Source organism: Notolepis coatsorum (genome assembly GCF_963971535.1).
Source record: "Notolepis coatsorum genome assembly, chromosome: 14".
NCBI lineage: Eukaryota > Metazoa > Chordata > Actinopteri > Aulopiformes > Paralepididae > Notolepis > Notolepis coatsorum.
In genome coordinates, this window is record NC_140178.1 from 89,412,536 (window position 1) to 89,553,829 (window position 141,294).

At 44.1% G+C, this 141,294-nt stretch overlaps 4 protein-coding genes across 4 annotated transcripts in view; all 4 read right to left on the minus strand.

The window, feature by feature from the left end:
* LOC311240370 (transmembrane protein 184B-like) overlaps window positions 1-13,531 on the minus strand; it is a gene marked incomplete at its 3' end in the record, with an annotated part of 58,588 nt that extends 45,057 nt beyond the window's left edge. Inside the window, exons 1-2 of the mRNA XM_084328956.1 lie at window positions 13,272-13,531; window positions 6,378-6,611 (exon numbers count right to left, since the gene is read on the minus strand). Coding sequence (XP_084185082.1) covers window positions 6,378-6,611 — 234 coding nt within the window. The 5' untranslated portion in view covers window positions 13,272-13,531. The remainder of the gene's footprint in view (window positions 1-6,377; window positions 6,612-13,271) is intronic.
* A 2,108-nt stretch (window positions 13,532-15,639) lies between these two features.
* Window positions 15,640-56,921, minus strand: LOC311240958 (casein kinase I). The gene is made up of 11 exons (XM_084329594.1): window positions 56,773-56,921; window positions 52,888-52,982; window positions 52,534-52,644; window positions 48,487-48,635; window positions 35,636-35,864; window positions 29,720-29,890; window positions 23,038-23,186; window positions 20,266-20,440; window positions 19,329-19,468; window positions 18,199-18,266; window positions 15,640-17,881 (listed from the first exon to the last, which is right to left on the minus strand). Exons 2-10 carry the CDS (start codon window positions 52,961-52,963, stop codon window positions 18,234-18,236), a joined length of 1,233 nt encoding a protein of 410 aa, XP_084185720.1. The 5' UTR covers window positions 52,964-52,982; window positions 56,773-56,921; the 3' UTR covers window positions 15,640-17,881; window positions 18,199-18,233.
* A 2,687-nt stretch (window positions 56,922-59,608) lies between these two features.
* LOC311240629 (trinucleotide repeat-containing gene 6B protein-like) lies at window positions 59,609-121,649 on the minus strand. The gene is made up of 22 exons (XM_084329201.1): window positions 121,353-121,649; window positions 119,575-119,662; window positions 116,115-116,136; window positions 114,857-115,276; window positions 109,457-111,865; window positions 108,671-109,369; window positions 107,933-108,088; window positions 102,031-102,224; window positions 101,341-101,403; window positions 100,475-100,633; window positions 99,093-99,233; window positions 94,772-94,975; window positions 88,731-88,910; window positions 82,467-82,683; window positions 80,101-80,241; window positions 79,612-79,779; window positions 69,638-69,784; window positions 68,687-68,779; window positions 67,751-67,966; window positions 66,408-66,472; window positions 63,582-63,721; window positions 59,609-60,564 (listed from the first exon to the last, which is right to left on the minus strand). The coding sequence occupies exons 2-22, from the start codon at window positions 119,629-119,631 to the stop codon at window positions 59,985-59,987; spliced, it is 6,471 nt and encodes a 2,156-aa protein (XP_084185327.1). The 5' UTR covers window positions 119,632-119,662; window positions 121,353-121,649; the 3' UTR covers window positions 59,609-59,984.
* Window positions 121,650-131,695: 10,046 nt separating this feature from the next.
* LOC311240067 (caspase recruitment domain-containing protein 10) overlaps window positions 131,696-141,294 on the minus strand; it is an 82,834-nt gene continuing 73,235 nt past the window's right edge. The window contains exons 22-24 of the mRNA XM_084328583.1: window positions 140,714-140,826; window positions 140,137-140,252; window positions 131,696-135,844 (exon numbers count right to left, since the gene is read on the minus strand). Of these exons, the coding sequence (XP_084184709.1) occupies window positions 135,634-135,844; window positions 140,137-140,252; window positions 140,714-140,826 (440 nt within the window). The 3' untranslated portion in view covers window positions 131,696-135,633. The remainder of the gene's footprint in view (window positions 135,845-140,136; window positions 140,253-140,713; window positions 140,827-141,294) is intronic.

Genomic DNA, 141,294 nt, shown 5'->3' on the forward strand with positions numbered 1-141,294 from the left:
GGCCTCGATCAGACCAACTGGTGGGTCGTGGGCCACACGTTTGACAACACTGGATTAAACACTGACCAAGATCAAAGGAATAATATTACGTACAGATTGTCACTAAAAACCAAACCGACAAGAGACCAAACGTCATAGGGACATTATGTGAATTCCTTTCTAGGGTGGATTTAAAACTCCCTGTAATATAAACAAATGACAGAACGAAATCACAGGAACAACATTGTGAAATGTTTTTCGATAACATCTGTCACCTTAAGAGAGTGAGCGACAGAGGGATGCATTTGAATAACATCTCCCTCTCCCAGAGACCACAGCTCAGTCAATATAAGCACCTGGCGGGCTCACCCCGCTCAGGGCCTGTAACAGCACCAGACCTGTAACAGCACCAGACCTGTAACAGCACCAGTAGCCTGTAACAGCACCAGACCTGTAACAGCACCAGACCTGTAACAGCACCAGTAGCCTGTAACAGCACCAGACCTGTAACAGCACCATGGGGGCCTGTAACAGCACCAGACCTGTAACAGCACCAGTAGCCTGTAACAGCACCAGACCTGTAACAGCACCAGACCTGTAACAGCACCAGTAGCCTGTAACAGCACCAGACCTGTAACAGCACCATGGGGGCCTGTAACAGCACCAGACCTGTAACAGCACCAGTAGCCTGTAACAGCACCAGTAGCCTGTAACAGCACCAGGGGGCCTGTAACAGCACCAGGGGGCCTGTAACAGCACCAGACCTGTAACAGCACCAGTAGCCTGTAACAGCACCAGACCTGTAACAGCACCAGGGGGCCTGTAACAGCACCAGACCTGTAACAGCACCAGACCTGTAACAGCACCAGTAGCCTGTAACAGCACCAGGAGGCCTGTAACAGCACCCACCAGGAGGCCTCTAACAGCACCCACCAGGGGGCCTGTAACAGCACCCACCAGGAGGCCTGTAACAGCACCCACCAGGGGGCACCACATCCTGAGGTAAGCTGCTCACATTTCGTTGTGTTTTCCATAAGAACACTGGTAGTCTGTGTATGTACCAGTCCACATACTCTAGTCTATTTGTACTAACTACAGTATATTTGTACAGTATTAGTAGGTTCTTAGATGGTGCTATTTTATGTGTGTGTGTTTTACTATAAGAGCACTAGTCTCTGTATGTACAAATCAATACACTCAATCAATCAACAATCAATACGCTGAATGTAATTTGTGTAGTTGTTTGTGTGTGTTTATGAGTGAGTCAGTTTCGGATTGAAACAATTGCACACTGAGCAAGAGAGCGCACTCCGCTCACTCTGCTTGTTGCTTGGCAACTGCACCCCCACCCATGCCCTTTGCCAGGAGCACCTGTTGCCAGAGTGACGGGAGGCTCATCTTTAACCCTTCATGTGCGAGGAGCCGTCACAATGGGTGGGGAATCATTAACTTAACTGACGCACCGCTCTAAGCGCTTACATAACAGCCGAGGTCACCGGGCACCTGTAGCGACAGAACTCATCATCGCTGAAACAATCGGGGCAAAGTCCACTTACACATACACATGTGCTCTGTTCTCCACGGATTTCAATGATTGGTCTTTATTGATTATATAATCTTCCTTGAGTAGCTGAAACTACTGCAGGGCATCTGCAAGACCTAAGACTATCTTTCCCCAGCCTTGCCGATGTGGGATAATCTGACCGGATATTATTCACAGAGGCAGACAGCAGTTTATTGACAGAATTACATGTTGCAACATGGAGACATGGGTTATAGCAATGGGCCCTATAGCCCAGGTCTCTGTAGAATGGGGAGCTAACAAAGTATGTATACAGGAGGAGACGAGACTAAGTGGACTATGAGAAGGCTGGTGTGCTGCATGTGTGTACAAGTTGAGGGGTGGTGTGTGTAAATAGAAATGTCTGGGAGTGAAGGCTGTGTGTATGTGACTGTGCACGTGTGTGTTAGAGAGAGAGAGAAATAGAGAGAGAAATAAAGAGAGAGAGAGGAATAAACGATAGAGATAAAGAGATAGATAGATAAATAGAGAGAAAGAAAGATAGAGAGAGATAAAGAAAGATAGAGAGAAAAAAAAGATAGAGAGAAAGAGAGAGAGAAAAGTGTAATTTACTTTGACTCCACACACCTCTAGTAACTATTCTGTCAATAGCCCATGTTTTCATAGCCTACAGGCAGGGAGCAGTGAAAGGGAGCGGCTCTTTCAAGTCTTGCCATAGTTTCTTTAGTCAGTCCCACAGGGCTGGGGGGCGTGTTCCAGGGAGCATAACCAACCAGAACCTGGCAGGCTGGGGGCGTGTTCCAGGGAGCATAATCAACCAGAACCTGGCAGGCGTCAGTCCCAGGGATGGGGGCGTGTTCCAGGGAGCATAACCAACCAGAACCTGGCAGGCGTCAGTCCCAGGGCTTGGGGCGTGTTCCAGGGAGCATAACCAACCTGAACCTGGCAGGCGTCAGTCCCAGGGCTGGGGGGCGTGTTCCAGGGAGCATAATCAACCAGAACCTGGCAGGCGTCAGTCCCAGGGCTGGGGGGCGTGTTGCAGGGAGCATAACCAACCTGAACCTGGCAGGCGTCAGTCCCAGGGCTTGGGGCGTGTTGCAGGGAGCATAACCAACCAGAACCTGGCAGGCTGGGGGCGTGTTCCAGGGAGCATAACCAACCTGAACCTGGCAGGCGTCAGTCCCAGGGCTGGGGGGCGTGTTCCAGGGAGCATAATCAACCTGAACCTGGCAGGCGTCAGTCCCAGGGCTGGGGGGCGTGTTGCAGGGAGCATAACCAACCTGAACCTGGCAGGCGTCAGGATGGAATCTGGGAGGAACTGCCTACCTCTGCAGTGTGATGTCAGGATGCCACACAGGAATGATGCTACAGAGCTACTCTTCAGGCGGCCATCTTGGAAGGGAGGCTAGAGTCAGTACACTGAAGTCGTCTTCACCCGAGTGTGGTGAACGGCTTAAAAGCACCATTTTGCCGATTTTTAACCATATAAATTAAGAAAACTGGAGCTTCCTTTTTAATGAAGTACACTTGTAACTGAACAGCTTAGCAAATGATGTCATTCAAAGAATGAACTTGGGCACAGAAACGGAATGTTTTCAGCCTCAAGAGGCCTTCCTCTGGCTGTAGAAGGAAGGTTGTGTAAGCAGGTACAGATCTCCCACTTAACTCATACACAATCTACTTAAAAGGGAACGCCACCTAAATTAAGAATTCCAATATGTTATTCCACGGCCGAGGAAAGTTCAATCAATATCTGTGAACATGAGCTACTCTCTTCCCCCAAAGCCAGAAACCAGAGAAGTAAGAATCAATCTAGTCAGGCATCAAAGCGGAAGATTATAGTTTTGGTCGTGTCTGTAGGTTTGTCAGTGGATCTATCCGCAGCTAATCATACATTTGCATTTTATCACTCTAGATCAGGGGTTCTCAAACTTTTTTATACCACGACCCCATTTTATTTAGGATTTCTTTTGGCAACCCCACACTTAATGTATAGCGTAATTTCAAAGTGGAATTAAGGAATATCAAAATAAAAGCACACGTTTTTTTAACTTGATCATGCATATTTATTAGAAAATGTAATTACAGCACTATTGATTGATTGATTGATTGAATTGATTGATTGATTGAAAACTTTATTAACAGATTGCAGAATGGGTACAATACAGTACAGCTCAATACACACAATTGTTAAGGGGATGCAGACCAGAGAAAGAATTTCGTCTTGTTTACATCAGGGTCCCCCATTTTCAATTCATCAGGACATATATGACATACATGACATACAGATAGACAGTACTGCTACATCTATACATTTATGACATACCATATTTGCAAATACAGTACTGTTTGTGATACAAAAAGAGTCCAGAAAAGGGAGTATATACATTTGACGTAAAAACTGTACATTGGAGGAGGTTGGGTGGGGTTGGGTGGGGGGGGTTGGGTAGGAGGGGTTGGGGGGGGGGAAACACTGTACAACTGTACAAGCAAGACTGTACATTGGAATATTGACAACCATACTAGGTAATTTACTGTACATTGGAGGGGGTTGGGGGGGGAACACTGTACAAACAAGCAAAACTGTACATTGGAATATTGACAAAACCATATTAGGTAAATGACTGTACATTGGGGGGGTTGTGTTAGGACATTTACAGGGGCCAGTTTAGAATTGCAGTCTCCCCCCCCCCCCCCCCACCTACCCAACCTCCTCCAATGTACAGTTTCTATGTCAAATGTATATACTCTCTTTTCTGGACTCTTTTCGTATCACAAACAGTACTGTATTTGCAAATCTGGTATGTCATAAATGTATAGATGTAGCAGTACTGTCTATCTGTATGTCATGTAAGTCATATATGTTATGATGAATTGAAAATGGGGGACCCTGATGTAAACAAGACGAAAGTCTTTCTCTGGTCTGCATCCCCTTAACAATTGTATGTATTGAGCTGTACTGTACTGTACCCATTCTGCAATCTGTTAATAAAATGTTCAATCAATCAATCAGGTCGCCCTACTTTTATCCTATTTTATAGTATATCTGAACTGGGCCCTGTTCCTATACCTAAAATGCTGATAATAAATCATATTCAGCCTATGGATTTACTTTGTCCTAAATAATGCAAGTCATATATACGGCACTCGGAGTCGCGATACACACTATGTGGTTATTTTAATAACGACACATTGCAAATGTGAATCCCGCAGGGATATTTTTAATGAATGAAACCTATCGGGCATTTGGCTCTGATTAGTTTCATATTCTCCGCTGTGGATGTATTTGCTTAATGGAGCGCCCGGATTGTGTTTCATTTAAGCATAAATTGAAGCGTCTTTATGCGTGGATTGTGTATGTGAATTACGACGAATCTGAATATGTGGATTGTTGAATTGTATCACTGTCACTCCCACGTTATTGTGATATTGTAACTGGGATTAAAATGTTTGAGGAGATGCGCTGTTTGATGGATTTGATGACGTGGACGTGATTTGAGAAAATGAATGAGCAATTGCAAGCCTTTGACGTTTTGATGAATGCATTTGAGAAAATGCATTTATCTGTTCAAGCACTGTTATCTGATGATGAACAAGAAGGTGATTAACATGACTGGTGTCACTGGTATAAACCAAAGGTTAATCAATTCAATGCATGTATGGATGATGTCCGAAACTGCAAACCTCCAAGCCTCTCTGACACGTTATTTCGGGGGTCGCGCCTTGAAAACTTTGGGAACCATGTATTTATATAGTACATGATACCTAAGCACATACAGTACAGATATCCTCATAAGTATCTATTAATTCGTATCAATTAGATACTCTTTGGGCTTGTTTTTATCTACTTATTCTGAAAGAGTTGAACTAATTATTTTCGCTAGCAAGACCTCATTCGATTATTCATTCCATTAAGCCTACTGCCAGCAGGCACATTTAAATAAATATAATCTGATTGATTGGGGTAATGAGGGATTTAAAATTAGCCTATAGATTATGCATTTAATTTGTCTGCGAGGCTATTGAGCCGTACTGTATTGTACCCATTCTGCAATCTGTTAATAAAGTTTTCAATCAATCAATCAATCAATCAATCAATGCCGTTAGAAAATCAGGATTTCTGCGATCGACACCTGCTGTCTTTTCAGGTGAGGCGGCCGCGCGCAATTATCCTGAGTATCAAGTCTGGTTTGAATTAACGAGACTGAATCAGCATTCGAGGAACAGGGAAAGCCTGGATTCAAACATCGGGTTAATTGAATCTGGATAATGGGACTTTTGATCGACTTAGTTGACCCAGGTATGGGGAATAGGGCCCTGATCTGTCTGAGAGCCCATGTGTGTATGTGCATGTGTATGTGTGCGTGTATGTATGTGTGTACTTATATTCTGAAGTCTTGGCCATGTATATAAATGCACCATGAGCGGTCTGAGAATTGCTGCAATGTCAAAGAGAAAAGCCAAACAAATTGCCAAATATTGCTCTGTCTCAGCTATTATTATCCGCGTGGAGAAGGAGGTGCTATGTGTACTGTGCTGCTTGGCCCCGATATATTTGATTCCCTGTTTATGTAATACAATTTGTGGAACCAAATAAAGTATTCAAATGTGTGCGTGTATGTATCTATGTGTGTGTGTGTGTGTGTGTGTGTGGTGTGTGTGTGTGTGTGTGTGTGTGTGTGTGTGTGTGTGTGTGTGTGTGTGTGTGTGTGTGTGTGTGTGCCTGTATGTATGTGTGTATGTGTATGTGTGCCTGACTGTATGTATATGTGTATGTGTGTGTGTGTGTATGTGTGTGTGTGTATCTCCGTGTCTGTAACAAAGTGGACTAGTATCCAACACCAGCAGATGGTCGAGCTGGACAGAGAGTCCTTGCCTGGTGGCAGGTGATCAGCAGGGCGGTCCAGACAAAGAAGCCTGATATAGTCTGGGCCGTAGACGTCATCAAGAAGATGGGCTCGTCCAGGGTGACCAGCGGGGCCGCAGGTACCCAGGAGGAGTTGGGCGTGTGGGGGGCCGCGGTGGCCGGGGGCCCAGGGGCCAGACCCACGGGAGAGTCATTCCCCAACCTTTCCGACAGGGACACGTCTCTCCGCCACAGTTGACTCATCTGTTAGAGAGAGAGAGAGAGGGGAAGGAAGTAGGAGAGGGGGGAGGAAGTAGGAGAGGGGGAAGGAAGTAGGAGAGGGGGAAGGAAGTAGGAGAGGGGGGAGGAAGTAGGAGAGGGGGAAGGAAGTAGGAGAGGGGGGAGGAAGTGGGAGAGGGGGAAGGAAGTAGGAGAGGGTGAAGGAAGTAGGAGAGGGTGAAGGAAGTAGGAGAGGGGGAAGGAAGTAGGAGAGGGGGAAGGAAGTAGGAGAGGGGGGAGGAAGTGGGAGAGGGGGAAGGAAGTAGGAGAGGGGGAAGGAAGTAGGAGAGGGGGAAGGAAGTAGGAGAGGGGGGAGGAAGTGGGAGAGGGGGAAGGAAGTAGGAGAGGTTGAAGGAAGTAGGAGAGGGTGAAGGAAGTAGGAGAGGGGGGAGGAAGTGGGAGAGGGGGAAGGAAGTAGGAGAGGGTGAAGGAAGTAGGAGAGGGTGAAGGAAGTAGGAGAGGGGGGAGGAAGTGGGAGAGGGTGAAGGAAGTAAGAGAGGGGGGAGGAAGTAGGAGAGGGGGAAGGAAGTAGGAGAGGGGGAAGGAAGTAGGAGAGGGTGAAGGAAGTAGGAGAGGGGGGAGGAAGTGTCAACACAAACACATTTAGCCCAGAGGAAATCACAAGCGGAACTAATCACGGACCAAGAAAAAAAATTAAAAGGCAAATGTGTAGAGCAGCAGCAGACTACACTCAGTCAGCTACGAGAGATGCTCTATACCAGCTCCTGCAGAAATGAAACGTGGTTATCTGGAGAGAGACGTCGCCGTCAGAGTCTAGTGAATCCCGAAAGAGCATCCACTGACAGAAACACAAGAAAGAAACATGAAGGAAAAAGACAGAGAAGAGCAAACTAGGACAACATACAGAGAGAGGGGGGTGAGAGGGAGGAAACCAGATATATATATATAGAGAGAGAGGTCTCTGGATCAAAACAGAGAGAGGATGAGTGAATAGTGGAGGTAGTGGAGAAGACACAGGAGGGAAGAACAAAGTGAGAGAGTCAGTCAGACAGGCTGAAGACTGATGACCCAAATTCTCCTCCTCCGTTCCTCCTTGTTTTGCCAAGGGCAGGGACAGAGGAGCTGTAGTGCCTAAACAACAAACACACACAGCCATGTTTTCATGCATTGTGGGGACAGTCCATAGACTTAAATGAATTCCCTAACTCCGTACCCTAACCTTAACCATAACCATAACAACTACATGTTATCGGACAGTAGGCCTGTCCCTGACTAAGAATTTGTATAGTCGGCTTTGACTGGCCAAAATTGGCCGATAGTCGACTGGTAGTCGACTACCCCCACCGAATGCACACTTTTTTTTTATTATAAATATATATATATATATTTTTTTTTTTTTTTTTTTTTTATCATTCCATTTGGGCTGTGGGGGGTGCTTAATGTCTGAAGGAGTCGACTGAAGGCTTCTTGTCCTCTGCAAAAGCATGCAATTGGTCCACTGATGGATACATCTTGATATTTGTCTACTGTGTTCATTAGATGGGTGAAATCCTCTTTCAGTGCCTCTGTGCCCATTTTCTTAGGCAGTTAGCCTCGCTGGTATGTGTGCCATTAGCGTTAGACACGCTTCTGGGCCTCTTTGCTTTTGGAAAGAATGATCCCAAAAAATTATAATAATAATCATTCTAATTATTATTATTTGTTTTGCATTCGACTAAGAGGTTGGCAGTCGACTATGGCTCCTTTCGATCGATTAGTCGAATAGTCGAGGTCAGCCCTAGAAGACAGAGACACCTTCCCACACACACCCTACAGAAGACAGACACCTTCCCACACACACACACCCTACAGAAGACAGACACCTTCCCACACACACCCTACAGAAGACAGACACCTTCCCACACACACCCTACAGAAGGCAGACACCTTCCCACACACACACACCATACAGAAGACAGAGACACCTTCACACACACACACCCTACAGAAGGCAGACACCTTCCCACACACACCCTACAGAAGACAGAGACACCTTCACACACACACACACACACACACACACACACACACACACACACACACACACACACACACACAGTCACACACACACACACACACACACACACACCCTACAGAAGACAGAGACACCTTCACACACACACACCCTACAGAAGACAGACACCTTCACACACACACACACACACACACCCTACAGAAGACAGAGACACCTTCACACACACACACACACCCTACAGAAGACAGAGACACCTTCACACACACACACACACACACCCTACAGAAGACAGAGACACCTTCCCACACACACACACCATACAGAAGACAGAGACACCTTCACACACACACACACACACCCTACAGAAGACAGAGACACCTTCACACACACACCCTACAGAAGACAGACACCTTCCCACACACACACCCTACAGAAGACAGAGACACCTTCACACACACACACCCTACAGAAGACAGACACCTTCACACACACACACCCTACAGAAGACAGAGACACCTTCACACACACACACCCTACAGAAGACAGAGACACCTTCACACACACATTATTGGCGAGAGATAATCCTGCACATAGCATCAGACACATCTACCCAGTAGCCACAACCACCTGCATATAGTTACAATTAAAATACCAATCTAACATATCAGATAATCCCAGGGCTTTGTTTACATTTGAAAGCTATTGACACGGCAGGAGCCCTCCCTTACTAGAGTGATGAATTATGTAAATAAAAAATAATAATTTCAGCAAAACCAGCAACCTGCCTTCATTGTATTGACAATGACGATGGAATCCAATCCAGTATGTGGCTGCTGTAATCTCACATGTCATATACGGTATGCCATCAGACACCTACTGCTCCTTTGCACTCCAGTTGGTTAGATGCCAACTTCATTTCATTGTACTCTGTACTAGTACTTGTGCAGTGACAATATGTTGAATCTAAATTATAGCAGTAAAGGATGGGTCCAGGCCAGGCCCCATTTAAACATTGTCTGGTATGATGTTGACTAGTATAGGGACTCATTTCACTGGTGCTTTAGTATTAAGGAAGCATGCATCTAGTGAGGAAATTATTGCAAACTGTACATCATATCAAATATTATGAGTTTCATCAACATCTTGCCAGACAATGTTTAAATAGAGCCTGGGTTCAGTACTAGGGATGCACCGATCCGATATTGATATCGGATATCGGCCCCAATATGACTAAAATAGCTGGATCGGGTATAAAAAAAAATATATATATATATATCGGATTTTTTTTTTTACTATAATAATAATAAATAAAATAATAAATAACAATTCAGTACTCAGTGTGTTAATTTGTTACATTTAGTTTCACTAAGTTAGGAAAGTATGTTTTAAGTCAAGCCTGATGTTGCCTTGCACAAAAGAATGATCCCAGTCTCTTCCACACAGTGTGGCATACAGTTTATTAATTGAACAATGGGTATCGGATCGGTACTCGGTATCGGCCGATACCCAAAGCCCAGGTATCGGTATCGGGACTGAAAAAGTCGGATCGGTGCATCCCCTATTCAGTACTAGTCAACATCACAATCTTTTTTTCCTTCATGTTTTTATTTCCTTTTTCATTTATACATAGAACAAGACAACACAATAATAATAATAATAATAATAATAATAATAATAATAATAATAATAATAATAATAATAATAATAATAATAATAATAATAATAATAATAATAATAATAATAATAATAATAATAATAATAATGACACAGTGAAAACAATAAAAACAGAACAGACTATAAAATTAAATTGTATACACAAACATTACAAAAGACATTTCACAAAACAATACAACAAGAGAATGGCTCAGACATAGTGTGTGTGTGACTGTGTGTGTGTGTGTGTGTGTGTGTGTGTGTGTGTGTGTGTGTGTGTGTGTGTGTGTGTGTGTGTGTGTGAGACTGTGTGTGTGTGTGTGCGTGTGTGTGACTGTGTGTGTGTGTGTGCACACAGTGGCGGACAGTGCAGGTCCAATATGAGCCAGGTAGGGATCCCAGATCTCATAAAAAGCATCCAATTTGGAATGCAACATGCATGTAATGTATTCACAAGGAATACATCCATAACAATATTATGCCACAATCTCTTTGATGAGATATCGTCCTTGATCCAGAACAAAAGAATGTTCTTCCTGGCAGCAAATGTTATAGCAAATTGAAGTCTTATGTTTGACATTAACAATATGAACATCTGGGAGACCGAGTAGAAGACACATGGGGTCCAATTCTACAGGAACACCAAAAACATCAGAAAGTTCCCCTACAATATCACACCAATAGCTCTGAAGCTTCACACAAGACCAAAAACAGTGAATGTAATTTCCAATCTCTGTCTTGCATTTAAAGCAAAGTGAGGATGAACTGGTATCCATTTTACTTTTGAGAGCAGGGGTTATATGTATGCGGTGTAATATTCTAAATTGAATAGATTTAGTATGGTTACAAAAACTGAAATTTTCCTAGCATAGGCCCACATTTCCTGCCAGTCCTCATCACCGAGATGTCTAAATCCTTCTCCCAGGACAGCTTGGTAGCAAGGGAGGACAGAGATTAGTTGAGATTTAGTGTATTATAAAAAATAGAAATTAGTTTTTTGGAAAGTTGTAGAGAGAGGATTTTCTCTACCTGCGAAGTGGAGCTATTGGTTAACAGTGAGGTGTCTTTAGTGATAAACTGTCTGATTGTAAATATTTGAACATTTCTGATTTTAGTCAACCATAACGCTGCTGCAGCTGCACAAAGGACAGCAAGGTCTGGCCATCAAATAGATCTGCAAGCTTAGTTATGCCCTGCATATGCCAAACCTTGAAGCCACCATCTAATGACCTGGCTTAAAGTCAGGGTTATACCTACAAGTGGAGTAAGAGGAGATGTTAATTTAGCTCTGCCCTCCACCTTACGGATAGATCTCCAGGCCTTGATTGAACATAGCGTGAATGGGGTTCTAACAACATCACAATCTTAATTTTTTTAAGTGAACCCGTCCTTTATGACGACGCATTGAAAATCTAAAGAAAACAACATGAGTCAAACTAGCCAATCGATCTATCTCAAAACCCACCCTCTTTTCTTGATCCTCCAATCACAAGCAAGAGCACAGCAGGAGACATCAAACACAAGCCAATAATAATATGATCCACAAACCATCACCCTTGTGATCTAAGCACCACTGGGTACCGTCAACTCAAACTGTGTCAGTCAGCTAACCCAGATCCAGCGAGGCAATAATCTAATCATTCAGTCAGAGTGAAAGATGATTTCATTTCACACAATGAGATCCGGTCCCGCTATGCCTACATTAGCTAAATATAGTTTGTCCCTGGCTGTGGAGGAGAATGACTCATACTGGAGCTCAGCCACCAAAGCCATCACCGGCCAGTATAGTGGTGAAGCCGCTCGGTTTTTGATATATAATGATATGGTGAAACCTGGCTTGGTTTTCATTACTTGCCTTGTGTTTCTCTTACGTATGAAGAAATTATTTTGAGATGGTTAGGGACAAAATCACCTAATTTGCCTTTGGACTTAAGACCTGGAAATGGGTCCAATGTCAACAAGATAGCTTGTCATGAATAATATCCAATCTTCTATGGTCTTGAATTCTTTGATTGGCTGTTTGTTAAGAGAGGATGCAGGATGGAGGATGCAGACCAGAAAAAGACTTGTCTTACATCGGGGTCTCCCAAGTGCCCCTTTAAAAGGTGAAAAAATGGGAGTGGTATAAAATGGACAGTTTACTGACACCCTAGCAGTGAAAGAATGTATTGGGGGGTGATTATGTGACATTAGCTAAACATTGATTGATTGAAAACTTTATTAACAGATTGCAGAATGGGTACAGTACAGTACAGCTCAATACATACAATTGTTAAGGGGATGCAGACCAGAGAAAGACGTTCGTCTTGTTTACATCAGGGTCCCCCACATCAGTAACTATGAACTAAACTAAAGAAGGTAGGCCATGTTCAGTGACGCACTGGTGCTTACAAATAACAACTCAATGACAACAAAGAGGCTGGTTTTCATTGGACCAGACGGTTTCATAAACGAGGCTCAGGGACAGACCAGGCAGGGCTGACTGACTGCACCCGAGGGTGCGTTTCAAAACACCCATTGTGCTTTGACCTAAATAATCAAAACAGCAGGCTTTCTCACATGGGATGAGAAGGCGGCAGATGTTCAATTCGAGCTACTTTAGCAGTCTAAAATTAATTAGCTGTGCCTTTTCAAGTCAAGCCTGCTACATGCGAGACACCAGGTAGCAGGTGCTTAAAACAATGATTTGTCCCATCAGACAAACCTAAAAGTATTACAGCAACTACAAGTAAACTATGTAATTGTTCTTCAAACAAATCGCTAAGAAATAGCTGGCAAGAATCGCTTCCAAACTGCGAAGTCTTCAAAACATGCAGCACGCGATGCACTTGCGAATTGTATGGCGAAAATAAATAAATGACACAAGTATGAAATACAAATAATTAGTCAACAAACAGCACAACAACAGTAATAATACCCGACTTCGATACAATACAGTAAGTTGATGAAATGGTCTGCATCATGTGAGCGCAGGGGAACAGATGATGTTGACACCCTCCTGCTGCTGCTCTGCTTACCTCCTCCTCTGCAGTGGTTTGATCACAGGCTGCGGCTGTTTGAATCCGAGCATCAATTTAGCTTATCAGTATTTGCCGAGAGCGAAACCACGCACGTTAAGTAAAAATAAAAATAAACACAATAATGAACTAAAAAGACACCATCAGATAACTATATATATTTGCATCATGTTTGTTTACACCCATATTATAAGCTTGCCTTTTGTCAAACTGGCAAGTAACGCCAATTGAGCGTTGATGGTGGTGGCTAACGATTATAGCTTCCCTGCTGTCGATGTTTGTTAAACAAGGCAAATGCAGTTTGAACTGGAGCTACTGGTCTACTTCGTTCAAACAAATCAAATAGTCTACACAGAAATGGTGAATATTCCTCTTCCATGTGTGATGCGCTCTGCACCGTTAGTTCACTTCACACCACAGCCGCCAGCAGCAGCAGCACCTAGCGAAACTCCGGTGGCGTGTCGCGCACGCGCAGTGTGTCCAATTTGCATAGACTTTGATTGATTGATTGAAAAGTTTATTAACAGATTGCAGAATGGGTACAGTACAGTACATCTCAATACATACAATTGTTAAGGGGATGCAGACCAGAGAAAGACTTTCGTCTCGTTTCCACCAGGGTCCCCCATTTTCAATTCATCATAACATATATGACATACATGACATACAGATAGACAGTACTGCTACATCTATACATTTATGACATATCAGATTTGCAAATACAGTACTGTTTGTGATACAAAAGTGTCCAGAAAAGGAGTGTATATACATTTGGCGTAGAAACTGTACATTGGAGGAGGTTGGTGGGGTGGGGTTGGGTGGGTTGGGTGAGGGCTGTACATTGGAGGTGGGGGGGGGGGTTGGGTAGGGGACACACACACATTTTACACTGTACATTGGAATGTTGACAAAGCCTTACTTGGTCATTTACTGTACAACTAGGTTAGGACATTTGTAGGGGCCAGTTTCGAATTGCAGTCTCACGTAGGTGTTTTTTGAGAGTGTTTTTGAAGGTGGGTAGTGATTCACATTCCTTTACAGCTTTAGGCAGGGCGTTCCACATTGATGTGGCATAATTGCGAAACGTGTTTAGTCCCTTGTTTGAGCCGAATCTGGGTTTTACATGATTTGTGGAGCTCCCTCTGGTGTTGTGATCGTGGTATTCACTGACCTTTGGGAAGTATTTTGACATGTACATGGGTACCTTGGTCGCGTAGTGTATCTTGTAGACCAGGCCCATTGCAAGTTGCTGTACTCTGTCGTCTACTCTAAGCCATCCTAGGTTGTCAAAGTGGGCAGGGGTGAGGTGGGTTCTAGGAGTCAGGTCAAGTAGTAGTCTGACTAGCTTGTTTTGAGATGTTTGTAATTTGTTTTTTAGTGCCTTTGAGGTGCTTTGGTACCATGAGGTGCAAGCATAGTCGTAGTACCCTTGAATGAGTGCTCCTGCTAGAGTCTTCAGGGTATTCTTGTTTACCAGAGAGGAGATCCGGTACAAGAATCGCGTTCGTTGGTTGACTTTTTTTATTACATTGGATGCCATTTTGTCACAGGAAAGATGAGCCTCTAGGATGGAACCCAGGTAGGTAATTTCATCTTTCCTTGTGACAATATTGTCACCCACTGTAACCGAGAAGTCGTCAGTCTTGCTGAGTTTGTTATTTGAACCGAAGAGAATGGACTCTGTTTTGCCCATGTGTAATGATAGTTTGTTGTCGGCGAGCCATATGCAGATTTTGCCTAGTTCCGAGCTGAGGGCTTTTTCAACCTGTAACTTGTTCTTGTCAGAGACCAGCAGGGCTGAGTCGTCCGCAAACAGGAACAAGTTGCAGTCACAAGCTGACGACATGTCATTTGCATAAATTAGGACCACCGCAACACTTCCGCTATTTTGAGTTTATGGAGAGCGGGGGAAGGGATGACCGGTGGAAGAGGGGGGATACAATGAATATAAGGCTCTACATTAATTAATTGTACTGTTGTACACCCCCCCCTCACGAGCTCCATGTAACGCGGAAGTGCAGTGGTCTATTGAGATCCATTTCCCATGGAACATGACGTAACTTTGCTGCCAGCTGGACATGCACTCACTGCGTGTGCTATTGTTGTGGGGCCCTCACTAACATATGGCCAAGGTCAACAAACCTTTATCTGAATCACAAGTGAACATCCACTTGTCAGGAGTCAGGACTGATGTTCTCCCCCTCGGAACAAATAACCAAAAAGAGAAAGGGAAAAACACGTAGATAAAAGTAGAATGAACTATTCTAAAATAAAAATATGTACTAGTTATATTTCTACACATAGCTACAGTCTACTTTAATACTTATTCTATGGAAATGATCAAAAGACAAGACAAAAATGTAGGCTACCCACTAAAATCGTGAGGAACTTTTTTTTATTTATTTTTTATTACTTCATAAAATATACACAAATACTGTTGTAAATAAAGTTAAAGTGTGTTAAAGAACTGTACAAGATATCAGTACACAATACATAAAGTGAATTCTCCCGTTACCCGCAGCCGTTTCTAGTCGCTTTGCGCGACCTGCGGTCACACTGCCACTGGGCCACGTCGGCCCAAAGAACACAGAACACGGGTCGTTGGCATCTGACCTTCCCTGCAACTGCATCGGAACGGGTTTCCCCCCCCCCTCCATCAGTGACATCATCGAGGTTAGTGGAAGTTGACAACCAGAGCCCTCCGTTTATAATTGGTTATATTTTCTACAGAAACCCCTGGTGGCGAGATCAATGCACCGTTTGAATACCATTCGAAGCGTCGTCTCCATCGGACGGGACATGGAAAAGCCCCACACCTCATCCAAGGTGGAGAATACAGACACACCTCTGAAGGAACGGATGAATGACGAGGAGCGAACGGCAGGCGATGAGATGCCAAGGACCCAAACAGGAAACAAACAAGCTGCTTCTAATAAGTTACAGGCAGATTAAAAACAATAGCTAACAGAACCACAGAGCAAAGGTGATCCTAGGATTAAGACAAAATAAAAGAAATGGATTTGAAAATAAATAAGAGGGAGGATAGCAAAGACGAGAAGGAGCGTCATGACATGTCATCTTAAGACGGGATCCTGTGCATTCATGGAAGTCCTCACATCAGCTGTACATCACTCACACAGTGGACAGAAGGCCGAGTGGCAGTGTAACAATAGCTAAAACCCAACACACAATTTAGTACTTTTTAATATCTTCTAAAATGCTCAACCCATCCCAGTTTTTATGAATTTAATATGTATTTTTCTACATTACACCTTAAAACAACCAAACCACATTTTGGCTTTACACAGAAATAAAAAAAATTATATTTACAGTGAAGTATTTATAAAAAAAAAAAAAAAAAAAAAAAAAAAATCTAATTTCATGCCCCACCCACTTCTATTTCAACCATAACTGAGCCCGCCCACTCCCCTCCGAACTCTATTAACAAAAGCATTTAAAAAAAAATGGTGCCGTTAATAACAATTGTAAAAATGATAGCCACCATCATTGGCTGAATTATGTTGTTGCAGTCTCTGGTCAAATACATTAAGAGTTCCCTGAGGGTGTTCCCTCAAGGCTTTGGAGTGTATAAAATACATGAAGAGTACCCCGAGGGTGTTCCCTCAAGGCTTTGGAGTCCGAGTGTATAAAATACCCAGGATTATTCTCTGGGCTTCACTACTCAATTTCCTTACCAAAGAACAGTGAAATAATAAGCAGAAGTAGGCAACACAGGGAGGGGAGGTCACAAGGTGCAGGAGGAGCTGTGGAAATGAGATGTGACGATAGGGGGGCTGTAGGGTTTCTGAGCCTCACTAGGCGTTTAGCAAAGCAGTAAGACATCGACAAGTCAGGCGACATGGAACTCAATGCTAGTTCTAAACACCATTGCAGTACGACAGCTAAAACAATCACTTACTCAATTCTCTTCTACATCGTTTACTTTCCTCCATCCATCCATCCATCCATCCACTACCCCTCACCTGCAGCTCCTCCACCCGTTATCTAGCTGTACCGTTCCTCTACTTAAAACAAATGATCACTCCAGAAAAACAAAGAAATCCTACACCAAACTTATAAAAAAGGACCCCATCAGGTGAAGATGATGTAGTCACAAAAACCAGAGCAGTAACTCACGACCAGCCCCTCGCTATTTCACCAAAACCATTGAAACAACGAGAACCTTTTTGTGTTTGGTCTTTGCAGTGTAAATGGATAATAGCTAAAATCTCCATTATGAGCCCAGATCAGATTAGTCCCTGATTAGGAGCATGTTGTGTTGCCCAGGATACCTTCTACTTGGCATCTTCCACTCCAGGACCTCTTGACGTCCGACAGACAGTACTGGGGGGGGGGTTATAGACGCTACCGTGGGGCCCTGGGAGGAGGAGGTGGGAGGGGTGCATCAGTGGTGGTAATATTCCAGGGTCTTCCAGTCATCCAGGGGTGGATATGGAATACTGTTGTCATATTCGCCATTATCTTTGTAGGAATTTGCTGTCCATTCCTGACAAGATTCACTTTGACCCGTTTTTTGAAGATTTGTCATGAAAAAAGAAAATATTCAAAAAAAGAAATTCAAACTTGAGGGATGAATATCTCTGGCAGCCCTGTAATGACAATGTAACAATGTTTGATTTGTGACATCATAAAGTCAGGGACATAGAATTGTTCATATGGGTTGGGATCAGTTCACCGTTCACTTTCTGAAGTCAAAGGTTTTCTTTAAAAATAATTCCAATGCTAAAAATCTTTCGGCATGAAAAGGTTGTTATTATCCGACCTACTGATTCTAAATAAGAATGAATGTTTCATAATCAACAAATACACCATTTTCATTTTGAATGAACTGAATAGAAAGTGAACAGAACCAACCCAGCCGTGTGTGTGTGTGTGTGAAATTTAAATGAGTGGAATTGGACCTCACCTGTCAATTTCATGTGAACAAAGAACCGGAGGATTTCACTTCCCCAGGTGCTCAAATGGCATGCTGACCTGCAGACAGGAACACAATAAACTGACAGATTAAAACAAATTAAATAGACCTGTAGAGCTGGGGTTCCCTTCATGCTGGCACCCGGTACGAGAGAGAGGCCTCACTTCAGCTCCAGAGTACTAGAGTGTCCCATTTGTCCTCCATGTCATCCTATCATGCCAGTTAGGGTACCTTGTGTATATGGTTTACTTTTACTCATAGTACATTCACATTCAAATTCTTTATTGCCTATATAGATTGTAATGTAAATTATATTTAGATGAGGGCATACATAGCCTCATCTCACAACTTGTTGGCCATATGCACATGTACAGAGTTAATTATATTGATTTGTTATATCATTTACACAGATTTTATATTCCATTTTATTTTTTACTTCTCCACTGTACTATAATTATGTCACCTGTACCATGTCTTATACTACCTGTACCCCCCCCCCCTCCCCCATGCTGCTATGACGCCTGAATTTCCCCAAGGGGATCAATAAAGGAATATCTTATATTGTTTACACCCTTTATTTCTTCTAATTTTCTACATTTAAGATTTTTTTTCTTCAAATTTGATTGCCCCTATATTTATGTCTTTCTACTATTACCATTACCCTGCCCATACCTATACCTCCCCTCCCCCAGGCTGCCATGACACCCAGATTTTCACAAGGGCATCAATAAAGGAATATCTTATGTCAGATGGAACAACGATTGCTATTGGCCAATATAGGAGAAATACATAAACAAATGTTTTATTACTGGATCTTGTATACAGGTCATGTTCTTCTACTGTTTTACCTACTCTACCACTGTACCAAAATGTGTTGTTTTCTTTTGATGGTTACAGGCAGCCATGTTGGAAGAGAGAACTACACAAACATTCTATGAAAGGCCTCTTAGTGGAAACGATGTAGCATCGCCTGTATATTCTGTTCACAAAATGTCCTTCACTCGGATGAGCTGGGTCGTTCATGCGACCGTCCGCCGCCCTCACCCCCTAAGACCCACGTGGCCCCTTTCATCTAGAGCTGCTCAGGGAAAGTTTAGTGTTTCTCCCAAGCGTTTCCTAACCTGCGATGCGGAGATCCGAGATTGGTCGTGACGGGCCGTGAGGTCAGAGGACGACATGTTAGCGGGAGCCCCTCGGTGCAGCCGCATGCTCACCTTCCTCTCCCTCTCGGCGCGAGATATTGCACGTGGCGACGTGTTTCCTGAGACGGGTAGACATGGGAGAGCCGGGTTACAATGCTGGTCAAACAGTGTGAATTTCTTTTGATAGATTCCATCATAAATGTCCTTATCCGGGCATGTTGAGACGGTATATAATCCAGCTATCCAGTAAGACAGGAATAAATATGTCTGATTCATATGTCAAACTTTGTCTATTTATTTATTTGACAAAAAAAAAGTATATATATAAAAAATCTTTATGTAATTTTTTATATATATAAATCACAAAAAAATGAATAAAGTGGGATATATATAAAAAAAATTTAAGGCAAATACATTTAGCCTTTATTCAGTTTTTTAGTGTTATTTTATATATATATACCGTAATTCCTCTAATAGTAACCGGGTCTCAAATACAAGCCGGGTCTCTATTAATGGCCGGGTGCGCTCTTGAGCTAAGCAATTATAAGCCGGCCTCCTAATACAAGCCGGGTTACTAATATACTGAGCTGCATACTGAGCTAGTTACTTGATTTCACTTTGAAAACGTTGAAATGACCAGTGACCACCTGTAATTGCACTGTTTACTATTTCATACAGTACTTGGTTTCAATAAATGAACCCAGTACATTTTACTGGGTTCAAACTGACACAAAATGTTGATTTATTCATTATGATCCGTTTGAAAATTTGAAATATAGGCCTCCCTCTTATACAGGCCTCCTCCTAATACAAGCCTGGTACCCGCTACAGTTGAAACAAATACAAGCCGGGGTTACTATTAGAGGAATTACGGTAAATAATAAAGTGAAACCACAGAGCAGAACAACAAACTCACCAGACTGCTGAACCCGTGAGGCGGGGTTAGAGACCGCCTGCTCTGGCCCGTTCCGGACTCTGTTGGCTGCTGGTGGGGTGGGCCCCGGGACCAGGCCCCGCGCCGCAGACACCCGGGGAACCCCTCCGATCCGCTCGTCCCTCTCGGTCGTCTCCTCGGTCGTCCGGCTGGCACCCTGGTAGGTGAAACCAAAACACACGTTAAAGGTTCAACCCTTTCACTGCGACAATACCAAGGGCAGCGTTTCCGTTAGCCGGTAATTACCGGTATTTGACCGGCAAAATCTGTTGAAGTCCGACATATTTACTCTCTCCGGTCTTAATGTCCGGTGAAAATAATTCCCTGAGTCTAAGCACAATTTGATTATTTGAATTGTATTAAAATAGGCTAAAATTAAATAGCCTATGCGATGAACGAAACGATCATTACATTTGTTTCCTCGTTGCTTCTAATAATGACAACGACGTCGTCAGCGAGAGCTTAGTGCTGGGTGTGCGAACTTTTGTGAAGCTGCAGAGCCAGAGCACTATCAGCACAATGCAGTATTCCAGCAGTACTCCAATTCAGCCATTTTCAGCCAATGTTGGGTGGGGGGCGCTGCTGTGCGGTTCCCAGAAAAGAGCCAATAACACTGAATCAGCTGCTCTGCAGCGCCATACTCTTTGCAAATAAGTCGTTGCGAGGTGGAGAGAGTCGTCACGCAAACCACGATAATGTTGCCGTCTCTCTGCTTTCTCAGTTCTTCGCTTGATATAATTAATACAAATGTCCAATATAACGGAATTCGTTAGCTCATAAAAATGTGATTATAACAGACTGCTGTTTAGTGTCGGACCGACTGCCCACATACGCGGTCTATTTTATTTCAAGTCAGCAGCAGCACGGAGTATCGAGGGACTTATTTTATTTGGAATATATTAATGACTGTATACGTGAAGTTGAACATTATGATATGTGTGACGTGTCTGATACAACGAGGTGAAGCGATGTCGACTCGAGATTCATTTGGGGGTGCGTGTGACAGAGCTGCTGCAGCGGGAGCCTGCGGGGCGGGAGCTTGATGCTGGTAGCGTATCGCACTAACTTGAGAGGCGAGAGATAGTAATTTGATTCTGCAAATCAATTTCTCATTCTTCGCTTGATGTCATTAATACACATGTCCAATTATAACGGAATTCGTTAGCTCATAAAAATGTGATTATAATAGACTGCTGTTTAAAACTCTGACCGGAATATCTCGAATATGTCCGGTGATAGAAATCTTGCAGGACACCCAGACCGGCACGAATATGTTCTAACGGAAACGCTGACCAAGGGGTTAACCCTTTCACTACCACACTGCAGAAGGTTAACCCTTTCACTACCACACTACAGAAGGTTAACCCTTTCACTACCACACTACAGAAGGTTAACCGACTGGCACCCTGGTGGGTGTAACCAAAACACACACATTAAAGGTTTAACCCTTTCACTACCACACTACCAAAGGGTTAACCCTTTCACAACCACACTACAGAAGGTTAACCCTTTCACTACCACATGACAAAGGGTTAACCCTTTCACTACCACACTACAGATGGTTAACAGTCTGTAGTGTGGTAGTGAATGGTTAACCGTCTGCAGTGTGGTAGTGAATGGTTAACCATCTGTAGTGTGGTAGTGAATGGTTAACGGTTTGTAGTGTGGTAGTGAATGGTTAACCGTCTGTAGTGTGGTAGTGAATGGTTAACCGTCTGTAGTGTGGTAGTGAATGGTTAACCGTCTGTAGTGTGGTAGTGAATGGTTAACCGTCTGTAGTGTGGTAGTGAATGGTTAACCGTCTGTAGTGTGGTAGTGAAAGGTTAACATTCTGTAGTGTGGTAGTGAAAGAGTTAAAGAGGCGAAGGCGGAGGGAACGCCCGGAGAGGATGACAGAGACAGACGGGGATGGTCAATGGCCTACGTTCTGAATAACACTCACATTACTATGTCATATACTGTAAATCCCAGGCATTTTAATTTGTAATAAGATGAACAGTAAATAATATACAGTACATGAGCTGTAATTAACTGGAATATTATCCATAGTATGAGTTATGTTAGTAGGAGTGTAAAATAAACATAACTGGAATATTATCCATAGTATGAGTTATGTTACTAGGAGTGTAAAATAAACAATCAGTATGATGTGAACCGTCGATATGAATGTGGAAATCCAACTGCATCCATTAGTAAAATATGTCTACAGTTTGTAGTTATTTCATCAAATTATAAACTTTAAGGCTGTGAACCATTAATTATCTTGGCGTAAGATCGGATTATATACTATACTCAAACTGAATCTCATCATCATATACCCATTACACTTAAGTATGTGAACTGATCAAAATGTAAGATTGTATAATGCAGTAAAAATGAAAAATAAAATCAGAATGTACTGGCTGTTTGAAGAATTACAAATAACACCAGTGGCTGAGAATCATAGATGATTCAACTGCCATCAAAACAAGAACCATGAGACAAATACATGTATTTTTCGTATTAAACAAAGTTGGTTAATTTGTTGAGGCGATTGTATGCAGTTAAAATATTAATTCTTCCAATGAATGTTTGGACCCATCCAATTTCTCTGATGACGGCAAAGAAATGTCAGGAGGCTCTGTCTAGGGTGCATCTTCAATAGGAGATACAGGAAACCAACTGCAGTCCAAGCTGTTCTCTAGCAATACAATTCCACTGAAACAGTAATAACATAATAAACTTTGAGTTAATCCATAGGTAAAGCAGACTCACAAACTTCAGCATGTTCCAGTCGAAGACATAGTCGTAGGAGAAGCCCTGCCTGTGGAACAGGTTCCTGAACAGCTGTCTCAGGTACGAGTAGTCAGGCTTGTCGTCGAAACGCAGAGAGCGGCAGAAGTTGAGGTACGTGGAGAACTCCGCTGAAGGGAGGCAGAAGTGTGAACACAAACCTTATACCAATAACCATGAACGGAATCTGCTACTCTCAACACTCCTGCGGCAGCCGAACAGTTCTACCAAAAGAACATAGCATTTAAGATGACAGAGGCCGAGAGGATGGCTAGGCTAATAGCCTGGGAGTCGGGACCTATATCCCAGACACAGACTTGCTCTCTTTCATCTGTGTACACCCACTACTATCAACATTACACATGGATACAACAAGGACAAGACCACGTTCACTTAAAAAGGTAATGTTGGTATGAAAAGAAACAGACTAGTACAAACACTGAGATTGACCCTGCTATAAGTTATGAATCCATTTAGCGCTTGAAGTGCACTAAAACGTCGTAATGACTTTTTATTTTTCATATAATGTTGGGTACATGCTCAGTAGAGTTAGAACGCTCCCAGTCTTAGGGGCTGTGATATTTTGTTACCACACTTTATGCACATAGAAGTGCGGTGGCAGGTTCGCTAAGCTAATGTTATTAGCCGAATGCTCTGATGGGGGCCGCCATTTTAAGTTTAAAGTGACGTCAGCGATCTACGGTACGACTCGAGGGACAAAAGGGAATGTGTGTGTGACGTGTGTGAAATTTGTACAGTAGGTCCCAGTGAGAATTGCAATCAGTGTGTACTGTGTATTTACACTATCCTAATGGTCCTTTGTTGGTTAAAAAATAAATAAATAAGCAATTTAAATCAGAATAATGTTCCATTCCATGTCTGACTATTTCTGAATCTATTGACTATTTCAAGGAATGTTTGGTTACCATTGGGCTTCTAGCCTTCTACTGAACTTGTGAATCAGCTGATAGGGTTTTGGCTAGACTATACTTAAATAGAATTGCATTATTTACAATATAAAAAGCATTTTTTTTCATTAGCGAAAACTAGACAAAAATCATCAGTTTTCTGCGACTAAATCTAGACAAAAACAAAAAAGACAAAATCGAGACTAACACTGACTAAGACTAAAATGCTCAGACATTTAGTTGACTAAAACTGACTAAACGAAAAATAAATGCAGATGACTAAATATGATGAAAACTAAAAAGGAGCACTTGACACATGACTAAAACTAAAATGAAAATAGCTGCCAAAATTAACACTGGATATGGATGGCATAGTGCCTTTTTGGAGTTCACATATTTCACTACAGTCGCCGCAGGGCTGCCCTCTCTTAATCGATTAATTGGTCAGTTTGGTCTTAGACGTCCAAGAATTTGTTAGTCCATTTTTCCTTGTAGTTTTCTTTTTTCTAGATTTAACCTCCCTAGCCATTAGGGGTGTAACGGTACGTGTATTCATCCCGCAACTTCACGGTACGGACGTCACGGTTCGGTACGTGCAGCCATACGAAGAATACGTCTGAATCAGGTCTTTATCAGCAGGTGGCGATAAAGCACCTAAACGGCATTTGCCAACAGTCATTAACAGCAGAAGAAGACGACACACCAAAACAAGATGACGCGGACGCATTCACGTTATAGTAGAGGAACCCGGTTTCAAACATTTATTAAAAGTGCTCGAGCTTCGTTACACTGTCGCATCCCGTGCGCACATGAGCCAGTCCGTGGTCCCAGCCCTTTACTGGCGTACAAGCAGTCCACTGCACCCGCCATAGCACTAACACTAGGCTTGGTCGGTATGACGGTATACCAGGATATTTCGAGATCCCGCCGGTATGATTCTCAATACCGTGACGTCACAGACTGCTATTACACTGACACGGAGTTGATTGTAGTGCACACAGCACGCGCCAGCAGAGGGTTACGTGGCTATCGTTCTGGGAGCTAGCATTGGTACCTACCTGGCTGGTGCTAACTAACTGGCTATCGTTCCGGGAGCTAACGTTGGTACCTGGCTGGTGCTGGCTAACTAACTGGCTATCGTTCCGGGAGCTAACGTTGGTAACTGGCTGGTGCTGGCTAACTAACTGGCTATCGTTCCGGGAGCTAACGTTGGTACCTGGCTGGTGCTAACTAACTGGCTATCGTTCCGGGAGCTAACATTGGTACCTGGCTGGTGCTGGCTAACTAACTGGCTATCGTTCCGGGAGTTAACGTTGGTACCTGGCTGGTGCTGGCTAACTGGCTATCGTTCCGGGAGCTAACGTTGGTACCTGGCTGGTGCTGGCTAACTGGCTATCGTTCTGTGATTTGTTTACTTGGTAACACTGTTCGAGGTTGAAGAAAGTGCACTTTTAGGTTGAAAGAACGGCCCTAATGTCAACGTGTTTCAATATAAGAGTTATGTATGGTGATAACGAGTATATTGTTAGCCCCCCCCCCCCCCGCTGATGAAAATGAAAGTCATGCCGTCATAATACCAAGGTATGACTGTATGAAAAAAATGATACCGCCCAAGCCTAACTAACACCTGGTGGATGGACCTCCCTGCTGCTGAAAGCTATCTCGCAGTGACCGCCCACTTCATTAACTGCGAGTGGGAAATGAAAAACACAGTTCTACTAACATGTATGAACAGGCTAGATGATAATAAGTGAGGCTTGATATGAAAAGAAAAAAAAGTTTGTACTCTTATAACATAAGATATGCTTTTCAGTTCAGTTCCGATTGTGACAAATTGCTTAAAAAAATTAAAAAGTCTCAGCATTGCATAGAAATATGACCTATGCAAGAGTGTATGTTCACTGTTGTGTTTACTGCTTGATGCAGTAACTACAGGGCCAGGCTGTACCAGCCATCTCAGGGTGGACTATACGACACTAGGTATAACTTAAGAAGAAAAAGAAACCTAGCCTTATGCGTTTGGGACTTTTGTTGCTTTTTTCCTGTTGTACCGAACTCGTATCGAACAGTGACCCCAAACCAAGGTACTTACCGAACCGTGGCTTCTGTGTACCGTTACAACCCTACTAGCCATATTTTCAGAAAATTCACCAAAAAGTACATACCCAAGTAAATGGAAGATTGCTCCACTTCTACAAGGTCCATTTGCATGGTCCTGGTATCTAGCGACATCTACGGACCTCAGGGAATGTATTCCCAGTGTCCGAAATATTGTGTCTGTTACGATGCTTGAGTAACTTCTAATGAACCAAAGGAGAATATAATCTTTTTTCCCCTTTCATCTTTGACGGTGAATAACACCATGATAACATTGAACAGAAACATTTTAAGATTCAGCACCTTCTTAACACTTTGGTTGCCTAAGGTTAAATTCATGATATACCATAGATTGCCAGCGCTATTTGTCTATGGAGAAAGTCCCCTTCTTTGCAGGGCTATAACTTTTTAAATTCTATTGCTACATTGCCATTATTAGGGCCCATTCAAAGTCCTATATGTATTGTTCATTGTGTAGCAACGTTAAACTTTTTCATTCACATATTCATAGTAAAGTATGGTCTAATGTATAAGTATGTTTTCATCTCTTTCTGCAGCTTTCTCCAGAACGTGATATATAGCCCCAAATGCATTATATTGATGATGAAATACAGTTTGATGGCAATCAGCGCGATATAAAAAATTCCAACTAGACGTACTTCTAGAAGTTACTACACGTCATCTGATGTTGACCGGATGGGCGAGGGGGCGTTTATAATTCCGTGGGCAGCGTTATACCAATCATCTAATGTGGGTCAAATGTTGATAATAGCAGTTAGTATCGAAGACGGTAACGTTACACGCTGAAACTCACCCCAGTCTCCGCGCGCCGTTGGGCGATCATCGTCGAGTAGAAATCTTATCATTATGGGATATATTTTTACCCGGTCCATCTCCAGCTTGTATAATGGTATATACGTCCAAATCATGTTGTTTATCGAGTTATTGCCAATCGATCACCGTGTAGCGTGACGAGCCAGAGTCCCATGAACTATAGCGAGCGCCCGGAAGTACTACGGTCGTCATGACAACCTCTATTCAACATCCTGTTTGGCGATTGCGCCGATCGGCCACCAAATGGCGCTCCTGAACCGCCAGAGAGCTCAGTGGGTCCTGCTGGTGGATCTCAGGCCAGCGGAGGGGACATATGAATCCGATCGCAGATTTTTTAAATATTGATATAAGGACGCTGTACAGCGTCCCCCGGCAACTTGAGCATGGCCAGCAATGACGTGAAAAGACGTTTCATGGCAGTCAAAGTGTTAAGATCAAATGTACAAAAAAATCTAAGCAAATGAATAAAGGGCAGATGCTTTACATGGTTTTTTGTAGATACAGCACTGAATTTTGCCATCCGGACACATGCAATTTGAAATATGAATATCAGGCCTATAAATGACCTTATTATGGCCAGGTCATACATCTATGGATCGGGCCAAATCTCCTCTTTCCAATGGCAAAGTTAAATCTGGATTAAGTACCACCAGGCGCCAGTTACAGGGCAGCAAAGACCATGAATGAAATCTACTGCAAGTACAGTTTGTTTTGTATAATGTCCATAGCTCCGCCATTTTACATGAAATTGCGACGCGTTTTTCGTAGATATTCACACAAAGGTAAAGAAACAATATTTGTTGTATTTCATGGCAATAACATTCATGTTTGTTTGACCCGTGAGATATAATCACAAAAATAACGTCAATATTTTTGGCATAGAGCTGGGTAGCGTAGTTTTATGAAATTCCGAAATTCCATCGAAAGCCCCGAGTCTCCTCTTTCTTAGGACTAAAACTATTTCATGACTGCGTAATTTCCTCACATCTAAATTATCCGGTTTCCGATGCAATGCAAAGATATTTTTATAATCTCATATTTCACTAATAGCTAGGGCTGGGACTTTATCACGTTAATTTAGATTAATTAACTAGAGAAATTTTTTTTACGTAAAAAGAAATGACACATTTAAATCGCACGGCGCAGCACTTTGCTCTCGTCTGTCGGCTCCAGGCTGCATTTTCGCCAATCAACCAATACATTGTTGGAAAGATGAATTTGCCGCCTTTCGATCGTCACCCCACTCAACCTATTGCGTGCTTAGGGTCTCGAGTTAGAAGACGAAACATCAGACCCTAACCCTGTAAAAACAGCAGTCAAAGTGTATATTTTCAGCAATACGTTTGTTTACCAATAGGTTAGTGTTATTAGTGAAATATGAGTTTTGGAAATCTAGTCGGAAACAGGCGAATATCGACACCAGGAAATGCGCACAGCCATTTTGTTTGTAGTCATATGAAGAGAGGAGACCCAGGGCTTTTGATGGGCTTTGGAATTTAGAAAAACGACACTACCCAGCTCAAGCCAGCTCCTGTCAAACATGATTTATGGATTTACTATTTTTTTCCGGGATTATCTCACACAAACCTGAACGTTATTGGCATAAATATAGTATGCAGTTCGTTTTTGTACCGTTCTGTGAACGTGTAGCAAAAAAAGGTGTTGCAATCTGATGAAAAATGGCAGAGAAATTTACATAATAAAAAGGTAACTGTACTTACAGTAGATTTCATTCACGGTTTGTGAATTACGCCTGGTGATACTAAATCCAGATTGAACTCTGCCATTCGAAAGGGGCGATTTGGCCCGATCCATAGATGTGCGACTTGGTTATAATAAGGTAATTTAGGGCGGTCAGGTGGCCTAACGGAGATTGCGTTGGTCACCAAACCCCGGAGCGGCTAGATTTGCCTATTCGAATCCAGCTCACAGCTCCGGGGTTGTCACCAGCTTGGCTGGCCGTTCACACTAATACAATTGGCAGTATTAGAGGGTGGGAGAAGCTGGCGGGGTGGGTCCGGGTCGTTGTAAACAGCGACTCCTACAGTTCGGTCGGGGCGCCTGCTAAGCGCGGATAGGACCTGAGTGGGATAGTGTGATCCTTCCACACGCTACGCCCTCTCAGGGAGGATCCGCGCTGCCAGGTGAAAAGAAGCGGTTGATTGGCTGGACGTGTGTCGGAGGAAGCACGTGATAGCCTCCACTCTCCCAGACTGACTGTGGGGGGTAAGTGCGCAGCGACCAGGAAGGGGATTGGGAATTGGCATAACGACTAACATTGGGATGGGGGAAAATCTGAGGAAAATGGAGGGGGGAAAAGATAAAAAATAATAATAATATGGTCATTTATAGGCCTGATATTCTATATTATATTTCAAATGGCATGTGTCCGGATGGCAGAATTCAGTACCGTATCTACAAACCTTCCGTTTAATCATCTTCCCTTTATTCATTTGCTTAGATTTTTTGTACACGTGATCTCAAGAAGGTGCTGAATGAGCTTTTTCATGTCTGTTAATTTTTAGCATGGTGTTATTCACTGTCAAAGATGAAAAATGATAATATTGATATTCTCCTTTGGTTTATTACAATTTACTCAAGCCTAGTAACATACCCAATATTTCTGACACTGGGAATACATTCCCTGAGATCCATAGATGTCCACTCCCTAGATACCAAGAACATGCAAATGGACCTTGTAGAAGTGGAGCAATTTTCCATTTACTTAGGTATGCATTTTAGGCGGATTTTCAGAAAATAGGGCTAGGGCTCAAGAGGTTAAGACTAGATGAACCTTTTCCACGTAACGCAGCAGGATCACTTACAGGGGTATCCTTTACAGAGCACCTCGATCGGGGTGGACATTTTCTTCTCGCTGATGCGTTCGTACTTCTGCCTCTTGGTGGCGGCCTTGAGGCCCTGCCAGGGCAGAGAACCCAAGTTGAAATACATGAGGACGTAACCCAGAGATTCCAGGTCATCCCGCCTGGACTGCTCTGTAGACAGAGATAGAGAAATGGAGATAGAGAGAGACAGAGCGTTACTGATATACGACATACGACTGGACAGTCCACCCTCATGTAATCTCAGAAAGTCGGCAACTGAATAGCTTGGAATAGAAGAGTTGAGTCAGTCTGTGTTATATCAGTTCCTATGCACCAGGCTTGGTATCAATTCCATTCATTTCAATTCAAACCATTCAAAAAAAAGAAAGAAATTGCCGTTGACTCGTCATGACCCCCCGCATTTCACTGTATGCTTGTATGCCGTGACAAATAAAACTCTTGACTTGATGGTGGAACATTCGTTCTCTTTTACTCGTCAATAACTTCAATATCTGAATAAAATAAAAAGAAATCCACATACTGAATTAATTGAAAGATCTCAACCCTCCGGTGTAGACAGTCCTGTGCTTACAGAGAAGTAGCGCAATCAGGAAAAATACCATGGCTGTCCACTAAAGAAATCCTTAGTCCAACAATAGTCATAGTATTGATCTAATAAATTAGTTGATAGAAATTGACAACCTGTAAAACTGTTTCCCACATGCAAACATCATGCTTACCAGAGATGTGCTTCATAATTTCTCAGCTAATAACTTATTCAGCATGGAAAGAGCATTAAGAAAAGACTAGTCAACGACTAAGTACATTGCAAAGAAGATTGTAAAGCAGTTTTTCCAGATTTGTATCCGAGTAACAATGTTCTTGAGGCATGTAATGAGATTAAATACCTCGGCCATTGTATTGCAGATGATTTGTCTGATGATAAAACATTCAGAGACAGCGGTATAAATTATACGCACAGGCAAACATGCCGATACGTACATTTCATATGTGCACAGTCAAAATCTCACTGTTCAGAGCGTATTGTACGCCGCTTTATACAACGGCATGCAAATTTCTCTATTCTGATTGGCTGAAACAGTCCATTTACACGTATGTATCCTTCATAATCCACGCTCCTGGTCCCAGGACCCGCCCACCACCGAATCACATCACTCCGCCGGATCACTCCGTCGGAAAAAACAAGATGGCGGACAATAATCTTTAACAAATGGATATGTTGATAGCGTCATAACGACTAAATATAAAGCGATTCTGTCAAGGGGAACGTGTTAGTATTTTAAACAATGTTGGATGATGTAATTGATGGGTCTTGACTCAATCTAGAACAAAAGAAAAATCGCGGATTGATTGATAGATTAATTGATTGATTTAAATTTCTTCCTTCCTACTTTCCGACTGCAGCGTTCTCTCTCACACTGTCCGACGCTGGCGTACCCACAAACACACACATACACACACACACACACACACACACACACATACACACACACACGCACACACACACTGTGACACACACACACACACACACACACACACACACACACACACTCCTGTCTGCAACAGCGGGGGAGTCAGACTGAGAGAGAAGCAGCGCTGTTTTAAGTGAGCATGGTCTATTGAATTGATTGATTGGTTGATTGCTAATTTTATTACTGTACCCCTGGTTTCCAACTGGTTAAGTTTAGGCTAAAAGAAATAAATAAAAAAATAGGGCGAAGAAAACGTTTTTTTCCTATAGGGCAAAGAAAACGTTTTAATAAATTTTCAATCAATCATCCCAATAATACACAGTTGGATGTGTTAGTTGGTTGGATGCACTTCAAGCTGCTTCCACATGAGGCAACTTCTCTCAATCATTCCAATAATACACAGTTGGATGTGTTAGTTTGGTTGGATGCACTTCAAGCTGCTTCCACATGGAGTTGTGGGAACTACTTTTTCTGGCGGATGGTTTTTTCAATAAATCTTCGATTAATGTGTGTTTATTGTATAGAAATAAGGTTGGATGAATCTGGCAGTTGTATAAAAGCTTTACACCACGTGCAGTCGTGATTTGTGACCAATAAACCATGCCTAGGGGGGTCTAACGACCCTCGGCTGCGCCTCGGGCCTAACAACCACCCCTAGGCATGGTTTATTGGTCACAAACCACTCCTGCGTGTGATGTAATGCTTAAGTATACTGCTCACCTGTGGGTCAGCTACAGGAAAAACAGCATGCAAAGACTTAATGTGGCTTATAATGATGCTCTACGACTGTTCTTGCATGCCCCTAGATGGCAGTGCCAGCCAGCTGTCAGTGTGGGTGGGTATACCTACATTTAAGGCACTTTTAAGAAACCTTATGTACAGGTTTATGTGTCGGTTAGAGCGGACTAATTGAACAGTGTTATTGTGGCCTTTCTATTCTATTTTGTGGCGACATTGGCGAAAGAGACCATGTATTGTTTGTTATGTCTTTACATTTTTTATATGGACCTTTCTTTCTAAGTGTCTAAAATAAAGTTGAATTGAATAAGTGTACCAATATCAAACTGAGTGATGAATGGAGTAAGAGGAGGCAGAGAGAGAAACGGAGGTATTGGTAGCAGGACTGTTGGTGACGTTCACATGTTCTTCAAGGCTGAAGACGTGCTTTAAGCAGAGCGTGGCCTAGGCTCAGTCTGGACAAGACATGGTACTATTTTAAACTGGAGCCCCTAAGGGAGCAGGCACCACTGAAGTGCAGAACATGAGCGGCAATCGTGACGTATATCGAGTTTGGAGTCTGTATCGTGACTTGTGCAGCAGGTCATATCTCTCCTCTCTCCCATATTTCCCTTTGTTCTGTTGACTAACCAATCAGAACAATCAAAATAATAATAAATAAGAATGTGAGCAGGTTGAAAACAGTTCAGCCAGTAGTGTGTGTGTAACAAGGGGGCAGCTCTCAACAGTTAGCTACAGTATGTTAAGAATGCTCTGAGAGAATGCTCATTACAGTATATTAAAACAGGAATGACGGGGTAAAGCCAAAAACTACAGGCCCGTTTTCTACCCTGGGTGTCTCTCTCCCTCTGAGATCTGATAGGAATGGCGTAAACAAAAGGGTGGAAACTGTGTCCAAACTGAACCAGATCAGTAGAAGGGTGAGGGGCCAGACCGGGGGCCGATGAGAAACATATTTGCTGGAATGGAAAGTTGGAACGGAGAGCTTCCTGGATTTAAAGACAAAAACACTTGGCAGCAGCAGCGAGTCCTGCAGATTAAAGCCAATGCTAAAATACCCAGCTGCCATTATTACATCCAGAAAGTTTAACACACGTTGAACGGTTTTGTGTAAAGTGACATGACTTTAGAAAAGTGTGGCAGATGACAGGTAGAATCTGTCACACCAGGCACCTCAGGGCTACAGATGAGTGGCAAACAGAGAGGCAAATTATCATACGCCCGCCTGGGTGAATCACATTGGACATGGCGCGGGCAGGGAGCTGCCAGGCAGGAGGTGGTGAGTAATTCTGGACAAGGAGCTGGCGACCTGCCCTCCATAAGTGGGAGCAGAGTTTGGTCATCGGCTTATTTTTTCCTAGAGTTGTTTCCCATCTAGAGGTTTTCTTTCCCATACCTAGAGTAGTTTCCTATACCTAGAGGATGTTTTAATTTCCTATACCTAGAGGATGTTTTAATTTCCTATACCTAGAAGAGTTTCCTATATCTAGAGGATTGTTAGATTATGGTATTTACAGCTTCCTCGTCGATCATTATCAGCCTTCATCGCTTCTCCTGGCCATGTCTGCGTTGTGTTTTAGTTTCCTATACCTAGAAGAGTTTCCTACCTAGAGGATGTTTTATTTTCCTATACCTAGAGGATGTTTTATTTTCCTACATCTAGAGTAATTTTCCCCCTATATCTAGAGTAATTTTTTCATCTATATCTAGAGGCGTTCTCTTCCTTCCAAAGTGTACAAATAATTCCACTGTGTTCTACTCGACACCTCGTAGGTGTGGTGTAACATGGACACCAGGAGTGGTGCCTCCTCATCTCTGGGGGACTGTGAGGCCAGACCTCTCTCTCTCTGAAGCAGCCAGACCTCTCTCTCTCTGAAGCAGCCAGACCTCTCTCTCCCTGAAGCAGCCAGACCTCTCTCTCTCTCTCTGAAGCAGCCAGACCTCTCTCTCTCTCTGAAGCAGCCAGACCTCTCTCTCTCTCTCTCTCTGAAGCAGCCAGACCTCTCTCTCTCTCTCTCTGAAGCAGCCAGACCTATCTCTCTCTGAAGCAGCCAGACCTATCTCTCTCTGAAGCAGCCAGACCTCTCTCTCTCTCTGAAGCAGCCAGACCGCTCTCTCTCTCTGAAGCAGCCAGACCTCTCTCTCCCTGAAGCAGCCAGACCCCTCTCTCTCTGAAGCAGCCAGACCTCTCTCTCTCTCTGAAGCAGCCAGACCTCTCTCTCTCTCTGAAGCAGCCAGACCTCTCTCTCTCTGAAGCAGCCAGACCTCTCTCTCTCTCTGAAGCAGCCAGACCTCTCTCTCTCTCTGAAGCAGCCAGACCTCTCTCTCTCTCTGAAGCAGCCAGACCTCTCTCTCTCTCTCTGAAGCAGCCAGACCTCTCTCTCTCTCTGAAGCAGCCAGACCTCTCTCTCTGAAGCAGCCAGACCTCTCTCTCTGAAGCAGCCAGACCTCTCTCTCTGAAGCAGCCAGACCTCTCTCTCCCTGAAGCAGCCAGACCTCTCTCTCTGAAGCAGCCAGACCTCTCTCTCTGAAGCAGCCAGACCCCTCTCTCTCCCCCTCTCTCTGAAACAGCCAGACCTCTCTCTCTCTCTGAAGCAGCCAGACCTCTCTCCCTGAAGCAGCCAGACCTCTCTCTCCCTGAAGCAGCCAGACCTCTCTCTCTCCCTGAAGCAGCCAGACCTCTCTCTCTCCCTGAAGCAGCCAGACCTCTCTCTCTCTCTGAAGCAGCCAGACCTCTCTCTCTCTGAAGCAGCCAGACCTCTCTCTCTCTGAAGCAGCCAGACCTCTCTCTCTCCCTGAAGCAGCCAGACCTCTCTCTCTCTCTGAAGCAGCCAGACCTCTCTCTCTCTCTGAAGCAGCCAGACCTCTCTCTCTCTGAAGCAGCCAGACCTCTCTCTCTCTGAAGCAGCCAGACCTCTCTCTCTCTGAAGCAGCCAGACCTCTCTCTCTCCCTGAAGCAGCCAGACCTCTCTCTCTCTCCCTGAAGCAGCCAGACCTCTCTCTCTCTCCCTGAAGCAGCCAGACCTCTCTCTCTCTGAAGCAGCCAGACCTCTCTCTCTGAAGCAGCCAGACCTCTCTCTCTCTGAAGCAGCCAGACCCCTCTCTCTCTGAAGCAGCCAGACCTCTCTCTCTGAAGCAGCCAGACCTCTCTCTCTCTCTGAAGCAGCCAGACCTCTCTCTCTCTGAAGCAGCCAGACCTCTCTCTCCCTGAAGCAGCCAGACCTCTCTCTCTGAAGCAGCCAGACCTCCCTCTCTCTCTCTCTCTCTCTCTCTCTCTGAAGCAGCCAGACCTCTCTCTCTCTGAAGCAGCCAGACCTCTCTCTCTCCCTGAAGCAGCCAGACCTCTCTCTCTCTCTGAAGCAGCCAGACCTCTCTCTCCCCCTGTCGTCCACTCAGTCATCAGTCATCTGGGTCTTAGTTCACCAAGATATATTTGAGTAGATTAGTCCATTTCTTTAATGCTGAATGAGTTACTGATCATTAGTCAGTACTGGAAACTGACGAGCACATCTCCATCATCACAAGAATATTCACAAATACTTTGTTTAGCTATTTTAATAAGCACCAGATTCAAAGATGTCCATCTACATGACAGCAGAAGGACAATAGCCGTCTTAGTTGTTGAAAAGGAGGACAGGTTTTCCAACCTGTGTGTGTGGTATGTGTGTCGTGTGTGTTGTTTTACCGATTCCCAGATGTGTGTTGATGGAGGCGTAGCGGGCGGTGCCGGTCAGGTTCTTGTTCTCCCTGTAAGGGATGTGCTGGTGCGTGCGGGCGTCTCGGTACTTCTTGGCCAGGCCGAAGTCGATGATGTAGACCAGGTTGCCCTTCTTCCCAAGGCCCATCAGGAAGTTGTCTGGCTTCACGTCCCGATGGATGAAGTTCTTGGAGTGGATGTACTCGATGCGGCTGATCTGGAGATACAAGGAGGGCGTGATAAGAGTTGTGCAGCTAAACGATAAAACCAAACAAACGGTGCAAAAGCCCTTTGTGAAGTTTCCCCCTTTGCTTTCTCCAAAATGCTCTGATAAAACGCACAGAGCCAAGCAGCAGCAGGTCAAAATGTCACTATCTTTTTCAGATTTCCGACAGCATATTGATATGATGTAGGGCTGGGCGATATAACGATAACGATAAATATCGCGATATATTTTAATAATCGATATCGAATATCGAAATTAAAAAAAAATCGAAAAATCGTTTTTTCTTTTTTTTACCTGCAACAGGGCAGTTTTAAAACCAGAGACAGTGGACAGACTTGTCTTTCTTGCCTGCAACTTAAAGTAATGGCTTTGCTTGTCCAAATGACAATACTGACCAAATTCAGATTTATTTTTCTCTTGTCCATTTATTTTGTTTGCTTTCTAATTTAAAATACATTTTGAAACAGTCTGTACACAGTAGGCTATGTGTGCTAGCAGAACTAGACTCCAGTCACGAGTCACGGTGCACATGTGCAGTGGTTTGTCCACCAAAAAAGCGCCAAAAGATCGAAAATAAACTAGCAGAGCCAGAACTGTTCAACTCCTCTGGAGCCACAGCCAGCAGAGAAGCCGGTTTACTTTAGCTTTTAAACCAGCTGCAGCCTGAGAACTGGAGTGTGAGGGGATGTAACACTAAAGATGGCGGCAATGACAAAGAATTGCTGCAAAATAAACATACATCTGTTGTTAAAAAAAAAAAAAAAAAAAAAAAAAAAATGTTTTTTTTTTATATACTTATAACAATTCGATAATTATCGATATCGAGAAATAAAATAAAATTATCATATCGTTATCGCGATATGATTTTTTTCCATATCGCCCAGCCCTAATATGATGCATTAATTTCTTACAAATGAACACTTTCATGTATTTTTTAAGTCTTTTTTGGGACGAAATCGCCACAACGTGACTCTCTTAAATTGTCATTTATTTTCCATCAACATTTTACATATAATGTATCGAATTAAAACACTGTATATATCGTAGACAATGGTGTTGTAGACATGCAAACCTTCAATATCCATGACGGTATACCTAAAAATACAATATATCTGTAGTAAAAATACATACTATAGTCCAGTAACAGCAGAAAACTAGGGTATAAGGAAGGGGCATGTGAGGACACTACAAGATTAAAGCCCTTTTCACGCCGACATCCTAGCCTTATGCCGTGATGGGGTCATAGGTTTTCCGCCCAATCTGCCGGCTTTGGGTTGTACACACAGAGCCTGGCAAGGACGGCAAGATACAGCCTTCTTGACACAGAAAGCTGAGAAACCACTGTTACAGGCTACAGTACAGAGCGGCCAATGCAGCAACACTGATATAGTGAGACGACCTCACTGGGTTGGAGAGGTGAGCTGTGCCTTTTTACAAACATGACGAACATAAAATCTCTAAAATGAGCCCAAGTTTATTTCCTGTTGCAATGTCCGCTAAATACAATAGCTGACGGATAATAAACCGAGGTCAAAGCTGTTCCCCTGGCAACAGAATTCTTCTGAAAAGGTCCATAAAGAACAGCGTTAGAATGGAATGTGTAAGCTGGCACAGAGCGGGACGCGTGAATATTAAAGGCAACCAACTTGTGTTCGGCTTTTCTCTGATTGGCCGCGCCCCCCCCCCCCCCCCGCCCCCACGCGCAGGCAAGCGCAGTCGTCCCACGTCCCAAATGAAATCCAAGGAGCGCAAGCGAGCGGCAGCGCGGGCAACCAACTTGTGTTGGGCTGCTGTTTCACTCGTGTATAAACAAAGCCCATACAGTTATGAAATGCGCTGAACTAGAAAGCGTAACGTTATTATGTTTCGCGTTTTTAACAACCAACGACCAGATTCACTTGTGTATAAACAAAGCCCATACAGTTATGAAATGCGCTGAACTAGAAGCGTAACGTTATTATGTTTCGCGTTCCATTGATTAACGCCATTACCTGCTGTGCTGTAGGAAGCAGAGGTACAGTAAGTTACAGTAGGTGTAGGTTACATGTTTAATCAAAGCCCATACAATTTTTTAGATGAATGATTGTAGATATAAATTAGAAAACACATCATTATGATATTGTCAGAGGGAGAGGCATGACTTCGCGACAGCCATATTAGACACTCACTGTACATCAGTGTGGAACTGTAACGTTATATGTTATTTCGCCCGTGGAGGCTGCTGAGCCTGAAGCGCCAGCGGGGCGACGCGGTGGTTTATCCCCGGCTTTCGTGCGCCGCCGCCGGCTTGATACAGCTTCAGCAGCAGCGGCGGTGCTCTGTTGTAGGAAGCCCTTCAATGACAGCGGCGCGCTCTCATATTTTGCGAATGCATAAACTATATCATAAATTATGGCTATGTGTCTAATATGGCTGTCGCTTATCAATGACTTCGCGACAGCCATATTAGACACTCACTGTACATCAGTATGGAACTGTAACGTTATATGTTATTTCGCCCGTGGAGGCTGCTGAGCCTGAAGCGCCAGGGGGGCGACGCGGTGGTTTATCCCCGGCTTTCGTGCGCCGCCGCCGGCTTGATACAGCTTCAGCAGCAGCAGCGGCGGTGCTCTGTTGTAGGAAGCCCTTCAATGACAGCGGCGCGCTCTCATATTTTGCGAATGCATAAACTATATCTTAAATTATGGCTATGTGTCTAATATGGCTGTCGCTTATCAATGACTTCGCGACAGCCATATTAGACACATCGCCATAATTTAAGATATAGTTTATGCATTCGCAAATATGAGAGCTCTGTCAAAATTGAAGTGGGTGGTGGCAGCATTACTAACAGTAGCGATTTTTATTGTTTTGTCATGACCAAACATAATCCCAACATAGATAGGAGGTGTACTGTATGTCAAATGTCGGTCATGTGGAAGAGTTTAGTACAGTCACACAACAGAACACCGCTGTAGTACAGTCACACAACACCGCTGGTTCGACCAGCGCTCCTGCCGCGTTTCTCTTGCCGCAAGGGCGTGTGCTAGTGGATTGATTGGCCGTGTGGCCAATCAGAGAAACGCTGAACACAAGTTGGTTGCCTTTAATATTCACGTGAGCGGGACAGGCGGTCATTGTGTTATTTGGGGGGGGGGGGGGGGGGGGGGTCGATATGGCATAGTATCACAAGCATTGGTATTGGTGCCCACAATCTATTTATTATTTATTCATTGGACCTTTTTAACTTCAGCGCTGACTTTTATCGTTTGTTGTATTGGTTGTCCTTTTTTATCGCTTTTTATTGTCTGTCAACTGCGCTGAGCTGCCGGATACCTGAATTTCTCCAAGGAGGAGCGAATAAAGTATCTATCTATCTTAGGGCTGGGCGATATGGCCAAAAACGTTATTGCGATAAAATTATTTTCATATAACTCGATATCGATAATTATCGTCGATATAATGTCTGTCAAGTTTAATTAACTTCTTATGCCCGGCGCCGATGGACAGGCTATTAATAGACTTGTTTTGCTGCTGCGAATGTCTCGAGTTGATGTCGTCATCAGTCCGCGCACGTTAGCAGTTAGCCAGAGCAAGCAGTGTATCCCATGACAATGTACTAAATATCCCTAAAATACTCCGTTCCGCCCCAATACATTGCAACAACGTCCACCGTATACCCCACACTACTATAACCGTGGCGTCAGAATTCACGCCACACACACACTCGGCACGTAAACTATAAAATAGCGCCGTGCAAGCTAATGATCCTAGCCAGCCTTGTTTACTACCCAGAGGTGCAGCGCGGGTCTCCTTCGCTCTCGGCCATCTCCTTCACTGATTGGTTGTTAGTGCGTGTGCTCATATCCAAGCTTGGAAAATTGATATATCGAAACTTTGCGACCACGTTTCATGTTTATTTCGAGGAAATAATTTATCGCGATAGTTATCGTTATCGTTTTATCGCCCAGCCCTAATCTATCTATCTAGTATAATGACGTGCGCATATGGAGTAGAATAGTAGATGATAAAGGTCTCAGAATCAAAGAGGATCACCGGACAGGTTACATGATTGTATAAACGAGTCCGACACTAGAAGGAAAATGGTCTGATATCAGCTTGTGTGTGAAGATACATGGAGCTCTGTTAACACTTTCAATGCCCAAAACGTCATATCACGTTTTATCAGCCCAATGCCTGAATGCCCACGACGTTTATTATAGTTTTATTTTTTTTATTAGCGATCTGAATTCATATTTCATCAACCGAGTCTCCCGTTGGTATGCAGCCCCTGTAGGAGCTCAGATGTGAAAAAACCGCCCCCTAATGCACCCTTTTGGAATGGACTCAATGAAAATGGAATGGATGAGAAAAGAAAAATCCGGAATCCACATTTTACTTCTCAGGCATGTAACCCGAGCCGATCAGATTCATTGTGGAGCCTCAGAACAGCGTGGAATACATATGTACAGTATGTAGCGTTGGATCAATAAAAGCGATCGATTTTTGGAATGGCGATCAGGAATTGGAATGATCTTTTTGGAGAACATCTGATCTGAGGTAAGGAATCTATTTTACAAGTCTTGGGATAATCAGAGTTGTATTCGCTGAGATCTCAGCGTTCGCCCTATGTGTGTGTGTGTGTGGGCGATCGCTTTGAGGAAATCAGAGAATCGATTTTTCAGATCGCCTATATAGCGTGCATACGTACACATATACTATCGATAATCTAGCGTTTATTTGAAAACGATTCATAAATAGGCAGAAAAATGACAATGTTTGTGTATTCTAGAATATTCCAGTAAAGGGCGATTATCATGGAATATTTATGTTTTCCTTAAAAACGAGGGCTTTTCAAAATGCTATAAAACGAGAATGAACAGATAAAAAAACAATCCGCTTCGACAATGTTCTGGAAAACGAGTCATTGATAAGCGACGGGCAGATTAGACACATAGCCATAATTGAAAACATAGATTAGGCGTTGTAACATTGTACTCCGGGGGCGAAACTAGAGCCCGCCACTGGCGCTCAGTTTTTACGTTTGGCGCCTCCCACTGAGAGGTCTGTCCGCCGTGAGGCGGGCAATCAAATAGTCATGTGAAAACCGAAAATCATGATCCAATTCTGAGCGGAGTTCTCACTCGCTGTCTCAGCACAGCGCATTGCTGCTCCTACCCCTCCCGCACCCGTTTCTGTATGCTGCATGTAAACAGAGGCTATTGCCTCCGACAGTCACCGTGACGTTAGTCTAGTCCAGGGGTGGCCAACCAGTCAGAGACTAAGAGCCACACAAATTACTGTGGTACCACAAAGAGCCACACCATATACCAGCGTTTCTCAACCTTTTTTTCAGTCACGGCACCCTTCATGTGTTTATAGGTCTCACCCTCTGGCCTCTGAAGTTGCTAATGTCTTTTTTATTTGGGCCTCACAGGGTTAAAAGTACCCTGTGAGACCCACGGTTTCAAAATTACAAAATCACTTTTAGCCATTTAAAAAAAGAATGTTTATTTAAAAAATGTTAAAGGGGAACTATTTTACTATTTCTTTCACTATTTGAGCACTTTTACACAATTCCTGTGAGTCTATGGAACACCTAGGTTTTTTTCAAAAAAAATAAAATGCATTGTTTTGTATTTCTAATCAAGTACTCAAAAACCGCATTTTTCTACCTCAAGATCTTAAGCCGTTTTGAGGCTGGGCTCCAACCACTGTGTGGCCTGGTGCCAACTGCCACATCAACTGCCACATTATTATGCAGCTGAGAAATGTCTGACATCACAGATATGCACATTTTCAGATGACTCAGTTCAGTGAGGGTGAATATTGTGAGAGGAGAATTGGAAGAATGCGCCAATATGAGAATTAGAGACATAGATCCTATTAATATAAGTCCACATAGCTAAGAAACAATGGTAAACACTGAAAAAGGCCATTTATAAGATAGTTCCCCTTTAAGCACATGTATAGTCAATTGGTCCTGTTGTTCAGCCTCACAATGCTATTTGATAGTAAATGTGTTTATATGTCCCACCCTCGGGCCTCTGAAGTTGCTAATGTCTTTTTAATTTGGGCCTCACAGGGTTAACCTCTTAAGCCCGAGATATACAGTAAAAGTGTATATTTTCAGCATTACGTTTGTTTACCAATTATTTTAACTGTTATTAGTGAAATATAAGATTATAGAAATCTCAGGGCATTGAGTCGGAAACCGGCGCATATTGACAGGAGGAAGTGGCACATCCAAAAGTGAGTATAGTCTTTTGAAGGAAGAGACTCAGGGCTTTCAAATTTAGAAAAACTACCCTACCCAGCTCACACCAGCCCCTGTCAATCATCTGACTTCTGGATTTACTTTTTTATTTCTTATTTTTTGGGATTATCTCCCACAAACCTGAACGTTATTGCCATAAAACAGAACGCAGTTAGTTTCTCTACCTTTCTGTGAACGTCGCAAAAAACGGTGTTGCAATATGATGAAATATTTTGGAGAAATTTACATTATAAAAAAGATGGCAGAATTCAGTACTGTATCTACAAAACCTTCTGTTTAATCATCTTCCCTTTATTCATTTGCTTAGATTTTTCAGGTCTGGTCAATTTTAGCATGGTGTTATTCACAGTCAAAGATAAAAAATTTTTTAAATAGAATTGATATTCTCCTTTGGTTCATTACAATTTACTCAAGCCTAGTATAACAGACACTATTTCTGACACTGATCCATTATGTCCCTAGATTCAGATACCAAGAACATGCAAATGGACCATTAAAAAAAAGTCCTTATGGAATGAGTGACATAAAAAAAAAAAAAAAAAAAAAAAAAAAATGGATGGAAGAGCCGCACATTGACGGGCAAAGAGCCGCATGCGGCTCGCGAGCCGCGGGTTGGCCACCACTGGTCTAGTCAGTGTGGGACCTTCGTGAGATAACGTTAGCTACCGTTACAAAATGACCCAGTCAACTATTCACTTTTAGTTTAATACATGAGGCATTGTGTAACGTTATCCAGCCGGCTAGCTACTGATAGCTCCCGACATCAACTGCTCCAGCAAGTGTCCAGTGCATAATACCTCCGTTGGCTAGGTAGCTCATGTTAGCCCACGTTAGCTCACTAGTCACCACGAAATGTCCCAGTAAACTAAATAGTTCAGAGGCGTTGTCCCAACACCATCCAGCAGTAGCTACAGATAGCTCCTGACATCAATGTCCTACAACATGCGTATTCGAGCCCCTGGCTTACATCGCATGAGGGCTGCTGAATAGGGTCCAGGTGCAGCGCAGGAGTATCCTTTCATGCTGAATGTAAGAGTTTAGGGTCCAGCTGCAGCGCTGGAGAATCCTTGCTGGAGCTGGAGGCCACTCGAGTATACACAGACTGTGGAGCTGTTTGCAGACAGCGAGGTGGCGATGTCTCGCAGATAATACAACTACAAGTATGATTATATAATATATATATTTTATTAAAAAATGTTAATATAAGTAATCAACTGGGGAAGTTTCATTGTGATATCTATTAGTTAATTATTTTACCCTATTCACCTGTAGTGTCTCCCCTTAAGGGGATGCTAGAATAGTGCCGTCCGTTGCATCAGTTATTCAGTTGCATCCAATTTTACTTTATCAAGTGGATTGCCAATTCATCATACCTACTCTGAAATCAAATCCGTGAAAATTATTGGGCGATATGGGTGAAAGCTGCGGTAGAAAGAGATGCTGAGATGTTTTCTGTGTGTGTGTGTGCGTGCTCATGTGGGTGCCTTTCATTTGTATTTAGTTCACACTAGGCCTGCCGCGATAAGCAATAAATCGATTAATTGCTGCGATAATTTAAATGAATGCAATGATTTTGACGGGCGCGATTAATTGCTATTTGCGCGTTTGTTTTAATGAGGCGGAACCAGTGCCCCTCAGTCACTGTCCGTGTTGGGAGGCGGGCCGCTGACGTTACTAGAGTACAGCACGGGAGCTCCGTGGGGCAACGCCACATAGACATTTCTCAATAGTGTTGCTCCTTTTAACCAAGTAGCATTATTTGTAGTGTAACGTTAGCTATTTTTAGACCCAAGTAGTTACTCGCTACTGCCCGGAGAAACTGGACTGCTAAATAAAGATTAAAGATCTAGCGTTCGTTGATGCTCATTCAATGCTAACAACATTAGCTACAAACGAAATACAACGTATAGCATAGCTACAAGTACAACACAGAATAACGTTAATACAATTACATGCATCATTGTTTACAATTAACGGGTGGGGCTAGTCAAAGGACTGGACACGGGGACAAGTTAAACATGAATTAATTTATTATAACACTCCGGTAGTTTCGAGTCGTGCTGCAGTGCTTACGCACCACAGCTATTATATTATATACTGCTTTGACGCTTCCTCCTCATCGTTGATTGCCTGTAGTAGCTGCATCTAACGTTAGTAGCTAACGTTAAAACTAACCTAAAGTTAGTTGTTCACCAACAATTTGTTTTATCATTAGCTCAAAAACATCATATCATTAGCCCAAGTTGTCGGCTCATAGTTTCTGCTTAGGATAATCACAAAATACTTCCGGTCCGGTCGGTGGGCTTCAAAATAAAAGTCTAAACACCGGAAAAGACGGAGCGGTGGGCTTCAAAATAAAAGTTTGGGGAAATAAATTTCAAAAAAAAAAATCTCTAACCGGTCGCAATAATATCGCTTATCGCGATATTTTCGGGGGCAATTAATCGCCCAGCAAAATGTGTTATCGTGGCAGGCCTAGTTCACACCCAGGTTATTTTGCCTCATTAGTGGCAGCCAACCACAAACAGATTCTCCAGACTGAAACAGGCAGCCCACCACAAAGAGAATCTCCAGACTGAAACAGGCAGCCAACAACAAATAGATTCTCCAGACTGAAACAGGCAGCCAACCACAAATGGATTCTCCAGACTGAAACAGGCAGCCAACCACAAATGGATTCTCCAGACTGAAACAGGCAGCCAACCACAAATGGATTCTCCAGACTGAAACAGGCAGCCAACCACAAATGGATTCTCCAGACTGAAACAGGCAGCCAACCACAAATGGATTCTCCAGACTGAAACAGGCAGCCCACCACAAACAAATGGATTGAAACAAATGCATTAACAGCACCACTGTATATAGAATAGACGGTTTCAGCAGAATTGTGTTGCTAGACAAGAGATTGAACCCCAGTTTATTTCCTGTTAGCTTTGATATCAACAAACACTGCAACAGAAAATACACGTGGGTCAATTTAGTACGTTGTCAAGTTGAAACCGTCTATAGAATGGAATCTCCTCATTGCCAAGTACATTCTTTCATGTACCAGGAACATGACCTCTGCATTTAACCCCATCCTAATTATTCAGTAGCAGTAGGCAACCGCAGCCCTGTGCCACGGGAGCAGTTACGGGGGTTAAGTGCCTTCCCCCCCACACAGATTTCTCACACCGGTCTGGAGAGGATGAAACTGGCGGCCTTCCGGTCACAAGCCCACTTCTCTAACTATTAGGCCACTGCTTCCCCCACTTGACTCCACATTCCTGACCCAGCCTGGCTGCTCACCAGTCACCACCACCACAAAGACCCCGTCTGCTCTACATGCACAGCAGCGACACCACAAAGACCCCGTCTGCTCTACATGGACAGCAGTGACACCACAAAGACCCCGTCTGCTCTACATGGACAGCAGCGACACCACAAAGACCCAGTCTGCTCTACATGGACAGCAGTGACACCACAAAGACCCAGTCTGCTCTACATGGACAGCAGCGACACCACAAAGACCCAGTCTGCTCTACATGGACAGCAGCGACACCACAAAGACCCAGTCTGCTCTACATGGACAGCAGCGACACCACAAAGACCCAGTCTGCTCCACAGCGACACCACAAAGACCCAGTCTGCTCTACATGGACAGCAGTGACACCACAAAGACCCCGTCTGCTCTACATGGACAGCAGTGACACCACAAAGACCCAGTCTGCTCTACATGCACAGCAGCGACACCACAAAGACCCAGTCTGCTCTACAGTGACACCACAAAGACCCAGTCTGCTCTACATGCACAGCAGCGACACCACAAAGACCCAGTCTGCTCTACATGGACAGCAGTGACACCACAAAGACCCAGTCTGCTCCACAGTGACACCACAAAGACCCAGTCTGCTCTACATGCACAGCAGTGACACCACAAAGACCCAGTCTGCTCCACATGCACAGCAGTGACACCACAAAGACCCAGTCTTCTCCACATGGACAGCAGCGACACCACAAAGACCCAGTCTGCTCCACAGTGACACCACAAAGACCCAGTCTGCTCTACAGTGACACCACAAAGACCCAGTCTGCTCTACATGCACAGCAGCGACACCACAAAGACCCAGTCTGCTCCACAGCGACACCACAAAGACCCAGTCTGCTCTACATGGACAGCAGTGACACCACAAAGACCCAGTCTGCTCCACAGCGACACCACAAAGACCCCGTCTGCTCTACATGGACAGCAGCGACACCACAAAGACCCAGTCTGCTCTACATGGACAGCAGCGACACCACAAAGACCCAGTCTGCTCCACATGGACAGCAGTGACACCACAAAGACCCAGTCTGCTCTACATGGACAGCAGTGACACCACAAAGACCCAGTCTGCTCTACATGGACAGCAGCGACACCACAAAGACCCCGTCTGCTCCACATGGACAGCAGTGACACCACAAAGACCCAGTCTGCTCTACATGGACAGCAGCGACACCACAAAGACCCAGTCTGCTCCACATGGACAGCAGTGACACCACAAAGACCCAGTCTGCTCTACATGGACAGCAGTGACACCACAAAGACCCCGTCTGCTCTACATGGACAGCAGCGACACCACAAAGACCCAGTCTGCTCTACATGGACAGCAGCGACACCACAAAGACCCAGTCTGCTCTACATGGACAGCAGCGACACCACAAAGACCCAGTCTGCTCCACAGCGACACCACAAAGACCCAGTCTGCTCTACATGGACAGCAGTGACACCACAAAGACCCCGTCTGCTCTACATGGACAGCAGTGACACCACAAAGACCCAGTCTGCTCTACATGCACAGCAGCGACACCACAAAGACCCAGTCTGCTCTACAGTGACACCACAAAGACCCAGTCTGCTCTACATGCACAGCAGCGACACCACAAAGACCCAGTCTGCTCTACATGGACAGCAGTGACACCACAAAGACCCAGTCTGCTCCACAGTGACACCACAAAGACCCAGTCTGCTCTACATGCACAGCAGTGACACCACAAAGACCCAGTCTGCTCCACATGCACAGCAGTGACACCACAAAGACCCAGTCTTCTCCACATGGACAGCAGCGACACCACAAAGACCCAGTCTGCTCCACAGTGACACCACAAAGACCCAGTCTGCTCTACAGTGACACCACAAAGACCCAGTCTGCTCTACATGCACAGCAGCGACACCACAAAGACCCAGTCTGCTCTACATGGACAGCAGTGACACCACAAAGACCCAGTCTGCTCCACAGCGACACCACAAAGACCCCGTCTGCTCTACATGGACAGCAGCGACACCACAAAGACCCAGTCTGCTCTACATGGACAGCAGCGACACCACAAAGACCCAGTCTGCTCCACATGGACAGCAGTGACACCACAAAGACCCAGTCTGCTCTACATGGACAGCAGTGACACCACAAAGACCCAGTCTGCTCTACATGGACAGCAGCGACACCACAAAGACCCCGTCTGCTCCACATGGACAGCAGTGACACCACAAAGACCCAGTCTGCTCTACATGGACAGCAGCGACACCACAAAGACCCAGTCTGCTCCACATGGACAGCAGTGACACCACAAAGACCCAGTCTGCTCTACATGGACAGCAGTGACACCACAAAGACCCCGTCTGCTCCACATGGACAGCAGTGACACCACAAAGACCCCGTCTGCTCTACATGGACAGCAGTGACACCACAAAGACCCCGTCTGCTCTACATGGACAGCAGTGACACCACAAAGACCCAGTCTGCTCTACATGGACAGCAGTGACACCACAAAGACCCAGTCTGCTCTACATGGACAGCAGCGACACCACAAAGACCCCGTCTGCTCTACATGGACAGCAGCGACACCACAAAGACCCCGTCTGCTCTACATGGACAGCAGTGACACCACAAAGACCCAGTCTGCTCTACATGCACAGCAGTGACACCACAAAGACCCAGTCTGCTCTACAGGGACAGCAGCGACACCACAAAGACCCAGTCTGCTCCACAGCGACACCACAAAGACCCAGTCTGCTCCACAGCGACAGCAGCAGTGAATCACACTTCAACATCTATACTCTCTCCCGCCAAAGGTATCGTGACAAAAAGTAGATGGTACTGTCCAAGTAGATATTATATAATGTACTAATAACAGAATGTCTTCTAAATGTATTCGTTTAGGGCATTTGTTACAACACATATTATAACAGGAAATCTCTCTGGGGGTGGGGTGACATGCTACGTAGGTCTCAAGGCGGGTTGAACGCGAGGACGTACGCTGTGATTACATGGTTCAGAGCCCTGGCGGTAATTATAAAGTGCGCGTCTTTCTCTACGTTCTTGGCGCCTGGTGTCTCACCATCTGGTCGGCCAGCAGCAGGACGGTCTTCAGGCTGAACTTGCGGGAGCAAAAGTTGAACAGGTCCTCCAGACTGGGCCCCAGCAGCTCCATCACCATCACGTTGTAGTCGCCCTCTGCCCCGCACCACTTTATCGACGGGATGCCCACTGGGATGGAGACACACACACAATGAATCACTTGTTCATCACGAGATGATCACAGCTGTGTCACTAATATCCAGCTGCAGCGGGTCTCAAGCTTGTTCTCGTCAGGGACCCACTGGGCTACAGATTCAGTTTGTTATTTGCTAACATATCATGTTATCTCCCCAGCCACTCACTGATTCCTGCAACTGTTCCCCCGTCTGTCACGGTGCCCCTCTCACTGCTATATTGCTTGTATGTATATTTATATTCTAACATTTTATGTCGGAAATGTTTAATCCTGAATTCCTTTTCAGCCCACCCCCCCCCCCCCCCCGCTTCAAGAGGCGTCGTCTCTTGCCAGGCCATCGTTGTAAATACGAATTTGTTCTTAATTGATTTGCATGGTTAAATAAAAGGTCAAATAAATAAAATAAAAAATGTCGGTGTAGAAAGTGAAACCTCATTTGGCTGGGGGGCCCCTGGATCCCCTCTCAAGGACCCCTGGGCGTCCCCGGACCCACTGCTTTATAGTTACATCCCACCGTGCAGCATGCTGCGCTCCACGGAGCTTTCCTTCTGTTCCAGAGCGCTTTGCAAAAATGCCATGGTTTCAAACACGGCACAGATACTGTTCTCAACCATGTTATCTCGCCAGCCATCTTCCTCCCTAAAGCTGGACACGCATTGCAACATTTTGAACAGATGTAGCCCCAATTAGACTCGTCTGACAGAAACTGGTTCAGAAAATCTACTTCATGGTCTCGTCGTGGCCTCGCTCTGATCTCCTTCTAGGAAGTCTGGGAATTAATGCGTTAAATGTCTTGAGTCAGGATCGTCCCAGACTAAAGTAGCTATTCACTAACAACCACAGGTCTTTGTCAACTAACAGTTAGGGATGGGAATTGATAGGATTTTATCGATACGATTCCATTATCGATTCTGCTTATCGATTCGATTCTTTATCGATTCTCTTATCGATACCTGATCAATTTATAATTTAAATAAATAAATTGGAAATGCAACAGAACTAAGCTGGTTAGAATAACAACATGCAACTTGACATTTCTGATTGTCATTTATTGTTGAGCCCCCATGTCAGGGGCGACAGTGGCTCGGGAGGTAGAGCAGTCGTCTGGCAATCCGGAGGTTCCCGGTTCGATTCCCGCTCCTCCCGGGCAGCGTGTCGATGTGTCCTTGAGCAAGACACTTAACCCCTAACTGCTCCCGATGAGCAGGTTGGCACCTTGCATGGTTGCCTGCGCCGTCGTTGTGTGAATGTGTGAGTGATTGGGTAAAATGTAAGGAACAAATTGTAAAGCGCTTTGGATAAAAGCGCTATATAAAAAAGCAGCCATTTACCATGTCAGAAAAATACAAAAACTGTAAAAAATAAAACATTAACTATAGCCTACACTTAAATAAAATAATGTATTTGAGATTCTCTTAAAATGTATTTTTTTTTTTATTCTTAAACTAATTTAATCTATTGAATAACAGTTGTTATTCCTCTGACTTCTGTCTCACACACACACAGACACACAGAGCTCCCTCCCCGGGCCCCTGTCCTGTAAAGTATTGGCTTGTGTTGCTACACGGACACATTTGTATGTTGCACCATGGTACTTCCTGTCTGACGGACTCAGAGTAGAGACTTAGTAAATAAACAATCCGGCTCTTATTATATGTGAACTAAAGAGTACAAGGTTTACACAACAGTCCCCACCCGCTGTTTTATTATATTTGTACCTGTACTATCCGCTGTCAGCTGTTTATCTCTCTTTGTGAGCTTGATTAAATAGCGTTAGCTCACGTTAGCTCCGCGGCTAATTTTAGCTCACCCTAAACTAAATCAATGACTAGGTTATAAAGCATTCAAGTAGTTTTCACTGCACATAGAAGTAGCCAAACAGCGGGAGCATTTCGGGAGCATATTACCAAAACCCAGGCAATTTCGAGCCCTTAATGAATCAAATAGAGTCTGCCATGGCTACATGCTAACGCTAACATTATTACGCAACTAGGAAAAACCTGGCAGCGATAAGGGAATCGAAAGTCACAGGAGCCACACGGTTCCAGGCATCGGCCAATTAGGAACCGGTTCCCAACCGGAACCGGTTTTCGATTCCCATCCCTACTAACCGTAGTTATTTAATCTGCGACTCTGTAAAATTGTTTCCCACATGCAGTCATGCAGAGAGAGACCTCTATCAATACGGTCCTTTTACAACAGAGATGTGTTTATCATCCGTCAGGAAATAACTCATTCAACATGGCGGAAAGAAACATAAGAAATGACTTCCCACTCTCATTGCCACGCCCCCTTTCAGCCAATTGGCATAAACACACACTTGACCTTCATGCTAAATGTCAGCCTCGTAGGGTGAAACCTGTGGCTGCTAGAGGGTGCGGACAGAGCTGCTGGTCACAGCTAAAAAGATTTAACTATATATTGATTTTCAGATTTTAATCTGTAAAATAGAATTAGGGATTATTAGGTTTGGGGAATGTGATTCAGTCATACACATTGATAACAGGGGTACCTCAGACGAAGAACTATATCAATCAGTTTTAAGAGGAACAATGTTTTCTAACTTTATTATCTTATAAATTAAGAGTGTTGTGTTCACTCGTAGTTAAAGACAGCAGAGGTTGAGTACTTTATTATCTAAAGATGGTTAAGTTTGAGTGTCGTGTTCATTCATAGTTAACCCTTTCAGTGCCACGGACGACATCTCGTTTTATCAGCCCGCCCGTTGAATGCCCACGACGACAAATATCGTTTTACTCTTTTATTAGCGATCTGAATTCATATTTCATCAACCGAGTCTCCCGTTGGTACACCAGCCCCTACAGGAGCTCAGATTGGAAAAAAGCGCCCCCTATCGTCTATCCCTGTGTAACTGCAGGTCAGTCGCTTAGACTGACCTGGGATCTGTAGATCTCTGGGGGGGGAGCCAACTCGCTCCTTGTGCTGGCAAGCTGTCTGCTCAAGAGGGATCTGCTCGCGGGACGGGAATCGGCCTGGAATATATATTCACAGCAGCCAATAATCAATCAATAAGCGTGATCGATATTTGGAATGGCGATAAGGAATTGGAATAATCTTTTTGGAGAACATCTGATCGGAGGTAAAGAATCTATTTTACCAGTCTTGGGATAATCAGAGTTGTATTCGCTGAGATCTCAGCGTTTGCCCTATGTGTGATGTGTCTGTGTGTGCGCGATCGCTGATGAGGAAATAAGAGAACGATTTTTCAGCTCGCGTCTATAGCGTGCATACGTACACATATACTATCGATAATCTAGCGTTTATTTGAAAACGATAAATAGGCCGAAAAAAAATGACAGTTTGTGTATTCTAGAATATTCCAGTAAATGTCTTTTATCATGGAATCTTTATATTTTCCTTGGAAACGAGGGCTTTTCAAAATGCTATAAAACGAAAATGAACAGATAAAAAAACAATCCGCTTAGACAATGTTGACTGCAAACGAGTCATTTATAAGCAACGGGCAGATTAGACACATAGCCATAATTTAAAACATAGCTTAGGCGTTTTTAACGCTAACATTGAAGTGGATGGTGGCATTCAACGGGGTAAATTAAGGTTAATCAAGGGCTCTGGAAGTGTTAAAGACAGCAGAGGTTGAGTAGTTTATTGTGATACATCACATTCACACTCCAAGAGATTTAGATTAACTTCACAAATGCAAATACATGAGCTGTTAAAAAAACAGACTTATGGTTCTTCAATGCAAGGGTTCGTTTGTTAACTGGTTATTCAACGGTATCTTTTTGGTGAAGGTTATCTGGCATGAGGGCCCAATCCTGCCTGGTGACCCCCCCCCCCCCCCCCTGCCTGGTGAAACCCCTTCCCTGGTGTGAGTCCCCCCCAGCCTGGTGAAACCCCCCTCCTCACCTCCTCCCTGCATCATCTTGTAGAACTTGCTCTCGATGTGGAGCTGTGGGTGTTTGGTCTTCACACATTCCAACTTTATGGCCACCTCCTCGCCAGTAGCAATGTTGGCACCTGAAGACAGACAGACACACAGACATAAGTGCCATCACAAGGCAAACGACGAGCGAACACAAGGGGGGAAATTTGCTTGACTGCCCGGACAGGGGGGTTTGAGTTAATACATACAGTATGAAAAAGGGAAACGGGGACAGAGATGAAGGTGGAAAGAGCCCTGGGAGTAGGCCAGTATGAAAATGAGGGTGAGACGACATGCAAAACACAGAAGGAAGAAGGCCGCGGCAACGTCCCACTTACCGAGGTAAATGTCTCCAAAAGAACCACTCCCTATCTTTCGCCCAAGCCGGTACTTATTCCCCACTCTCAGCTCCATGGCGGCTGCGGCGTCGTCACTGTAAAGGACAGAGAACACAGGGAGATGATTAGAGGAGGAGGACACATGACACCTGACTGGCAGGGGGCCGTTGCTTCCGCCCGTCCTCCCTTTATCTACACGCTAATCCTGTATCATTAAAGGCGGGGGGCCACTGTATACAAAAGACAGAATTCTGAAGGGGGAAAAAACTGATGGCACAGACACACAGGATCACCTTTAACTTGACTTGTCGTTGCGAAACCTCGTAAAAGCGAAAAGAAGAGCCGGGTCGACCGATCACATGGCCACCATGGATGCAAAATAACAAACTAATGGATTGAGCAAGCGGTGTTGTGTACGTATGAGTGTGCAGCTACAGCTGGGCTAGCTGATCAGCAGACAGCTGTCAGGATTCCAACTATTCACGATTGGATTGGTAGGGCTGATCATTGATGGGGGGGGGGGGGGGGGGTGCTGTAGTGAGATCAGCAAAAGTAGAGAGGGAATGGAGAGGAGGAAGAAGAGGAAGGACAGCGATAGGAGAGAAGGATAGAGGAGCAGTAGGACTTGACAAGAGACGAGGGAGGGAAGTAAGTAGTTAACGGTCTGGTCTGGGATCAGCCGCGGGCAGCGTGGGTAGTAGGAGGGAAGTGGGGCTTCGTTCTGAGCCAAACTGCACGTGACACTGGAGCAGGATCATCATTTATTTAGTACTCTCTCTACCCTCTCTCTGCCACGCTACATTGTGCAGCCAGCCACTGCAAAGGCTCCTCTGCTCTACTCTGGACCAGTGTTCTGATTTAACTAGTACCGCCTCTCTCCAGCGACTATTCACCGTCTTGCAGCAGAAGTGTGTTGGCCCAAGAAGATGGGTTTTTTGTTTAGTTAGGTTTTAGTGATTGTCGTCAGTATGAAGGCCAAGGAGCTCACCGAGATGCATTTGATTATTTGCAACAATTGCGTCAAACCAAAATATGACACTTAGACTAGAAAGTTTCAGAAAACTGGCACAATTGCTGCAGTCTTAGTTCAAGTAAACAAGTCATCAGATAGAGGAGGCACCAGTTAAATCACAACATCAGGACAGAGAGAGAGACCGACCCACCGCTGGTTCTGAGAGAGAGAGAGACAGGGAAGGCAGCAGAGGACTGCTGGCTGGCTGTATGTGTGTCAAAGCTCTCCAACGATTCTGTGCAACAAACTTCAGTGAGAGAGCGAAGTGCAGAGGAGAGAGAATATCAATGTTCAAATCGTAACGCAGCAGGCTGCATCACCAGAAGGAGTGGTCCGACGGTCGTGCCATGACCTGTCCTAGTCTTTCCTGAACTAAAGCGACTAAGCATATTTCTAGAGCTTGTTATTCCGTTCATCCATGTGCCCTAGTAGCAACAACAACAACCAGGCTGTAGGCTACACTGAACAGGCCACATCATCTTTATTGACTCCTGACAGCAGTATGAATAGAGGCCTATTTCCTCCACCACCATAAACCATCCGCAAAAGAACTGACGAGAAAGAGTCTCATGACTGAGCGGAGAGAGTTTGGAAAACAAAGCATTCTCAGACAACCTCAGTTTTGTGGGCACACCAACTCGTGCATGGAAAAAAAAAAGACATCAGTCCTTCAGGATTACTTCCAAGGACCATGGGCCCTATATGTCTCATGTTATACTATTCCATACTACTTCCAAGGGGACCATACTAGTTGTTATTATTATAGTTCTATAGTCGCCATTCCTACAACAGAGATGACATACTGTGGGGCCGCCCTTGACTATTTGTTTTGCAGCCAAGCTAATCAAAGGAGGATTCAAACCCGGGGCAGGAAGCTCATGGTTTCATCCCGACCACAGTAGTTGAGACGAACCCTTTCCAGTTGGCAGTGGGTCACAGAATGAATTAACCACAGACACCATTTCACCTAACGAAGAGAGAACTTATACCAAACAGAATGGCTGCATACTTGCCAAAGTGACATGCAACGGCTACTAGGGATCCGATGGGCGATATGACCAAAATATCATAGCGTTTTGATGGTATTAGTATACTACGATCCACGATGGTATACCTTCATATTCGGTAACACCTGGCTTCCTGAAGGTGCAAATGTCCCTCCCCACTGAATCCCACACTTTCTGTCCCAGGTAACTGCATCACCTTGATCCAGCACAAGGCAGAGAGGTGACATGGGGTGTTAACCTACTAGTCAGCTGTAGCTGATGAAAAGACTGACGACCACTACCACTAGTACAGATGTTAGGAGGCAGATGGTTAATAAAGGGTTCGATTTCATTACAGCGAGAGGGTCTCGAACATGCTGCAGTCAGGGACTTGATTTACGGTGCAACATTAATCAAGAGGTTACACACTAAGCACCATTGATTAATTGCTTGGTGGGGAACTGTTTTATATCACGCACTGCTCTGCCTCTGATGTTACACTATGTTCTTCTGTGTGTCAGTGCTTATGTGGCTTGATAAAAAAGGTAGATATAAATTATTTCAATTACTTAAATCTCTGTGTGTATGGCTTAAAGGGATAGTTCAGACTTTTCCCCCGCTTACCACCAATGATGTTGTCGATCTGTAGGGTCCTTTCTCAGCACAATCCATGCCGTTCCTCGTACCAACTCGAAGATAGTTAGCTGCAAAACCAACGCAAAGTCAATGGGGTCGAGCTCCTGTCTGTACACTACAGGCCGACTGAAGCTCACTGAAAATGTACTTCACAGTGCACACAAAGTCGACTTCAGTAAGCTTCAATCAGCTTGTACAGTAGACAGGAGCTTAACCCCATTGACTTTGCATTAGTTTGTGGCTAACTAGCCGGGGCTAGTATGAGCTGAAAGCCTACTGTAACAGCCTGGGTTGAGTTAGTAAATAACATAATGTGCTGTTACAGTACTACTCGCATTGCAAGGCAGTGATTTGGGCCATATATAGCAGTTAGGTTGGTGGTATAGTGTTTTGGAGGTGGTCTGAGGAGATGGGTACAACATTGTGACCCTAACATGTCAACAGTAATTCAACAGAGTAAGAATAAGCAGTAATATATACCTGCTAATATCACAAACTACTGTTTATGAGTAAGCCACATAGAGAGGACGAGACTCTCTCTTTAAGATGATTTCTGTCAAGAAGATAAAGAAATCCAGAGCAAGAGAGAATTTCACAGTGGTATGAAAATAAACAGTTCCTCTCACACTCATATGATCTCACTCCAAAGATCACCTTATGCCAAATAACACCAATCTGGTGCATGGGACATACGTTGATCTCTTCGATTCTCAAACCCGTTAAAAACAACAATTCCTTCCGCTAATATAATAGTTTATAGGTTGGATGTTAAGTCAACTATTTGCTGGGAGAAACGAGTCATCTGTGATCAACACTGGCGGAGCAATACTACCCATGTTCCACTCCAAAGTAAAAGACACTAATAAAAGCTACATAACAAAACGCTGTTGTGGTGAAATGTTCCCAGAGATTCGCTCCAGTAACAACACCAGCTGTAGCCAACCGACGTATTAGCAGCATTACTGCCGAGAGACTGTATAGGCTAGTGGAATTAACCGAAGTACCGAGGCGACACGGTGTTTAAAAATCAACGTTTTCGAAATTCAAAACAACGTATGAAATGTATAAATCGTAATATTCGGACGTTATTTCTAATAACCGCACCCTTGCACTTGGTTAGCCTGTGTGTCGATAGCCATCTCTACCGCCCCCTCCCCCTCTCCTATGGAGCCCTGAATGTGAATCTCGGGTTCGGTCGAATCGGGCCCTCTTTCCCCCCTGGTTTCCCCGGTCCCCCGGTCCACTACTCACCCGATATTGGACTTATCCGAACGTTGATACGGTAGAGATACTGATCCGATGGTTGTCAGCCAGACTGGGGCTCGGGCGGCGGAGGATGGGAGCGGATTCGGGCGGCTCTCATATCCCCAATTCTCTGCTCTCGCGTCGGCTCCACTCCCCGCTGATGGTCCCTGAGACTGGAGTCTGTCTCCCCCTCTCGTTGACAACACAGATGACGTCATCCGCAGAAGGTCACAAGCGTCAAAGTAAAAGATCAACTCGTAAAAAAATAAATAAAAGAATTACAAAAGTCAGTCAACTTTATTGTCAATTTTCTATTGTGCAAGACATACAGAAAGTTGAAATTACGTTTCCCTCATTTCCACGGTGTATATAAAATATATAGACATAGACAATATAAACAACAAAAGGAAAAATGTAAGACACAATTATATGTATTATATTATATTGTGTATATGTATATTGTACATACCATACCTTGCAGTCCTGTATAATATACAATAAATACAATTACGAACTTGAATTGGGGTTTTCTACGATTGGTTATAGAAAAATAACCACATAGATGCTACAGACATACATGTTCTGTAACCCTACTTCAAGGTCACACAAGGTTGATGTTGACTATGAAAACGTTGCATTAAAGATGCGATAATATATAGACGGTTTTAAAGTGATACCCATTTTTAAATGATCCACATTTATTTCATGTTGCAATGTTTGCTAATGCAATAGTTGTTGACAGGAAATACATTCGGGTCCAACTGTTTAGCAACATAATTCCAGTGAAAGCGCCTGTATGACGCTTTATGACATTTTAATATTCAAGTGATACTTTTAACACCACTAAGTTGACTGGCTGTATAGGTCTACATCTGTCAGAATGCTACCGTTTACATGGTTAGCTATAGATTACCTACTGGATATGCCAACATGCCATAGTAGTAGACAGAGTTGAGAGTACTTTATGTCCTAAAGATTGGCTATCGTTTTCTTACGTGGACTCCTGTAAATGCTGTGGCATAGTATTAGTGGAATTTAAAAATATTATACTTTAATCTCTAGTGATGCACAACTGGTTTAACATGGGAATAATAAACTGTGCAGTATTTGCACATTGCAGAAGGCACAGGTAAATAATTCCATAAATAGTTATTTAGGTACAAGGGATATGATTCGTTGGTAAACAGAGTAAAGGCATGTGTGGGGGGGGGGTATGTTTAGAAGCAAGAGCCTTCTCAAGGGCAGCCCCTAGGCTCTCTGAACTCTGTACCTCCATGACAGCCTCACCCCCATACCATAAACTCTGAACCCCATTGTCTTTACTCTAGGTTATGTTTACCTGCCTACTGCCTTACGCTGTAATCATAACTACCTCAAACTAGTCTACCCAAATCTGAATGATAGCATGTACAATAATGCTGTATAAATCATATATATTATTTACTGCATATATGTATCTATAACACTGTACATACATCTGATTTTCATTATTACACAGTAGTACTCAATTATATATACAAAAAAATATAAAAACCCAGCTCGCTAAAGATAGAAATCGCTCTGTGCACGAAACTCACAAATGACCACAGGACAAATTTAGAAGCCAATACTTTCATCTTTATTATTAATCTTGTTCTCTTTTTTGTTTAAATAAATTTTTCCTTTGTAAAATCTCAAAACGAAAACACTGGACAGGAGTGTTAAAGCCTGTCTTAATTTAAAACGAATACACAACAAAAACATAAAAACGTACGGTAACTCTTAATTCTGCACCTGTAAACAACCCACCCCGCCCCCACCCCCACTCCACACAGTTTGATAAGATTTGGCATGTCCTTTTTCTCAACGCATTATGCCTTCAGCTCTGTGTCCAGAAAATGTTCTTGTTTATGTACTTATTTTTTTTTCTTTCTTTTTTTAATTTTTTTATTATTGCAGGTCGGACAATAAAAAAGACAAGTCTGCTAAAAAACACACAACTTAAAATGAGAAAAAAAAAAAAGCATTAGTGCCAATATTTCTTGAACACACAATCAGCAGTACACCGAATGCACTCAACGTTTTTTTTTTTTTTTATAGACCTTCTTTAGAGTAAGCAGCCTCGCTCACACATATGACAGGCAGTAACATGCGCACATACATTAAACCTCACATTCTCAACACGCACGCAGACGGTGGTGGTTTTATTCACTGACTGACTTGGTCTCATTCTCACACACACACACACACACACACACACAGGCGCACACACACACATTTCACATACTTGTGTGTTGTACTGTGCAGTGTCCCACACATGGAGAAATGCAACGTAGCGTCGAAAAAACTGCCAGCAATTCAACAATTATCATCGCAAAAACAGTAACAAACGTGATTGAGAGAATACGAGAGAAAAAAGTGTGTGAGATACAACAGTAGGAGGTCAGCATTTTTGAAAACGGAACAATGACATTTTTCAATATTTCCACTGTTCAAAAAAGAAAAAAGTTTTAAAAATAAAAACCATAAGTACAAACGAACAGAAAAACAAACTTTAAACATACACAGTAAGATACAGTTCTGTCGTCAATCAGAGCAGTGTGTTTGCATGTGTTTTGGATTCAGTCTCCATTTTGTAAGGGACATGAATGGAAAACTGCACGTTCACCTCACATCATGTAGTCTTTTAAGTTCTCCTTAAACGATGCAGGTAATGCTGTGTATTTCTTTTTTTTTTTCATTTAATTTTTATATTTTACAGTGGCCCACCTGCCTGAGGGCTCATCTGTATTTGGTGTGTGCGTGTGTATGTAAATCTGTCAAAAAGTCCCCCTATTTACTAAGCACATTGCAATCCGGTCAAGTCCAGTCTTTTAGACCGACTGACTTTTCATTTTTTTTTTTTTTATAGTTTTTTTTTTCAGGTTCAAGTCTAAGCAGTTGAAATCTTCATCTGTGGAAAAAGGCCGTATGTATACACACCTAACAGTCCCTGCATTTCTATATATAATAGCTTAAGTCTGGCCATGAGAATGTGTGTAAGCATGTCTCACATTTCTGCTATACGTGTGTGTACATTAATATGCATACAATGTATGTGTGTGTATGAATGTGTGTATATGTGTACCACATTAATATGCATAACGTGTTTATGTGTGTGTGCTATATTAAGTACATGTGTTTCCCAGTGTATGTTGTGTCAGTGTGTCTAAACATATACTTATAAATGAGGGGGCGTGTCAAATAGAGTCAGCCCCTCCACCCAGCAGGTCGCCAGGCAACAGAGCGGCAGGGCTGTCCATTGGGTGCCGTTCCTCCATTTGGGGCGCCCCCCAAAGGCTGCTGCCGGGGTACCCTGCTGTCACCCCTCCCCAGAGCCCAGACCTCCCAGAATCCATTCCCCCAACACCTCCGCCCATCCCCCCTCCTCCTCCGCCTCCCGCCTCCCCGGCCCCATTGGTGCTCCACTGCGAGAATATACCCAGCCCGGGTCCTTGAGCCGCGGAGGCGTCCGAAGCTCCCCCTGTCCCATCCAGACTCTGCCAGCCAGAGCCGGAGGACCCTACGCTACCCAGAACCCCTCCTGCCCCCCCTCCTCCGGGTCCGCTCGCCACCGCCCCGCTTCGCTCGCTCGCCGGGGAGCTGCCTCCGCTGGTGGCCACAGCTGCGCCTGTTCCTGACGAGCCCTGAGCCCCGCCGGCCACCACCCCTCCAGGGCTGGCCCCCTCCGACCCTCCAGCCTGGGAATGTGCAAAATAGCGAGCGACTTCCTCCTCACTCACAAACTCAGCCAGGATTGTGGTGTTGCCCAGAACGCACCTGGATGAGAGAGAGGGGGGAGGGGGGGAGTGGACAAGGCAAGGGTTTTAGTGTGGAAACACTAGTGAATACTGAATGGCGCTTTTGTATTACAAAAGTACTGAAGAATGTAGATTATCTAATTACTGAGCGCTTTGAAGTACTCAATGTGTGTTATGGACCAAGTACAAATCACAGGAACTCCACCACCAGAAGTAGGGCTGTTACGATACAGGAATACATAAATGGCACACAATTCAGAAGGACTTATCTCTATATTAATGTATATTGCAATATCTGCTTAGGTATGGAAAATCAAATCCGTATCAAACGGAAACTGTAATCTTCAATTGATCGAAACGTAAACAAAAAGGTGCCTACAGAAAAAGTTACATTTCCTACCCGCTATCTAGTTTGTTGAAGGATGTGTTCGGTCTCCAGTACAAAATAAGAAGGTAAGGAACAAACGTCAAACAAATGCACTAGCATATGCGCTAGGATCTATGCACAAAAGCGATTGTTCTATCCAGCAAATCTCTCAATTATAACAAGATTGTCTAGCTAAGCAGGTGAAGTATTTAGAATGTTGGCCAAACGACACGGCCAGTCTGGGTAACGTTGAATGAAAGAATGTATGGCAGAGCGCACAGTAGGAGTTGATAGATCTAGTGATCTATGCACTTTTCCAGCAAATCTCTTAGTTACATCAATATTGTGCTGTCGGAACAGTTTTATGTTTGCAGTAGGGATGTTCAGAAAAAATAAATAATGCACATCCTCCGTTTCTTGGTGCTGAGCCAAACTGTAAAAACAGTAATACATAAAACAAAGCAGGGCTCGCAACTCACTTGATGCTCCAAGGTGTTTTAATTGCTATTATTAGCAGTAGATACAACATTTCGACCGACCCTTCCGGTCTTTTTCAAGTATGAATACAACACAAAATGACATCTTTCTAAATAGATTAGATATCAGCCCCACCTGGTGATCAGGGGCGGTCCCAAGACTTGCATGATTTATACATTTTATATACGATTTAGTAACTTTTCCATTTGACATTTTTTAGAAGGAGATTTTTTAGAGAAATATATATATTACATATATTAAACACAGTTTTAGACATAATTTAAAGATAGGCAGCAGGCAGCAGTGTGTAAGGTACTTTCTTTGGACCCGGTCCAGGTCCTAGCAACTGAAAACAAAAAAAACAAAAAAACAAAGTCTATCTATCGACTGTCTCCCTCTATAAGTTAAATTTACAAATAAGGTCTAATGTCAAAGTCCTCATTGAGTCCTGTTGGTGCCATAGTTTTAAGATAATGGATCCACCATACTTCTCTCCTCAGTAGGAGATTATCTATATCTCCCCCTCGTCTTGGAAGATGCACTTTCTCTATTCCAAGGTATCTTAACACTTTCAGTGCCCATGACGTCATATCACTGATCTGAGATCAATAAAAGCGATCGATATTTGGAATGGCGATCAGGAATTGGAATAATCTTTTTGGATAACATCTGATCTCAGGTAAGGAATCTATTTGACCAGTCTTAGGATAATCAGACCTGTTTTCACGGAGATATAAGCTTTTCCCTGTGAGCGATCAGGAAATAAGAGAATCGATTTTTCAGATCGCCTATATAGCGTGCATACGTACACATATACTATCGATAATCTAGCGTTTATTTGAAAACTATTCATAAATAGGCAGAAAAATGACAACGTTTTTGTGTATTCTAGAATATTCCAGTAAAGGGCGATTATCGCGGAATATTTATATTTTCCTTGAAAACAAGGGCTTTTCAAAATGCTATAAAACGAAAATGAACCTATAAAAAAACAATCCGTTTCGACAATGTTGACTGCAAACAAGTCATTGATAAGCGACAGGCAGATTAGACACATAGCCATAATTTAAAACATAGATTAGGCGTTTTAACGCCATCATTGAAGTGGGTGGTGGCACTCAAGCACTAAATCGTGCGCCCCCTGCTGGCACTGAAAGTGTTAATGATGAGACATTGTGGCGTGCCTTTTTGAAATGTAGATCTACTGGGCTTTTTTCATCCCCATTCCATATCGTACTCCTGTGTTCAGCAATACGTGTTTTTAAAGCACGTAGGGATGTTAACAATTAATCAAAGATCGATTGATTGATCGTTAAGGATTTACTCTAACACATGACATTTACTCGATCAAACAATGATATGTTAGAATGTTGTCGGTCTCTTATTACATTGTAGTCGTCAATAGAATGGTGTATTTTCAAAGTATGTTCAATGAACAGATAGAGGGCGCAATATAACTATGACGAGAAGGAAACTACATCATGTGTCTGGAAAATAAGCGAGGGAAAAAAACACGAGCGACGGCAACTTGCAAAATTAAGCAGGCTAAGAGAAGCTTTGATTTAGAAAAAATAACCCAAGCCAGTCTGCGCATTTATCGAAAAATGGCATGATCGATATGGTTGACGGCAAAGGATTTCAGCAAATTATACACTTGCTTGAGCCAGTGTACCATATCCCATCCTCATCCTGAGGCACAACCGCATCGAGAAGAGCTACACAGAGTGGCGTGTCACCACTGCTGTGTTGCTAACTAGAAGTTTGCCGGGTCGGCATATGGCAGACCACCTCGCATAATAAAAGGGAGCCATTCCCCATCCCTGGTTACAAATTTCGTATAAGAAGTTGATAAAAGTCATCTATGCATGTGCATGAAAACTATATTTCCCCCCACAAATCATAGTCTGTTGCAAGTTCCTGTTCAATACAAGGACCATTATGGCAAAAGAATTGCAGGGAAAATTAGTCTGTTGATATAACTGATCACAGATCTGATCAGAGAATTGTCCTTCATGTTCTAGTCTAGACACTGGGATGCCTTTTTCATACGTCAGCGGACTAATTTGCATAATGTTCGCAGATCTTTAGACCACTGGCTGAACAAACTTTTTAGTTCCTTTAAATGTAGTTCCTGAGACTTAAAAGGTTCTGGGTAGTTTGGGTTTAAGTGTTGAGATGAGGGGTTAACCTACATGTGCAGAGCACCCTGGGCCTTGGCTGCTTCCTGCCTGCTACTGTAGCGAATCAGAGCGCTGCCCTGGGTCAAGCCGAGGTGGAAGGTCAGCAGGGGGCCGTGCTGCATGCAGATAGTCCTCAGTGTGGAGCCATCAATCTGCCAAAAGAGACCCAAGAGAAATGTGGGTTAGACGTGGGTCTAGCTGTTTTACAGCTAGAGCGGAGAATAGTATCATATGAAACTAGAGATCTTGAGGAATCTGTATACCAGCCATTTCATTAAAAGTAAATAAAATAATATAGTAGGGTGTCTTGACTTCTCACATTTAACATGTCAGAATGTACTTAGGCTCAGTGGAACAATAAGAGTCTCCGCTTCACAACCAATTCATGCAACTTTCATGAACTCTGCAGTTTTGTACAAAGATAATTTTTTTGTTCGTTAAAATAAGTAGTCTACGTGTTAAAATAATAGCTCTACACTCATTGATATAAAGTGTCTGGTCAGTAACATGGGTCTCCCAGTCCGTCCGCTCTGCAGTAAACACAAAATACATTTTCTGGTATCCTGTTCCCACTTTATCCAATCAGGAGAGAGAACCCTAGCTGTTTGCAGTGTGGAGTTCTCTCTCCTGATTGGATAAAGCGGGAACAGGATACCAGAAAATTTATTTTGCGTTTACTGCAGAGTGGAGGGACAGGGACTGGAAGACACAAGTGACTGACCAAACAAAGCAGCGATGGCTGTTGGAATGTAGAGCTATAACACACATATTCTAACAAAAACACATCACTTACAGGACCTTTACGTTGCATAAATTGGATACAATCCTACATGTAAAGCTGAGACTGTTATGTAAATAACCTGGTTTATAACCCAAACCACAGTATCAACATAAAGGCACAATTTGGGTCTAAAGAATATGCAGCATAGAAACAAGCATGGTGCGCCCCCCCCCCCGCGCCCCCCCCCCCCCCCCCCCCCCAGTTACTATGTTCTGACATACAATAGCATTTTCAAGGTGGCCCACCTACAAATCTAGTCAAGTATCCATGCCTAACAGGATTATAAGACACCCTATCACTTCTCAGTAACAATAGCTTGTACGGTAAGCACTTTATAAAATTTGGACCTGTACTACATAAGACTTCAGGCTATGGAACCGCTGTTTTCCAGTTTATACCTCTATGCTGGAATATTGGAATATGGAATCTTGCAACCACTACAGAAAAATTTGAGTACGCAAGTTCAACTCAAGTTCAGACCTCTGTTACTCTATTTCATTAGCACTAAAAGTGATTTTCCTTTTTTGCATTAGTAACTTCAGAATGTTATCTTTCAAAAGAGACCAGGCTCATGCATGTGCTATAAGTATAAAGCTAAGCTTTGCGAAGAAAGTATGCAGTCCTCAAGTTCAAGTAAATAAATGGCCACTTTTCTGGGTGCCTGTTAAGAGGTTAAAGAGGTTCTACCGTAACAGCAAAAATAGTGGTGCACGATAGTGGTGGTGGTCATTCTTTTACACATCGGTATCGTTCCGATGTCAAAATATAATATCGGCCGCCAATATAATACCAATACTTTTGGCTTTTTCCATTTAAGGCCTACTACTGTAGTTTAAAGTTTTGAACTGTTTTACAATGTTCACAAAATACAGTGACTTGGTCTCAAGTGAGTTGAGAATACTCAGGGTTGGCTTATCCATAGTGTGAATTCAGGACACACTTGTATCCTTTATAAAAAAATATTTTTATTTAACATGTTTTGGTCTTAAATAGTTTAAAAATATCATCATCATCATTTCTGAAAATAAATTACAAAAAAAAAAAAAAATGCGTTTTGGAAAATAGCTCTTTATTTGATTATCATCATACAAAAGTGTTTTCTATACAGAGATATCGACATCGGCCAGAACAGCAATATTAATATCGGTTATCGGCCACAATTTTCACATCGGTGCATCACTAAAAACAAGCATGCGTGCACACAAACACACCCTCCCTCCATGCCAAATGTCAGCCCCCAAGGGCAGAACTGTGGCCGCTAGAGGGTGGAGACACTTTTGTAGCCCAACCAACCAGCCAACAGAGTGACCTATAGAGCTGCTGGTCGCAGCTATTTAAATGTTTTGTTTTATAAATAAAATTAAAAAAGGGAAAGTGTCTAGGTTGCAGAATTAAACATTTTCCATCCCATGTTCCATGTTTTTCCCAAAGCAGCCCTTCCATGCCAGAGTTATTCATGCAAACCCTAATTGATTAAATGAATCATCCAACTTCACAATCCAATTACGTCCGGGTCACGCATGACTTCGTCTCATTTGCATAAGATAGACTGAAGGGGAATGCTGATGAATGAGAAAGATGGTTTAATGCTTTGCGATTCAAACCCTTGACGATCTGTCCTGGGCACGTGGGCAGCCATTTTCATTTTATGGCTGAGATAAATTGCACTCCGCCAGTGGGTCGCGAGGAGATTAGAAATCCTGAATTGAGCACACTGCGCAATCCCCGTCACTTCTGGTCTCTCTGCCCAGCGAGTTCACCGGTGGTGACGGTGTTAATATTTCCCCACTGGTAGGGTCTAGATCCCATCGCTTGGAAGGACGTTTTTAAAACCTTTTATTTAAAAATATTTTTTTTAAGGTTATAGCTTGGCCAACTAGTTATGACCCGCCTTCCAGATCGCAGCCAACGGATCGAGACACCACCATTTTTTACTCTGCTTTCCTGCTTCCTCCTCCTAACACCCCCCACCTCCCATTCAGTTGAACCACTCCCTCTCGACCCCTCTTTCCACTAAATCTCTTCTCTATGAAGAGATCGTCTCCCTCCATCCTCACCTGTGGGGTGAGGTTGCTGAGGAGCAGCCAGCAGCTGCCCCTGGAGGCCACACCATCACTCCAAGCTGAGAGAGAGACAGAGAGAGAGACGGAGAGAGAGAGAGAGAATTAGGAGAAAGACAAAACACTTGAGTCATGTTAACACTATGGTCGCCAAAACCGCCGTACGACGTCTTTCCTCGCCATGCTCATTCTGCCAAAGACACCGTACCAAGTCTTTGATATCAATATTTCAAAAATCTGTGATCGAAATCATATTTCTCCCCCGGAGATTTGAGATCTACTGTTGAGCCCCTCTCAACTCGCCAACGGTTCAAGAGCGCCATCTGGTGGCCGATCGGCGGATCGCCCAGGGCAGAAACAGGAAATGAAAGCTGGTGCTCATTTCAATTCGGTCCGATCACTCGGTAATAGTCTCAGGACTCGAGCTGATCACAACGGATAGCAATCCGTTACCAATAACTCGATAAACAACATGATTTGGACGTATATACTATTATACAACCTGGAAATGGATAGAATATTTCTGTTCCACGCTCATCGCCCAACGGAGCGAGGAAGCTACGGTAAGATTCAACGTTATTTTTCAAAGTGTTCGATACTAACTGCTCTAATGATCATATCACCCACACTAGATGAATCATCTAACGTTGGCCACGGAATTATAAACGACCCCCCCCCCCCCCATCCGGTCATCATCAGATCATACGTAGTAACTTCTAGAAGTACGTCCATTTGAATTTTTTTATCTCGCGCATATTCCTATCAAACTGTATTTCATCATCAATATAATGCATTTGGAGCTATAAATCACGTTCTGGAGAAAGCTGCAGAAAACGATAAAAACATACTTATACTTTAGACCGTATTTTAGTATGAATATGTGAATGAAAAAGTATAACGTTGCTACACCCTGAACAATAGATATAAGACGTTGAATGGGCCATAGTAATGTCAATTTAGCAATACAATTAAAAAAGTTATAGCCCTGCAAAGAAGGGGAACTTCTCCATGTTAAATAGGGCTGGCGAAGGATGGTAAATTATAAATTTAACCCTGGCGATCAAAGTGTTAAGAAAACCTTTATTTATAATAACACCTTTCAATACAAAGTAACTAAGTGCTTCACAAACCAAGACCAAAATAAAAAGAAACTGCACTTCTCTCCTGTCATGTATAATGTATACATGTCAGATGTTTAATTTAATGAAGCATTACAATTATCTATTGAATATATAGAATACATTCCCCTGATACATAGTAGGGATTTAAGTTGTGAATAAATGGTTGTGAAGCAGTTAAATGTATTTCAGAGTTTCTTCAAAAAATTATATAAACAGTACCTGGCCCAAACCTCGAGTCCTGGCTGGGCCCACCCCCTCCCCAGCCCCTGGCCAATCGCGGGCCTCCGCCGCCCCATGGGGAGGGCGAGGCCTGCTTCTGACTGGTTAAGCCGGGAGGGGGGCGTGGCAGCTGGGAGCTGTTGCGATTGATCTTCCACAGCTTGTTGTGTCCAATGGGCTCTGGGGGCCAGCTGGGCTTGTACTCCGAGTACTTTGCTGAACAGGAAATGGAAGTGGGTTTATAACAAACAGACCATAGAAACTGAAGAGTGGAAGAGACACACATTCACAATGAATCTTTCCACAAGAGGCACAAGCAGCTCACGCACTGGCAAAAACACAGTACGGTGTAATAATAATAATAATAATAAATCATATTTGTAGTGCACTTTTCGTTTAAACTAGGATCCCAAAGTGCTACATGGTTAAAACAGTTAATTTTTTTTAATTATTATTATTAATAATAAAATTAAATACAGAATAAAAATACTATTAAAATAAAACAGTTAAAAACATAGTATAAACAGAACATTTAAAACCGCGCAAGAAAAATTTAAATCACCAGAAATAGCTAGCAATCAAAGACCTTTTGAAATAAGAAGGTGTATACACCTTGCACGGAATGTTGTAGTTCTTTCTTTCAGGACGTAACCTAACTATTGATGGCCACTTTCAAAAGAAAACGCCTAATATCTGTGCAGTGGCAGAGTAGGCACAACTCTGGAAAGCATGATATCACTGTTTATCTCTGACTTATTTACAAGATCCAGTGATCAAAAACACCAATTTGTTACATTTTTGTTGTTACATTTAAACATCAACTGTTGTTTCTTCCAACATGGAGGACAAATGGGCACTCTAAACATTCAGTGAAAGGCCTCCGTTGTGAAGAGTGAGAGAGATAAGTTGAGAGAGATGAGTTGAGAGAGAGAGTACCTGTGCTGTGTGTATTGCCGAGGGGGCTGTCTGAGGCACTGTAGGGCCAGGCACCAGGTGAAGGCAGCGAGGTGTTGAGGGAGGGGTTTGGCCCTGCAACACACCCAGAGAGGTCAATACAACACACACACACACTGTAGTAGAAAAACATGGCAAAAGTGCCAAAACACTCCCATTGCAATCATGTCTGTCCAGTGACCCCAAAGTGATGGTCTAAGCCTATATGTATACTGCTCAGTAACATGGGATCAGTCCTCAGTATTGATTGGAACCTTTATTTATTCTTGAAGGACAAAAAAAGTACATTTGCATGAATAGGACAAAAAGGGGGAAAAAAAGAAAAGAGAATGAACTACGACAGAGATCAAACAGTCACAGGTAGGGAGGTTTGTGATGATGTTTTTAAATTGGCCATAGAATAGTGGGGTATTTACTGTTGAGTTGAAGATCATTCCAGGAATCTGGTGCCTCAAAACAAAAAGCAGACTCACCAAGTTCAGACTGAACTCGTGGGACCTTAAATGTGAGTCAATCGTTTGAGCGGGTCAGATAAGATCCAAAATTCTAAAATCTCAAATTCCAATCTAGCATCGTTGTGATATATTGTGGAAACTTTCCATCAATGGCCTCAAAGATGAACGGATACCAATGCCTATTTCACCTCTCTGATAGATAAGACCAACCCACCTTATCATACAGGAGGCAATAGTATCAAACGAATGGTCTATGTATAGTTTTTATTTAAGTTCAGGACTCCGCATCAGTGCATCCCCAGCCATATAAACTAAGGCAGGGCGATATGACCAAAACATCCATCATTAGTTTTGACTTCGAGTGGTCTATTTTCTTTTACGTTTTGAGCAAGGATATCTTTTCCATTAGCTACCTTTGCATGGACCCGTGATGGTAGACCTCCCAGACACAGTATAAAACACATGGGAACCTGGGTACCTGTGTTGTCTCGCAGTAACTGGTGGTCCGAGTCATTGAGGTTGGGGGGTCCTGGGGAGCCCAGAACACTGCCAGGGGTCATGTAGGGGTCAGACTCTGGGTCGCCAGCGCTCGGGATTCCCTTCCAGGGCACGCCGGGCTGGAACTCTGTCACCACAATAAGCAGGAAGGAAACCCATGAGGATTAGGCCAATTAGCTTTAACAATCCAGATTCCTGAGCCTATTTTATTCAAAAGGAAGATATTGATTTAAATATGTATATAGCCTATATATAATAAATACATTTTAAATCATATCTCCTGTGCTGGCACAAACACTACCATAGCATGGAGTGGAGAGATAACACACAATACATATAATACCGTAATTCCTCTAATAGTAACCCCGGCTTGTATTTGTTTCAACTGTAGCGGGTACCAGGCTTGTATTAGGAGGAGGCATGTATAAGAGAGAGGCCTATATTTCTAATTTTCAAACGGATCATAATGAATAAATCAACATTTTGTGTCAGTTTGAACCCAGTAAAATGTACTGGGTTCATTTATTGAAACCAAGTACTGTATGAAATAGTAAACAGTGCAATTACAGGTGGTCGCTGGTCATTTCAACGTTTTCAAAGTGAAATCAAGTAACTAGCTCAGTATGCAGCTCAGTATATTAGTAACCAGGCTTGTATTAGGAGGTCGGCTTATAATTGCTTAGCTCAAGAGCGCACCCGGCCATTAATAGAGACCCGGCTTGTATTTGAATACCGGTTACTATTAGAGGAATTACGGTAAATGCATGGAAATATACTAAAAAGCTATTTATGGCCAGTAAAAATCTCTCTGGCTGGTATTTTTTTATTAATCTAAAGCTAAAAAGGATGAGGATACTCATTAAACATTTTGAAATATTAAATTGCAAATATAATCAATTGTTGATTTTTCTGGTAAATTAATAGTTTAGATTAATTGACTAATCGATCAAATAATAAACTGATTTAATCGATAACAAAATAATCATTAGTGACAGCCCTATATACAGATATTTACCAGAGTGCTGTGCAATATAGAGATATTTACCAGAGTGCTGTACAATATACAGATATTTACCAGAGTGCTGTGCAATATACAGATATTTACCATTTCGCTATAAATAGGCTTAGATTATGATTAAGGCACATTAAGGCTTTGATGATTTTTGCCCTCTCATTTTCTAAATTCAGAGGTTGCTTTGTGTAACGCTAAATACTTTGCAGAGATTTTGCATTCTCTGATCCATTAGTAACGGACCGGTATCCAGTTTTACCGCTAAATAATTTATGTTTGCATACTGTATGCCTTACGGTGCGCAATTCTCGCACAGTCGCCGTTTAATCCATCTCTATGATAGACTAAACTAAATCTGTAATGCGCCCAAACAGCAGACTTAAACGATGCTGAAAAATATCATGTGATATAGCTCACTGTGATGGTTACATTTGGCAAATAATGCGCAGTTCACAGCCATTTCCCATTATGTGCTCCATAGACTGGGTGGGCGGGTGCTTCACTTCCACCCCCCCACTCAGTCAGTCAACATTACGTTAGAAAAATCTATTTGACATTTGTGAGTAAATTCAGAATCGTCCATGTCTGCATCGCGATGCATCCAAGAATCAAATCTTTCCGCCACCCATACCGATCAATCGGTCGACCGATACCCTATCAGTGCCAAACCGATCAATCGATCAACCTCTAGTTGGGAGACAATCTAGGGGTTGAAGATTTTCACATCAAGCCAACAGCTGCCTTCATGGTAGTAGCCATCAGGCTCCACAATCAAGGGTATGGGTCTCTGGCAATAGCTGGAGAACTAATAGCTGGAGAACTAATAGCTGGAGAACTGGAGAATTAATAGCTGAAGAACTTTTAAGTGTTAAGACTATCTGACTCTACTACTACTACTAAACACTTCACAGACATTATTAATATTATCTTTTTCTCCTGCCCGTACCTCCCCCTTTTCCCTCCTATGACACCCGACTTTCCCCAAGGGGATTAATAAAAGGAACACTTGACTAGACTAGAAAATGCTGAAATTCAGCCAAGATAAGCGCCAGCGAAATGAATCAAAGGCAGCTGTGCCGATCCCATTGTTAACCCATTAATTTGTGTAGATCTTTACGTTTCTACCTAAAGGGGACATATAATGCATCTTTTCAACCACTTTAGGTGACGTCCTTGAATGTGTGAAACATGTTTGTTAATGTTTCTGCTTCTTTCTTGTATTTAACTCATTGTTTTAGTGGGTGTAGCAACACACCTTTTCAATTAACTCTTCCCTGCCTGGCTACCCCATACACACCCAAGAGTAGGGCTGCCGCGGTATTGATTTTTTCCTTACCGCACAAATTTGCGAAGCTATTGAAACCGCTGCTGTAACCAAAAAAAAAAAAAAAAAAAAAAAAGTTTGAATGCATTTTTATTATAATTGTTTAGTAGTAGTCTATTCTTTATAGCATATAGCCTGCCTCTAGTCTAAATGTCTATCTTTAGAGGATGACTTTGCAGCATGAATATTGTTTGGGATTCGGCAAGCACACATTCGTTATTGAAAGTGAAACACAGACAACATAGGCTACTGAACAGTGAACACTGTTTATTGACGCTTGCAGTGAGGTACAACGTGAGGCTCACTCGAGGTAGACGGTGGACGGGTCTGTTGAGGAGCCGAGGCGCGCGCCTCTCTCCCCTTCCCGTCGACCAAGAGTGAATACCTGTAGTCCCCAGGGCTCTGTCCCGACCGGTGTCTGGATCCCCCCCGAAAGGATGGGCGAGCAGCGGCTGGGGAAGACCGGGCGAGCCCGACTTAACGAGAACCATAAAACCTGAGCGCGGTGTGGCTCCAGGCCCTCGCGCGCCGCCGCGGTTCCCAACTCCCCTCTCCCTCACGGGGAGAGGCGGGGGGGATTTGAAGTCTACCCCCGACCCCTTCTTCTTCTTCTTCTTATTATAAAAAAACAGCGGTGATGCGGTATTCAGCTTAACTCTGCGGTGGGCGTGATGTAACAGCGATACCGCGGTAATGCGGTAACCGCGGCAGCTCTACCCAAGAGTAGGCTTGGGCGGTATGACGGTATTCCACGGTATTTAGAAATACAGACGGTAGTGAAAATCAATACCGTCAAAATCACAGTTGGGTTTCAGTTTATATTTACACTGAAACGGAGTTTCGACGGGGACTGCACACACACAGCACGGCCAGCAGAGGGCAGTTTCCTAATGATTGATTGGCTATTGTGAGTCACGTGAGGAGAACACAGAGGTGCATCACACTAACCTCAGTAACCTGTACGCATTTCCTCTATCTCTGAGCAGACTGCTAAAGCTTAAGCAATAATACGTTACAATTGAACGATGAAGCGTCGAAGTTAACCACCGTCACTCCAGCCCACGATGAGCTCCCTGACCACAGATGATTTTGTCAAACGAGCTAAACTTGCACACACTGTCGCATTTGGACAATTAAAGGACAGGAGTCCGTTTGGATTTAAGCAAAACCCTCGCCTCCACGAGTCGCCAGTGACTTCATCCAGCACAACGAGACTACGAGAGACGGAGGCACTTCTTTGGGAATGTAATATAAAACGGGGTGAGTGAGTGTTGACATTTTTTAATCATAATGCAACTGGCTCACGTTGATACAAGGCTAACTAGCTACCGTTAGCTCACGTCGATACCTGGATGGTGCCGGCAGGCGGCAGTGGCTACTGGCTACCTTCTGTAATTTGTTTACTTCGAGGTTGAAGAAAGTGCACTTTCAGGTTGAAAGAACGGCCCTAATCTCAACGTGTTTCAATATAAGCAAGCGTTATGTATGGTGATAATAACGAGTATATTGTTAGCTCCGCCGCTGGATGCTGCAGGCTTCTGGCTACCATTCTGAGAGCTAACGATAGTAGTACTGGATGCTGCGGGCTAACTGGCCATCTCCGTGATTTGTTTACTTGGTAACACGGGTTGCCACCCCCCCCCCCCCCCCCCCCGCTGATGAAAGTGAAAGTCATACCGTCATATACCGTATACCGGGGTATTAGGTCATCAGCGTATGATGGCAGGGTACAAAATAGTTACACGCTCAGCGCCACTGGCTTGTAGATTTATTCTTTGGCGATTAGAATTTAAGGTCTGCCCGCCACCTGGCGGCTAACAAAATACACCGCATCTACCGCTTCTCCTCCAATCCACTCCCTCCAGGCCGCTCACAGTGGTTTAACACTGATGTAATATACTACATGTAGTACAATGCCAAAGCAACAGATGGCGATGTACAAACATGAAGGCCATTTTCAACCAATGAGAAGGGTGAACCTGTGATATCCTGTTCAGGCTTTGTCACTCACATTCTGTTAGAAAAAGTTTTGACGCCATTGTTGTTGTCGTTAGCTTACATGCTAACGTTAATGGCAGCGACCATAGCATTGTGGCTAGGCTAGCTATCATCGCTTAACACTTTGGGTGCCGGGAAACGCCTAAACACGTCATTCCCGGCCATGCTCAAGTTGCCGAAGACGCCTTACAGCGTCTTTAATATCAATATTTCAAAAATCTGGGATCGGATTCATATGTCCCCTCCGCTGGCCTGAGATCCACCAGGAGGACCCACTGAGCTCTCTGGCGGTTCAGGAGCGCCATCTGGTGGCCGATCGGCGCAATCGCTTAACAGGAAGTGCCGTAGAGGTTGTGCTGGACGGCCGTATTACTTCCGGGCACTCGCTAATAGGTCCTGGGACTCGATCTCGACACACTACATAGCGATCGATTGCCAATAACTCGATAAACAACATGATTTGGACGTATATACCATTATACAAGCTGGAGATGGACCGGGTAAATCTACATCCCATAATGATAAAATTTCTACTCTACGATGATCGCCCAACGGCGCGCGGAGACTGGGGTGAGTTTTAGCGTGTAAAGTTACCGTCTTCGATACTAACTGCTATTATCAACATTTGACCGACATTAGATGATTGGTATAACGCTGCCCACGGAATTATAAACGCCCCCTAGCCCATCCGGTCAACATCAGATGACGTGTAGTAACTTCTAGAAGTACGTCTAGTTGGAATTTTTTATATCGCGCTGATTGCCATAAAACTGTATTGCATCATCAATATAATGTATTTGGGGCTATAGATCACGTTCTGGAGAAAGCTGCAGAAAGAGATGAAAACATACTTATACATTAGACCATACTTTACTATGAATATGTGAATGAAAAAGTTTAACGTTGCTACACAATGAACAATACATATAGGACTTTGAATGGGCCCTAATAATGGCAATGTAGCAATAGAATTAAAAAAGTTATAGCCCTGCAAAGAAGGGGACTTTCTCTATAGAGAAATAGAGCCGGCAACCTACGGTTGATAATGAATTTAACCCATGGCAGCCAAAGTGTTAATAGAGCTAGTGAATGGATAAACAACGTTATTTAACATTGCAGAATGGGTACAATTACAATGCGGCTCAATACAAACAATTGTTAAGGGGCCCAGGGGGTGTAGACTGTTGTAGTTTGAGCTAATTTACACCATGCTCCAAAAAAAAAAAAAAAATCTGCCAAGCGATGTGCCGCGGGGAGCTGGGAGCGCTCGATTCAAGGTGAGCGGTGAGCGAGCGGAGAGCGACTTGGGGGCGGGGTCAACATGAGCGATTAGCGGAGCAATTCGTTTCCTTATATCGCTTCCTCAGGGTTCCAACTTGTGTTGACAAAATGCGCTCTCTCTCTAGAATAGAAAGGTGCACTCAGTAGAGCACAGATGTCCGCCAGGGCGGCAGCCACACATAATAATAATAATAATAGATTGGATTTGTAATGCACTTTTTGTTCACTGGGATCCCAAAGTGCTACACTACATGGTTAAAACAGTTAAAAAAATTTAACTAAAATGTGTGTCCCGACCCCACTTCTATGTTTCAATAAATTATTTGCATTTAAAACTATTAACGCTGACTCATTCCTTCAGTCCACTCAAAATTATGCTAATATTCCTTATGTTGTTTATGATATTAATTGAAAATAGCATACGAGAGTATTATATGTAATAATAACACATGGCGATATACTAAAAAGCTATTTATAATTTTTGGCTAGTAAAAAATCTGCCCGGCCGGTACTTTTAAAAATCTACCAGCCAAATGGCTGGTAAGTCAAAAAGTTAAGTTTGTTCCCTGTATGACGGTATGAAAAATTATACCGCCCAAGCCTACCCAAGAGTAAAACAAACGTTTACTAACTGGGAGTGTTCCTGGCTCTGGTACAGCTAATTGATCAATCAAAGCCAATTCATTGTTGTCCCCGCCCCGATGACATCACAAAAGCTAATCATTCTGAAAACTTGACGACCCATCTAGGTCTATTTTCCCCCCAGCGCCTAAAACGTCTCAGCCAAACAAAAACTCTGCAAACCCATCTTCCACAATATGTCCCCTTTAACCACCTTCTGGAGAGTGAAACGAGGGAAATAGTGGAGCACTGGAATGTCTCCGTGGCAACCAACATGTTGTAGACTTTATGAGACACTGAAGCACTGGAAAACGGGCAGGAGCTACAGATACAAATCACAACACGGTGTAGCTTGTGGCGCTCATGTGAGATAGATGGCACGTCATCCTGCATGTGAGGTTTGAGGAGACGTCCGATACAACTGAACATATACGTTCGGACAAGTGACCACGTCCGGTTGTGAATGGTCCCTGAACTGACCAGTCACCGCTGATGGCGAAAATTATTGACCAAACGTTGTAGCCAAGGAGCGTCTGCTCCGAAAGCGATCCCAGACGAGCGCTGGGGAAGGTGACACAATAAGACGAAGAAGTCCTTTGTTTTGACTAGAGCCTCGAAATGAAAATGGCAGTGGACGGCCATTTTGGATAATCCTGCCGAATCTTTTAACGGTACATGCATTACAAAAACCAAAATTTTTCGTGGGATTTTTTATAAACTTCGGACCTGTACTACATAAGACATCAGGCTATGGAACCATTATGTTTCCCAACTCCTACCTCTCAGCTGGAACTTAGAAACAGACATCTGGCAACCAGTAAAAAGAAATGCGAATACACAAAACATTTACTTCAGTGTGTTCAAACCCGTTACTCCATTCTATTAGAACTCAGTGATTTTTTCCTTTATTGTGTAAGAAACTTCAGAATGTTACCCTTCAAAAGAGACCAGACTCGTGCATGTGCTATAAGTATAACGTATAATAAATCGCAAATTACTTATAGTCCCAAAAATAAATGTCAAAATAAATGTGCCCCATTTTTGCCCGATCCTTAAAGGGGAACTCCAACATTTTGGGAAATTAGCTTATTTAACATCTTCCCTGGAGTTAGACAAGAAGATGCATACCAGACTTTGCAATCAAAAGTTAGGGGGCGCACTGAAATTATGGCAAGGGTTATTAGCCCCCTAACTTTTGATTGCAAAGTCTGACATTGAACCCCTTTTCAGGAGTTGACCTAGAGCCCACCAAGGTCATGCATATCAAGTTTGGTCAATGTCAGACCTTGCAATACACTGTAAGGCACTGTAAGGCTACGGATCTGCCTCACTTCCAGTGATGAAGCTAAGCTATGCTAACGGAGCGTCTATTCCCAAAGCTAAATGCACGCACAGAGACAAAAAAGGTATGTATCTTCTTGTCTAACTCCAGGGAAGATGTTAAATAAGCAAATTTCCCAAAATGTTGGAGTTCCCCTTTAACACTATGCCGTCCGTCCACGAGTATATACGTGTTTCGTGCCATGCGTTGTGGACCAGAGCCACGTATATACTCGTGGCAAGTTGTTATTGTTTTATTCCATATTTATAACGCTATTAACGTCCGCTATCGAGATCCATTACCTACCCACATATTTGATTTTCGAAACATGCACTACCGGCCAGATCCGCTTAGGGGCGCCATCGCTCCACTGCAGTATCATTGAGGGGATTAAAAAAATGTACAGTCCTGTGGGCGGATCATATGAGCCTCGATTCCAAACGAAGACCCTCCATCTTTGATCCAGTTACCGAACGTATTTTTCAGCCTGGAATAATGGGATTTATGATTAGCCAATGGACATATCGATCTACCAGAATCCGATGACTAATGAAGAAATGCTGCCGGCGATCACATGGCCTGACGGTAGGACAATATTCCCCCAAATTACAGCTGGATTGGACATTGTTTTAAAACCTAACGTGATGATCAGTGAACATGGCTGATTGAACGCACACTATATTGCTAATCAATAATACTAATCGGCGTTCCCCGCCGCCCCCATTTCATCCATAGATGCTCTGTAATAGTCCGGATGCTACGCAGTTTGTTTTATTTCATTCGTATATACCGTACTTTTCGGACTATAAGCCGCAGCTTTTTCCCCCATTTTTCGACCCTGCGGCTTATATAACGGTGCGGCTTATATGTGGACAAAACCCGAAAATCGAAATATTGCTTTTTTTACTGCATTGAAATGTTATTTATCTGTTCCCTTATTTGCTAAACTTAATACAACTTGTAAATGAGTTAATGTCCGACAGTATTGTGTCCCAATGGGAGTCATTCTCTGTAGAGGTGGGAACTTAAAGCTCAATATAAGAACGGCCATGCACCACCACTCACAGAATCGAGAGAGCAATCAATCTGTCAATCCTTTCCGTGTCCGGGCCGGGTGAGGTTTCCCGTGTTGAGTCAAATTAAGCCGCAGGCTCCACTCCTTACATATGGTAATTAAACATTAAAACACATGCAGCTTATAGTCCAGTGCGGCTTATATATGTACACATCATTCAATTTAGCTGCTGCGGCTTATAGTCAGGTGCGGCTTATAGTGCGAAAAGTACGGTATACCGCAGAAATGGCGTTTGATATAACGGCGCCAACGTTTAGCCTATTATCTAGCTTCCTGGAAAAAAGACTAGACGAAAAGCGCAATAAACCTTATATTCACGACGCTATAAAATGACAACCAACCGATGGATTTTTATTTTCTTTAAGCCATTATGAAGGCACGGTTTATGCACTCAAGTGACAATGAGAATGGACAGATAGCAATACTATAAATGATATATATATCTCTTAGAAAGTACATAGGTTTGTAAACAAACCGCTGTCCTCTGAGGCATAAATCGCCGCAAGACTGCGGACGCCAAAGTGTTAAAAGGTTAAACCCTTCAAGCCAACAAGACATTTCTTCCTTGTGATGAAACCCAGGCTTGTTGAAACACATCAGAAATACACTCTACTGTTGAAACCAGAAACCCATTGGCCTGTGTCGGGTCCCAACTCCCATTTAGACCTGATGCTGCATGTGTGTGTTTATACCTTTAAGGCTGGATGCTACATGTGCGTGTAGTTAGCTTTAAGACCTGATGCAACGTTTGTCATTTCAGACAGTGTCGCCATTTTCAAGGTATGAGAGTAATGAAAAGCGCTGTGATTCGCTGAAATACATGTGGGGGAATGCTTTGGGATTTAAATTATTATTTTTATTTTTATTAACACTTTCAGCGCCAGACCCGATATTTCTCAGGTTATCTTGCCAGCGGTTGAGCGCCAGAACCCGAGAAATCTCGGGTTTTCGATCGTTTTCATAATTTCCTTCTTTTATTTGATTTTAATATTCTATACAGTCTCACAGACCGAATCATGCTAGGTGGCAGTATCTTATATTTAGAATGTTATACTGGTTTATAGATTTTTTTTTATAAATGTCAATGCACATTAATGATGTTCAAATAAAAGCCCAAGTTGTAATCTATCAAATGGTTTTCATTTCATGTTTCTACCTGCTCCAGCGGCTGAGATATAAAAGGTTTTAGTGAAGATTGACAATTCTGAAAATCTTTCCAAGAAACCCTCAGGTTTTAAGAGATTGTGTAGAATAATTGCATAGGTTTTAATAGGCGTTTTTAGCAGGCGTTTTTAGGTCTAAATGGGTTAAAAAACCATTACCTGGGGGCCAGCTGGATATGCCTGGCTTGGAGCACGTCTTGCTCCCAGGGGTCCGGTGCCAGTTATCAACAGGGCCCTGAGGGGGCATCCCCATGCCGTCTCCCCCCAGCAGCTCATACTGGGAGTAGGGAGAGCCTCCTCTGGCCTTTATAGGGTTGGGCAAAGGGCCTGGGGGTGCAGAAGCGATCAGGTCAAACAGATAAGACATAAATCCGTTTCAGAACATTTACACCTACATATTACGATGCATTGTTAGTTCATTCAGATACATTGTGAAAGTAACTTTTTTTTACTGTATGAAGCACAATCTCAGGGGGCTCACACAGAACCAAGCATTTCACTGTAATGTACATGTAACTTATATGTGACAAATAAAACAAAACTTGAAACAACTACTGACGCAATTAACAGCAAGACACGTTTGCATGGGCGCAAATAGAGGTTTTATAATAGAAGGTTTCATAATAGAAAATCAAGCTGTCGACCTACCGTTCTTGTGAAGGGCTGTGTCAGGGGGCGAGGGGGCCGGGGAGTGCCCCTCCATCATCCATTTGAAGCGGGACTGCTGCCCTCCTGCCTCCTTCATCCCCCCCATCATAGAACCCAGCTCCAGCCCAGACAGGTTACCTCCTGATGGGAGAACAAGCAAAACATGAGCAAGAACAGCCACGGGGCAAATGACAGTCCTCATATTCAATTCAACACAGACCTGGAACCAAGCTGCTGCACAATGCTTTTCCACATCAGAAAACACAATGTCCTGAAGGCCAGGGCTGATTCAAATGGATGATAGTTGTTGAGGCAACAGTGATCGCCAGAGCAACACGAGTCGCTGCTTACATAAATGGGATGGATGATTCTATAGACCTCCTACCAAGGGCAACTGGAGTAAGCCTCAAGTCAAGCTAGGATAGGTTAGGAATATCTTCTCTGTGCATGAGTAAGCCTCAAGTCAAGCTAGGATAGGTTAGGAAAATCTTCTCTGTGCAGGAGTACGCCTCAAGTTAGGATAGGTTAGGAATATCTTCTGTGCAGGAGTACGTCTCAAGTCAAGTTAGGAGGATAGGCTAGGAATATCTTCTCTATGCAGGAGTACGTCTCAAGTCAAGTTAGGAGGATAGGTTAGGAATGTCTTCTCTGTGCAGGAGTACTTCTCAAGTCAAGTTAGCAGGATAGGTTAGGAATATCTTCTCTGTGCAGGAGTAAGCCTAAAGTTAGGATATGATAGGTTAGGAATATCTTCTCTGTGCAGGATTAAGCCTCAAGTCAAGCTAGGATAGGTTAGGAATATCTTCTCTGTGCAGGAGTATGTCTCAAGTAAAGCTAGGATAGGTTAGGAATATCTTCTCTGTGCAGGAGTACGTCTCAAGTAAAGCTAGGATAGGTTAGGAATATCTTCTCTGTGCAGGAGTAAGCCTCAAGTAAAGGAGTACGTCTCAAGTAAAGCTAGGATAGGTTAGGAATATCTTCTCTGTGCAGTAGTACGTCTCAAGTAAAGCTAGGATAGGTTAGGAATATCTTCTCTGTGCAGGAGTAAGCCTCAAGTAAAGCTAGGATAGGTTAGGAATATCTTCTCTGTGCAGGAGTACGTCTCAAGTAAAGCTAGGATAGGTTAGGAATATCTTCTCTGTGCAGGAGTAAGCCTCAAGTAAAGCTAGGATAGGTTAGGAATATCTTCTCTGTGCAGGAGTACGCCTCAAGTTAGGATAGGTTAGGAATATCTTCTCTGTGCAGGAGTAAGCCTCAAGTAAAGTTAGGATAGGTTAGGAATATTAACAGTTAAAGTAACACATTGGACGCCGGACCCGAGATAAGTCGGGTTAACTCGCCATCGCTTGAGTGCCAATCACGAGAAAAGTGGGGTTTTAAATCGTTATTTCTTTTATTCGCTATTGCCATTCATAATTCATCAGGGCAGCCTGTGCAGGCTGTTCTGAATGTGTCTGAGATCGCAGACGGTCAATACCGCCGCCTAACGCCTTGCGGCCGCTATTGCACTCCATTTGAAACAATGTCGTTTGTTTTCTGGGCCGAGCTGAGCCGTGCGGGCGGGGCCAAAATTCTCCACCATGACAAGCGCTTACAATGATGCATCAACTAGGCTGCCCCCCCCCCCCCCCCTTGTTCATGCAATGCCGGATAACGTGGGACGGACTACCGCGACCAGTACTTGGAATGGCGATCAGATAATTGGATTATTCTTTTTGCATTACATCAGAGCCAAGGTAAGGACTATATATTATCAATCTTGTGTTGATCCGATATTTTGATCCCGCGATCGAAGCCTGTCTGTGTGGAATGTGTGTGTGCTGTGTCCCATTGGTCACATCACAGCACTGATGGGCGCCCCGCTCTAAACCACATTTCATGATTGCATGAGGAAGGATAATACCGATAATCTAGCGTTGATTTCAGGATGATTCGATAATCAGGCGAAAAATTACAACGTGATAACTGGATTTCACTAAAGGGCTGTTTTCGCGTCTTTTCCTGGGATTACTCCGAATCACCCAAACTATACTCATTCACCACGGTATAAAATGGAAATGTACGGATGAAAAAAAGTATCTGTTTTTTGCCAATGACAATCGACAACGTTATTAGATTCCTAGCTATAATATTTAATATAGTTTTCAGCACTGCAAACACGGCATTCTCCTCATTGAACAAAGCGCTGGCACACAACGGCCCAATGCCCATAGCGACCCCTGGCGCTGAAAGTGTTAAGGCTGAGTGCATTGTTTGATAAAGTCTTGTTAGCCATCTCTGTACGTACCAGACATTAGGGAGTTTGTCTAAGAAATAGGAACCGCTCAGTTCGACCACCGTGGTTCAGGGCATCTAGAGAGACTCACCAGAGTACATCCCCTGTGTTTTGGCATGAAGGTCTGACATGGGCCCACCCATTGCAGGGTGTGGCAGGGGGTCCACCATGGGCTGTTTGGACAGGTGAGAGGGGGATAGTTTGGAGCTCCCTCCTCCTCCGGCTCCTACTGCTGCGGCTACTCCCACTCCTCCCTGCTGCTGCTGCTGCTGTCTCTGTTGCTGGATGATAGCCATGATCCTGGCCAGCTGAAAGGGACAAGGACAACACAATAAGACTAGATGTTGCTGGATGATGGCCATGATCCTGGCCAGCTGAAAGGGACAAGGACAACACAATAAGACTAGATGTTGCTGGATGATGGCCATGATCCTGGCCAGCTGAAAGGGACAAGGACAACACAATAAGGCTATGTCTTTTCAACGCTGGCTTCTTTTTGTCACTCGTTTAAAAATGGAAACATTCCCGACAGCTCTGAGAGCCTAGCACGTCTCTCCCGCTCAGCGCACCGAGTGCTAGAAATGTGACCATGCATGTTAAACACTGTGGTTCTATCCATGATTACGCCACCTGAAAATAATCAAATTCAGGTGGCGAAGTGGCGGTGTTTTACTACAAGGGCTACCATTGCAAGGTTTCAACCTTGTCACACCGCAAGCTGAAAGAGAGTTCTGCAATGGGCTTGCTCCGTGCAATCCACTCTTTGTGGATCTAGCCTTAAGGCATCAGATATTGAAAACCCCAACGACTTCATAGACCATCTCTGATCAACACTAACTAGCGTCAGCTGCAACATCTGGCAGCCAACATGAAAGCTCTAATGTTTGGTAGCTAATGTTAACACATTCCCTGCCACGGTTATATCCATGCCTATAGGCATCCGGTTAAGCCTATGGAGATGTTCACCTTCTTTGCAGGGCTATAACTTTTTAAATTGTATTGCTAAATTGACATTACTATGGCCCATTCAACATCGATTATCTATCGTTCAGGATGTAGGAACGTTTTACTTTATCATTCATAGATTCATCCAAAAATACCTTCTAGAATACAAGTATGTTTTTATCGTTTTCTGCAGTAATTCATAGAACGTGAGTTATAGGCATAAACACATATATAGATGATCAATTGACGTTTATTCCCGATACACGCTATATTAAAAAAATTCAACTGTATATGATCTTATAAGTTGTGTCATCATGCGCGGATGAAAGGGGGGGGGGGGGGGGGGGGGGGGGGGGGGGCGTTTATAATTCCGTGATAGTCAGTAAATGCTTTATGTAGTATGGGTGATATATTGATCAGATCGGTTTGCAGTGAAAAGAGTAAACAATTGGGCTGAAAATAGCGTTAGCGTCCTCTTACCGTGTGTCAATGAGACTGGCGGTGAAAGATCCCAAGTATAGGACGTCGATCGCCTAGGTCCATTTCCGGTTTGTATGTCGCAATAAACGCCGAAATCATATAGATTAAGTTTATAAAGCGATCGATATGTACTATAGTGTCTGTCGGGAGCCTTGCGACAATATCTGATGGCCGGATGAATTTAATCAACGCACAGCAGCCATATCCTGTTTACCAGTGTAACTCGCCCCCGACCATCCACCAGGCGGCGGTATTGAGCAGTCGTTTTTTTTGAGCCGTAGGGTCCAGCTGCAGCGCCGGAGGTGTATATATGAATTATGAATGCCATGGCGAAAAAATGATATATTGATCTAAATATCGCTGTACAGCGTGGTTTGGCAGACAACGCATGGCCGGCAATAACGCTGTACAACGTGATTGGCGGGGAATGTGTTAAGCAACAGCAGAAGAGGATGTTAACACATTAAGGACCAGCCACAAGTTTATACGGGTTTCGGTGCCATGCGTTGTGGACCAGAGGCACGTATATAGCCGTGGCAAGTTGTTATTGTTTTATTCCATATTAATAACCGGGTTGAGATCCCCGACCGGCTCTGCAGATCTACCCTCGTCTGTGGAATCGCGAACATGCAATACCGGCCAGATCCTCTTAGGGGCGCCATCGCTCCACTGCAGTATGCCTTGTGGGCAAATGGAAAACTTTTTTTTTTTTCATTCAGTTTCAGTTTCCTAGTACCCGGATCCTGAACAAACACAATGTACTGTGGATCACGTTTCGAATCGCAGATTTCACCATGGAATAATGGGATACATCATCAGTCAATGGACATATCGATCTACCAGATGCCGATCGATACCGGGAAATGCCCGGGGGTATCCCACGGGCTCACGGTAAGACCTTATTCACCTAAATTACAGCTGGATCAGACCTTGCTGTGAGACACAAGCATTCGATCAGTGAATGTGGCTACTGGCTAGTTACACGGACACTGTATTGGTAATCAATAATACTAAACGACGTCTCTCTCCCCCCCCCCCCCCTTTCATCCATACATGCTCTGGGACAGCCCGGATCATATGCAGTTTGAGTTATTGCATTAGCATATATAAAAGGAAATGCTGTTGAATATAACGTTAGTAGCCATTAGGTCCATAACTAGCTTTCCAGAAAATATGAGACAAAATCTGCGATAAAGCTTATATTCACGGCGCTATAAAATGATAACCTACCGATGGATTTTTTTTCTTTAAGCCATTTTGAAGGGACGGTTTATGAACTCAATTGACAGCTAGCCATACCACTGAAGAAGGACATTAGTCCGAAACATGTCTGCTTTTGATACAGGCTGCCATTAAAAAACATTGAACCTGTGAGTGCTGGTCCGGCTACCCTGCTTTGATATACTGAACTTTATGGGATTACAGCACCCAGTGTGAGAACTTGTGAGCGCGGTCTAACTTGACTATATGAACTCAATTGACAGAATGAGAATGGACAGATAGCAATACTATAAAGTATAGATATAGCTCAACAAACAAGGTCACGTCTGTTTACATTCCCCGGTCCTCTAGCCACTAATTAGACTAAGCCCAGTGGTCGCTAGGGATGGGTACCTTTCACATTAGAACCGATACCGGTACCTGTGAATCGATACCGGTACCCAACGGTACCTTTTTTCTGTACTTTAGTCTCAAATTTTGTATCTACCTACCTCAGTTGTAAAAAAAAGAAAAATAAATAAAAATCCAAACTTATTTAATAAATAAATGTATTATTATTACTTTATTATTATTTACATCTTACTAATGTAAAGTATTTTACAACTGATTAAACAAACAATCTAGCAGCAATAAACTACTCTGCTGCTGATTGAGTATTCTAGCAGTTCTTTTTGCTCAACCCCCGCTTGGAGAAGACCCGCTCTGCTGCGGTGTGTGTGTGGCTTGTTTACCGACGTCACATCCTCTACTCTTCTGTCCCGAGTTGTGCCGGCTTGCACTGTAGCCCTAGGAGCTAACATTATGTCCGACGGTTAGCTTAGCTAACGTCAGCTTAAGAACGTTAAACGGGTTACAAATATGTGAAACTATGGAAGGAGTAAGCCGACCGCTAAAAATAAAACCCACCGTGGCAGCGCGAGCACAAAGCAAAAAAACGTTTGGAGACAGTGGTGTTTCAAGAGACTGGCTACAGTAATATGATGCTGGGCTGTAGTGATCAGTTGTTCCGTGTGGCGCAAGTATGTAAAAAAAGAAAAACAGAAACAACACATTTGTCATCTGTAGTAAATAAATTAAGCTGGAATCCATTAGTGACCATGAACAGAGCCAGTGTCCCATTGTGTCCCGGATTCAATCTCTTCTCCTCTAAAGACGCTCCGTGGCTAGGCTAACAGCCATGTCAGACAGAGCAGATGTGGAAAATGAGCTACACTTTCTAACAACCTGCCCACTACCAAGATAGATATCAGAGACATATACTCCCCAGTCCCCATGAATTGCAAACACCCAAAGAGAGTTTGAAAACATGTATTGTGCCTTAAAGTGGAGATGAAGCAGTGAGCAATGTGATCCTAGTTTGTTTGTTGTGTACCTTGTGTAAGACAGGGTTCTATAATCAAATGTGAAATCTATCTTATTTGTCTGAAAAATATAATATAATATCCCTGTTTTCAACATGGGCGCCGCCATTTTGTTGCTGACGTCATGGCTGACGTCATACCGTGGCTTGGGTGTATACACTCTGGTTAGCTGCCTATATTGAATGGGTCAGTCAGCAAATAAAATGTTGCCTACAAAACAACGGGACCGCGGTGGTTCTGTTTGTATTGCTCCTGGCTGTTCAAACTAATTTTACCATGTGAGAGAGAGGAAAGTTGGTTAATTTCCACAAACTACCAGTGAAAAAAACAGTGTTGTTGACATGTTGGCTCGGGCTGCCTGCACCCAGACGGCGCGAGCCGCGCGACCAGCCTGTTGGACAGGGAAGGAGGATCTGCAGCGAACACTTCATTGCCTCGGATTATGTTGTTGGGGTGGGATGTTTGTCCAGAAGACCACTAATCAGCTGAAGCCGGACGCGGTTCCCTCGGTCTTCGACAGACAGACCGGCGTTAGCTCTCGGGAGCGATCGCTAGCTAGTTGGCACCAGCCGGGGCCAGGCGTTAGCTCTCGCTAGCTAGCGTTAGCAATTGGGTTGTCATGACAAAAACTGGCTCCAGTTAACCTAATTTATACCGTAATGAATCATTAAAAAATATTCCGTTAACTGGAATATGTTGTTTCTTTACACATATGTTGGATTATGTAATTGGGTTGTCATGACAAAACAATAAAAATCGCTACTTTACATCAGGGTGAACGCTGAACCGAGTCAAGCCGCGGGCGGCGCACTGAAGCCGGTGAATGAACAACCGCATTGCCCCGCTGGCTCCAGTTAACCTAATTTATACCGTAATGAATCATTAAAAAATATTCCGTTAACTGGAATATGTTGTTTCTTTACACATATGTTGGATTATGTAATTGGGTTGTCATGACAAAACAATAAAAATCGCTACTTTACATCAGGGTGAACGCTGAACCGAGTCAAGCCGCGGGCGGCGCACTGAAGCCGGTGAATGAACAACCGCATTGCCCCGCTGGCTCCAGTTAACCTAATTTATACCGTAATGAATCATTAAAAAATATTCCGTTAACTGGAATATGTTGTTTCTTTACACATATGTTGGATTATGTAATTGGGTTGTCATGACAAAACAATAAAAATCGCTACTTTACATCAGGGTGAACGCTGAACCGAGTCAAGCCGCGGGCGGCGCACTGAAGCCGGTGAATGAACAACCGCATTGCCAGCATTCAGCCTGCTGGCTACCTAGACCCACTTCAACCAGCGTCGCGGAGCATTCAGCCTGCTGGCTACCTAGACCCACTTCAACCAGCGTCGCGGAGCATTCAGCCTGCTGGCTACACAAGCAGTTCAAGAGCGGATCAAGCTGTGTAGCCAGCAGGCTGAATGCTCCGCGACGCTCCGGTTGCTAACGCTAGCTAGCGAGAGCTAACGCCGGGCCCCGAGAGCTAACGCCGGTCTGTCTGTCGAAGACCGAGGGAACCGCGTCCGGCTTCAGCTGATTAGTGGTCTTCTGGACAAACATCCCACCCCAACAACATAATCCGAGGCAATGAAGTGTTCGCTGCAGATCCTCCTTCCCTGTCCAACAGGCTGGTCGCGCCGTCTGGGTGCAGGCAGCCCGAGCCAACATGTCAACAACACTGTTTTTTTCACTGGTAGTTTGTGGAAATTAACCAACTTTCCTCTCTCTCACATGGTAAAATTAGTTTGAACAGCCAGGAGCAATACAAACAGAACCACCGCGGTCCCGTTGTTTTGTAGGCAACATTTTATTTGCTGACTGACCCATTCAATATAGGCAGCTAACCAGAGTGTATACACCCAAGCCACGGTATGACGTCAGCAACAAAATGGCCGCGCCCATAATGCTAAATGCTTCAGAAATGTACACAACAAATCGTTTTTTCTTAGAAACTGCTTATTTTTATAACGTGACTTCTTCTGTGGCTTATCTAAATACTAATGTGATGCTATGAATATGTATTTATCGCACTGCTTCATTTCCACTTTAACGTGCGGTTTCGTTTTTGCGGTCAACAAAACGTGACGTCATCGGATTTTTTTTTTTTTTTGCGCATAGTACCGAAAGTTGGCACCGGTGGATCTCACGTGAATTGATACTCGGTAGTACCGACGTGTTTCGGTAGGTACCTTTAAAAGTACCGAATTCGGTACCCATCCCTAGTGGTCGCTAAGTGTTAAGACACTTTGCACTGTGAGGTTGATTGGGGAGTGACATCAAACGTGAGGACAGATGTGTACTATTTATACAGTTTCCGATCAGAAGAACCAAGCTACCTGCTGCGGATCTGCCTGCTGCCGGGGAGGCTGAGGGAACTTTCTCTGGTTCTGTAGGAGCTGCTGCTGCTGCTGCTGTTGTTGTTGTTGTTGTTGCTGCTGTTGTTGTTGTTGTTGCTGCTGCTGCTGTTGTTGTTGTTGTTGTTGTTGCTGCTGCTGTTGGAGCAGGAGCTGACAAGCCTGAGGGTTAGAAGGCAGAGTGGGAGAAAGAAAGAGATATAGGTTAGTTCTCACATATAGATTAAGACTCGCATGATATAGGTTAGTGCTCACATATAGATTAAGACTAGACTCGCATGATATAGGTTAGTGCTCACATATAGATTAAGACTAGACCTACATGATATAGGTTAGTGCTCACATATAGATTAAGACTAGACCTACATGATATAGGTTAGTTCTCACATATAGATTAAGATTAGACCTACATGATATAGGTTAGCGCTGACATATAGATTAAGACTAGACCTACATGATATAGGTTAGCGCTGACATATAGATTAAGACTCACATGATATAGGTTAGCGCTGACATAGATTAAGATTACTCACATGATATAGGTTAGCGCTCACATATAGATTAAGATTACTCACATGATATAGGTTAGCGCTCACATATAGATTAAGATTACTCACATGATATAAATTAGTGCTCACATATAGATTAAGACTAGACCTACATGATATAGGTTAGTGCTCACATATAGATTAAGACTAGACCTACATGATATAGGTTAGTGCTCACATATAGATTAAGATTACTCACATGATATAGGTTAGTGCTGACATATAGATTAAGATTACTCACATGATATACCGTAATTCCTCTAATAGTAACCGGTATTCAATAAAAAACCGGGTCTCTATTAATGACCGGGTGCGCTGTTGAGCTAAGCAATTATAAGCCGGCCTCCTAATACAAGCCGGGTTTCATGTATATTAGAGTTATTGTTGTTATATGCTGGCCTGGCTGTGCAGTAAATACCATATAATGGTATGGTGTTAATGTTTACCAAGAGAGTAAGCCTACCTCAGAATTGTATAAAACGAAGTTATTATTATTATTATTAAACCAGTATTGTGATTGCACTATTTTACTTTATTTTACTTTTTTTGACCACCTGTAATTGCACTGTTTACTACCGTATTTCATACAGTACTTGCTTGGTTTCAATACATGAACCCAGTCCATTTTACTGGGTTCAAACTGACACAAAATGTTGATTTATTCATTATGATCCGTTTGAAAATTAGAAATATAGGCCTCTCTCTTATACATGCCTCCTCCTAATACAAGCCTGGTATCCGCTACAGTTGAAACAAATACAAGCCGGGGTTACTATTAGAGGAATTACGGTAGGTTAGCGCTCACATATAGATTAAGATTACTCACATGATATAGGTTAGTGCTCACATATAGATTAAGACCAGACCTACATGATATAGGTTAGTGGTCACATACAGATTAAGACTCACATGATATAGGTTAGTGCTCACATATAGATTAAGACCAGACCTACATGATATAAATTAGTGCTCACATACAGATTAAGACTCACATGATATAAGTTAGTGCTCACATATGTGGGAGAGAGCAGTGTGTGTGTATGTCCGTGTGTGTGTGTGCGTGTGTGTCTACTGCCCAATTAAAATGGCCAGACAGTGTCTCGTGGAGTGGGTCAGCTAATCAAAATGGGTTTTGTTAAGAGATGAAGCTTAGATATTATGTTTATCGGGTGGCTTAACGATCACTACACCTGGAAATAAGACATTCTGTTATAATTTGGCAACATACACAAGTCATTTGGGCTCTAGTCTACAATGAGGACAAGCTCATGGGACAGCAATACGCATCCGGTTTACATCAGTGAAAGACGGCAATATATTGTTTAACCGATTAGTTGGTCAAAATTCGTATTGGTGGTTAACGGTTAGTTTGGATAACCATTAACATCCATAATTCCCCTGGTCCCCACGTAATACTTGGGCTGCTCGAGTATGGCAAAAATAATAATAACCATGATTACTTTGAATGACATTGAGAATGATCATGATTATTAAAAACACAATTACTCATTGATCTGAGAACATCTAATGCGTTTATCAAACTTTAACACTACACTGCTACCTTTCTGTCATCTTAAGTTACCAAAGACGTTTCAAAATAACTGGAGAAACACCTTGCCTCCCTCCTTCGTGCAGCACAATAATCGTTTGATCTTGTTTATCTCGTTTTCATGATTATGGGAAACCAAAATCGCAATTGAAACTCGATTAATCGACCGGCCCTGAATAGGCATCTGAATCTGAATAGGGCGCACCACTATTCGACTAAGGCCGCGCATTGGCAAGTAAAAAAATATATATATATATATTTTTTAATGTTCTGGCAAAATATCTTTGCTAAATATGCCTCGTTTTATAAATGTGTATTGATAAACATAGTGCTGTAATTACATTTTCTAATAAATATGCATGATCAAGTTCAACAATGTGATTTTATTTTGATATTCCTTAATTCCACATTGAAATTCCACAATACATTAAGTGTGGGGTGGCCAAAAGAAAATCCTAAATAAAATGGAGTCATGGTATAAAAAAGTTTGAGAACCCCCTGGACTAAGGGAATGGGTAGATTGATCCATTTAAAAAAGGAGAAGAAAAACTGATGAAAGATATTAGTGTCCGTTGGTTTTTAAATGAGAAGCTAATGTTATGGTACGTTTGCAGAAACAACAGCTTTGCTAACGGGTGGTGACGCATCCCGTCAGTTCATCCACTCTCAACTTCTCAGTCAGTCAAAACAGACACAAATCCGGTGAAGACGGACTCATCATCGGCCCCGTCCCACAAGCGGACAACACTCATCATCAAGTCTCAACGGATCAATGCAGCAGAGCGCCAGTGACGGACCAACACAAACGGAGGTTCCAAACTGACGTGACATTAACCTCTTAATCTGTAGCCCTATTTTCAGAAATTCCGCCTAATGGTACATGCCCAAGTAAATGGAAGATTGCTCCACTTCTACAAGGTCAATTTGCATGTTCTTGGTATCTAGGAACATCTAGGGTCCTGGGGGTATGTATCAGAAATATTGTGTCGGTTACTAGGCTTGAGTAAATTGTGATGAAACAAAGGAGAATATAAATGATTTTTTTTTGCATCTTTGTCAACACCCAGAAAAGTGGCAATGTTTTTTTCTTGAACTTGAGGTCACTGCATACTTTTTTTGCAAAGCTTAGCTTTATACTTATAGCAGGGAAATCACTTTTAGTGCTAATGAAATAGAGTAACAGAAGTCTGAACTTGAGTTGAACTTGAACTTGTGTTTATATTAAAAAAAGAAAAAAAATCTGTAGTAGTTGTAAAGATTCCATATGTAGTACAGATATAATATATATATATTTTTTTTTATCTACTTTTGTCTCCCATTTTCTATTTTTCTCCCATCCCAATTTCGTATCGTCCAATTCTACCCTCCCCTGTCTCGAACGCTGTTAGGCCATGCCTCCCACAAGCCGGCTGCAATGTGGACGAAGCCTTACAACACGTGTCCCCTCCGGTACTCGAGGAAGCAGCCGGCGCATCTTTTCACCTGCACAGCGCGATCTCTCAGCGGCGAGGAGTAGCACGTGGGAGGGACACGCCGCCCCCGTCGCTTCCTGATTCTGCTGCGCAGGCGCACCAACCGACCTGTAGGAGTCGCTGTCCACAACGTCCGATCCCCACCCATCAGCTTTCCCACCCCTAACACTGCCAATTGTGTTAGTATGAACGACCAGCCAAGCTGATAGCAATGCGGAGAGCTGGGCTCGAACCCAGCGTCTCCTGCATTGGTGGCGAGCGCCTTGCCCACTACACCACATAGCCGCCCAAGGTCTAATTTTTTATAAAAATCCATTCAGAAATTAGTCTTTGAGAGACGTCAAGAGTATAACCAGCGAAAGAAAGAAAAAAGCTCTCAAAATCCATTTCCTCATCGGGGCGCTCTAGTAGCACACCATGTATCGCGCTGCGTCGCGAAGCGGCCGTCCCGGGTTCGCTTCCCACTCCCGGCGACTTCCATTTGTCGCATGTCTTCCCCGCCTCTCCTCATCTGTCGGTCATGTCTGACCATGAAAAAAGCGATAAACGCAAAAAAAAATGTATCTTAAAAAATCCATTTCCTGGAGCGGCCGGGTAGCACAGCGGACTAAGCGTCTGTCTACCACTGCAGAGACACTGGTATCGAATCCGGCTGTCAGCGGTGCCTCCGGCTTGGCCGGTCGTCATACTGGCACAATTGGCGATGTCAGCGGGAGGGAAGCCGGTGGGTGGTAATCTGGTCGTTGTAAACAGCGACTCCTACAGGTCGGTCAGGGCGCCTGCACAGCGAGGGAGGGAAATGGTGAAGGTAGTGTGACCTCCCACGCCTTACACTTCGCCAATGAGAGTCCTCACTGCCAGGTGAAAAGAGGCTGCTGGCTGTCTCCTATGTATCGGAGGAAGCATGTGATAAGACTTCAGGGCTCCCTAGACCGACCAGTGGGGGGCACATGCGCGCAACGACCAGGAAGGGGGGGGGGGGGGGGGATTGGCATAATGACTAAATTGGGATGGGAGGAAAATACAGAAAAACGGGAGGAGAAAAAGTGGATAAAAAAAATGAATCCATTTCATCATCCACGGCCGTTCATTCTGAAGTGTGATTCACTTCTGGTTTTCACTCGTCAACTTTCACCTAGAAGATCGCTTATTCGCACCCCCCCACGTGGGGTATCGTTAGAAAGGTACACAAGGCTGAACAATCATTTTCGCCATCAGCGGATGATTGGCAGTTCTGGAGGGTCTGGAGTCCAGGGTGGTCATCTGACGCGTGGCGCGTAAAAAGACGCTCGCCTTACATATCGTCATGCAACTCGAGAACCGAGGCACAGATTTGGTCGAGTGACGTGGCGTTCAAACGGCAACAAATAGATCTTTCAAGTGGTAATTTATATGTTCAGCGACAAATGCAGCCCCGAGCCGCTAGCAAAAGTGCCGTGAGTTTCGTGCACAGGCATGACGGCCCGAGAATGGGCCGTTGCAAGTTAAGAGGTTAACAGCACTCCTTTGTATTTTCCACTGCTATGTGTATCTGACCTAACAGCATTGTGAGGAACAAAGCACTCCTAAATGAACTTCCAGGTAAACACTGAAATTAACACAGAGCGATCGATGTAACAATAAATCAACCATCCATCCATCCCTTTGTCAACCCTGCCAAGAAAAAAGCAGGTCGAATTCTGATCGATGAACCAATAAATCACCAAACCAACCACTGAATCTACCATAGGGCTGTCAGAATGAATTTCAATATTCAAAATAAATATGTGAATTTGAATACCAAACTGGCAGTCAAATGTAATTTTTTTTTTAAATATTATTGATATGAGATTAACTGAAAACGCATCACTGATTCTTGTCAGTTTTTTTGTGTGCCTCCAATTACAAACAAATACAATTTTGTAATTTAGCTGGTGCTTTTATCCAAAGCGACTTACAGATTGTGAACAACAAGTCACCAGGAGGGGTACATCTCTGGCAGCTGAGGGCCAGTGGCATTGTTCGTCAAATAGTATCGTGCTTGAGTGTTACACTCAACTGCATAGTATAGACATATTAGCAAGATAGGTAGTAGTATAAGTGGGTGTTACAAAATGTAACAAAAGCACAGCACAATGCCTAATGATAGTGTCCTATTGGTTCTACCCATACAAACAGACAATTAACTTTAATTGTACACATTTTACACCCACTTCGATGTGGTAATTAATAAAAATGTGTACATTTCAATGTTAATATTCAAATTTGAGGAGAGAAGGTACGTTCACACACACTATCTAAATAGCTCCCAATGTGAATTTCTTTTGAATTTCTTTTGTTGTTGAGCACCCGTTGCATTTTTATCTCAAATGTGCGTGCATTCCTCCGTTACTGCTCTAATATTGAAACCAGCCTAATTTTAGCCTATGCTTAGGGACAACTGACAGCCCTGGAAGCTACCATGCCAGCACTCACCAGATGGAACTGCTGTACATGATGGGGGTAAATGTTGCCGAGCATAGCCAGCTGCTGCGGAGACAGCTGAGGGGAGAACGCCCCTCCTCCACCACCAACACTTCCTCCGACACCTCCTCCGACTCCACCCACACCTACTCCACCCACCACTCCACCTACACTGCCGCCAGGAGAGGGCATCTGCTTCAGCATAGGGCCCGGCACCTGGAAAACGGAAGCCACATGAACTAATTTTAACATAACTAATTTTAACTTGGGACCACTGACAAATTAGATTTTTTTTTACGGAAAAAAACGAGTTAAATTATAAATTACAAATAGGTGCAATTTCAGTGATTTGCAAACAAATCTTAAAGATGACCATTTTGAGTTTATGTTAATTAATCCAATAACGTTAGGGCAACTAAAATGGGGGGGTGGGACTATGTATAAAAAGAGGGCTCCATACTCCTACATGGTTTACCCGATGTAGATGTAAACAGCTGAAATTCTGCACTGGAAACTCAGTCATTGTTCCGTTTCAAATCCAATGTGATGGAATACAGAGACAAAACAACAACAACATGTTTCACTGGACTCAGAATGTTGATGTCAACGATGGGATGACTAAAATCCTCTCATTTTTAATCCCTAAAATGCTACCTAGCAACAGCAGCTAACGGAAGACAGGTTGTGTCGAATGACCTCACAGGCATTTAATCTGGCTTAGTTTTTTAAGATAAGAGATGCAGAGCTACCTCGGAGTAATTCTTGGTGCTCAAACTTAAACATAAAGGTAAACTACCGTAAATATAACAAAGCCTAACCCGCTGTTAGCTTTAGGGTTGGGTACCGTTGACATTTGAACCGGTACCTGGGAATCAATACAGTCAGTGCCTATTTTTGGGGGGTGCTTTACTCTCTCTGTAATAACTACATTTTTTTTTTATCTCAGTTGTAAAAAATAAAGTACAAATTTCTCAATTTCAATAGTGTTATTTATTTAGAACATTTTGTTATTTATTAAAATACAACCCCTCTCTACCTCAGTCTCCCAAACCATTCCTAAAACTTTTTTTTCCCACATCGCATGATCACATGAATATTTATACATGTATCATGTTTATCATGATGGAAAATAATAATCTATGCACTGGTGCGTAGAAGAACGTGCGCGGACTGATGACGACATCAACTCGAGACAGTCGCAGCAGCAAAACAAGTGAGTCTATTAATAACCCGTCCGTCGACGCCGGGCATAAGAAGTTAATTAAACTTGACAGAAATTATATTGACGATAATTATTGATAGAGCGATATGAAAATAATTTTATCGCAATAACGTTTTTGGCCATATCGCCCAGCCCTACCTCATCTGGTCTTTCCAAAGACCCAAGAGATGGGACAGTAATATGCATATTACACACAGAGAGAAAGAAAGGGAGAATGGCCTATAGCTTTTTTATATCAGCCAATGACTTTAAATATTTATTATCATCAACTGTCTAGTTAGTTTTTATAGTGTAACGTTTGGCTACTTATCATTGAACAGAGAAAGAAAGAAAAAAAGGAGGGAGAGAGAGAGAGAGAGAGAGAGACTCAGCCACTCTCATTCCTCACTGTTGGAAAACAAAACATATCTCGCCCAGAGTATTTCTCAGTGAAAATGAAACTTAGCTGCCTGTGTATTTCTCCGCTGAGAGCGCTTCCAAAGTTACTTCAACTGTTTAGGGAACAGCTTGGTTAACGTTTGCAGCTAACGTTTGTTTAGGTTTTTACCGTGACTTGGGCGCACAGGAATGTCGAGGATGCAAAGCATGTTAAGACGCATTGGAGTTTTCACTGAACATAGGTAGGGGTGGAGCTGGACTCTAGCGGTGGTGGCGGAGAGGAGGAGCCTTGCTAAGCTCCATGCCATCAGGGACAATCCTTCCTACCCACTATACACGGACATGGCTGACAGAAGGAGCACGTTTAGTGTTAGACTAAAGGTGCTCCCACGGTCGAGCGGACTGTATGCGGACTAGACTCCGCGGAGGTCCGCTGGACTCTGAGCTTTCATAGTCGAGCGTACCTCAGCAGACCAATTTCCTACATGTCTCGTGCCAGTTTACAAAAAATGTCCCACGCTGTTAAACTTCCGCCATGTCGTCGTCATCCGATGTCAATAAAGAGTATCTTATCTCCGTTTCCAATATTTCGATAATAAAACGGGTAGTTTTACACACTTGAATAACAGGTATAGGCAGCAAGGTGCAATGTACCGTATAGGCTTGCTCAATGAGGTGGACAGCGCGTGGTGATGAAATGGAAAACACGCATTGCATGAAATAAAAACACCAGTTTTATTTCGAAATATTGGAAACGGAGATAACATGGACTCTATCTCCGTTTCCAATATTTCGATAATGAAACTGGCAGTTTTACACACTTCATTTAAAAAAGCCATTCTCTTGTGAAAAAGCGAGTGGTCAGAGAAAAATGCAGATCAGCGTCACATTAAATGCAGGTCGATGTCAACGCCGATCAGCGTTTTGTGTGACACCAGCGGCGCGGACGTCCGCACATTAGAAAATTAGACCTTCGCACTTGAAGTCTGTGCGAGTCCGCTCCGTGTACGGTCCGCTCGACTATGGGAGCACCTTAAGACACCCAAGATGCAGCACTGAACGGCACAGGAAGTCCTTCATTCCGACAGCCATCAGACTTTACAATGCATCACTGTGCCTCACTGTATCAATGAGCACAGGGTGACATTACTATCTTCCTGGACTTTTACAATTTTACACTTACTGTATATTTCTGTATATTTTTATTGTAGAATGTAACATAGAAAATGTATATCCCGGACATCCCGGACCGTATTTTATTCTTATTCGTGACTTTTGTTTGTGTACCCAAATGTTTACCGTTTACTGTGAGCGATTTGTAGTGCCACATTTCTCTCGGTATAAATAAAGTATTTCTATTCTATTCATAGAAACAGTCACAGGGCTGATGAACGTAGAGCTGACTTACTAGATATCATAGAAATTGAAGGTTGGCGCTGGTCGGTGTGTGCATCATGAAATGACAAATTCTGCATCATTGGAATTCTGATTATTTTCTACCTGGGCATGTCTTAATCCATCTGCTCTCAAGGTACCGGAATGTGGCACAGATTGATCTAACGTGAATCAGTACTTGGTAGTACCAACATCATTCGGTCGGTACCCTTAAAAAGGTATAGAGTTTGGTACCCAACCCTAGTTAGCTTACCTTGCATTGGTTCTCTTTTTGCGTTTACCGAAAATATATCTCTGGCCAGATAGCATTTTATGAGGCTCAAATGACCCCCCCCCCCCCCAATAAATAAATGGCCATGCACTCATTTGACAATGGTGACAGAAAGATATGTTGGCAACAACCATATAATGTTGTTGTATGACTGATTTTTTTTTTTTATTTTTTTATTGGTCTTTTTCCCCCTCCATTTCCCTCCGATTTTTCTCCCATCCCAATGTTAGTCGTATGCCAATTCCCAGTCCCTTCCTGGTCGCTGCGCACTTACCCCCCACAGTCAGATCATCTGGGAGAGTGGAGGCTACCACGTGCTTCCTCCGACACACGTCCAGCCAATCACCGCTTCTTTTCACCTGGCAGCGCGGATTCTCATCGAGAGGGCGTAGCGTGTGGGAGGACCACACTATCCCCCTCGAGTCCTATCCGCGCTTAGCAGGCGCCCCGACCGAACTGTAGGAGTCGCTGTTTACAACGACCCGGACCCACCCCGCCAGCTTCTCCCACCCTCTAATACTGCCAATTGTATCAGTGCAGACGGCCAGCCAAGCTGGTGACAACCCCGGAGCTGTGAGCTGGATTCGAACAGGCGAATCCAGCTCACAGCTCCGGGGCTGGTGACAAACGCAATCTCCGCTCGGCCACCTAACCGCCCTTGTTGTATGACTGATTAAAAAAAACAGAAAAGTGACAACTGGTGGATGGTGTGGAAAAGTGGGCATGTGAACACAGACATCTAGGACGCTACCCTTCCATCCAGGCCCCACAGGCCTCCCAGTCTATCAACAGGTGAGCGGGGTCTCCAGGGACCCCTGGCAAAGCACGGATAGTTACACTTCACTCAAATGTTCTTCACTAAAAGTTAGTACAGAGAGAAATGTATAGGTGTGAGAGTATACTGCCATCTCCTTGGACATCTCGCCACCTACAGAATATAGTTATGGGATTCTGGAATAAACATAAAATATAAAATATCTTTTCAGATGAGGAATCCCTGGGACTACATCTTATCAAAACGGGGGTCCTTGACATGAAGAGTTTGAGAAGCAGTGCGGTTAACTGACCTGAGCGGACAGGAACTGATGAGGCACTTGAGCACGTAACCCCTGCGGGGGGTTCATATGATGCATGCCGGCCTGGTGCTGCATCCCTCGCGGCTGAGGCATCCCTCCACCACTGCCGCCAAACACTCCATGGCCACCCATCTAGAGCACGGACACAGGGAGAGACACCACTTCACACCATGTCGCCTCAGATGCCCGCTCTGAATACTGAAAAGGTTAACTTATTTGCCATCTTCCTCCAGTCAGACAAAGACGGTTGCTAATCGGTTTCATCTCTGTATGTGCAGTAGCCCGAGAGAGGTCCAGGTGCATGCTAGCTTAGCTTAGCACAAGGACTGGAAGCAGTAGGGAGCAGCTGACCTAGCTTAGCACAAGGACTGGACGCAGTAGGGAGCAGCTGACCTAGCTTAGCAGAAGGACTGGAAGCCATAGGGAGCAGCTAGCCTAGCTTAGCACAAGGACTGGAAGTCGTAGGGAGCAGCTAGCCTAGCTCCGTAAAAGGTAAAGAAAATCTACTTCGAACAACTCCAAAACTGACGCAGAGATGAAATTGATAATCTTCTCATCTGACTGAGGAAGATGACAAATACATGCATTTCCCACAAAGTTAGTGTTCCTTCAAGCCCCAACCCTGATTTATTGTTTACCATGCGTGTATGAGCAGATACATTCTTAAAGATTAGGATTTGTAGATGGATGAACTCTTGACCCCCAAATTAAGTTTAAATTCTGGTTCAGACCTGTTACTAATACTAGAATATGAACTAATTTGAGTGTCAGAACTCAGCTTAACATGGTATGACTCAACAAAGTCACTGCTCCATTCACTGCCCATGGACCAGCCCCAGATTTTACATCCCAGTGACATGACAAAATCCAATGTCTAACTTTAGCTTTCATTTCTGTGCAGTGGTAGAGTAGGTAAAAACACTGAAAGAACGATATATTATAAATCAAATCAAAATCAAATTTAGAAGATCCAGTAATAACCAGATTGTTATGTTTTTGTTGATTATTATGTATCAAGGCATATCAACCAGTGTTTGTTCCAAATGGAAGGACAAATGGGCATTCTTAACATTCCATGAAAGACCTCTATTGATTCTGGCCAGCTAATGTCAACTCGCATTAACATGAGGACCATGCATCGGATTTAGCTAAAGGGCAAATCAATAATTGCTTCAGGGTTTAAAGTACAATTCAAAAAGCTCTTAAGATACTACATATAAGTACACTTCAAGAAGCTCTTAAGACAGTACATGTCAAAAAACGTAAGCCACTATATACAAGTACACTTCAAGGAGGTCTTTATATAAAAGACACGACTACATACAAGTACACTTCAAGAAGATCTTTATTTAAAAGACAACACTTAGCCATACCTTGTCACCATAGGGCCCCATGTCTCCTGGACCCATATCTTTGGAACTGGGCATGCGGTAGCCTCCTCCGCCTCTCCCTCCCCTTCGCATCTCTCCGTTATAGTCGTTCATTCCTCTCTTATCTCCCTCCATTTTCTTGTCAACACTTGGGTCGTCACCCTGGGAAACAGACCATGTAATTATTATTACTATTATCGTCATAGTTCATCAATTGGAAACACGATACTTATTTCACACAGTATTACATGGGACCTTATTGATAACAAATATAGTCAAGACATCCATAACAATCATTATTGCGTTAGCTGATCTTGAGTTATATAACAGACTTATAATAGATTAGATTAAATTACCGTAATTCCTCTAATAGTAACCGGGTCTCAAATACAAGCCGGGTCTCTATTAATGGCCGGGTGCGCTCTTGAGCTAAGCAATTATAAGCCGGCCTCCTAATACAAGCCGGGTTACTAATATACTGAGCTGCATACTGAGCTAGTTACTAGATTTCACTTTGAAAACGTTGAAATGACCAGTGACCACCTGTAATTGCACTGTTTACTATTTCATACAGTACTTGGTTTCAATAAATGAACCCAGTACATTTTACTGGGTTCAAACTGACACAAAATGTTGATTTATTCATTATGATCCGTTTTAGAAAATTTGAAAAATAGGCCTCCCTCTTATACAGGCCTCCTCCTAATACAAGCCTGGTACCCGCTACAGTTGAAACAAATACAAGCCGGGGTTACTATTAGAGGAATTACGGTATATAACAGTTTATTGGTAACTTCCAAGGGAAAATTAGCTCACGATGGAAACTTGACGATGATGTAAAAATAAATCGGCATGAATCTATGACTTACCAGGAGACCCATGTTTGAGAACTGTCGAGACATAGGGTTCATCCAGTTGTCCCCTCCTCCGCCCTTTGGAAATGAAAATGTGTAAGATTGTGCCATCACCGATTCTTTACCATGACATCATGAAAATAGAAGAAACTTGTCTAAATTTTTTTTTTTTTAACTTTGTCTCTCCCCCCCCCCCCCCCGCCAATAAACAGTTTCCTCAGAATTCTAGAAACGGGGTTCCCACAGACATTGCAAAATGAAAATCAAGGACTTTCAAGTACTTTTCCAAATACTATTTTCCATTTTAAATGCTGTTTTTTATAGAAAATCAGATACAATATGTATGGCTTAAAACCAATTTCCGAACATTTGTTACACATAAAAAAAAAATGCACAAGGTCCTTGAAAACAATTTTATCATGATGAACAAAACTTTCAATGCAAATGAAAATTAAATTTCAATTACTTTTTAAGCACCTTGTTAAATAATTGACTGTTTAAGGAATTCCAGGCCTAGACCTTTTTGTCAGAAATCAAGCACTTTAAGCACTTCAAGGACCTTGTGCGAACACTATAGAAATCAATGAGGAGCCATTGTTAAATTATCATTAGAACGTTCCATTCAGAAGACGGTAATGTTGGCATGTTCCTTTAACTTGACGTGATAAGAGGAAGGGTTAAAACAATTCCATCTTCTCAGGCTACCTTCATGTTGCCTCTCTTGGCCCCATGGCCCCAGCCTCCAGAGTTGTAGGAGGAGCTATTTCCCTGGGAGCTGCTGTTGTTGTTGTTCCAGACCCCTCCTCCTCCACCGTCATCCTCCTCATCCCAACTGGCGTGCCGAGTAGCTGCCACAGAGGTCTCTCCCTTCCCTCCCCAGCCTTCCATCGCCTTGGGGCCTGGGGAACAAACAGGAGAGGGCCAGAGTTAGGCCTATATATATATATAAAACTAAGGCTGAGACGATATGCCATTTGGAAGAATGGATAAATCGGTACAAAATTATCGATAAATATAGATTTTTATTATTATTTTGCATGTAAAAAATAAAATAAAAAGTTTAAAATATTAAATAAGAAAACAAACGATTATTTAACGTTAGTTGTGTGCGTGTGTCACGTGCACTCACTGTAGTTTTTGCGATGCTGTAGTTGGCCCACGATACACACAAACTAACGTTAAATAATATATTTCTTTCTTTAAGAAAAAAGTATTTAAAATGTATTTATTTATTTATTTCCTTTTACACATGCAAAAAAATCTATAAGTGGTTAGGTTATCGTATCAACAAATTTGCAATATTCGCGATACACAATTTGAGCCTACTCTGAGATCGCAAAAGTACAATACCGCCGCCTGGTGGTATGCGACCGATGTTGCACTCCCTTTGTGGCTCTGTGTATGACTCTGTGTATCATTGAAATTCCTCCGGGCGGAGTTTTCGAGTAGCCTGAACCGAGGGGTATACCTGATCGCATTGAATCGCTTTCTGGACGCCCGATTCATTATGCTGTGGGGGGTTATGGCATGGGCCAAATGGACATACGATCTAGCAGATGGCAATCAAATAATTGGAATATTCTTTTTGGAATCTCATCGGCCAGAGGTAAGAGCAATTTAACGTCAATTTCAGCTCGGTTGTGCATTGTTTTCATAGCCATCGCCCTGATATGCTGTTGTACTAACGAATGCCGTTATTGACAATCAATTAATCAGAAACGACCCCTCCCCCCCATTTCATGCATGCATGATGGAACATAATATACCGATCATATACATTTGAATTTTTTATTGTAGCGTGTATTAAGGCTGTCCCCGAAGCCTGTTTTTGGGATTCGAACTTCGTCAGGGTTTTTCGAACGGACGTTCGAACCTTCGTTTTTAACTCATTTTAACTAGCCAACCGTTCAGCGCCAATCACGAGTATAGTCGGGTTTGAATCGTTATTTCTTTTATTAGCGATATCCATTCATTTTCATCCATCCAACCTGATGTTATCGTTGGGAATGGGTCTGAGCTCGCAAAAGGGCAAATACCGCCGCCTATCGTTTCCCGGATGGCATTGCACATCATTGGATTGGATTGGCTGGGACTGTGAATAAAAAAAAAAATCCGGTCTGGGTTTTGCTTCTCGGGCATGCAGTATCGTTGTACCACGTTGACTGGGGGGACTGGGAGCAGCATGGATTATGTGTTTTGGACTATAACGTTGGATCAATGGACGCGATCGATATTTGGAATGGCGATCAGGAATTGGATTAATCTTTTTACAGAACATCTAATGTGAGGTAAGTACTCTATGTTACCAGTATTGGGTTAATCAGATGTTTTTTTCATAGCGATCACAGCGTGTCTGTGTGTGTGTGTGTGCGTGCCGTTGGCGCTGAGCAAGGCACGGATAAGCGATTTTTCAGCCCGCTTTTGTATCGTGCATAACGACTATCGATAATCTAGCGTTTATTTGAAAACTATTCATAAATCAGCCGAAAAATGACAACGTGTTTTGTGTATTCCACTAAAGGGCTATTATTGCGTCTTTCTCTGGAATTACTAGAAATCTCCAAAACTATAATCATATTCAAAACGGTATAAAACGAAAATGTACAGATGAAAAAAGAATCCGTTTCGTACATGTTGACTGCAAGCAAGTCATTGATAAGCGACGGGTGTATTAGACCCATAGCCATAATTTAAGATATATTTTAAGCACTCGCAAATTTTCCAGTCCTCCCATTGATTAAAGTGGTGGTGTGCTAGCCCTAATTTGGTCATATGGGCGTGGCGGTCAATGAGATAAAAAATGTAATTTAATTTCTTTAATTAAATTAATTAATTATTATAATTTTTTTATATATATCCTCAAACTAAATCCTCAATTTGAATAAAGTGATTAATCTGATTAAATTAGTATTTTTTCTTTTATTAAATCAACTTTCCAGCCCCAGACCCAGGGATAAGCCCCAGTAGGGACCAAAAATGATATTGCGATAACGATATCGATAACAATATCATATCACTCGATAAAAAAAAAGCAAATATAATATATTTTTTTAAACAACAGATGTATGTTTATTTTGCAGCAATTATTTGTCATTGCCGTCATCTTTAGTGTTACATCCCCTCACACTCCAGTTCTCAGGCTGCAGCTGGTTTGAAAGCAAAAGTAAACCGGCTTCTCTGCTGGCTGTGGCTCCAGGGGAGTTAAACAGTTCTGGCTCTGCTAGTTTCTTTTCTATCTTTTGGTGCTTTTTTGGTGGACAAACCACCACACATGTGCACCGTGACTCATGACTAGAGACTAGCTCTGCTAGCACACATAGCCTACTGTGTACAGACGGTTTCAAACTGTATTTTAAATTAGAAAGCAAACAAAATAAGAGAAAAATATCTCAATTTGGTCAGTATTGTCATTTGGACAAACAAAGCCATTACTTTAAGTTGCAGGCAAGAAAGACAAGTCTGTCGACTGTCTCTGGTTTTAAAACTGCCATGTTGCAGGTCACACAAAAAAAAAATCCCCGATATCGATCATTAAAATCTATCGCGATAATTATCGTTATCGTTATATCGCCCAGCCCTAAGCCCCAGCCCAACTAAATCAATTAAATCTTAATTTAATTCATAATAAATAAAAAAAAAAATTATCTTTTTCCCCCTCCTTTTTCCTCCGATTTTCTCCCATCCCAATGTTAGTCGTTATGCCAATTCCCAATCCCCTTCCTGGTCGCTGCGCACTTACCCCCCACAGTCGGTCTGGGAGAGTGGAGGCTACCACGTGCTTCCTCCGACACGCGTCCAGCCAATCAACCGCTTCTTTTCACCTGGCAGCGCGGATTCTCACTGAGAGGGCGTAGCGTGTGGAAGGATCACACTATCCCACTTAGATCCTATCCGCGCTTAGCAGGCGCCCAGACCGAACTGTAGGAGTCGCTGTTTACAACGACCCGGACCCACCCCGCCAGCTTCTCCCACCCTCTAATACTGCCAATTGTATTAGTGTGAATGGCCAGCCAAGCTGGTGACAACCCCGGAGCTGTGAGCTGGATTCGAACAGGCAAATCCAGCCGCTCCGGGGTTGGTGACAAACGCAATCTCCGTTACGCCACCTGACCGCCTAAATAAACTTTCTAATGAATATAACTCATCAGTTTCTTAATACTATTAGTGTAGCCTAATCTTTATCTGCAACTGTGAAGAAAAACCCCATTGGTTTAAACAGAATGAATAAAGAAAAATAGAAAAAAAAATATATATATATTTTTTTTAATAAAAAATAAAAAATTCTAATGTTGATTTAGAATTCGAATGCCAACGTAACGAACAAAGGTTCAAACGTTTGGGCTCAGCCCTAGCGTGTATAGGGACGAAATGCCAATGGATTAAGTATAATATGCGTCGCAGGCTATTACTAGCCTCCCAGGAATTACCCTAGACCAGTGTTTCCCAAACTTAGGGTCGCAACCCAAAATGGGTCACGGACCCGTTTTAATTGGGTTGCCAATTTAAAAAAAAAAAAAAAAACTGTAGATGTGTTGATTCAGTTTGGCACCACATCTGGGTGAATCTGGGTTTTCTACTCTAGCATGCCTGAAAAACAAATACAGAAACAAACTAAATGCTCAGCATTTTTTTTTTTTTTTTTTTTTTTTTTTTTTTTTTTTTTTTTTTTTATTACATATACCGGGAAATTGTCCTCTGCGTGCAACTCATCCTAACTATTTAGGCGCAGTGGCCTAAATAGGCAGCCAAAGTCAACTCCAGTTGTAATGACAGTGCCTCGGTCAAGGGCCATAACCAGGACATACCTAGAATGCAGTCTTTATGTGGGAGCAAACCGGCGTACCAGGAGGAATCCCATGCAAACATGGAGAGTGTCAGACATAAAAAGACCACGGCAAGAAATGGACAATAAAAAGGCGCGGCTGGGTAGCGCAGTGGACTAAGCACTCGCCTACCACGCAGACTCTGGGATCGAATCCAGCCGTAAGCACCACCTCCGGCTTGGTCAGTCGTCCCTACTAAGGCTGAGCCCGAACCCTGTTTTTAGGGTTCGAACGTTCGCCAGGGTTTATCGAACGAACGTTCGAACATTCGTTTTTTGTAAATTTTTTAATAACATTTTTTTTTATTATTATTATTTTTTTTTTTATATAATTTTTTTTTTTTATTATTATTATAGATCCTACGGAGGGCGGCATTGCATAATCTATTGGTGAAAAAACATGTTGTTTACAGTGGTGGCTGTTCATGTAAACATGTAATTAAACAAAGCACTCAGAAGAAAATAAACAAGCTACTGAGTACTGCATAAAGTTCCTACTTATGATAAACAATAGCCCTTGCACACCGCAGTCACGTAAGGGGCTAGATAAACAAATGCATTCGTTTTGTGGCATTCACGTTATATAGTTAGTGTTACACGTTCAATAACAGGTATTCACTCTTGGTCAACGGGAAGGAGAGAGGCGCGCGCCTCGGCTCCTTCCACCGTCTACCTCTGAACGGGGGACGGCAGAGAGACAGAGAGACACCGGCGCGGGGGTCCCGCCGGGCTCCCAACACGCCTGCCGCCTCGGCCAGAGTTGTTTCCAACGCAACCACCTCCCGCCATGAAGCTCGCGCTCCGTGGCCGAAAAAGGCTGGTATTCAATACTATTCATTAATGATCCTTCCGCAGGTTGACCTATGGAAAGTTGTTACGACTTTTACTTCCTCGGCGGGGAGCTAACGCTACGTTAATGCTTCTCTCAAGCAGATCAATGGCGGCATTGCCGGAAGTAAAAAAAATAATAAACGCTTGCCGATTGGTGGTAACAGCAGAGGCGGGTGCAAGCGGTGTGACGTAATTGGCAGAATCGCCTGTCATTCAATCAAAATTGTTCTATTGCATTGGTTGAGACTAGAGCTCTGGTTGAGTATCCAGCAACAGCCCGGCAGAGACCATACTGGTTGAGCCGAGCGATCTCACTCGGGGGACGCGCCGCTTCACATCGCCTCACCGTCGTTGCGCCTGCTTTATTTTTTTTCACCGAACGTTCGAACCCATTAATTAAAGTCCGAATGTCAGCTTAACGAACGAACGTTCGAACGTTCGGGCTCAGCCTTAGTCCCTACTAACACAATTGGCAGTGTTAGCGGGTGGGAAGCTGGTGGGGTATGTGTCCTGGTCGTTGTAAACTGCGACTCCTACTGTTCAGCAGGGAGGGGATCTGGGGGAAATAGTGTGCCGTGAACCTCCGCACATGCTACGTTCCCCCAGTGAAACTCCTCGCCGTCAGGTGAAAAGAAGCGGCTGGCAACTCCACATGTATCGGAGGAGGCATGTGGTAGTTCTACACCCCCCCCAGGCCGACAGTGGGGCAATGCGCGCAACAACCAGGAAGGGAACGACTAAATTGGGATGGGTGAAAAATACAGAAAGCCCAAAAATAAAAATAAAAAAAAGAGCCGAGTCTGACAGTTGGCTCACATAAATCAAATAAAAAATGTATTCTATTTATTTTTGGGCTTTCTGTATTTTTCACCCATCCCAATTTAGACAGTCATAAACATGAGGCATTCTATACATTAGTATATAGAACAACAACACTGGGTGGTCTGTTCTCACCAGACTTGGCAGGGTTGGGTGAGGGGTTCCCCCAGCCAGAGGCTTTGCCAGGCTCGTCTGAGTCAGCCCAGCCGGATGATGACGTGTCAGCTGCCTGTCCCCAGGTAGTCGCACCGTTATCCGTCGATTGGCCACCTCCTCCCCACATACCTGGACCTGGGACAAGGTGGAGGACAAGATGGAGCTTAGCACAAATTAATGGAAGCGGATACGGACTAGCTAGCCTAGCTGTTGGCCAAAAACACCTCTCCCTGAGTTAGCGATCCGTATCCACTTCCATTAATTTGTGCTAAGCTAGTGTATAGCTTTCTACTGAACGCAGAGAGGAAATTGGTATCTATCTTCTAAGACAGTAAGCGCATTTCCCACAATGTCGGTGTGTTATTTTAACGTTGGGTCTGTGCTTTTTGAGGGAAATTGAACTAGATAAAATATGATATTTCATCGAGCAGTGGTGGTCATGCGATAATGTAAATACTGTGCTCTACGTAACAAAAAAATCATTGCCTTTAAAGAATAGTACTCTTATTAACATAATAAAATACCAAAATTAGAATCGTTTTAGGAATATATTTATGAACTGTTTTACGTGAATGAAGTTCACATCAGAGAATAAAAAGGTAGCTGTGGCTGCTTGCAAACACAGATGTAAAGGCTCTAGCGGCTACTGCTTACAAATGTTGACAAATATTAAGACAGCCTAACAAGGTATCATTTTGGCCTCGCCTGGTGACTCACCCATTCCAGGATTACCCGAGCTCGTGTCCCTGCTGGGCGGCATCCCCTGCTGTCTCCTCGGAGGCTGTTGCTGCATGTTCGGCGGCGGGCCCTGCGGACCCTGGCCCTGCTGACCCTGGCCCTGCGGACCCTGGCCCTGCGGACCCTGGCCCTGCTGACCCTGGCCCTGCGGACCCTGGCCCTGCTGACCCTGCGGACCCTGGCCCTGCGGACCCTGGCCCTGCTGACCCTGCGGACCCTGGCCCTGCTGACCCTGCGGACCCTGGCCTTGCCCAGGGGGGGCGCTGTTCTTGTCCCACAGGTTCACATTCTTGCCTTTGTAGCGAGTGGGGTCCCCCCAGGCTGAGGTGCCGTCGTCGATATCCATCTTGCGGCTGATGGATTGAGGGGAGGGCTCGTCCCAGCCGCTGGACTCCAGGGACTCACCACCGCCGCCGCCACCCCCAGGGATCGGGCCAGAGGTCCAGCCCGGACTTTGGTTCTGATTCTTGGGTGGCGGGCCTGGGCCTCCACCTCCAGACCGGCCGCTCCACCCTCCTTGCATGGACCCTGGTGGTGGCTGCTGGCCCTGTGATTGGTGCTGCTGTTGATTTGGGGCTTTCATTGTTGCCACTTGGCTGTTTGGTATCTGTGCTGCTGCTGTGTGTGGCTTGACGCCACCCCAGTCCTGGTGGGGTTTGCCTCCACCCACGTCTCCTCCTGCTCCTCCACCTCCTCCACCTCCTCCCCCCCCGCCCCCCCCTCCTCCCCAGCCTCCTCTCTGAGGGGCTCCTTCATTCATGTTACCCCAGGAAGATCCCTCCTCAGAGCTGCTTCCACCTCTGCCTCTCCCATCTCCCCACCCTCCTCCAGGCTTGGAGTCTCTCTGTCCCCAGTCTCCTCCTCTTTGCGCTCCCCAGCCTCCTGCCTCCCCTCTGCCTCCTGCCTCCCCTCTGCCTCCTGCCTCCCCTCTGCCTCCTGCCTCACCTCTACCTCCTGCCTCCCCTCTGCCCACCTCTTTCCATCCTCCTGTTCCTTTATCTTCCGGACCACCTCCCCACCCACTACCCTGTTCTCCAAAGTCTCTCCTGTTCCCTCCTCCTCCTCCTCCTCCACCACCACCTCCTCCTCTGCGATCCACCCATTCTTGTTCTTCTCTCCGCTCTTCTCTCCCCCATCCTTTGCCGTGGCCCTCTGGCTGAGAGTCACTCCAACCTCCAGTTGGCTTCCCTTGGCTCACCTCCATGTCTTCTGCAGGGGATCCGGGCTTCCTCATGTTGCCGCCCGCCATAGGTGTAGCGCGGGCGGGCTGCGAGGCCCCGCCCTCCCAGACGTCTCTCCCGGAGCCAGAGTTCATGCTGGCCACATGGGCGCCGGCGGATGGATCAGTAGTCATTGAAGCGGCGTTAGACGAGTACCCAGGACCACGACTGGCGGTAGTGTTCATGGATGATGATGATGACGAGAACGCAGAGTTAGAAGAAGATGAAGAGCCCCGTTCGTTTCGGTTCCCCGCCCCCGCTGCCGTGTTCAGGTCCCAGGCCACGTTCTGTCGGATCTGAGTCTGACCCCATCCGGTGTTGGACAGAACCCTGGGGTCCAGGTCAGTCCGACTGAGCATGGTCTGTAAGGCCACTTCAGGGGGCTCGGGGGGGGGCTGCTGGGAGCGATGATAGCGCCCCGAGGAGGAGTTGTTCTCCTGCTTCTGATTGTGAGGCCCACTCCCGCTTCCACTGCCACCTCCGCCACTCCCAGAACCTCCTCCCCTGACGCCGCCGCCTCCTCCTCCTCCTGCCCCCCAGTCCCCGCCTCCCGCCTCCCCACTTTCTACCCCTTTCTGATTGTCCCAAGCTCTTGTCATAGTTGCTAACGTCGGAGAGGCAGAGTCTTGTGAAACCCCGCCCCCAACACCTACGCTACCTCCACTACTGCTGCTGTTGCTGCTCCCATCCCCTCCACTTCCTATTGCTAGGTTAGCAGAGCCGCCGCCACCTCCTGCTCCTCCTGGTGCTGCTGCTGCCGTACCACCCCAACCCGTCTCCGCACCTCCGCCTTCCCAAGCTCCCTGAGATACCGCTGGGGTATTTGAGCTACCGTCGTCTCCCCTGCCCCACCCTTTGTCTCCCATCATTGCCCCCGCCTTCTCTCCTTGGCCAGCGAAGCCCCACACCTTCCCCTCCTGCCCCTGAGCAGCTCCACCTCCACCCCACCCGTCAGTCTGCGAGGCACCCGTGTTGAGGTCAGAGGAGGAAGAGGAGGGCGGAGGCATGGCTCTCCATGACGAAGAAGCTGCAGAGGAAGAGGATGATGAGCCAGAAAGATTACCACTCACTCCTCCTCCCCCGACACCAGCAACCCCACAGTCCATCGCGTCTCCGACTCCTTGATTTGGTCCCGGCCCTCCTCCTGATCCCAGCTCCTGCCCCAGGCCTCCCCAGTGTTGCAGCTGCTCTCCTGCCTTCGCCCCTAAAGCCATATCAAGGTGCTGCTGATGGAGACCAGCCTGATTCACAGACGACAGAGTGGCGGCGAGGGCGGCGCTGGCGGAGAAGGGGGAAGCCGAAGTGATGGATGAGTGTGGAGGAAGGCCCTCTGCGACCGCCGCCCCGTCCTGCTGCACCAGGGCAGGCCAGGCGGAGGGGTTGGTGTTGGGGTTGAAGTTGGCACCGGGGACCACGGTGCTGCTGCTGTTGCCGCCCACAGAGCTCTCCGGAGGCCCAGGAGGAAGAGGGGAGACTTTGGAATTGAAGAACGCTGCCGTACCCGGCCCGGCCTCCGCCTGAGAGGGGGAGCCCCACGCGACGCCCCCTGACTGGACACATTCATTGAGCGAGGACGAGGAGGAAGGAGGAGAGGAGCGAGGCTGGGAGGGATTGTCCATGTTCCCTGCTCCTGCTCCTCCCTTCTGCTGGATGTGTTTCTCACTCCACGAGGCACTGCTGTTGTTGCTGTTACTGGGGCCGTCTTGTTCCCGTCCCCCTCCTGCTCCCTCAGAACCCGATTTGGCCCCGCCCAGGATGCTAGGCCACTCCTCCAGGTCAGTCCCGTCCACAATCACATTCTCCCAGCCCTGAGAGGAGGGCTGGCTGCCAGAGCCCGCCCCCCATGTGGAATTTGCATAAGTTGAAGTACCGGTAGTAGAAGAAGACGACGGAGCAGCGACACATGATGAGGATGAGTGGGGGGGCGACGGGGAGGATGAATCCAGGTTGGGATCTGGAGGGAGGGAGAGGGAAATAGAGGTTGCTGAAAACTCAATTTTAATGTGACTGAATACGTACTAATGCTGCATTTGTTTATGGTCGGATGTGGGAAGTTGGAAACGTGTCATCTATGTGCGTTCGAGTTACAAAGTCAGAAGAACATGGATGCTCACGCTAAACTTTTTTTTCCAATTTGTCCCGCATGAACTACAACTCACAAAGACTTAAAAGACAAAAAGTTTAAAATGACATACAGCCAATATACTTTTATACAAATATACTTTTATTAACACATTCCCGCCCGACCACGGAGATGTCCGTGTTTCGAATCCAACGCTAGAGGGCCATCCACGGACATATCCGTGGCAAGGTTGTTTAGGCTTTTATTCCATTTTAATAACCTACTCGATGTCACCGAGCTGCACTGCAGAAGTACCCTACTCTTTGAATTCTGAAAAGTGCATTACCGGCCAGATCCTCTTAGGGGCGCTATCTCGATAATGCAGTGTGCCCTGTGGCAGAACGGTGCACTATATTTTTTGACTTTCAATGTAGTTTCCAGTTAGCTGGATTATATATGTGCAGCCTGTAGCTTGGAATACCTTTTGCGACACCTAATTCACTATGCAGTAAAGGAATATATCATCAGCCAATCACCAGATGGCGATCGATAACTGGGAAATCATTTTGGGGATCCAACCGGCCCACGGTAAGATCTTTTTCACGTAAATTACACGCTGATCGGGCCTTGTTATGATAGCCATCCACCCGATCAGCGAATGTGGCTACTGAGGCTAACGCGGTTATTGGTAATCAATAATCAGAAACGACGTCCCCCGCCCCCCCCCCCCCCCCTTCATGCATTCATGGTGGACCATCAATACCGACAATATGCATTTGAGTTTTAGCTCTAGCTTCTGTAGCGCCGAAACGCTGTTCGATTTAATGTTATTAGCTTAGCGCCCTGTATCTCGCCTTCCAGGAAATATCCCAGCCCAAATCCCATATAACGCTTATATTCAAGATGCTATAAAATGAGAACGTATTGATGAAAAAATTATTTCTTTAAGCCATTTTGAAGGGACGGTTTATGGTCTCAATTGACAATGAGAATGGACAGATAGCAATACTATAAAGTATAGATATAGCTCTACAAACAGCCTCACGAACTATGCAAGTCTATTTTGAAATGCTGGACGTCTAGAGTGATATTAGACGGCCCCCAATGGCCCTGAATGTGTTAATATACTGTACTCTTAAAACATCTAATAACTACATTAGCATTTATATGATGCAGGTGGCCATGTTGAAATTACATCAAATGACACTGAGGCTTGAACTGAGCCTGATTTAATTTTTACTAGTAGCAAGTCGGAATTTCTAACCTCTCGAGTTATAATGGGATGCAGCATAAGATGATTAAATACACAACATTCATATCAAGAGTGGGTAGTCCACTCACCTTAGTATTATTCCTGAATGTTCTTTACGTGTTAAATGTATTGCTAAATGTAAATGTTACACACACAATAAAATTCTTTCAAAGTTGTAAACAATTCAACTTAGCTTTAAACAGTATGCTAATAGCAGTAGTTAAAACAGAAGAAAATGAGAAAGCTAGGGAAGAGAACGAGAGAAGATTCGTTACATTGCCTGACATGTCATGCAATCTAGCTCCATGGGGTCTGAAAGCAACACATTGAGAAATAACAAGCTGCTTGTCGGCGAAAATGGTCACCAATAAAAGTACATTTTGTGTCTCTCATGCCGGGGGGAATTCCCGATGCTGTGATTACATTAATGTACAGGGAAGAAGACCATTTCTCCATTTATCTGTGCGTTACCAAGGCAACAGGCTCGTCAGCGTGCCATCACACAGGGATTTTATGTTTAAGTTTAGAATGGCCTTCATGCGCGAGCTGTGCTTTGCTGCTGCCATTAGTAGAGAGGGGCACAAAAGACTGTTAACCGTCTGTAGTGTGGTAGTGAAAGGCTAACCTTCTGTAGTGTGGTAGTGAAAGGCTAACCATCTGTAGTGTGTAGGGCTGTCTTAAATACTTCGAAGATTCGTTCGATGGGCATGGGATTCGAATATGAAAATAAAATTTGATTATGTAAAAAAAATCAATCAATTGCAAAAATGTATCAACTCTGCCTCTCTTTGTTAACTACAACAAGCAATGCTGTTTGTTATTTAAGATGAGGTCGGACTCTGCACTGACAGATTTGTGTTAATTGTGCTGCTTTTATAAAGCCTCAAATGACGGCTTACAATATTTCATGAAAGCAAAGTGTTTAGTTTGTCTAAGATTTAAAAAGGTTTAAACTTTACAGCACTGACAAAGTTGAACAAAGTGCTGTACAAGTCCCACAACATAATTTTTTTTTAAATATATATATATTTTAATAATTACATTTTTTTTTCGAAGCTTCGAATTAAAATCGAATCTCGGCCCCGAAGCTTCGAATAAAAAAAAAATCGAAGGTCAGCCCTAGTAGTGTGGTAGTGAAAGGTTAACCTTCTGTAGTGTGGTAGTGAAAGGTTAACCTTCTGTAGTGTGGTAGTGAAAGGGTTAATGTGATTACAGTGCCAGGAATTCACCCCGGCATGAAAGACGCCAAAACACACCACCTCGGTTAAGGTGAAAGTGTGATTTTATCGTCAGCAAGCTATTTGTTTATTTCTCAATGTTACAGGAGAAACAAAAGACCCGTCACAACTTCAACCAAGATGCATGAACTGGAAAAAGTTCATGGAGAAATATTCAGCAACTCTTGGAGGCTGATGGATGTTCTAAAAAATAAAGTCCTTTATTAATACAATTATTACAATACACTAATACAATTGTAATAATAATATTCTTTTTTAGAACATCCATCAGCCTCGAAAAGTTGCTGAATTTGTCTCCTTTATTTCTCAATGTGCCACTTTCAGACCTAATGACGAGTTAGTTTGCGTAGTTCTGGCGCGTCAAGTTATTTTCACTCCACAACACCAACACACCTGTGGCTCCAGCTCTGCTTGCATTGGGGTTATCTCCGCCCTGCGAGGAGGAAAGAGGTGGAGTGTCTCCCCTGCCTCCCCCTCCACCCCCTCCTCCTCCCCCCAGCAGCATGGAGGACAGCGGCGGCTGGCCTCTCTTCAGTAGTACTTTGTGGTCCTGCTGGGAGCGAAATCTCGGGGGCACCTCCCTGGGCATGTAGCGCTGCTGCTGCTGGGGGGTCTGGCTTCCAGAGGATGAAGAGGAAGAGGAGGGTGAGGAGGAGGGCTGTCCGTTGGCCACAGCTGCCCGCTGCTTTGCATTGTTCCCGCCCCCGGCTGCAACAGGACAGGGGGATGAGGGGGGGGCGGGGCCAGGGCTGGGGGACACTGAGCCCGGGGTGGTGAGTGGCTGGGTGGAGGAGGGCTTGGCTGAGTCTGGCACTGGAGGGTGGAAGGGATTCTTGTTAGATTAGAGCACATTCAGGGCGGCTGAGATCATGAAATTTCTTTTAACGATGACTCAACAAATAACTGCGACAATTCACCTTTTAATTATTATCTAATTTGGCTTAAATAAAAAGTGTGTCCAGATCTGTGAAATCGCATGTGGCTTAGCGACGAGATACATGTTGCTCACTGTGCTACATTGCAATGATAATGTTGGAGCCAGGGATACAAGCAGGGCTCGACATTAACTTTTTGGCTCACCAGCCACTGTGGCTTGTGGTCACTAGCCACTCAGCATTTTCACCAGCCAAAAATTACACACACACACTGTATCCAAATATCCAGTTCGTTTTTATACTGTAAAGTTTGGCTACTTGAGACAGAGCGAGAGACTCATTATGCGCAACGCAAGTAAGCGCGCACTGCGTTCCGAGAGAGAAAGAGACTCTTCACTACAACTCTAAAACGGTGACGCTGCATGGTCTACCCGCCAAAGTGGCTGGTAAGAGTGACGGAGTTACACGCCACTGCCGAATTCTACCTGCATTTGGCGGGTGTTAATGTCAAGCCCTGCATACACGCTACGGTACACGTCAAAGGGTTTGTGCACATACTGAAATAGCATCCAACCTATGAGCAACCTCTGTGGCACAGAGATATATACGCTATAAGAATATAAACTTGGCCTTGCCATTCTTTTTTATTAGTTACATTTAAAGACAAACACCAAGGTAATGTTGGTGAAAGAGTGTTTGACCACAAAAGATCAACAGAAACCGTTCAGACATAGAAGACTAAGCAGGAGAAGGAGGAGGAATGAGGAAAAGCTTACCTTTGATTTTCTGTTCTGGCACCTGAAACACACAGTGAGTCAGATATAAGAGAAACGATATGCCTCATGTCAAAACACACAACTTTCACCTAAGTATGTGCTTGCCTAAGAAATTAACCCTTGCACTGAATAACCATATAAGTCTGTTTTGAAATTGTATTTGCAGTTGTGAAGTTAATCTAATTCACTTGGGAGTAATGTGATGCATCACCAGAAACTACTCAACCTCTGCCTTTAACTATGAATGAATACAACACTCGCCATCTTTAGATAATAAAGTACTCAACCGCTACAGTCTTTAACTATGAATTAACACAACACTAACTCACCATCTTTAGATAATAAAGTACTCAACCTCCACCGTCTTGACTCTTTAACTATGAATGAACACAACACTCCAACTTACCATCTTTAGATAATAAAGTACTCAACCTCCACCGTCTTTAACTATAAATTAACACCACACTAATTTACCATCTTTAGATAATAAACGACTCAACCTCTACAATTTTTAACAAACCAACTAACTATGAATGAACACAACAACACTAATAATAAAGTTTGAAAACATTGTCCCCCTGAAACTTCAAAAACTGACTTATATGGTTCTTCATCTGAGGTACTGAAATGCATTAAGTCTAGAAACAACATGATAATGACGAAGACGAAGGTGGCAGCATGGCCCTGTTTTAAGTCCAGAGCAAAATTAGCATATTATTCCTACGATCTTTGACAGCTTTTATTTGTATCTATTTCTTGTGATAATAAAATACAAAACTTTTCTGTTGACAAATTATAATGCTATTTTAAATCTGGATTATATTCTCCATTAGGATTAATTTTAGCCCAACTGGGCTATTCTTCCAAGACTCCTTAACACTTTGAGTGCCAACGACGATAATCTAGCGTTTGTTTGAAAAAAATTCATAAATAGGCAGAAAAATGACAACGTGTTGTGTATTCCAGTAAAGGGCGATTATCACAGAATCTTCTGACATTTTCAAGAAACAAGCGTTTTCCACAATGGTATAAAACGGAAATGAACAGATTAAAAAACAATCCGTTTCGACAATGTTGACTGCAAACAAGTCCTTGATAAGCGACGGTCATATTAGACACATAGCCATAATTTAAGATATAGTTTATGCGTTCACAAATACGAGAGCTCAGTCATTGAAGTGGGTGGTGGCACGCAATGGGGTTCCGGGGCACCGGACACGTGGCACTCAAAAGTGTTAAACATCAAAACCATAGATGATAGAATTTGCTGGTATGTAGGAGACAACTCGTAGATTAGATTAAAATGTATTGTCATCATACAGCACAATGAAAAGAAGTTGGCATCCAACCAGAGTGCAAAGGTAACAGTAAAGTGCAATAACAATATACAGTGTGATTATACGCAAACAAGTGATTAAAGTATTACAGTGATACAAGTATTAAATACACTATGGTAGTAAGCCCTACTGGCCAGTGGTATAACTAATAAGAGTAGGTATTGGATATATACAGATATAGCATATATAGTGTGTAACAGGAATATACAAACAGGAATATATGCAGATATAGATAAATACAGGCGAGCAACATGGTGTTTAGAGTAGATTCTGTGCAGTCCATAAACGGTTGGCTGTGATTTTCATCTTTTGATGTGTGGGAATTTCTCAAGGGACCTTATTTTATTATTATCATCAGGAGAGCCAGCATGGGGTATTGACCAACGTTTGGAAAGCCCGTCACACCAACCCCCCCAGTCCGCAAAAAAATACTAAGAATCCCCAGGGTAACGGTGTCCACAGCGGCAGTCTCCCATTCCACGCCAACCACGCAGCTGCAGAGGGACCTGCTTTAGTTTTCTTGTTCATGTGCACAGATCTAGACTAAACAGTCTAAGGTCATTGGAAGAACATCTGGATTCCGTTTTGAGTGTTTTTTTTCTATTTATGACACCTGCCTGGGGTGAGGGGGGGTTACTGTAATCACTGGCATTTGTGAGTGTCCGTAACCGTGACAACTCGCACATTTCTTTAAATGCAATTTAGCTCAAGCTTGGTGGATAGGTTGACAGTCAACCAAGGATGTGCACTATTTACCTTTTCTTTACCTCCCAAAAACGAGCTTGTGGCTGATCGGGGCAAAGATTTTAGCCATTGGTTAATATAGTCCTACGGACCAAGATGGTGACCGAGCCGATTTCCAACTAAGGGACACCAAGTGAGGAAGCGAGTGAGGTTGACTATCATAATGAATATGAATGACTGGAGGGCGGGTTTATAGGCCCATGTGGGCTGTAGCGCGGGTGTTGAGTGACATCCTAGTTGTATGTCAATGGTTCTCAAAATGAGGTCCAAGGAGGCGGGTACCACAGGTTCACCAGTATAACGGTGTAAAGGTTACATTTATATTGTATTCACTAGAAGTTACCACAATGAGATAATGTACAAGAATGACACCCTCCTATATTATCTCCAAACGTGCCCTTCTCTAAAGAAATTCTTAGTGGCCTAATAGTCATGGATTTTGTCGACTAATCCATTAGTTGATTAAATCGGCAAATCTGTGAAATTGTGTTTCCCACATGCAATCATACAGAAGAACCCCTTTCAATTTAATGATTACCACAGATATGCATATAATTTTTTCCAGGATATAACTCACTCAGCAAGGACACAAACATAAATTACTTATCGACTAACAAAGTCTTGGTCGACCAAGACCAAAGCGACCAATTAATCAACTAATTGACAAAGATCTAGTTATCTCCCTACCTAACAATAGGGGTGTTGGAAAGAATCGATTCACATAACAATCGTGATTCCATCTACTACCAATTAAAAATGTATATCACAAATTCCAAAAATTTTGCCATTGAGACCAATTAAACTGTCTACCACCATTAAATGGGAAAAGTAACTCAAAATGACAAACTAAAGTCAAATCTGGACAGCAAAGGTTCTGGACAGAGATGGTTTTAGCTATATTATTCTAGTAGCAAAGGTTCTGGACAGAACTGGGTTTAGCTACATTATTCTAGTTGTATAGGTTCGGACAGAGATGTTTTTATCTACATTATTCTAGTTGCAAATGTTCTGGTCGGACAGATGTTTTAGTTTGATTATTGTAGTTGTATGGTTCTGGACAGATGGTTTTAGCTATATTATTCTAGTAGCAAAGGTTCTGGACAGAGCTGGTTTTAGCACATTATTCTAGTAGTAAAGGTTCTGGACAGATGGTTTAGCTACATTATTCTATTTATAAAGGTTCTGGGCAGATGGTTTAACTACATTATTCTAGTAGTAAAGGTTCTGGACAGATGGTTTAACTACATTATTCTAGTAGTAAAGGTTCTGGACAGATGGTTTAACTACATTATTCTAGTAGTAAAGGTTCTGGACACATGGTTTAACTACATTATTCTAGTAGTAAATGTTCTGGACACATGGTTTAACTACATTCTTACCTTCTGGGAGGGTTCCCTTTTCTTTTTATCCTCTTTCTTCTTTTTCTTGTCTTCCATGAACTGCTGTTCCCTTTCCTGATTCTCCTGTCTGAGAAAATGATTACAATATGTTATTAGGCATAGGCATGTTAGACCTATATTACAACTCAAACTATGCTGAAGTTTTTCTCTCCCTCTCTCGCACACACACATACAATTACTAACATGTTTTAGTATCATGTCAACATCTCACCTCCTACATAATTAGTTAATGTTGTTAGAACTGTAATGTTAACCAGACACAAACGGCTTGCCAACAGTCCATGGTAGCCTGCCTAGCTGTCCATTGCATAATTCATTACCCTGCAAACGATTGCAATTCCAACCAACAGGCAGCACAAGCGTCAGTCAAGCAAGAGACGGAATGTAGTGGCAGCAAGTCCGATACAAAAATAAATAATAAGTTGATCATGCACAGGAAAAGATCACCTAATAAATAATGGTAGGTATAAGAAGGGTTGCTTGGTACATAACGTACAAAATTGGTTAGAGGATATGGTGAGACTAAAGGCAGCTTCTCTACAGGTTACAGTAAGGAACTGGAAGCACGAGCCACCCCCTCATTGCCAACATAACAGCTGCCAAATATCTTTAACAATCAATAACATAAGCAGATTGTTTTTACATGCAAATGCATTACACAAACCACGTGTGACCTGTTGTGAAATGCAAAAAATACAGCAAGCTTAGCTAGCTCAGAGTAGTCCAACAAGGGCTCTCACACAGACATAGCAGTAGCAAGTGAGCTGTAAATACAATTAGGCAAAGCCTTTCAGGTAGATAAGCCACACATAATGAACAGGCTGCCACCGACATCCAACGTTAGACTAGCCAACTTAGCGGTACACAACCATTTAACCACATAGCGTTAACGTCGCCTCTTAAAAAAAGTCTGACGCACTAACATTAGCTAAACAAGACCGACCTTCTGCCAGCTACCGTTTTTGCAGCTTGATTCATTCGCGTCAGTTTAAAGGAAAACTCCAACATTTGGGGAAATTAGCTTATTTGCCATCTACCCTGGAGTTAGACAAGATGCATACCTTTTTTTCTTCTTCTCTGTGCGTGCAGTAGGAGTAGAAAGACACGCACCGTTAGCCTAGCTTAGCGTCAGTCACTGGAAGTAGGTTCCTCCATTAGCCTATTTCCCAAGGTATGCATCTTCTTGTCTAACTCCAGGGTAGATGGCAAATAAGCTAATTTCCCAAAATGTTGGAGTGTTCCTTTAACAGTAACGGGCCAGTGTAGTGTAACCAGACGAGAAGAGGTTGACCTGCTGCCAGCTAGCTCACTGTTAGCCAACATAAATCATGTGTAGTTCACTTATTAAAGCAGCTGGTGTTGTGTGGCCCGGTAGCGAGCCCGCAGCGGTGCACGGCGCCTCGACTCGCGACACATCAAAACTCTCACAACCGACGTCCCTCGTCTCTCAACACAAGTCGTCTGTAGCTCCACAATATGCACAACGTCTCCGAGCTGAGCGGCAGAGAGAGAGAACACACTGCTTTGTTAGCTGGTCCGGTGAGCTCGCGGTGACTGACAGACAGGGCCACGTTAAACCACGAACTTCGGTGACGCCGCTCGCGCTGCGAGGAGGCATTGCATCGCGTAGCGAGGCTTGTATTCAACAACTGCACTCATCATACGATCATGCGTTTCAAAAAACATACACGTAAACGGTCCCATACATAACATGACGTATTGTAACGTTATAACACACAAGACAAGCAAATACTCACCTCAGGAATCACAAACAACATAAAGTGCTTCTGTGCGAAATTCGTGCAGACCTAACGCTAGCAGGCTAGCGAGCGAGCTAGCTCGGCAAGCTAGTGGTTCTTCGAGGCTTTTCAAGGCGAAATTGAATAAGAAATGACATCACCGAAAGGCGAAATGTTAATTATATAGAAAAGGTGTGGAAAGGCAAATGTCCTTTTACGCGAATGTAGCTCTCAAACTGTAAACAAAACATGCATAACCTCTTGATGACTGTCAAACGCTGTATGATCGGTTAGTTTACTATCGGCCATTTTGCTTCTCCGTGCAGCTTTAGCTAGCAGCATCACCGGGCTAGTTGTTGATCAGAGGGGGGGAGGGAGGGAGAGGGGGGGGGCGTGGGGGACGATATCGCCACTCTGCAGCAGGGGGCGTATTCTCACCAAAACCATGACGTAATTTATATAATTTTTTTTATCAGATGTGATGAATTTGTCGCAGAGACAACGTTTTTGTTCTGTCACTCCCAAAGTATGTAAAAGAAAAGTCAATATCAGAATGTTTAGAATGCCCATCAATATGCCTAATGTTTAGAATGCCACATCAATGTGGAACGCCCTACCCAAAGCTGTAAAGGAATGTGAATCACTACCCACTTTCAAAACCACTCTCAAAGAGCACCTACGGGAGACTGCAATTCGAAACTGGCCCCTGTAAATGTCCTAACCCAACCCCCGAACCCCCTCCAATGTACAGTAAATGACCTAACCCAAGAATACACGAGACCCTCTTCTTAGAACCAAGTATGGTTTCGTCGATATTCCAATGTACAGTTTTGCTTGTACAGTTGTACAGTTTCCGCCACCCCGCCTACCCAACCACCTCCAATGTACAGTTCCCCCCCCCAATCCCCACCCCACCTACCCAACCTCCTCCAATGTACAGTTTCTACGTCAAATGTATATACTCTCTTTTTTGGACTATTTTTGTATCACAAACAATACTGTATTTGCAAATCTGGTATGTCATAAATGTATAGATGTAGCAGTACTGTCTATCTGTATGTTGTGTATGTCATATTTATACAACGGCATGCAAATTTCTCGATTCTGATTGGCCATTTACACGTCTTTATTGGCAACAATCCACGGTCCTGGGCTCAGGACCCGCCCACAACCGAATCACATATCACTCCCCGGCTCACTCCGGGAGAAAACAAGATCGCGGACAACAAATGGTTATGTTGAAAGCACCATAACGACTAAATATGAAGCGATTCTGTCAAGGGGAATGTGTTAGTCCTTTAAACAATGTTGGATGATGTAATTGATGGGTCTTGAGTCAATCTAGAACAAAGAAAAATCGTGGATTGATTGATTGATTAATTGATTGATTTAAATTTCTTCCTTCCTACTTTCTACTGACTGCAGCGTTCTCTCTCACACTGTCCGACGCTGGCGTACCCACAAACACACACACACACATACACACACACACACACACACACACACACACGCACATACACACACACGCACACACACACACACACACACACACACACACACACTCCTGTCTGCAACAGCGGGGGAGTCAGACTGAGAGAGAAGCAGCGCTGTTTTAAGTGAGCATGGTCTATTGAATTGATTGATTGGTTGATTGCTAATTTTATTACTGTACCCCTGGTTTCCAACTGGTTAAGTTTAGGCTAAAAGAAATAAATAAAAAAATAGGGCGAAGAAAACGTTTTTTTCCTATAGGGCAAAGAAAACGTTTTAATTTGTTTTACCTACTTTATATAGAAGCATCTAAGAATGAAGTTCTATGGAAAGTAGGTCTGCATTCCCTTAACAATTGTGTGTATTGAGCCGTACTGTATTGTACCCATTCTGCATCTGGTAATAAAATTTTCAATCAATCATTCCAATAATACACAGTTGGGTGTGTTAGTTGGTTGGATGCACTTCAAGCTGCTTCCACATGAGGCAACTTCTCTCAATCATTCCAATAATACACAGTTGGATGTGTTAGTTTGGTTGGATGCACTTCAAGCTGCTTCCACATGGAGGCAACTTGTCTTTTTTGTAGTTGTGGGAACTACTTTTTCTGGCGGATGGTTTTTTCAATAAATCTTCGATTAATGTGTGTTTATTGTATAGAAATAAGGTTGGATGAATCTGGCAGTTGTATAAAAGCTTTACACCACTTGTAGTCGTGATTTGTGACCAATAAACCATGCCTAGGGGGGTCTAACGACCCTCGGCTGCGCCTCGGGCCTAACGACCACCCCTAGGCATGGTTTATTGGTCACAAACCACTCCTGCGCGTGATGTAATGCTTAAATGTTAGCCATAACACTGATGAAGGAACAATTAGTTCCGAAACATGTTTGTTTCCACTTCAGGCTGCCATTAAATACTTGAACCTGAGAGTGCTGGTCCGGCTTCCCTGCTTTCTTTATACTTCAACTTTACGGGATTTCAGCACCCAGTGTCGGACTTTGAGAGCGCTGTCTAACTTGACATATATGTTATGATGAATTGAAAATGGGGGACCCTGATGTAAACAAGACGAAAGTCTTTCTCTGGTCTGCATCCCCTTAACAATTGTGTGTAATTTGGCCCTCTTATTACACATGTGATCCGGATATGGCGTGACACTCAGAAAAAATTTACTAACCTACATAAATGGCATAGCCATTCTCCCATATTTAATAACAATGCACTCCTTATTGCACAATGACCTATCAGATTTCCCAAATGGGAAAAGAAGGGCATACATACTTTGGGAGATATCTTCAATGACCGGGGTTTCTGTAGCTATCAAGATATACATAACAAATTTAACCTCACCAGCTCCACATATTATTTCTATCTACAGTTATTAGCAACTTTGAAGGCTCATGGAGTCCCATTAAAGATACCACTTGAGCACCACAGATATCACAAATTCTTCTATGAAAAGGAGACATCGAGAGGCTTTGTCTCTGACTTTTATCGTCACTTACTTACGTCTTCGTATGAAGTCCTTCCCCTAGACCAGTGTTTCTCAAAGTGGGGGGCATGACAGGGGGGGGGCTTGAGATTAATTTATATAAAAAAAAAATAAAAAAACGTTTTTTTTTTTTTATTACAGAAAATTATCAGTAAAGTGCTATCTGTTGCAGCTGCACTGTTCTCCATGAAAATACCATTTCTCAAAATCTGAAAATCATTATTTAATAAAACACAGAAAAGGATCACCAAGTTACTCTGGATAAAAAAAACTTTACAGACAACATTGAGACAAAGCTTCCTGACACATCTCCATCCAAACTCTTGGAAGAACTCTTTGAAATCTCATCTGATACCACCTAGAGAGCTAGTTTCAGAGTGTGGTTCTGAGTACCAAGTATCTCATCTCATGGCCCACCAAGTATCTCATGATGCAGCAGTTAAGGTGTTGATACCATTCAGCACCACATACAGTATCTGTGTGAAGCTGGCTTTTCATCCATGACAGCTCTGAAAACAAAATATAGGGCCAATTTGAAAGGTCACGATATTGGTGTTATTTCAATAAATTTAAACATGGCCCATTTCATGACTATTTTGTTGGGGCGAGGGGAGGGGGGGGGGGCCCAAAATATTTTGGTCCGCCAAAGGGGGGCCTGACAGAAAAAGTTTGAGAAGCACTGCCCTAGACTCAGTTTAGAGGAAGGATATACCAGACTTGGAAGTAGATTTTGATTGGGCTGAAGTCTGGGCAAACGTTCGGCTATCGTCACGCAACCCGGATCATCAACAGATTAATCTTAATTTTATTCATAGGACTTACCTGACTCCTATACGACTGAACCGAATGGGACTTAAACAAGACTCTCGATGTTCCTTATGTTTAAACGGTGATAGTGGTACATTTATGCATATGTATTGGGAATGCCCTCCTGTTAAGATATTTTGGGTAGAAGTAACCACGCTATTATCAGAATTTTTTATTTCTGACAATACCTGTACTGCCTTCTGTATTGTTGCTGAATAATGTCTCTCAGTTATCACACTTTGTACATGTAAAGAGGCTAATCTTGTCCGGTCTTACGGCTGCCAAAAAGCTAATAGCATCACGCTGGATTCAACCGGATAAAATGTGCCGGAGGGTATGGATTCTTACCTATCTTGATGTGATTTATCTAGAGATATCTACCGCACGAATTCTAGGTGTTAATGAAGCCAGCATAGCAATCTGGTTAGATGTGGTGGAGAGGATAAGGCATTATATGAACTTTTAGTCCTTGGTGTCAAACGGTATAATGGATGCTATCCAAGAGGGGGTCCTGTGGGGGGAGGGGGGAGAGCGAGCAAGAGCATAGTATATGTATTGTATTGTAATTAATTTGTGTATATTCTTTATCAATTTTATCTATTTTGATTTAAAAACTGGGCTGCCATTATTGTTAGTATTATATCGGTAATAGTCCTGTGATTTATAGTGGATTTCTACTGTTAATGTTTGTGTGTAATGTAAAAAAAAATAAATAAAAAAAATTGTTAAAAAAAACAATTGTGTGTATTGAGCTGTACTGTACCCATTCTGCAATCTGTTAATACAGTTTTCAATCAATCAATCAATCAATCAATCAATCAATCAATCCTCCATGTTGGAATAATCAACTGCAAAACAGCAGTTGCTATGATATAATATATACATATTATGAGAAATATATCAACAAAAAAACATTTATTTTCATTTTTCATTTCAAACCTTTATTTAAACTCGAAGGGTAATTGAGGTTTCGCTTATTTAGTCACGTCGAGTGTACATACAGAAATAAGCAAAAGAAAAAGGAATATAAAATCACAGCATATAAAATCATAACAAGACAACAAGGCGAAGCAAAAGTAAGGATAACAAATCAATTAAAACACTTGATTGACAATGGTTGGATATCAAGGTTTTAAATTCTGCAACAAATGGGAGAACATCAAGCTTTAATAAGGACTGTTGGAGTTAATTCCATGAGCTAGGGGCATCATAGCAAAATGCAGTTGTACCTCGGATCTTAATGCTGGATCTTATAAGCAAGTAACAGCAACAGTGAACATACGGTTATCCTATAACCATAGTTATATGAGTATAGCGAGCGCTCTGCTCGTAGTGGAACCTTATCCCTTTCAATCTAATTCTGAATAAAATGTCTCCACATGTACACACCCATCCGCCTGACCACAACCACATCCGCTCCTCTACATAAGTGGGGACGTGGCCATACTAACAGCTCCTTCCCAAGTCTTTCACCACCGAAGGCGAAGACCACGGGGTCCTCAGTGAGTCAGAGCAGAGCGCTCGCTATACTCATATAACTATGGTTATAGGATAACCGTATGTTATATTATCGTATAGCTTACGCTCTGCTCGTAGTGGAACACAGGAGCTGAGCAGAGCGGAAGCTCGACAAATGTACCCGCTGAGGCCCCCCACAACCATCAGAACCGGGGAGGACCCGAGCCCCCGGACCCCCCTAGAGGGGGACGGGAGGGAATCGGATCTGACTGTGCGAAGAGGGTTTAGCAACTCAAACGCACAGGGTGAGCAGATCGTGGGACTTACCTTCACACAGAAGAACCCGCGACTACATAGGCGTGCATCCCACATGCCACCAGGGAACGAACAGGGAAAAAAAAAAAAACTGTTACAATCCCTAACAACACGGGGTCAAGAACCCAACCCCGTGGCAAGGCCGTAGCAGCGGAGCGCGAAGGAGGACCCAGCCCCAGGAACAGCCTGAGGGTCAGGACCCCCCGGAAATGGGGCCTGGTGAGGCCAACGATGCCGCAGCATCGAGACCCCACCAGACGGTCACTAGTGACACCACCCCCCACATCGCCAGCGTATTGGACAGGGCCCATCCAAGAGCAGGCCCTTCCCCCCTACAGCACGCCGCCCTGAAGCACTCCAAAGAGGCTACACCCCCACAACACAGTGGGAACAGGCAGCGCACCAGGGAGACAACCCCCAAAGAGGTTGATCCCTCAATCCAGGAAACAGGTCAAAAGCATAACTCGACCTGTGCCCGGAGCACTGCCGACTAGACAGGCGCCTAAGGGGTCTGCTGAGAACAGCACCCCGGCGGAAGGGGCGTTCGGTATGCTGTACACCATGTCGCAGCCTCCACAAAAAACCAGACCCCCTAGAGAGGCCGAGGCAGAGAAGGCTGACATGATTGGCAGACGTCATGAAAGGTGCAGGGACACACTCGCAGGCAGACGGGGTCAAGCCCGGCCTAACCCGAGAGTCGACTCCGCTACCAACACACCTGGAAACCAACCACCACCCTATGTTTAGTTTAACAGGAGGCGGTTGTTCCTATAACCCCCCCAAGAAAAAATCCAAAACACAACTGCGGGTATACAGCAGTACAAGTGTTTCAGTTCTCAAGAAGGGGTTAACCGAGGCCAACAGGTAGACGAGAACAAGTCCGGACCTGGGCCCGGCGGACCGGGACGTACACAGGGATGCCAGAGGGGTACAAAAGAACCACCTCGACAGCCCCCCCCCAGCCCCGCCAAGCAGGGGAAGAGAGGGGCGAAAAAGAATGGAGAAGGACCAGGCTCCTTAGCACAGCGCAAGGTACAACACAATATGGACCAAGCAACAGTGAAGGATAACACGCAGTGACATAACCACGAAACACCTCCATACCATCAAACCCTGCAACGCCCGGGCCAACCCGGCATTTTCCCCCTGAAAAAGCACAAGTCCTTCAGGGTACCAGAACAGCAGATCTGCGCCCCGGCGGACAACGGGTTAACTGACCTGGTCCGGCGCGACCAGAACCAGTCCCGTGTCCTAATCACGCCACCATCCCCAGTCCTAAGAGGGGGGTAGGTACGCGTGTCGATATAAAACATCACAGAGGGCGCCACCAAGACGGTCAGAACATGAATGCACCGCGCCCGGTGGCCCACCCCAAGGGCGTGAGACCCCTCCTCCAATGCTTTGATCTATTCCGTCATCTCCCCCCAGAGATGAACGAGAATTCGTCGAGACTAACCTAGTACACTGGCGCTCGGAAGAGATAAAATCTCCATCCTAGTTGCTCCATAAAAAACGCTGTTTCCATGATGAGCAACCAAGGCGCGCCAGCCCATGCGTGGTTCCACACAGAAGCACCCAGGGCCAGCACTATGTACACGTCGAGACCCAAAACACATCAATGGTAATTCTAACAAGAACCCAGATAACGTTCCCTCCAAGCCGCCTGGGAGAGCAGCAGGAAGCTGGCCAAGAGACACAGATATGGGTCCCATATGACGCGTCTGAGGGAAAAACACCCCTGTTAAAAACCTGCTCTGTATAAAAGAGAGGAGACAGGGAACCCCCAGAGAGACCTCCCACGTGAGTAATAATTGAAAAGATATACCAAAAGCTCAATACATATGCAACAGAGCGCAGAGCAGAAAACAAAGTTCTCACGCACAACAACATGGAGCCTGAAAATAACTCACGGAAGTCTCACGACCAATAGAAACGCACCCAGTGATGTACTCTATGGTGGGGGGAATTCCGTGACCCACCTGCCCAAATATGGCGTGGGACCAGGGAACTCCCTCCCCCCGCCCCTCTCCCTACCTTGTGACGTGCTGACCCAACAGCGTGACAGGAAGACCGAAGGACAGGAGGTCCAACCCCCTGGCCAATCAGAAAAAGGGGGGAGGGGTTTATCAGTTCACCCCCTCATGACCCCACACCCCGGATACGATGAAAACAAACAAGCAGCGATGATACCAGTTTACCTAGCATGCTACATGAAAAGCGTATATACACTAGGATAAGCTCAACGAACTGCACGCCAGCCACAGACGATAAACTCGTTTGCGAACAGGTTTTACATACAAGGCTTTAGGCTCATGTGCGAACACGTCACCCGTGTTTATGTACTTCACCAAGTAAAGAAAAACACAGATGTTTAAAGAGAGGGTCAAGACCTTGGTACAAGCTACATATATGAATACTTCTGTAGGCAAACACTCTAACCAGGTTGTGGACTCGATGCCATGTTTCCCAAACGTAACAGAATACACACAACCCCCTCAGATAAAAAAGGTAATGTTCACTCTTACTATTGCAAGAAGAACACAGTCTTCTTCATGATGAGGGAAGACAAGTCTTTCGACCGAGTGCTAGCCACAGGCCTTGCTAAGCACACATATATAGCGACCAGAACAATTTACAAGAACCTGTCCTACTCTCTTAAGCAAACACTCAACCCCACAGGTAGGTGAGGGTTTACACATCGTATCCCCAATATATAAATAGTGAATAAACACACAGTTTGTAACAAAAAACAGTCCCCCACCAGGAGGGACCTTTTATTTAGTAACAAAAAATTATATGTTGGGGAGGGGAAGGGGACAGGGGCAAACAGGGAGTCACTAGCGGCGCCTGCCGCGTGCAGCGCGGTGCTTGCCCCCACGGGGAGCCGGCCTGGAGGAACGGTTCTGGGGAGCCTGGTCACGTCGATTCCTACCCTCACCTCCTCGCGTGGGGCGGCTGGCTGTGGCGGACGAGGCACTCCCTCCACTCCTGGCCTTCTTCGACGAAGGCCCAGCAGCGGCGGCGGTGGTGAAGGAGGCAACGCCGGCGTTGCTTTTTTCGGCCATCACCGGTGGCATCGGGTCGGGGGAAATGGGGTTGGAGCACAGAGCGCTCCTCCTCCATCTCTCTGCAGGCTGCCGTAATCTGCTGCATGGCCGACCCGAACAGCCCAGCATCGGAGAGGGGGGCCGTGAGCAGGGGAATCCTCTTCTGTTCCGGCACCCGTGCCTGCTTCAGCCAAAGGTGGCGCTGGGATAGAGTGGCCAGGGTGCGCTCCTTCTTGGCGGCTATCGCCTGCAGCTGGGTAAGGTGCAGGATGGCTCCAGCCGCCTGGGCGTGAAGATATTGCTGATGGTCATCCAATACCGACGCGCCCGCCATCATCCCGACATGTAGCGCGCTAGCTGCGCGATGTTAGAAGTCACAGCTAGGCTCTGAGTCGCGACGATGTATGCCTGGTCACTCCAATTAGCCATCTGCCTAGCCGATTTCCCTTGGGGAACCGGTTTTCGCAACGGCTCCCACACCATTTCGGGACAAAGTATGGATGCCATCGGGCTATCAAGCCGAGGCACCCCGTCCTTTAGCCCCTGGACCAAAACTGCCACCCGCGTGACTGGCACGTAGGCGGGGGTAAGGCCAGTGATGCGGGAGATTACCTGTCCCTGTTTCACGTAGGCCTCCATTGATGGGAAGAATGGGCAGACAACACCCGTCTCTCTCACAGGACGACGTTGCCAGAGACGACCTATCATGTCATCAGGAACAGGTGCAGGCAGAGGCTGCTGCAACGCCACGCCATTATCGGCTGCGGCAGCCGCCATGAGCTCGGGAACAAGGCAAGCAACTCCCCTTGCGTACCTCCCTCCACATCACTCGCGTCCCTCACGTACTGGAGGCTGCCATGTCGGGCGCCACCATCCGACGCGGCAGATAGCTGGGCATCTTGTCTCAGGGTCGGAGGTTCTAACCCAACACCGGAGAACAAGGGACCCCAAGGAGACGCAACACTCCCTGCCACACCCCGAGGGGGAGAATGATACGTCTCCACTGGGGCATCGAACAAGAGCGCTCTCACCCCCTCCATGTGATCCGCAGTCTCCATTGGAAATGGAAACAAGGCAAGAGCACTCTCGTCCGGCTCCAGCACAACCTCAAAGCCTGGCCGTTCGCCCCTGCAGCTCGCCGCCCTACGACGGGAGCGAGCAGAGGCGAAGAGTCTGCGTTGCAAATCCCCAGACACCAGAGGAGCTGTCGGCCTATCGGACGACTGTCCACTGGCGGGGGAACCAGGGCTGGAACCAGGCCATCTCACGGGAGACGGCGGCTCAACGGCCCCTTGGAGAGGCAAACTCACCACCGGGCGCCGCCCGGGCGTATCCGACTGCCACGACCGCGGAGTCAGAGACGCCCCACGACGCACGGAGGACGCGGCAATGGAGAAGCGCTGGTGAAGGGTGACGTTGTGAGCGCTCTAACCCTCCGAAGGTGCAGACATTATGTCTTAGCTTTTCTCGTAAATTGGCGAGAGAGAGAGAGAAAAATAAGATACAATGTCCACGTAGCTCCTTTCCAACAACTATTTCGGCACTAAACTCAAGTGATGTATACAGACACTTGTCTGTGGTGAAAATAGGGAAGGAGCTGTTAGTATGGCCACGTCCCCACTAATGTAGACGAGCGGATGTGGGTGTGGCCAGGCGGATGGGTGTGTACATGTGGAGACATTTTATTCAGAATTAGATTGAAAGGGATAAGGTTCCACTACGAGCAGAGCGTAAGCTATACGATAATATAACCAATGTTTTACCTACTTTTCAAAAGTGGTTACCAATGGTTACAGGCAGCCATGTTAGAAGAGAGACAACTACACAAATATTCTGTGCAAGGCCTCTATTCCAGTAAGACAATAAAGAAAGATAATGTCAAGGTGAATGTGTTGCAATGACATTCAAGAATTCCCACTGCTTCTCAGGAGCAATAGGGCTAAATATAAAGGGAATTCATGTATTTTCCACTTTTTGACCATGGATCTTTAGTAATACTTTATAATTGCTTATTATAAGACAGTGGTGACTGATCTATTGCAATTGTACTTTCTTTTGTACTGTCAGTTTTATTTTATTTGATTGGATAACGATACACATTCAGCAGCCTTTGCAGTATGTACTGCACTTTCATGGCTGATTACACCAGTCTACAAAGTCTACACAATATAACAATTGGATTAACTTTTTAATATGACAATTATTTATTGCTTAGCACTGGTTACAAAACAGGACAGAACAAAATAAGTATGGTATCCATATTTCTGCTATAACGGTGTCTATAACATAATTCATCATTATCATGTCATACACGTATATATCGGCAACATAGTGTTACATCTTTGGAAGAGAGAAAACAAAACCATTTAGCTACTGAATGACGGCTTCATTGAAGGGGAACTCCACGCAAATGAAGAATTCCAACATGTTATTTCCACACCGGACCTAGGAAAGTTCAATCAATATCTGTGAACATGAGCTACTTTTGGATTTGTGTTCACTAATATTTCTGCTCTGTCTTAGATCATATTAGGGCTGACCTCGACTAGTCGAATAGTCGACAAATCGATCGAAAGGAGCCGTACTCGACTACCAACCTCTTAGTCGAATGCGGAAAAAAAGAAGGTACAATATTTTTTGATATCATTCTTTCCAAAAGCAAAGTCGGGGACAGGCCTAGATCATATACTGTAGGAATAACATGTATGAATTATTCAAATGGCCGTGGTTCCCCTTTAACCGCCATCCACCTCACTAATACTGATCCTTAATCCCTCCTCTCTGTCTATTGTCGTCACAGTTTTGCAATCTATTCTATAACCAACCCTGGATGATCTGGAACCAAAACACAGTGGGAATGACTTCAGACAAAGACCTATACAGTATGCGTCAGTTGACAAAGGCAACAGAGGCCTTTCACAGAATGTTTGTCCTCCATGTTGGAAGAAACAACAGTTGCTATGTGCAGAACAATGGTTGCTCTGTGTTATATAAATATATCAACAAAAATGCAATAACTGTGTATGTTGTTAGTGGATCTTGTAAACAAGTCGCAGTGGAACAGTAATATTGTGCTGTTCCAGTGTTTTAACTACTCTACCACTGCACAGAAATTAGGCGTTTTCTTTTGAAAGTGGTTACCAATGGTTACAGGCAGCCATGTTGGAAGAAAGATAACTAGACAAACATTCAGACTTGAATATACTTAACCTCTATGTCTTTCAGTATGATTTTACACAACGCTCCAGCTTACCATTTGTAACGTTCAAAAACGTTCTTCATCTGAAAACTTCAAATGTACTTATTATTATTACTTATTTATGTTGCATAAAGGATTCAAATGATAATTCACATTTAGTAAGAACACTACAGTAAATTCTGTTAGCGATCTGAATGTGAAATGTAAAAAAAGAAAAACCGTACTGATAAAATCACCTTCCACCCGGAAAGCCACCAACAAAATAAAAAATGTCATGTCTTCAGTAGTTCAGGTCAGGCCTTTAGAATGCAGATACTCTCTTCAATACTCTCTCTGACAACCAGTCCAACCTACCTGAGCCACATAGACAACAAGACATTTCCAAATTCCACCCAACTTTAGCTATAGACAGTTTCGATATCAGTGGCTGACAGGAAACCTAAAATGTTTAAATGTTGTCAAGTTGAAAAGCGTTTACAGGCTGTACAGTGAGGTTTATTCCACAATTGGCTTTTGCTTTCTAGTCATTCTTCATAAACTCTCTTTCTATATCGACAAGTGTAGGTAGCCTACTGTATGTAGCCTACTTAAAAAAAAAAAATTACACTTGGACTGAATATTCTGGGTCCAGCCCGATATCACCAAGTATGACTCCTTGAGTAGCAGGACAAAGACTTGCATATATATATATATATATAATATCTGGTTCGTAAAAAACACTTAACACTGGAAACACACTTCACACATTTCTATAACCTTAGATAATGCAGAGACACACAAGGAGCCGCAAGAGCACCCATATATGAAGTAGTGTTGTATTGTATTGTACTGTATTGTATTATATTGTTTTTTATTCTAGCCTACTAGGAAGACTCTGCTCCCTCTTTAAAAACACGTCATGTTACACAGGCTACAGCACGACATATTCACCTAAAGTTAAGATGATAACAAGGCTACTATAAAGGGGAATAACTCCACAACCAAGCATAGATATATATATAAAGACTAGATGGCGCAAGGCGGAGTCTCCCACATAGTTCACCGGTGGTCATCTTGCTACAGTTAACTACTGCTTTAAGGTGAGTGATATGCACAAACTAAAATACTCTTAACTCGCTGAAATTTTGACGGATTTACAAACATTTGGGTTAATTAGAAACAACCAGCAACAGAAAAACTGGCATACAATGGAGCTTGACAGAGCAGCTGGAAGATCTGGATTTCGCTGATGACCTGGCACTACTGGCTCACACACATCAACAGATGCAGGAAAAATCGGGAAAACTGGAAGAAACTGCTGCTCTGCTCGGGCTCACAATAAACTCATCCAAAACCAAAGTAATGCGTATCAACAGCAAGAACAACACACCCATAACCATGGAACAAAACCCATTAGAGGATGTAAACAGCTTCACCTACCTTGGAACCATCATTTCTGTGGAAGGGGGTACGGAAGATGATGTCCAAGCCAGGATTGGAAAGGCAAGGACAACATTCAACATTCTAAACATTATCTGGAAGATCACTCAAGACCAAGCTCCAGATCTTCAACTCAAACGTAAAGACCACTCTACTATATGGCTCAGAATCCTGGAAAACCACCACCACTATACTCAATAAGCTGCAGACCTTCACCAAGCGGTGCCTCAGACGCCTCCTGGGAATATACTGGCCCAACACCATCTCTAACGCCAACCTGTGGGAACTCACCAAACGGGACACAATAGAAATTCAAATCCGGAGGAGGAAGTGGAAGTGGATAGGTCACACACTCAGAAGAAAGAAATCAATCACAAAGCGGGCGCTGACATGGAACCCACAGGGCAGGAGGAAGAGAGGCAGACCAAAAACCACCTGGAGAAGAACCACAGAACAGGAGATGAAGAAAGAAGGGCTGTTCTGGCAAGATCTGGAGCGGAGGGCACAAGACCGAAGAGGATGGAGGAGCTTCGTCGATGGCCTATGTTCCTTTGGGAATTTAAAGGCCTAAGTAAGTAAGTAAGTTGGCTTATTACAAACGTTATTAACGTGGCTATGATTCTTGCTTGGAAGAATTCATTGTATTTATAATATTTTTTTTTATATGAAAGTCCATTATAAGTATGCAGTATGATAACTACATCTCTGATGTTTTTAACAAACCAAACGGTTGAAAATTGAGCAAGCTATGGTTATTTCAATAGTACATGCACTATAGACATTCATCTTATGAGTGGGCGTGCTACCCTGTAGCAAGATGGCCACCGTGTGGCACCGTTGGCCAGCAGCGAGGGTGAGTCATCTAGTCTTTATATATATATCTATGGTTGGGCTAATTTGTCACTGTGCTTAATGAGGCGCTGCAATCCCAATCTGCACTGGACCCTAATCTGTTCTGGGACATCTTTGTAGCTCACATTGGCTAGCTTAGTTATGTGTTTTGGCATCATGCGCCCCCCAGGAAGTAGTATCGCCAAGCCCTTTATTTAATTACAATTCTGATTTGGTCTACTGTAGCCTATCCAGTTCAACCCAGGCCACTGCCCTCTGCTGGCGGTGGATGGCGTTGCGTATGGCGGCCAGCAGTTCGTCGGTGCAGCTCCAGGTGCAGGGCTCCAGGGTGTGATAGAGCAGCGGGAGCGTCTCCAGCTGCAGCGCCTCCGCCTGGCACACCTGTTCCATCACTACCTCCTCCCCCGTCCCAGGAGAAAGCAACTTCCTGTAGAGGAGATGAAAGAAGAGCTGTGTCAACTGTGTCAAAGAGTATCTGTAAATATTGTCGGAGGTTATGGGGGCGACTGTCCTCTGACCAGCCTCCAACGCTCTGCTTGCCAACACCACATAAGAAAGAGAGTTAAATACCACCGCTTCAACTACCTGAGTTGGCAACGCCATAGTGAAATAGAATAAATGCGATTGGCATTCAACTCATTTGATTTAAATAAGAGGCCTTTGCGCAGGACATCTGTGTGGTTCTCTTTCTTCCAACATGGCTGCCTGTAACCACTGGTATCAACTTTCAAAAGAAAATGCCTACTTTATGTGCAGTGGTGGTAGAGTAAATACAATACTGGGAAAGCATTGTATTACTGTTCCACAGTGACTTGTTTACAACCTGCGTCCAGGTCACTCAGGTCTGGCAGCCGAAACCTCCTCGCCATCCCACGACTAGGCTGTCGACCATGGGGCACCGTGCTTTTTCCGCACTGGGGCCGCGCCTGTGGAACCAGCTGCCGGGGTCCATCAAGGCCTCAGTCTCCATTGCTGCCTTCAAGGCCAGCCTTAAAACCCATTTATGAACTATGGCGCGACCCCGGTCAGTCGCCTTTGGTTTAGCTCCGCGACGATTGTGCACATTTTTAGCTATTATGTTTGTTTTTTCGACTTTTTTTATTAAATCATCACTGGCGGGTATGTCATACGACCGCCAGACACTTATGGACCTAAACTCCGGACTCAAATTGGAGTTGGGAGACACTTTATGCCCAGAAGGGCTAACAGAAATCAAGGGGGAGAACGGCAACAAAGGAAACGGCAGAAAGAAACATAGAGGTAGACGAGGCGGTATCAGACTTAGATTAAAAAGATCTGCTTACCGTCCAGCAATTCCATCCATCTTTCTGGCGAATGCACGTTCGTTGGAGGGAAGGATGGACGACTTGAGAGCGAGGGTCCGATTCCAACGGGAGATGAGAGACGTTAATATCATGTGTTTCACTGAGACATGGCTCAAGCCAGCGACGCCGGACAACAGCGTCTCTCCATCGGACAATTTCACCGTCCTGAGAGCAGATCGCACGGCATCCTCTGGGAATAGCGTCGGAGGTGGGGTCTGCATCCTCACGAACAATCTCTGGGTTAATCCCAAGGAAGTACATGTCCTCTCAAGTTCATGCTCCCCAGATATGGAACATCTCCAGATCCTGTGTCGCCCGTATCACCTACCCCGTGAGTTTACCGCGGTCATTTTATCCGTCGTGTATATTCATCCACAGGCAAATACCGGCAAAGCACTGGGGGAATTACACGACCACATCAACAAACAGCAGATCAAGCACCCGGAAGCCGCGACGATAGTGACTGGTGATTTCAACCAGGCAAACCTGAAAAAAGTGATGCCGACTTTTTTTCAGCACATCGCCTGCTCCACAAGAGGGGGGAACACACTCGACCACTGCTACACCCCGTTCAGAGCTGCCTACAAGGCTGTAGCGGCTCCGCCACTGATGGGCTCTGTAAGCGCGAGCGATCACGACTCCATCTTTTTAATCCCAGCATACAAACAGAGATCACGCGAAGTCGTCGTGTCACGTGAGACAAAAAAGTGGTCTGACGAATCAGAGGCCGAGCTCCGTGACGCGTTCAAGGATACAGACTGGGACATGTTTGAAGGAAGCGCCAGTGACGTCAGCGAGTATGCTGATACCGTTGTAAGCTACATAACTACAGTGGCAGACGGCATTGTCCTCACAAAGACGGCGCGGGTTTTCCCAAACCAGAAACCTTGGGTGGACAGCACTATAAGAACAGCCCTAAACTCACGCACCACGGCTTATAACCTGGGCAGAGAGTCAGGAAATATGGAAGAATACAAGGCTTCAGTCTACACTCTGCGCAAGGCTGTTAAACTTGCTAAGAGGACATATGCTGAGAAACTGGAGACACAAATGGCACAAAACGACACAAGAGGCTTGTGGAGGGGACTGAAGACAATAACTGACTACAAAGTCAGCGCCCCCTCAATGAGGAGCGACGACGCCTCTCTAGCGGACAAACTCAACTCCTTCTACGCTCGGTTCGGTGTAGACAGTGTCGCCGCTAGCCCTCTGGCTAGTGACGTCACTGGCGCACCGGCTGTTGTGGAGGGGGGGGGGGGGGGCAACCGCGGGGGGGCGGGGGCGCTCTCTCGTTGTCGGAACACAGTGTGAGAAGAGCATTTATGCAGGTGAACACCAGGAAGGCTGCAGGCCCAGATGGTATAACAGGACGCATACTTAAGTCCTGTGCAAACCAGCTTGCCCCGGTGTTCACCGCCATATTTAATCAATCCCTGGCGGAGTCAGTAGTCCCTGCCTGCTTCAAGATGTCTACCATCATCCCTGTACCGAAGAAACCCTCCCCAACATGTCCAAATGATTACAGACCGGTGGCACTCACCTCTGTGGTCATGAAATGTTTCGAGAGGCTGGTCAAGGACCACATTTGTGCCTCTCTCCCCAGTGATATGGACCCTATGCAATTTGCATACAGGACAAACAGGTCCACTGATGACGCGGTCTCCCAGGTACTGCACAGCACTCTCTCCCACCTTGACCGTCAGAAGGGGGGCTATGTGAGACTGTTGTTCATTGACTACAGCTCAGCGTTCAACACCATAGTCCCCACCAGACTGGTGGACAAGCTGATCGAGCTAGGCCTGAGCTCCGCCCTGAGCGCCTGGGTACTGGACTTTCTGAGTGAAAGACCCCAGGCGGTCAGGGTGGGGGGTCAGACCTCCAACACCATCACCCTGAGCATCGGGTCCCCCCAGGGCTGTGTTCTAAGCCCCCTGCTGTACTCACTCTACACACACGACTGTGTGGCCAAGTTCAGCTCCAACTCCATTGTGAAGTTCGCCGACGACACGGTGGTGGTGGGGCTGATCTCGGACAACGACGAGAAGGCCTACCGGGAGGAGGTTGAGGTACTGGAACGTTGGTGCCAGGACAACAGCCTGCTCCTGAACATTGGTAAAACAAAGGAGCTGATCGTGGATTATAGGAGAGGACAGCGGGAGACACACACACCACTGAGGATTAACGGGGCTACCGTGGACAGGGTGAGCAGCTTCAAGTACCTGGGGGTCCACATCTCAGAGGACCTGACATGGTCAACACACATAGGCACAGTAGTAAAGAAAGCGAAGCAGCGCCTCTACCACCTGAGACAGTTAAGGAAGTTCAGAGTATCGGGGAAGATACTCCAGTCCTTCTACTCAGGAGCTGTAGAGAGTATCTTGACCGGAAACATCACTGCCTGGTATGGGAACAGCACGGCACAGGACAAGAAGGCCCTACAGAGTGTGGTGCGCTCAGCCGAGCGTACCACGGGTATTGCGCTACCTCCCCTGCAGGCTCTATACAACAAGAGGTGCAAATCCAGAGCCTGCAGGATAATGAAAGACCCCCACCACCCCAATAACAGCCTGTTCCAGCTGCTGAGGTCAGGCAGACGCCTGCGAATTCTAGAGACTAAGACGGAGAGGCTTAGGCTAAGCTTCTTCCCCCAGGCCATCAGAGCCTTGAACAATGAACATTGAGAGACACAGAACTGAACTATCCACACACAAGTACATACACGACACGCACGCTGAGCACGCTCACACACTAGCAGCCACTTTAACACTCATGCCGCACACACGCACACTTATGGCCAGAGGAAAGGCCACTTAAAGTAGTATAACATCAGGAACAGTGTATTGCACTACTAAAGCTAACTAGCATGTCCTATATGCTCTGTAAATACTAATGTACAGATACCGAGATGGCACACCATGTACCTGTTTATTGCACTGTTTTATTGGATTCTATTAATATGTTGTACCACTGTATTTTTATTGGATTCTATTATATGTTGTACCACTGTATTGCACATCGTCGCGGGCAAGACCAGCCGCATTTCATTGTATACCTGTATGCCGTGACAATTAAAACTCTTGAATCTTGAATCTTGAATCATTTGTTTTGCTCTGCCTAGGGCCTGTTTTTTTTAATCTGCTCCTATGTTTTGTTTATTTTATTTTATTCATTTGAATTGTTTTTATGTTTTAAACCTTTTTATTCTTATCTTTTTATTTGTATTCATTTGAATGTTTTCTTGTTTTAAACCTTTTTTTTCTATTTAAAATTTTGTTTTCCTTCTGCTGTGAAGAATATTGAGAGCTCACTGAGTTTAAAGTGTGCTATATAAATGAAATCTATTATTATTATTTATTTAGATCCAGTAATACGACACCAAATGATTGACAGCTACCTTAGCTTCTTGTTTTTTTTGTTCTTGGGTCGGATGTGGATGACGATGGGATAGACTCCCTGCCTCAGGAGACCCTCCACACTGGAGAGACCCAGCTGTAGCAGACAGTGCTTATCCTGAGGGGGGGGGGGGGGGGGAGAGAGAGAGAGAGAGAGAGAGAGAGAGAGAGAGAGAGAGAGAGAGAGAGAGAGGCAGAGAGACAGACAGATAGAGAGAGAGAGAGAGAGAGAGAGAGAGAGAGAGACAGAGACAGAGATTCATGTGTGTGTTTACACGGTTTAATTTGATTTGGATCATGTACTATATATACCATTTGTTCATGTTTGGGTCACTGACTGAGCCTTTAACCCTTTCACTACCACACTACAGAAGGTTAACCCTTTCACTACCACGCTACAGACGGTTAACCGTCTGTAGTGTGGTAGTGAAAGGGTTAACCTTCTGTAGTGTGGTTGTGAAAGGGTTAACCCTTTGTCGTGTGGCAGTGAAAGGGTTAAAACCCGCTGTACTGAAGAAGAATCCCACCTGGTGCCTCAGTCGTGTGGTCATTGAGAGAGTCTGCACGCCGCTGACCTACCTGGCTGATGATGTCCTGTATGGACTGAAGCCGTATCCCCAGAGGCTGCTCCGCGGGGGAGGAGTCCAGGAGGAACACCCTCTTATCTCGGCACTCTGACGCCTGGATGGGCTCTACAACACATGAGGTACCACACTTTAGAGCAGGGGTCAGCAACCTTTTTGACATGGAGTGCCTGTTTGAAATATAGTTGTAACTAGTGTGCCTCAACAATATTCCATGCATCGTAAATATTTTTTCTCATAATCAGGTATTTTTTATGATAATTTTTACATTATTACATCATTATTGTTATTGTTATTATTAACAATATTATTATGATGGTTGTATCAACTCTAAATCTGAGTTGGGGGGGAGGGGAATGCAATGCAGACAAACAGCTGCATACAGTGCAACCATTTCACTCACATTTGCCCATTCATTTTTGGACACATCACACACCATCGGTGTGTGTACTGTACGTGTGCTGTCATAGCTCCACCTACAGGCCTAATGGAGAACACCAGGAGAACACCTGGATGTGAATGGAGGGTGAATGTGAGGTATATCGTGTAAATAAGTTTTGCAAGACTACACTGTAA

What these genes read in the sequence shown, in the direction of transcription:
- LOC311240629 (XM_084329201.1), bottom strand. Translation starts at nt 119,631, where the DNA reads ATGGAAGACAAGAAAAAGAAGAAAGAGGATAAAAAGAAAAGGGAACCC. An exon ending in TGAGGAGGGATCTTCCTGGG is followed by an intron (nt 109,370 to 109,456) that starts GTAACATGAATG and finishes GTGGAGGAGCAG; the next exon opens with GAGGAGACGTGGGTGGAGGC. An exon ending in GCCCAGGGTGCTCTGCACAT is followed by an intron (nt 60,565 to 63,581) that starts GTAGGTTAACCC and finishes TCTCTCATCCAG; the next exon opens with GTGCGTTCTGGGCAACACCA.
- LOC311240958 (XM_084329594.1), bottom strand. Translation starts at nt 52,963, where the DNA reads ATGGAGCTGAGAGTGGGGAATAAGTACCGGCTTGGGCGAAAGATAGGG. An exon ending in CAAGATGATGCAGGGAGGAG is followed by an intron (nt 48,636 to 52,533) that starts GTGAGGAGGGGG and finishes TCTCCATCCCAG; the next exon opens with TGGGCATCCCGTCGATAAAG. An exon ending in TGCTGCTGGCCGACCAGATG is followed by an intron (nt 35,865 to 48,486) that starts GTGAGACACCAG and finishes TTGTATCTCCAG; the next exon opens with ATCAGCCGCATCGAGTACAT.